The sequence below is a fragment of the Haemaphysalis longicornis genome, unplaced genomic scaffold (genome assembly GCF_048455015.1).
Source record: "Haemaphysalis longicornis isolate Haplotype H1 unplaced genomic scaffold, Haemaphysalis longicornis Haplotype H1 scaffold_52, whole genome shotgun sequence".
NCBI lineage: Eukaryota > Metazoa > Arthropoda > Arachnida > Ixodida > Ixodidae > Haemaphysalis > Haemaphysalis longicornis.
This window is the reverse complement of record NW_027526388.1, coordinates 1,551,993-1,696,171: the sequence shown is the minus strand read 5'-3', so window position 1 is coordinate 1,696,171 and position 144,179 is coordinate 1,551,993. Positions and strand designations below refer to the sequence as shown.

At 48.4% G+C, this 144,179-nt stretch overlaps 2 protein-coding genes across 5 annotated transcripts; both read right to left on the bottom strand.

Annotated features, from left to right (window-relative positions):
- Positions 1-47,610: 47,610 nt before the first annotated feature.
- Positions 47,611-102,132, bottom strand: LOC144140856 (juvenile hormone acid O-methyltransferase-like). Of its 4 annotated transcripts, XM_077672366.1 has the most exons (6): positions 62,750-62,944; positions 62,564-62,644; positions 60,952-61,256; positions 54,717-55,011; positions 51,341-51,509; positions 47,611-47,808 (listed from the first exon to the last, which is right to left on the bottom strand). In XM_077672366.1, the coding sequence occupies exons 3-6, from the start codon at positions 61,233-61,235 to the stop codon at positions 47,633-47,635; spliced, it is 924 nt and encodes a 307-aa protein (XP_077528492.1). In that variant the 5' UTR covers positions 61,236-61,256; positions 62,564-62,644; positions 62,750-62,944; the 3' UTR covers positions 47,611-47,632. The 4 variants fall into 4 exon arrangements, with proteins under 4 accessions (XP_077528492.1, XP_077528493.1, XP_077528494.1 ...); XM_077672367.1 differs by lacking the exons at positions 62,564-62,644; positions 62,750-62,944 and adding an exon at positions 102,016-102,132; XM_077672368.1 differs by lacking the exons at positions 62,564-62,644; positions 62,750-62,944 and adding an exon at positions 63,523-63,640.
- A 31,270-nt stretch (positions 102,133-133,402) lies between these two features.
- On the bottom strand, positions 133,403-133,912 carry LOC144140850 (uncharacterized). Its single transcript, XM_077672360.1, has one exon. It carries the CDS (start codon positions 133,910-133,912, stop codon positions 133,403-133,405), a length of 510 nt encoding a protein of 169 aa, XP_077528486.1.
- Between the last annotated feature and the right edge of the window lie 10,267 nt (positions 133,913-144,179).

Below are 144,179 nucleotides of genomic sequence, written 5' to 3'. Positions count from 1 at the left end.
AGGACGCTATGGGAAATTATAACCTCAGAATCAGAGAGGAATCTAGATATACTGAACAAAGGGGCATCACCGATCACACATACAATGGCACCCAAAACTAAGGAGTTCATTATGTGGCAGTGGATTGGTGCGAGCTTTAAGCAAAGAAGAGAGGTACTCAAGCAATACATACAAGCACAGAAGAAGAAACCACAGGTGATCCTCCTCCAGGAAACACTAGCCGAAAAATGCGATTACCCGGGGTATGGAACGGCCAGCAGACGTGAGCAAGATTATCGAGGAATAGCCACGCTTATCAACAAGCAATGTTCGTACGTTATACATCAGATCCAACTGAGAAGCAAAAAATTAGAAGCCCTATTAATTGAAAATCATCCCGAATCGTGAATGGATTGCAAGAATATACGTACTCAACATATAGGTGGTATTCGTTGAAAAGTTTAACGGTCAATTTCTTCGCTTGGCAACACTGGAAACGGCCACAAAAATGGCCGATGCGCCACGTACACGGCGCGGCTTGGGCCCCTGCGCCCGCACGTCAAAAAAACACCGGCGTGCGTCATCTGCTCCGTTCCAATTCGATGCTAAAGTGTGGCGTCAACAGAGGTGTTATTAATCGCACTCACATTGAACTCGAGGCAATACTTTGCGTTCGGTGAAATAGAGTTTCTAACGTGAAACACAGTCATGTGTTTCACAGTCGTGCTTAGCATGGACAAGTACCGCCATCCCGCGGAGCCGGACGTAACGAGTGACGGCACATCAAGGCCGGCTAGAGCGGTGGCGTGCGATGTGTTTATACGGCGTTCGCAGCGGCGGCGAGAACAATGCAGCCCAGTCTCGACATAAAGTTCCGCCGCCAACGCGCGCACGCCGCTGCTCTTGGCTGCTCTAGCCCGGCCGTGGGAGCACTCACACGGTTGCATGGAGGAGAAGAAGGGTGCCTGATCTGCGGGCCGTGCGCACAACGTCGCCAAGCAACAGACGCTTGGCCACAGATATGGCGGCGCACACTTGATTTTGGTTGCCTGCTTGCATTCCACTCCATTGAATACCGGCTATACAGCCCACAGATTGTGAGATGGAGAAGGGACTCCAGACCTGCACCACATGTGTCGGACTACCAGCAGAACCAGCAGACCTTCGCGGAGGTCCTACACAAGGCAGTGGCAGTTTCCAAAGACGCCCCGCTGATCGTCGCCGTCGACTTCAACACGAAGCACGAACACGAAGCTTGTGGCTAATTGAGACAGGCCAGCACAAAGAAGGGAACCGGACTACTACAGGCCACAATCAACCACTGACTAACTCTAATCACTGACCCAAACTTCGCCACTAGGCTAGGTAACTTTATAATTGAGTGCAACACGACCCCGGACTTGACATTTGTCCGGAACAGCCGGAATGCCACATAGGTTAACCTGCAGGACAACCTGATCCGTGACCACGCAATACTCCAAACAACGATAGAAGCAGAAACTGTCGACCCCGGTACCAGGAAACACAAAATCATAGACTGGGACGCCTTCAGAAAATGACGCCAAAATGACAAGCGGGAGGTCAATACCTTAACCGAACTCATAAGGATCATCAAAGACGACGTCCAAGCGGTCACTAAGAAATTGAAGCCCCGGCGGAGTACGAAGCTATGGACAATAAAGTAGCGCACTGCTAGAAGCCAAAAACGAACTCAGGAAGAGGTGGGGAACGCGCTCAATAGGAGACTTCAAAAGAAAATCGCGCCCCTAAACAAGCAAATAGAAAAGTATGCCAGGGAACTTAACAAGCAGAAGTCGAATGAATTATGCACACAATTGGACGGCCGTATGAGAGCGGGGTGGATGGAATCTCCTCAAACTTCTCATCGACGCGACGCAAACCAAAAACAATCAACAGATAACGATCGACAGGATCCTACATCAACAGCGCGAGAAAGGACTAACAGGCGACGACACCCTACAAGAACTAGCGAATAACTACCTCCCCCTTGGGACAAGAGGAGAAGAGGACTACCCGGAGTACAAGGGCGAAGCGAACACCGGAATGGACAAGCTGACCTCGGAACAAGAGGTCTGGGAAGCCCTGCAAAACCTAAATTGCAGATCGGCCCCGGACCGGATGGGATCACCAAAACGCTCCTCCACAACCTGGGTGCTACATCAGTAAGAACGCTGATGAATGCGGCCAACCAGGCCTGGGAAACCGGACATGTTCCTGATGAATGGAAAACGGCATCAATGATACTGATCCCCAAACCAAGCAAACCTCGGGGCCCCAGCAACTTGAGACCCTGATCGCTTGCGTCATGCATTGGAAAGGTACCCGAGCACGTCGTACCAAACAGTGTATTTGGACTACATAGAAAAACACGATATCTTCAAGCACAACATGGTGGGTTTCCGGCCGGGGTTATCGACCCAGGACGTGATGCTAATGCTAGGCCACCAGATACTGAACAACTACTCCAAAGACGTTAGAGGCGTCATACCACTCGACTTCAAAGGCATTCGACACTGTTAAGCACAAATTCATACTTGAAGTCATTTCCAAAGAGAGCCTGGGGGCGAAATTCCATTCGTACATTAAGTCGTTTCTCTGATACCGGAAAGCAACGATCAAGATCGGACTCCTCCAATCACAAGAATTCAAGCTGGGGCCGCAAGGAACACCGCAAGGAGCCATCGTGTCTCCCTTGCTATTTAACCTCACTATGGAATGACTGTCAGTCAGACTAAGTAAAATTAAAGGAATGAACGACGCCATCTATGCAGACGGCATCATGGTATGGAGTCTTCGAGGATTGGAAGCAGAAACCAAACACGCTCTGCAGATTGCACAGGAGACAACGGAGAGCTACATCCGTGACTCGGGACTCAAGCTGTAGCGGCGACATCGGAACTGCTCCTGTACTGATCTACCACGAAGGGCGGTAGAGGTCAACCACCCCCTAACCAAGCGAACATACGCATCGAAACACAATACTGGCAAACATAGGTCGGCAAACTCACTCATGAGTGCGCTCACAAACCCCCCACTCACCACTCACGAGTGAGTGGTGAGTGAGCCTCACCGTCGCTTTGGCCGGGTGAGTACGAGTGCGAGTGAGTTCGAGCGCCACTCACGGCGAGCCCCGCTCACCAATCCCGAGTGCGAGTTCCACTCGCGGCGAGCCCCGCTCAGCACTCGCGAGTGCGAAAGCCGGTGAACCCCACTCATCACTCGCAGGTGCGAGTTACACTCGCGGTGAGCCCCACTCACCACTCGCGAGTGCAAGTTGCACTCGCGGTAAGCCCCACTCGCCACTCGTGAGTGCGAGTACCACTCGCGGCGAGCCCCGCTCAGCAATCGCGAGTGCGAAAGACACTCGAGGTGAACCCCAATCACCACTCGCGAGTGCGAGTTCCACTCGCGGCGAGCCCCGCTCGCGGCGAGCCTCGCTCATTACTCATGAGTGGAGAGTGAACGCGCGCTTGTTGCGCCATGTGCGGGGCTTACCGCGCTGAACATAACTTGCTGTTGGCATTCGTCGCACGAGCCGCTCGCTGTGGCAGTTGCTGCTGGCGATATCCACTCGTACGCACAGCCACTAGTTAATGGAACGACTGCCTTTAGCTTCGGGAATATGTGGCTACTCCCCTTTATAATTAAGGCACCGTGGAATCAACTCTCCACTGACCTGTTGATTTAGGAATACGATTTGGATGGACGTCTCACGCCCTAATGCACTGATACTCTCACTGTCATGACTCATTGAGGGGCTGTTGCGCGCACTCTCGCCGAACGATGTTTCTGGCTCGCAGCGTTTTGTTTGGGAATTAGTGTCGGTAACGTCGTCGCAACAAAGCGATTGCACTTTACTACCTCTGAGCGCTGCGATGGAGGCATTAGGAAGCACCGTGGTCTAGTGCCGTAGCACTTGGTGTACATAATTGGCCGGCTTGCTGCAGCTGTCACTAGGCCGGCTGTTCTGAAGCGCAAATTGTGAGTGCCCGTATTTGTTTGAAAATATATCGCAGATTTTCACGGATTCGCGTATCAGGATGGCGAAACGGTTCGGATGGGCGAGTTGCGTGTCATGGAAGCAGTAGCTCATTTTCGAGGCCTTAGCGTATTAAACGTATCAGTGTTTGCCATTACTTGTTACGGCGGCGCTCTGTTATGATATTCGCTTACACGCGGACTTGGCGTCACACATCCTTCTACGGCAGTTGCGGTGCGTGCCTTGAGGCATGCGACTTGCTTGCGGTGTTTGACACAGTTGAAAACTTCACCGCTGCTGTTTTATTGCAAACTTCATTAAAATGTTTACGTTTCGTTAGGTTGCGTGAATGTTGCATTTACTCATATACGCCGATGTGCGTACCTTTCGCAAGCAAACGAAGTAAGCTCGCTTTGCATCACCTCACATAGTATTTGTCATGATGGCTCGCCGACTGCACCCCTTCGTTTAGTTCCCTGTCTCCATCTGAAATTTGTGTATCCGTTCGTGCAGATTTACAAGAATCGTACGTTATGTCTGACTCCTCATTCGCCTTACCGAATCACGGAGTTCGAATCGTTACTGTGCGCGCATTTTGTGAAATATATATTTCATATCTTCATATCGCGAAAGGTAAGATACTCGCTGTTCGCGCTGCTCTGTTGTCATCGACCGTCATTTACCATTACGCTTGTGAATTTCCCTGCCCAAGTTGAAATTGGGGCCATGGGCTCACGCATTTTGCTTTTTTCATTCTGTCCGTTGACGGTCGCCAACCAGCTAGTTATGAAGGCGAAATTGCTTTTGCTGCTTTATTTTCGTATTTAGCGTTGTGGTCAGCCCAAACACTGTAGTCCCTGTCATACTTGCTGCGCTGATTCGCTGAAAAGGGCTTTGCAGTCTTCATATTTTGTGCCCTGTATGTAGAATTGTCGTCCGCGTGCCGATGGTGTGCGGACTAGAGGAGGGATACTGTGACCCCTGGGGGGCGTGACGAATAGTACGTGTTCTCGGCAGTCGGATAGCGTAATTTGTGAGTGGGTGAGTGAGGGAATTCGTGCGTGCGTGCGTGCGCGCGTGCGTGCGAGTTCGTATGTGTGTGCGTTGGTGTGTGTGTGTGCGTTCATGTGCGATTGTGTGGGTGCGTGCGTGTATGTGTTTGTGTGTGTTGCGTGTGTGTTTGTGCTTGTGTGCGTGCGTGCGTGTGCGTAAGTGTGCGTGTGTGTGTCCAATGACTTATTCGCCCCGGTATTTCGTATAAACGTTCGACGTGAACTTGTTTCGGTGCCCGGTGCCGGCGCCTGACGGTGTAGTTTAGGATCAAGCTGCGGTTTTGACCCGTGGCAGGTTGGCGCCCTTTAGAAAGGGGGACTCGGAGGGAGGCGGGCGCCAGGCAACTCGTCTCCATGAGGACGCCTGCGCTAAAGTCAGGCGGCGCCGATTTGGCGCGACCACGTGGCACCGCCTGTCTCCCTCGCCTTGTCTCTGCCAAGAGCTCAAGGCCAAGAGCTCCAGTAGCCTTCCTCCACCTTGCTTGCCGTTTTCAATCTTTTCGTGGCGGGGTTTTGCTGGACACTCTCGCTCTGCGCCCCTTTCACCTGGGGTTACTCTTGAAATAAACAGTTCGGACGGTTGTCAAGAGCTTATTGACTGCGCAACTTTAGTGGCTCGGATAGCGCGCTTCGAGATAGGAATAGGTGCGCGCGCTAGCCAGTATTTTGACAGATGGCAACAGCTTTTCCAAGCTTTCCTTCCGAACTTGACTATTTTATATTTTCCACCACTTTCAAAATTTTCAGTGTTTCTTTTGTTTGGTAGAATCTGAGCGAAATAGCATAGACAATAAAAAGTTATGATGAATGGCTTCAGGCAAATTTGCAAGAATTTGTTCGTTTCGTAAAATAGTTCAGGGACGATTACCGCTTGGAAAGTGACATATCAAGACATGTGCTTATAATACCCGAATACATACTTAGGAAAAAGTGAGACCCCATTCCTGAGAAAGGTGAATTTTAGCTCAAATCAGTAAGTATTTCATGACCGAATATATTTGTATTGCCGACAGCGAAAAGGACGAATGCCGCTCATAACAAAATCGACGTATTAGTACTTGTAAAAATCAAAACCTACTTTAACGTCGACACAATCAAAGTACAGAAAAATAAAATCAGGGCCTATTGATGACCACGCGAGATAGGACGTGACAGATAGGACGTGACGCATCTTTTGTTGACCAAATGTCTACACAACCCATATGAGCTGCTAAATAGGCTAGATAAATAAAGGCTGTCTGACCCTCTTTGAATGCATTTAATATCTTTATTTCTGACGGCTACACAGTTTCATTGAACGGAGGGCATTTAAAAAAAAAAGAGGTAAAAACGTATACAAAACATGAGCGCACAGACATATAGATATACACATGAAAAGTAATCAGGAACGAAAGTAATTGCCCTCAAAACTCACCACATTTATTTACTCATTTATTTATTTACAGTGTCTCTAAATGCACTCGTGAAAGCATATTTTACATAATGGGGTCACATGAGACACAACGCTCAAGTTACGACAGCCTAATGCAGAATGATAACAAAAAAATTGGGACAGCTTCGCACTAGTGGCGTGAAGGCTGGGAAAAGAGCGAAGCTTGCGGCCCCATCTATAGCTTATTCTTGGTTCGGCTAAGTATATGCCTGGTTATCAAGACTCGGCCAAGTTTTTGCGTGGTTATGCTTCAGGATAAGGTCAAGAGCAATGAACCCTCGGTCATTAATGTACCTAAATGTACGTGAGCTCGTAACTCCGGATATTCTGCAACTCGCTGACGTTTCGCCGCCATTTCAACGGCGCGATATTCGGGATTGGACCAAATTATTCGCCCCCGTTTTCAAGTAGCGGCGCTAGCGGCTTTGGCACCGCGCTTCCTCTGTTTCGGAAATGACACTCCTTTTCTGTCGCCCCATCTCTCCCTTCGTTGGACACCAGGCTTTTTGCACCTCACACGGATTTTCGAACTTGCTGCTGAAAGTTCCCTATGTCTGGCACGCGCGGACAGAGTGTTCTCCAAGGTCGAGAGGTTGTTTTTCTGCGCACAGTCGCCGGCTCAACCGCCAGCCTAAACAGCATTCGCTGTTGAAAAATTACAAATTCTCATTCGTATAACCACAAAAACGGTTGGAACGCAAAGCTTTTGAGGCGTGGACGTGAGCGCGATAAGTGAGCGCAATCAGGCGTGAGCGCGGATGAGTGCGAGTGGTGACGATGAGTGGTGAACGTGAGCGCGAGTGTGAGTGATGGGGATGAGTGGTGAGCGCGGTGCATGAGGGAGTGCGAGTTGTGACGACGTGTGGTGAGCGTGAGCACGAGGGAGTGCGAGTGATGAGGAAGAGTTGCGAGCGTGAGCAGGAGTGAGTGTGAATGGTGACGACGAGTGGTGAGCGTGAACGGGAGTGAGTACGAGTAGTGAGGCCCGAGTGGCGAGCGTAAGTGCGAGTGGTGGGGACGAGTGAAGAGCGTGAGCGGGGGTGAGTGCGAGTGGTGAGGGTGAAGGGGTGAGCGTGAGCGCGAGTGAGCGCGAGTGGTGAGAGCGGAGTGGTGAGCGTGAACGTGAGTGAGTGCGAGTGGTGGGGACGACTGGCCAGCGTGAGCGCGAGTGAGTGCGCGTGGTGAGGGCGGAGTGGCGAGTGCGAGTGCGAGTGAGTGCGTTAGGATAAATATATTTTTTTTTGAGTTAGTGTGAGTGAGTGGCATCCAGTTTTGCCGAGCTATGTCCCTACCTGAACTGGACCGATGTGATAAAGGCGCGATCCGCGAGGTTGCGCGTGAGGTTCCCCAGAAGGAGGTGCGGAAGTCGTTTCCCACTGGACAACGAGCAGCGTCCATTTCAATTGCAGAGATGGTCCGAGAAGTGCGACGAGCACTCATTCTTCAAATCGCCTTCGTCCAGCTGCCGAGAATCCTGCCGTGATATACGCCATAGCCACCCGCCATCCGCCAGTCACTCGGGCTTATGCACGATGCACTCGGGCTTATGTACGACTAGCGGTAGTACATGGCGGTGCCCGGGTGGGCCATTATATTAAGGACAGCAATGTGTATTTGTTAGTCGCCATATTAGGCTACTCCATTGGGAAGTGGTACACACTCGGAAGCGCCTGCCCCCTGTCAGTACATGGGCTCTAACTGCAGGCTCGTCGTGGTAATGTTAAACGACTGGGACTCGTGTTTTACTCCAGCTCTCGCTAAACAAATTGCACCAAGATGGTGCGCTCGAGCGAGTGAGTCAGTGAGTGAAAAAAGTTTTATTGAGCCGGCGAAGTGGGAGTGGTTCCCATTTTCAGAAAGCCATGTGATGAGCGGGCAGCCATCGCTCTGGAGGAAGTATTGTCTGGACATCCAGATCGCTGTTAGTCACCAGGATCCTTTTAGCGGCGTCGCATGGCGAAATCCTTAAAAACTGTTCTGTGTATTTGTATGAGTAACATGTTATAGCAAAAATCAGTTGGGTAACTGAATCGGTGAAAGATTTATTTGAGAATCTTTAGGAACACCATTTGATTTCCGGAATGCGGAATCACCTCGCTGGTGTAGGTTAGGCCTAATTCCAAAAACTACTTTTTAGATATTTTTAAGGGCTACTTATATCAGCAAAAAGCGCTTCGATATGTGAATGGGTGACCGAGAAAATCACGAATTCGCGAAACCACAGTTTCGCCCTTTTCCTCGGTTAGGGGTGCAATTTCTGAAAAACCCGCCTTGGTGAGCACCTACTCAATGACGCAAATAAACTCGCGAAATTTCAAGTCTCTAGATCTAACAGTTTTGGCTGGGCGTTGATGAGTCAGTCAGTCAGTCAGTCAGTCAGTCAGTCAGTCAGTCAGTCAGTCAGTCAGTCAGTCAGTCAGTCAGCTGCAGTCAGTCAGTCAGTCAGTCAGTCAGTCAGTCAGTCAGTCAGTCAGTCAGTCAGTCAGTCAGTCAGTCAGCTGCAGTCAGTCGGGCATTTCTTTTTATAGGTATAGATAATACGATGGCCCCTGGTGCATCGTATTATCCGCCACGCCGGCAGCAGCCATGCAGTACACGAAAAAAAAATTAGTAATGGCTTAGCTCGGATATGCCAGGATATACGCAGCGTGAGCTAAGGTTCAGCTGGTTATTCTTATCTTTCCTGGTTGTCTAGGATTAGCTTGATTTTCATGCTAACTTGTACTGCAATAATATACACACGGTAGACGCATCATGCGACGCACGTATATTTATCAAGCTGCTCCAGCTCATTGTCACCAATCGCCCTAGAGCTAAGCTGGTTCCACAGGCCCATGCCGGTGTTGCTGCGACGCACGAGCTATTGGTTTCACACCCGGCCACCCATCGCATGATCATCAACGGAGGTCGGCGAAGACGCTGCGCGCGTGGGGAGTGTGAGTCACGCCGGGCAGCCAGCAACGTTCTGTGCGCCGTGTGACGTCACTGCTCCCCGCGCATGCGCAGCACGGCTCTCCAGGTTTAGCCACGCGAAACTGCTCAACCTCGGCCAGTGTAGCTCACGCTACGAAACCGACGTCTGGAGGACGGCGGACAACCGCCCGCTGCGCTTCCACTGCGGCGTGGCTGACCACGTATATCGCCGCTGCCCCTATTGGGAACTCGGGCTTCGCGGGTCCCACCCGAATGCTCCATGTCCCCGGCGCGGTGACGAGCTGCGTGAAATCGAAGATTATACCTCCGACATCTGTCTCCTCCGCTACAGAGCTCAACTCGCGGTCTGCGCTCGCCATCACCTCATCACCCGACTTCGCCTCTCCGCCGCTGCCGCCGTAACAGCCTGCCGCCCCGGCCTCATCGGGAAAACTACACTCTAAGCTGGGTAACCCTTAATAGAGGTGCACATTTTCGAATTTTTGTAATCTATAATTTATAAGATACAAAGGTAACCTATATTTTGGTAACCTTTATATACGTATACACGTAAACGTTACTTAGTTATAGGTTACTTTGCAGCTTTCAGCATGTATACCTTTATATAGGCAACATCTACCACCGTTTAAGGACGCCTGGAAGTTGTCATGTTGCGTGCCACGCGCGCTGTCGCCGGTGCCACTGTGCCGAGCCCCCGATGGCGCCTTTCGGGCGCGGTAGACAAACAGTGGGTCAGTGGAAGATATGTGCTACCACGCTCTCCATTGCGTAATATGAACTCAGAAGGTCTCGGGTGTCTTTCTTCGGCCCCTGAATAAACTGTCGGCCACACAGCTGTGGCTAAAATTGAAGTATACTTTTATACATCCTAAAATGGCGGTGCAGAAAGCTTGAAAATGTTCTCTTAATATATATGCATTGCAGGACCTGTTCGATAATCCTTACCCATGTTGTAATTAAAAAATCTTCGCGAATATTGGCAACGCTTAAGCCTTATGGACAGGCATAACTAAATTTGATGTTTGCATCAGCTTGGATTTCCCCGCCTTGAAGAGCCATCTACAGAAATCTTCAGAAGAAGAAGAAAATCCAGTGCAACTACAAGCCCCTCACAACAAACCACAGGCATATGCAGTACAAAAAATATATTGCACGGAAATGAAGACGAAGATCAGAGAATGAAATAAAAGGCCACACCAGAGATAGAGTGATTTACGGCCTTTCAAATGATTTCACATCACTTCAGTAGCCGTTACACAGAGTAATTTGGCCGCATCGTTCAGAACAAGCGAAAACACTGTAGTCATACCAGCTAACCTTCCAGAGTTTTAATCCCGCCGTGTCCCAGTTTATCTCGCGCAATGTTTCTGCATGCTCACCCAGAACAGGAAAAAACTTTGGGCTACGAGATAAACTGGGGTGCCACACATACATTTGCAAAAAAGAAAACAAAAACATTTACGCTCATACATGTGGAATCAATAGCACACGCAACAGAGCGAACGTCGCACTAAACCGAGGAAACGTGCTTGCACGATGCTGACGGCGTTTGCGTCACAATTTTGGCTGTACTTAAACATCGCCCTCCCCCCCTTGTACTGGCAGTTTCATTTTGAACAAGGATTCCTCGTGGAAACCGAAAAGTTTTTCATTTCAGTAAAGTGTTCTGATCGGGGGTTTCTTCCTCGGCTATCAGTAAAAAGGAATCGCCAACTTAAATATTTTCTTCGTCCAGATGTGCTGTGGGAGTGGATCCATTTAGAACTTGCACCGATCTTCAAGTGGCATTTCCAGGAGGTCTGTACCTGTAATGACCCGAAGGGTTATTTGGGTTAAAACGCAATAGGCTTGACAGATGGGCGGTTGGTATACATTTATAATGAAAGAACACCACAAACTTGACAAGACGAAGAAACGAACACAACGAAAGCACTCACTAACAACTGCAGCTTTAATAAAGAGCGTATTTCGTTATATGAGCTCTTTTCGAAAAAGAGCTCTTTTTCTTGTTGGCTCTGCAAAACTACCCATCTTATAGGATAGCTAGAGTTGCTCAAAAACTACAAAGCTCCATGCTAAGGACATCGTTATGGAAAATAATAACCTACATGCAGTAACGAACTTATAGAAAGAGTCACTAAACATTAGACAAAATAAGATACGAAATATAACACCATAACACTTGAAGAACGAAGGCCTCACATTTTTACAAGTGAATCATACTTTTGTCTGTGCAGGCCTGGTTACCATCTTTACAAAGAATGAATGCGTTTTAGTTATTGCATTTTCATACCGGTGTTTCCACTGAAATCAGACTTCATTTTAACTGGTGTCATACCCAGGGGAGTCCTGGTTGTTAGCTCAAGGAACACTGCCTGCAAGAAAAACAGTAGTGCTGATAAGTCATTGCATCGGTAGCCAGATGCAACGACACTGTTCTAACAGCCAGGAACCGATGAGGGTGCAGCACCCATTTTTACACCTGCGCCTGTCTCTGTGTAACTTGGCCAGCCCATCCTGTAACCAAATTCGTCACAATTTCTGTATCAGCGAAAAAATAACAACAACCAAACAGCCTGCATGCTGGCTCATACATACCACCACTCTGTAAAGTCGCTTTACTGCATTACACTACGATACATTACTACGATGCATTACACTACGATACTGCATTACACTACGATTACACTACGATAAACACCGCACATAGGTCTCGACGTTGACTCGAAGCTTTCATCCCAGCAAAGGCGCAAGTTGTTTGATATTCTCACCGAGTTTTCGGACTATTTTGCAACGTCTTCTGGTGTTGGCCACACGAGCATCGCTACACACAGAATACAAACTGACGACGCTACACACCCAACCCGGCAGTCCCCATACCGAGTTTCGCCGAAAGAGCGGCAAGAGATAGAGGAACAGGTGGGAGATATGCTGAAAGACGACGTAATTCAGCCATCCAACAGTCCCTGAGCTGCGCCAGTGGTGCTCGTTAAAAAGAAAGATTGCGATTTTGCGTTTATTATCGGCGACTAAATAAAATAAAAAAAAGGATCTGTACCCACTACCCCGAATAGGCGACACCCTTGATCTCCTGCTAGTTCTCGTCGATAGACCTGAAGAACAAATATTGGCAAACAGAGGTGGATGAGCGCGACAGGGAAAAAAAATAACACCATCTTCCCACGTGGGAACCCTGAGGAGATGCAAAGCCTCTCGAGTTTGCATTTCCTCAGGGTTCCCACATGGGAAGATGGTGTAATTTTTTCGCTTTTCGCCTTCATCAGAAAAGCGACAGCCGCAGCAGGGAATCGAACCCGCGACTTCGGGCTCAGCAGCGCAACGCCTTAGCCACTGAGCCACCGCGGCGGGTCACTGCCAGAATCGTTGGCGTCCTTTGTCAGCTCATCGGACGGCGCAGACCGAAGCAGCAACTGAAGGGAGCAGCGGCGCGTACCTGGTTTATCTGAATTGGCGAGGAGGAGGGGAGAGGAGGAGCAGCGCGCACAGCGGCTGGGGAGATGAGAGAGGGACGTTATCACAGCTGGCGTAGAGAGGGGGAGAGGAGAAGCAGCGCACACAGGTGTTGTGGAGAGGAGGAGAGGTGCGGATGGACGCCGGATGGACAACGGACATAGCCCCGAGCAAGAGATGCTTTGCATCTAAAATTGGTCGCCCCCGCGCCCTGCGAAAGTGATGTCCAGCGAAGCTTTTGTAAACCACCACACATGCGGATATGGGAGGGCATGAAATGCTCCCCGTCATCTCGGCGGGATTAATTGTCACTTGCACTCGGCTTCTCTGGTGGCAGAGCCTGACGCATGCGCTCGTCCTCGAATGACGTCAACCCCCCCCCCCCCTTTCCCCGAGCAGCTGCAAACCTGCATTACCGAGAACACATATGTAGGGGGGTCGCATTGTTCCCAGGCGCCTTATCATCTATAGTGCGGTTTTGATGCTTGTTTGGTGTTTTTAACGAATACCCAACTCTATGCTGTATGCCTTATTGCTAAGAAAGATTACGCTGGGCTTCTCTGGCGGCAAATGCTGGGTCCTGCCTGGGTTCGTTTGTTTACGACACTAAATTTTCAGACCAACGAGTGGATAACAGCTCCGCTGTAAGACAGCTTTATCCCCGCAATCATACGAATTTAAGGTCGTGCCGTTTGGACACTGCACTGCGCCTGCAACAACATTTCAGCGGGTGATGGACACTGTTTTCACCGGCCTGAAATGGCAGACTTGTCTTGTGTATTTACACGATATCGTCCTCTTTTCTCAAACGTTTGAAGAACAGAACATTTAGGTCGCCTTAGAGTGGTCCTACAGCCTCGAAAAACCGTCGGTCACACTCTTAACCTAACGAAATGTCGTTTCGCCTATGATGAACCGAGGTCTCTTGGTCACATCGTGAGCCACAAATGTGTCAGCGCTGACCCCACTAAAATGACTGGCGTTCGTGCCTTCTATACCGGACTGGAGTGGCGAAGCATCCTTGAATGTTGATCTTGTTGCGTGGAAAATTCCGCAATGTCGCCGGTGTTGGGTCGAACGGTGGTGAACGCTTCAGTTTGGTGTACGTGTAGGCATCCATAACTGAAACTGAATACCCTGTGTCCACGAGAAAATTGACGGGCGTTCATTGAACCTCTACTTGTATGCGCACTCCGGTGCTGTGCTCACCGTTAAGTTGCAGTATCCTGAGGGCTTTTGGATCGCGGTACTCAACTTACCAGCGAGGGACTTCCTGCTAAGCTTGTCGCTGCGACAGACGCACTCGAAGTGGCCTACCTTGGTACAATAGTAAAAGTCTTCTTCCTAGCTTTGTAAATACTAGAATTGGTTAAGTGTTTCGCAGAGCCGCAGCTAAAACAAGTGGTTTTTGGCCAGACGAGGCGCGCTCGTCTGACCCTGGCGCCAGGCGCTTATCCCCTTTTCGCGCGTACCCTGTAACAATTGCGTGGCTGCTTCGATACTTCTCCCCTTTCAACGCCAGCGAAGAGCCGTCCAAGTGTAGCCGCTGTCGAAGTGCGGTTCTGCTCGTCCTTGCCACGAGTTGGTCGCGTAAGAAGGCGTCTTCCCTGTCATTGACGGCGCACGTAAGCGAAAGTTCTCGTAGTGCAGAAACGGACACATCCGCGGTCTCGCCCGGCAACTGAACGCTCTGACCTAAGCGCTGGCATTTGATGACGACGTTTGTACTTGCTAGATAGTAGGCCTCGAGCGTCTATTGGCGGTGAACGCGAACACAGGCGGCTCTGCGAAGCGCGCCTCCGTGACGTCAGCTTAGGGATTCTCGCATTTGTCGTCTGCTTCACTCAGGATCGCTCTCCCTGCTGTTTATTTGCGCTCGATCAACGTCTGATACTTGTCCGCACCAGAATTGGCGTGTGGGTAACTTTTTATCATAATAATAGGCTTAAAATCGCATACACTAGCTCATGGTGTCAATTAAAGTACAGTTTTGGATACCGCTACGGGAGAAATATTGCCGGCGCCACCCCATTCCTTGCGAAGCCGGTCCTGTGCGGAGCGCGAAGAGTCGGAGCTGGGCGTCAGCTTCTCATGTAAGCATTCGAACAAAAGGAACAGTCAGCTGCTAATAACCGACAACAGCGAAAATGGAAGACCAAAACAAATTAGGCCTTCAGGGCTGTCGGCTTTGGCAGAAGGCATCACGATTACCGGTAATCATATGTAAGGTAAAACAGTTTTTGCAACCTTGCCGAACGCTCGAACGTGTTTTGTCCCATCACTTTACGTTGTCAAGGCATGAAAGTTTGCCGACATGCACTATAGACTGCAAAAACTGTAGGTTGAGTTCCAAATAACCCAGTGTGTATATACGCGCGTGCTGATTCTATACCAGGCATCTATCCAGTATGGAGGTTTATTGAGCAAAACGAGTCACGTCTTCGTTAAATTTATAGTAACACATATATGTTTGTTAAGACCTGGAGGGACATTTCGGAACATTTTGCACAGCCATATCTTCCCGATATTCGGATATGCGTTATAGGAAAACTGCACTCAAGAGGAGGAGGAGGAGGAGTAAGGAGAGGAGGGGAAAACTTTGTTTAACAATTAAATCGATCTGGTTAGTGGGACGGGTCCTCAGTCCAGGACAAGAGAGTAAAAGTAATTTTCTTCAAATCATAGAACGCCATCCCGAGTAGAATAGGATTTTTTCTTCGCGCCTGGAAGGGTTGAAAAGCAATAAAGAGCTACTTGGAATTCTTCTTCGGTTTCGAGTCTTGTAATATATGCAGGTATACTATTTATTACGTTAGTTAGCGAGTATATCATGCCTTCAACACCGTAATCATGTCATCATTGTTCGAGTTGAGAGTCAGTTCGTTATGATAACGATATAATTACGAATGAAATTCGGAGCACAAAAGCCGCCTTCGAGTACTGCGGACCACGTTGTTTAGGGCGCGATCGCGGTGACGTAGCACAAACCTTCGCATTGTATTTGCATGTGAATAAACAAAGCACGCTTCGGATATCCACCTTCTTGCACGCAGCCGTAATGAAAGCTAATTTGTGAAGAAGGGTATGTATGCCATACAAAAAGAAGGAAATATCCACACGACCTTTCTGAGGCTCCCAAACATCCCGAAACCTTATAATAAGAAGTTGGTGACGGCGCAGAAAAATTAATGCGTTGGGCAAGGAAAAAAAAGCAAGAAACATTAATCCGATACAAGACAACAACGAAATAAACAGAAGAAAGCCGCTTTATTTCCTGCTGTGCGATGAACGTGTAGAGGCCGCTGCTTGGTACGTAGTATTAGACTGTTGAGTCTTCATAGGAGCATCTCAAATATACTGCAGGGACGCCTACGCATTTTGAATACTTATCGAGAAGCTCTGACCACTGATCTTCGCGAATAAGCAAGAAATGACGAGTTACACACGATCTTCTGACCGATACCCTGAAGAAAGTTGTTCTCTATCTCTTCGTGTGTTGCAAACTTGTGGGGGATACAGCTTCAAATTATTCAGATGCGTGAGAAGCTGGCAAAATTACTGAGTCGCTAGAAATACGCTTTTTAACGCACTACAGCAACGAAGCGGGCGATTTCTAGCCCAGGCACTGTTGCCCCTCACAAGCGGAGTGTAGCAGACGACAGCGGCGCGAATCCCTAAGCCGACGTCAGAGCCAGGGGGCGCCACTCAAAGATCTCACCGCCAATTGGCGGTGAGCGCGAACACAGGCGGCGCTGCGAGGCCCGCCTCCGTGACGTCAGCTTAGGGATTCTCGCATTTGTCGTCTGCTTCACTCAGGCTCGCTCTCCCTGCTGTTTCTTCGCGCTCGGTCAACGTCTGATGCTTGTCCGCACCAGAATTGGCGTGTGGGTAACTTTTTATCATAATAATAGGCTTCAAATCGCATACACTAACTCATGGTGTCAATTAAAGTATAGTTTTCGATACCGCTACGGGAGAATTACATTGCCGGCGCCACCCCATTCCTTAAAGGAGCCATGAAGAGAAAATACAACTTCGTTTAATTTGAAAGAACTTGGATTCAGTATCTCACTCATCTCCATTACAGCCACAAAATATGTTTTTTTAACGAAAAAAAATCAAGAAGTATTTAAAACTTTCAAATTTTGCGCCACAGTGACGTGTTATGAGCCAGAATGACGTCATACGGGCCAATAATTAAACATAATTTTCAGTGCGTTAACTGCACGTTAGCATTCAAGTGATGCGGTCAAATGGAGCTAGAGGCCCCATTACAGACGTCCAGTCATGTGTCGTCGCAACAGGTCAGTTAGGCGGCCGCCAATCGCACAAACAAGGTTCCGTGACGTCATAGAAAAGTTGCGGGAAATTGGCTAGGGGGTCGCGACTGCTTCACACGTTTTCTTTAATATCTCCGTTATTTGTTCAAAGATTGCGATGATATTGGTATCATTGTTATCGGGACTAAGCAGTCTTTCTAATAAACCCAACTTGTATTTTGTCTTCATGGCTCCTTTAAGAAGCCGGTCCTGAGCGGAGCGCGAAGAGTCGGAGCTAGGCGTCCGCTTCTCAAGTAAGCATTCGAACAAAAGGAACAGTCAGCTGCTAATAACCGACAACAGCGAAAATGGAAGACCAAAACAAATTCTAGGCCTTCAGGGCTGCTGGCTTTGGCAGAAGGCATTACGATTCCCGGTAATCATATGTAAGGTAAAACAGTTTTTGCAACCTTGCCGAACGCTCGAACGTGTTTTGACAGATCACTTTACGTTGTCAAGGCATGAAAATTTGCCGTCATGCACTATAGACTGCAAAAACTGTAGGTTGAGTTCCAAATTACCCAGTGTGTATATACGCGCGTGCTAATTCTATACCAGGCATCTAACCAGTATGGAGGTTTATTGAACAAAACGAGTCACGTCTTCGTTAAATTTATAGTAACACATATATGTTTGTTAGGACCTGAAGGGATATTTCGGAACATTTTGCACAGCCATATCTTCCCGATATTCGGATATGCGTTATAGGAAAACTGCACTCAAGACGAGGAGGAGGAGGAGTAAGGAGAGGAGGGGAAAACTTTGTTTAACAATTAAATCGATATGGTTAGTGGGACGGGTCCTCAGTCCAGGACAAGAGAGTAAAAGTAATTTTCTTCAAATCATAGAACGCCATCCCGAGTAGAATAGGGTTTGTTCTTCGCGCCTGGAAGGGTCGAAAAACAATAAAGAGCTACTTAGAATTCTTCTTCAGTTTCGATTCTTGTAATATATGCAGGTATACTATTTATTACGTTAGTTAGGGAGTATATCATGCCTTCAACACTGTAATCATGTCATCATTGTTCGAGTTGAGAGTCAGTTCGTTATGATAACGATATAATTACGATAGAAATTCGGAGCCCAAAAGCCGCCTTCGAGTACTGTGGACCACGTCGTTTAGGGCGCGATCGCAGGGGCGTAGCACAAACCTTCTCATTGTACTTGCATGTGAATAAACAAAGCACGTAGCGGATATGAACCTTTTGCACGCAGCCGTAATGAAAGCCAATTTGTGAAGAAGGGAATGTATGACATACAACATGAAGGAAGTATCCACACGACCTTTGTGAGCCTCCCAAACATCCCGAAACCTCCTAATAAGAAGTTGGTGACGGCGCAGAAAAATTAATGCGTTGGACAGAAAAATAAAGCAAGAAACAGTAATCCGATACAAGACAACAACGAAAGAAACAGAACAAAGCCGTTTTATTTCCTGCTGTGCGATGAGCGTGTAGAGGCCGCTGCTTGGTACGTAGTATTAGACTGTTGAGTCTTCATAGGAGCATCTCAAAAATACTGCAGGGAAGCCTACGCATTTTGAATACTTATCGAGAAGCTCTGATCGCTGATCCTCGCGAATAAGCAAGAAAGGACGAGTTACACACGATCTTCTGACCGATACTCTGAAGAAAGTTGTTCTCTATATCTTCGTGTGTTGCGAACTTGTGGGGGATACAGCTTCAAATTATTCAGATGCGTCAGAAGCTGGCAAAATAACTGAGTCGCTAGAAATACGCTTTTTAACGCACTACAGCAACGAAGCGGGCGATTTCTAGCCCAGGCACTGTTGCCCCTCACAAGCGGAGTAGAGCAGACGACAGCGGCGCGAATCCCTAAGCCGACGTCATAGCCAGGGGGCGCCACTCAAACATCTCACCGCCAATAGAACAGTCTTGAATTCGTCGTCCACCTCTGTAGGTTGCCTCTTGGCTGGTGTGTAGTATTTTAGATGCGAAGGGATCTCATTCACCCACCTTGTCCCTGCATCCGGCGTCGGCGTCGTCGTCGTTGGTCGGCGTCCACCCCTCCCCCATTCTCCTCGCCGCGTCAGCTTCGCTCTCCGCCGTTCACCCCCTCTCCTCTTCGATAGCGAACACTCTCTCGCGAGGGGCATTGGATTGGCTTGGCTTGGCGTGGCTTGGATTGGATTTGGATTGGATTGGATTAAAGTGGATTGTGTTGGATTGTGTTGCGTCATAGCCGCGGCAGACGCACTGGCGCCGGCGCGTCCCCTCACCGTTATGCGCGCTATAAAACGCGGTGCCTGCGCCGCTCCGCTCCATCGTTCCAGCGCCGTTCCTCCGCTGTCCAACGCTGTAACGTGAACCCCCTATGCGTCGCATCTACCCAGGGGTTCCCGCGAGGGGAGGTGGGAGTTTTTTTATTGTCACTTGACCCCCAGGTAATGTAGAAGGAGCGCCTTCCGGCGTACTGGCCGGTACGCGTCGCTTGCCGACTCTACGACGCAGTTCTCGAACACGCGACGCAATTCCGTCCATGGTATGGCGGGCTTAACCGGCGTCAGTAGAAACGACAGCGGTGGTGTCAGTACCATCGAAAACGAGTGGAGTGTGCGCCTCTGAACTTGAGTGCTGTAGTCGCGTTCTACCCGCAGCCAAAAGTGTTACGCCGTCGCCGTATGCTGTATACGACGCACGCCGAGTCACCGACCTAAGAAAGGGACGCCGATGCTACCTCGAACCCACAGACAAAGACCTTTTGTTCTTTTTACAGTGTATATAACTATAGTGCCTATAATATAATATAACCAACCTGCAGTCAATAATGATGATGGTGGAACTTAGCCACCTTAACACTGTGCGCCAAGTGTGGTACGAACGTAAATTGAATTACACATATCCACGCTCCCACGGTTGCTTCACGGGCGCACGAATGCAGCGCCAAATTCCGTTCCCCGTTGCTAGCTCTGAAAAAGCTGTATGCACACGATTTGTTTTTGTTTCAACAACCCAGTGTCATCGCACAGACATTCTGCATTTTAAGGTTTTTTGGTGGTTTCCATGTCAGTTTTGTTTGGTTTAATGTTATTGTGCATTAGATCGACAAGGGTCACTCGCTTTGGTCAATACCACAGAGTGGGTACGTGCCACCATTTTCATAAAATTGACATCACCATTAGCCAACACCCTGCAGGCAGACTGAAGGGACCTGCTAGTAAAGGGACAGCTCCGGCGGGGAGAGCCGCTTCTGCGATAAACCTTGTCGACATTGGTATTCTCTGGCTGCGTCTTACACAGCTTCAAGCCGGCGGCGGGAATCCGACCTAGGGCAGCAGGAACACGCCGGGTGGAGTTTCCGGTGGTGCTAGCCGGAATCATGGATCTTCTCTTGACGGGACTGAGGCAGGGAAGGCACGTCTACACGACGTTTCCAAAGGAAGGCGCACCTGCCGAGCCATGGCGTAAGCCTCAATCCCTTCATGAACGCTGTCGTAGGGCCATCCTCGCCCGGGCTACGCTGCGGGTACTGAAAGGATCTGATATCCCCGAACTCTCATCGATCATGAGACGCCGCCTGACGACACTTGAGGCTAAAAACTGTGTCGAGGTTGACTGCGCACCTTTTGTGGACACGTGTGGCTATTTTATCTACCACAGGACCCTTGCCTACCGCGTCCGATGCTCTCTGGATGGCAGCGAGTACATGGCTACGTACGGGGGAACCTGCAGCTTGATGCAGCTTGCTCAAGACATCTGGAGATGGCAGTGGGTCTACGTGATGCACGAAAACATCATGTGCATCTACGCCCTAGTCTTGCAAAAGCGCACTTCCAACATTTTCGCTACCACGGACGTGCCCCAGATGACACAGGAAGGGCTAGAGATAGTCTTAGTTATGCGCGGACTATGCTTTCCTGAGCCCTTCCTATGCGAAGTCGCCCAGAAGATCACATCCGCCATCATGTACGTCGAGGAGCGGCTGTCGTTTGGGCGCTGTGAACGTAAGATTATTTACGTCAACCAAAAGAGGATCCTAATTGATAACAAACTAACCTGGAAGTCAAACGTAGACACATCGCCGCACCAGAACAGCGCACAATCTGTCATTCTGGGAGACAAGGTCAGCAACTTCAGGCGAACTCGCCATCGCATGTATCGGTAAATTGGCTGGTCATCGTGCTCTCGCGTCTCGCAGACAACGGCCTAGTCGACAAGACAATGCAGCTGCCGCCGCTACCCGTGGATCTGGCGACAACCGTTGGTCCGAGTACGGTACTGTACAAAATGCTCGACGACGTACTCCTCTTTGACTGATTCAAGCCCACGGCTGCCGAAGGCTCCTTCACGTACTCCAGAGACCTCTGGGACCTGCTCTCGTCGTTTCATGCTACCAAGCTTCCGCCTCTTGTTACTGTCCATGCTAAAGCCATGAACATGATGGTATCAATTGCGGCCCAAAGGCCCACTTAGCGGCGCAGTGAAGGCTAAAGTGGCAGTGACGTGTTTAGAAGGATTAGCATGTGTAATGTGCCATACTAGACCATCTTAGCTTGTAGGTGATTCCTTTTCGTAGCCTACCTACAAAGTAACGCTGCAGCGCGTTTATACTTGGCCTGTGTACAGGATCGCTCGTGAATTCCTTCCTTTCAGATTGAGTGTCTACAGCGAAGTAAAAAACGGTGTAGCCCATTGAACGCTGTGTCATCTATTAGTACGTGTGGCTTTACAGCCAGAAGTTACTGAAAATGCTTTAAACCTTGCAGTCTAAATGTTCTCTGCATTTGGTAGGTATACGTATACGCCTCACAGGCGTATACGTATACGTATACGCCTGTAGCGTCCCAGTTGTGGTTTTATTACGTGTAGTTTGTTGTCTGTTTGTTGACTCCAGCGTAATTGCCATGTGTTACGAAGCTGTCGTCTGATGTGTGTCTATAGGTCGGTGTAAGGTACTGTTGTTATGCCAACTGTGGTCATAAGAGCAGCAGCACCAGCCATTTGATCAGCAGTCTCATTGCCAGGGATCTCACAGTGACCTGGTACCCAGCATAAGGTTATTTGAAGATTTGAGGCATATGCAGCTATTAATACCTTGAAAAGAGCATTGATCACATAGTTTTTAGATGACTTTCCTGACGACAGTGCCTGTAAAACGCTTAGAGAATCTGTGTAGACGATGAACTTTGGAATTTTATGTTCGAGGATGTGGTTTGAAACGACTAAAATGCCATAGGCTTCTGCCATGTAAATACTGCCATGAAAATTTATTGTTTTAGTAACGGTAAAATTTGGTCCGTGCGCTGCACAAGATACAGTAAAACCAGTTTTCGACGCGTCGCTATAGAATTCTGCGCACCTGTACTTGTCCTGCAGGAACAGGAAGTGCTGCAGAATTGCACTCCTGGGTACCCTGTTTTTTTCTACTAATGTGAATGATAGGTCGCATGATATAGCATGTAGATGCCATGGTGGAATTAAATTATGGATAGGTGTCTTGTGCGTGTCTGAAAGAGGGACCGTGAGTGCAGAAGCCTCCTCCCTAACTCTGAGAGAGAAAGGTAAGGAAATAGTTGGCCTGTTTAAAAAGAGTTGCAAGTTTGATGTATTGTTCATGATGGGATTAAAATGATGGTTGGTAAGGGACACAATCTTAGATGCATATAGCAGGTCAACATACTCCCGCTGATGCCCTAGACACCACTTGTTGCACTCGACATAAAGGCTTTCGACAGGGCTAGTGCGGAAAGCGCCGCATGAGAGGCGAAGGCCAAGATGCAGCACTGGGTCGAGCCGCCGAATCATCAGCTGTTCGCGTAGCGTGTGTGTGTGATTGCTAAAACGTTCATGCCTTGATTTCTCTCCGCATTGGTACACAACGATAGTTAAGCGTCCCCCCCCCCTCCCCATGACTCGCGAAATAGCAGTGCCATTCGCACACCAGTAGGTCTCGTGAGTCCTACCCGGCTTAAGTTTAGACGAACGTCTTTAGCATTTCAAAAGCTGCACTGAGTTTTTTTTTAATTTCCGTACGAGCTATTCTGTTTCTCCCGGACTTGCAGACCATTTATTTTTCCGTGGTTTAATTACCTTTTCTTAGTTCTTACTATAAGGCATGCAAGAACCCATCTCTCACGACGCAGAGCCTTGGACTATACTTAACATTTACGCGTGGCCTATATTCTTATAAAAGGCACAATTTATTCTCATGTGTTGGGTAATCACATCCCCAAAATACATTTTTCTACGACGTATATATTCGTAACGAGGCCGCATTCGTTATCCGCGCTGCAAAACGAAACACAACTCTCACTGTGCCAGTATTAGGTCTAAGCGAGGCTACAATAAAATTCACTTGTGCCGCATGTATTCGGAGGTGACAGCGGTGGTATGCTGCGGCCGTCGCCGACGCCCGTAACAGCGGCCAAGAAGGGCGCAGAACCGCATTCCCGGTTGGCGTTTGAGCACCCAACCAAGACGCAGCGGCTTTTGAAATGCCCTAGACGTACTATTTACTCACAGACGTCACAATAACAAGTTTTTTAGGGCGCCGAAGGGCAAAAAGAAGCGAAAAAGAAAAGAAACAATGCATGAGCCCCTATCAGCCACGCAGCGCTAATCCCGTCAACGCCGCGGAGAAGCGGCGGCAGGCGGCGCAGCGATCGCAAAGCTCGAGGCGTATACACAAGAAGTTTGAACTGCAATGCCGCCGGCAACGTGAAAACGTGTGCTTGCGGCTGCTGAATGTTTGTAGCGTAAGCTACACTGGCCGAGGTTGAGCAGTTTCGCGTGGACCCCGAAGGGCCGTGCTAAGGTGACTAGCCGTGCTGCGCAAGCGCAAGTTGCAATGGATTGGATTGAATTGGCTTGGGTTGGATTGGTTTGGCCTGGATTAGATTGTATTTGGATTGGATTGGAATAAATTGGATTGCATTGGAAATTCAATCCAGTTGGAGTACGGTTGTAGAGAATTGCGTCTGCGTGTTCGCCGGTCTGCGCATTCCAGAGGAGTGATGTTGGGCAGTAGCCAAGTCTGACGCTGCGTTGGAGCCGCTTGAAAGCCGTTTCGCGTGGCGCCTGGAGAGTCGTGCTGCGGATGCGCGAAGAGCAGTGACTGGACTGGACCAGACTGGACTGGATTGGATTGGATTGCTGAACCTTAGCTCACGCTACGTATCCCCTGCATAGCCGAGCAAAGCCGCTGCTAATTTTTCTTCATTACAGTTGAATCTATCAGAAGTAAGAGGGTAAATAGCTTCGGAAAATTAGAGTAATCGAGCCTGGCAGAACTTGGCGTTTGCCTATAACGTGTCCGCAGCCACACTGAATGTGGCACATCCCTCTTGCGTGTAGCCGAGAAGTTCACGGGGAAGTTCAAGCAAAATCAAACTGTAGTATAATAACACTGTGTCTGCCTCCGTATCGCCAGTATGCACTGAAGCACCACTTCCAGTAATGAAGACAGAAGCACCGCCATTGTAGCCTAAAACTATGGCCCTATGGTCTCAGCGAGTTTGGGGGAGACCCAGCTGTGAAAAATTGTTCAGGACATGGCATTCAAAGAAGCTCGAGCATGCGTTAGAAATAAAGTCCAGGTAACTAATTTTACACACAACCAGTGAAGTGCTTTTCGCATCTATAACAAAATACTAAAACAGGTGCCTTCATATAATTTTCGAAAAGTTAGTGCTGATCAAAAGGAGAGAGGAAATGAGGCGTATGGGACACGGTGCATTGGGCGTGGTGCATGCCTGCAGCCCATCCGAATAATGACTACTTCGCTTCTGTGAATAAAAAAAAAGATGACATTAAATGCCGACTTCCTCTCCTTACGTATAGAGGAACTGTAGCAACATCCGCGATTGCACCAGCGTGATCGGTAGGCCGTTGTGGGGTCTGAGCAAGAAGAGAACGACGTTTGGTTCCAGCCTGGAACGTGACACCTTATTAATGATTTACCGAATGTACGTCCGACCAATCCTTGAATTTAGATGTGTGTTGTTCCCAGGAAGCGCACATTACAAACTGCGGCCGCTGGTAACGCTAGAATGGCAAGCTCTCAGACTATGTCTGGGTCTCCCATGATATGTGCCAATAAACGTTTTTACATGGAAGCTCTAATTCCCACACTAGTCTCCCGAATGCATGCCTTCACTGTTGATGCATTCCTAAGAGTTATGGCGTCGCCCATATCCAGACCGCAGACTGGCTTTGTAAAATGGTCATCGTTGTTTTTCAGCAGTCCATGGCCCCGGTTCAAACGCCCACAAGTGATATTGGCACAATCCTTACTAGACCCGTTACGTGTGGCCCTATTATTTGTTACCGTATCTAATCGTCATGTCTCGTGCTTAGATGTAGTTTTTGATAAAATTTTCCCCAGGAATGCTAAATTGCTCCCGTCGAATCTCTTATCCGGGCTTTTGGAGGATCACCTTACAGGTTTTTGCTTCTCATGTCAATATCGCCACTGATGCCTCCGTCCGTAATGAGAAGGCAGGCGTGGGTATTGTTTCTCCCGATTTAGATTGGGCCTTTTCCCTCCGACAACCTGACTTCACTAGTTCTTTTCATGCAGAATACTTGGCAATTATCCTAACCCTTCTAAAGTTAGATTCTTCTAAAAAAACATGCAATAGTGATTACTGTCTCTCTCTCAGTTTGCACTGCTCTTTCGTTCCCAAATAGATCTCCTCTACGTCGAGCCCTTAATTATTTATTGCCTTCATCATTACGAGAACTTCGTTTGGTGTGGGTGCCTGGACACGCTGGTATCTGGATTAACGAATCAGCAGATACGTTGGCGGGACTGGCATTGGATGGCCCAGTTGTGGAAATCCTGCCGCCCATGCATTTCCTCACCTCGGCGCGTTTTTGTAGATGAGGACTCCTACAAAGCATGGCTGAGACTGCGTGCGTAGGTTCAGAGCTTGAGCACATCCGGTTCTCATGGAAGTGCCGGATTAGTCAAACACGCGAATGCGAAGTTAGCCTAACTAACTTTCGCTGCCGGGTACCAAATTTAAATTGTTATTTGCACCGCTGTGATGTGGCCCTCTCGCCCCTTTGTACATTTTGTAATGAATTAGAGACAATAGAACATTTTTTCCCCTCCTCCCGATGGTTTACCTTCATACAAAAAAGATATCTGGAAAACACTTTTAATCAATTGGCCCACCCAATCTCTATTCCTCTAATATAATCATTCGGGGCGAAAGTCCTAGGTTTTCGCCGCGGGGATCTCTGCCGCGCTGTACATTCATTCATTTCTGAATCTCGCCGTCTACCGTGCTAGCCGCTAGATCAAGATGGTGGGCTGCTCTATAAAACATGTCTGCGCCTGCACCCACTGCCTTCCCGCTCACTGCCTCTCCTTCACTGCCGTATCTTCTTGCTTTATTTCTTTACGTACTTTTCATGGCTGTCTTTCTGCCTATCCTTTCCTTATTCATTAGTGTTGATTTTATAGTTGGTGTGTCTTGTTATTATCTTTTTTATTCCCGTTTATACACACCTTTTTACTAACCAAGTACTTCATGCATTCACTTTATTTCTTTTAATCCAACGTCCAGTTTTTATTTAGGCTGTGTAGAGTGCCGTCCGACGGTTTTATAAGCACTCCGCTATGCAGACGTCCACCAGCGTTTTATGACAAAATTGACGCGCCTGGCAGCACATCGCTCGAGATAACATAAAGCTAGGCAACGTAACCTAAACATAACATAAGCTTACCTAACGCACACAAAAAAATCATTTAAAACGTCAAATCTAACCTAAGGCACAAAAATTACAAATAAATAATGAAAAAAAAAACAACTGAGGCACCAGCCGGTGTCGAACCCCGTACTCGGGGATCAATAAGCTAAGACGTATCCTCTACACTACAGCGACAGGCTCTTTGGGCGGTGCTAGCTTAGTGTTAAATATTCGAATGTCGTCGGACGGCACTCTAGCCATCCCTGCAACGATCAGCTCGAGTGCCGTCGGACGGCACTCTAGACACTGCGTTTTATTTTTCTCTCTGTTAGCGCCCATTTCCTGGCCACTCCCCCTGAATGGGTACGAGCCATTCTTTTGGCACCAACCAACCATCCAACCGGCCAGCACTGCGTCTGGGTCTTCTTTCTCCGCGGCCCTTGCCCGTCGGCGACAGGCGCCTTGCAACATTTGCGGGAGCTGATGACGCGCCTCTTTACGCGACGGCCGGCCGTGCCTACAAAATTGGTAACCCGGAGACGCCGGACTCAACGCAACCGTCATGACTTCGCTGCCGGGGTATCATCAAGGTTTGTTCAGTGAGCCACCATATTCTGCATTCCCTCACATGCCACCTTTCAACATCAAGGACCCGGAGCTGTGGTTCGCGCTTATGAAGAGCCAGTTGTGCATCCGCGGCTTCTTCAGTCAAGCCACACGGTACAACATCACGTACCAGGCTCTTCCTAGCGAGATCATTACCAAGCTCCTCGTGGCACCTTGAGACCAAGTCCCTACAGCGACTTTAAAGATGCCGTGCTAGAATGCTTTCAGCATACCGGTGGTTCGTCTTCTACTAATCGCTACCCAACCGAGTGCACCCACTCCGAAGGTACAACTGCCACAACCTATGCCGAAACTCGAGCATCCTATTAATTTTCCCAACCTCAGTGACACCCGCGCGGCTACGGAGATGTCGCCGCCTGCTTCTTCGTCCTCTCAGTCGCTGCCAACCACCGTGACTTCTAAGTACCTCGAGACTCATTGTGTCAAGACCAAAATAGAGACGCCTACTCCACCGCAGGGGACTGACCCTCCTACGAGCCTATCTTTGGCATCACCCCGCATCATCAACAGCGCGCTCATACGTCTTTAGCGGCACGCGCCGGCCCCTACAGCTGTACAGTCTCTGTCCGCTCAAGATTCACGCTCTACAGTGCATCCTATATTTCCTGGAATCCGCAACCCACCGAATGAAGCAACAACGTCGTCCTACCCCGATCGCACTCCCTCAGCAGAGGCAGTTCCGTGGACATCAAAATATGCCAACCCCAATTTCTATGGAACTGGAAGAGCCCAGCGCAGTGCTCGCGGACTCGGACATCGCAAAGACAAACATGGCATCCAACGCTTGGCGCCCCGCGCGTAGTCTCTAGTGTGCAGTTCGCCTGAGTTACAGAGCGACGGGAATCAGGGCCCCTAGATTTGCCTTGGGAAAAGATGACATGACGTTCCAAGCGCCGTCCGTGGCGTCGACGTCGTGGGTCCTCCACCGCGCCGTCTGTCTACTTCCCCGTCCCGGTTTGTCTCTAAACTGCACCACGTTGTTATCTGGCACCACCCCAGGCCCAGGATTAAGCTTGGACTTCCGGACTCCAGGGCGTACACAACTCCTCATGCGCCTTCCCACTCATTCGAGAGTCGCGGTTGGCATCCTTTTGCACTGCAGCCACAGGAATTCGACTAGTAGCATCCACAGCCACGCTACCCGCCCTCGGCCACATTCCCAGCCCAGACCTCTGAACCAGCTCTGTGGCTGCCGGTGCTGCAAGGACATCATGAACATTGGATGTGCCGATCTCTGGCAAGGACATCGTTTGTACACATCTGTGCAGATTGCACACATCGTTTTACACATCGTTTTGCAGATTGTACACATTGCAGGCATCGTTTGTACACATCTGTGCCGATCTCTGGCAAGGAGATCGTTTGTACACATCTGCACACATCTGGGCTTTCTTCTCTCATGTCAAAACTTTTTATCGCTCACTTCAACTTGTTCGCTAAAGGGGACGCCATCTGTAGCAGCATCCGAAACTGCACCATCATCATCAGTAGGCTGTTGTGTGGTCTGAGGAAGAAGAGAACGATGTTGGTTTCCAGGCTGAAACGACAGCACTGCGTCCGCACACACAGCACCGAACCTTCAAGCATGCCTAAGCACCTGTGAGAGAAAACTTCCATAGAAACAATTGCAGTAGGTACAATGCTCATGTACAGGAATTGGAGTCATGGGTTGGAGAACAAACCGCCGGGGTCGCTGAGTGGCTAAGGCATTGGGCTGCTCAGCCCAAGGACGCGGGTTCGATCCAGGTTCCGGTAGCTGCTTTTCTGATGGAGGCGAAAGCGAAAACACCCGTGTGTGGAGATTTCGGCACGCGTTAGAGGTCCCCAGGTGGTTAAAAAACGGCTTCCTGGGTCTTTGTATAAATTAGAGTAGGAGATAAGAGTTCTAATTAATGAAAAGAAGTGGACTTCGGCTAGCCGTGTTGTGCGAAGTGACAACCAGTAGACCATGACGGTAACGGAATGGATGCCGAGAGACGGGACTGGAAGGGGCGAAATAAGAAAATTTGGAGGCAGAGAATGGACCACGAAGGGGTCAACAGCGCACAAAGGCGACGACACGTGCACACAAGGAAGAGAAGTCAGGATCAGCGCTTGTCCTGTCTGCTCTTCCTTGTGTGTCGCCGTCTGTGTGCGCTGTTAACCCCTTCGCGATGCCCCACCAACTAGCCCACCGAGCCATCCAGAAAATGGACTCAAGCAGTGTAGACATGTCCGTTGCAGTAACATCGATTTCGCGTCAGTTTCAGTCGTGACGTGGTTGCTCTCTGACCAATGGATGTGCCGCGTCACATACAGTCTGCTTTCAGCCAACCAGGGTTCGCTCGAAACGGGCACTTTGAAACTGGAATAAAATGGACGGAACTTGGAATTCCGCCCCTGTAGAGCCTTAAAAATTGCAACGAGAATTCCCAGTGGCAACGTCCGTAATAACGAGGTTTTACTGTGCAATATTCCCGAGTTATCGGAAGCCGCATGCGCCTACTAAATAGGCATTGTTTATTAGCACTACTTGCGCAAAAGACTCTAGTTCGTGACACTGGACGTCCGTCCCTCGCATCCGCCCTCATAGCCCATTGTTTCGTTTCGTGCTCTATAGATCTCGTCGTGGCATCTCAATTTACCGGTGTGCGTTGCGCTATGCGTATAAAAAAAATAAAATCCCATTTCTTACGAAAAATTTAAATCGCCGCCGTCCGAAACACCGGAAGGGTAAACGCAAAAAAGACATCCCCCTCGCGAGGGGCACGATCAAATGCACAGCATTTCCGAGGGGGTGCGCCGGCAAGTCGTATCTCTTGATCGCGGGACCCGTGTCGCCATCTTTTGGAAGCGCGGGACAACTTGTGGCGCTTTCGAAACAAACGAGAAATGAGTGAAGGATATAAGGCGCGTTCGGTGCATTGAAATCTGTGTCGGTTTCGTGGCTCGGTCGGTTGTGCGCCGGGCACCTTGCGTTCCGCCCGCGGCGTCATGGGTTCGAAACCGGGCGCCGGAAACTGTTATTTCTTCCTGGCTGCGGACTACGACAGGGCGCGCATGCGGACTACGACAAGGCGCGCATGCGGACTACGACAGCGCACGCCAACGCCGCGTGACATTGTGAGTTACTAAAATGCTATGCATTTAAAAAATCTGGAACCTTCACTACTGCTCGCACCGTAGCCCAAGAGCGTCTTCGGCGCGTGAAACCCCCATAATCTAATCGAATTGAAGAACACTTCTCGTGAAATACAGCTCAGCTCCATTAATTAAGCGTCACTTGTGGTCGCGTAACGGACTCTATCGCACAAAATCAATGGTATCTCGTACTATTTTTTGGACCAGGAGCTTCCACCATTGTCGATTAAAGCTCACCAGCGTGAAGCCAGTGGAGGAAGAAATATGGCCGCTGCTCCTGTGGCCTATCTGTTCCCTCCGATACAGAGATGAGTGAGTGATAATAGTGACTTCATTAAGCAAATCTGTTGGGCAAGTTGGTGCATTATGATTCGAAAAAATAGAGCGCGACTTGGACAACGACGCTGAAGAAGGACGAGGGACAAGCGCTCCTTCTTTACTGTCGTTGTCCAAGTCGCGCTCTATTTTTTTGAAGGATAATAATGACGTGTGGCTGTGCGTGTGAGCACGCGTGCGTGTGCGTGTGTTATTTCCCTGCTATTAGTTGGCCTTCGTCTTCTATTCCAGCTTAGTAAAAAGTCCAGCCGTACAATATTCTAATAGTGAACTTTAGTGTAATCCGCTTGTTTATGAGCCCTTATATTTTATTCCTACTGTCAATTTGTGGATCGATGTTACCTATCTAATGTACTGTTGTAGTACATTCATGGTTACTTTGGCCCGTTTCCGCGTGTGAAATCAACCGTCGCAGCGGGCAAATCTCAAGGTGTGCTGGACTAAGCGCCCACCCCTCTGTTGATTACAATAGACGCTTTCCGTCCGTCCGTCCGTCCATCCATCCATCCATCCATCCATCCATCCATCCATCCATCCATTCATCCATCCATCCATCCATTCATCCATCGCTGCAACTCTCTCTGTCTCTGTCGAAGCTTAAGGGGTTGCAGTACTCCCATGGAAAGGTAAAGCTGTTGATTCCTTGGCGCGGCGACTGGTTTTCTTGTAGAAGCGGTCGAGAAAAACGGCTTTGTACAGATATAATATGCAAGAAGTACACATAAGTCCTCCCCTACGGCATGCACCATTCTCAACCTGCAACTTCTGCGCGGCAAATCAGAATTTGAACTTTTACTTTCAGTTTAGCATTTGGAATGTTCCTTCGCTTCCTCAGCGATTAAGTGATCAATTTCTGCTGGATATTCGCTATATCTATATTGATGCTTTAGAACTACTCATTTTGATATGACCCAGCGCTTGGTGCCCGGCTATTAGTTTGAACACTTTTTTGTAAACTGTTTGTTACGTCAAGAAACAAAAATGAGAGATGGTTTTTATTATTTTCTCTTCATTGTGTTCTGACCCTTTCATAGGGGCGGGCGATTGATCGATTAACTTTCCGATGAATAGATTTTTAGTTGCAAATAATTCTTTCAACTGGTTGACTGAGCAACATGATCCAAAGCGTCATGATAAATCCTGTTCGAGAATGTCGAGGCTCATAATCGTGTTCAAATAACACGCCTCACGTGACAGCCGAAACGATGCCAGTTTGTGAAAACCGCAAGATGATAGCCACGACAGAGTGGATCATGTTTATTGCAAATGCACCCGCAGCGGTGGCTTAGTGGCTAAGGCGTTGTGCTGCTCAGCTCAAGGACGCGGATTCGACTGCCGGCAGCGGCCGGCTTTCTGGCGGAGGCGAAAGGAGAAAACGCTCTCGTTTTCAAGATTTCGGCTGCCGTTAAAAATCCCCAGGTGGTCAAAGTAAACCTGCAGCACTCCACTACGGCGTGCCTCAACGCCTGCGTTGCGTCGGCGCGTTGAACCTCATAATCAATCTTTATTGAAAATAAGAGTGTCCACGATACAAAAAAAAAAAAAACTATGAGTGGCACTCACACCGCATTAACGTTGCACAGAGTGCCTCTGGCGTCATTAAACCGCTATTAACCGGCAGCCCCTGCGATTACGGCGAATGCCGATGTTCCCGATTCAATAAAAAGTGCGAATAACGAACGTGGGGATAAGCCTACCGCCCACATCAGCGCCAGAACGATGATCAGCCTGTGAACAAGCCTGGAGCCTAGAAGCATAGTGATATTACTTCATTCTTACGTCCTTATCAATTTATTTAAAATGACTTTTTTCATTTTCCACCACAAACCATTGATTGATTGATTGACTGATTGATTGATTTTAGGGTTTAACGCGCCGACGCAATGCAAGCGATGAGGGGCGCTGTAGTGCAGTGCTCCGGATTAATTTTGACCACCTGGGGATCTTTAACGTGCGCCGAAACCTGGAACGTACACACGGGCAGTTTTGCTTTTCGCCTCCATCAGAAAAGCGGCCGCCGGGGCCGCGGGAATCGAACACGCGACCTCGTGCTCAGCTGCGCAACGCCTTAGCCACTGAGCCACCGCGGCGGGTCCCTCCACAAACATACGCAACCAATTAGTCGATCATTTTACCAATTAAGACCTGCCCGTTATGGGAATAAAATTTTAAATCGATACCCATTGTTAGTTTCGGGTGATTTTATTTTTACCAGTGCGTGCCACAGGCATGGTTACCAGCCTAATGATCGGCGATAGCGCTGATGTAGCGCACTCGTTTCGCGAGGGGCAGAACCGATATTAAATATAACATTCGTACCGGGTTTTTATTTGATGCGGAGGTGACCACCATGAACCAAATCCGCAGGACGGTGTCCCGTTGTGCCCTGTTAATACTTGGGCTCTGCGTGAACACATACACGCACAACGCATTGGATCCGTAACCGGGCCAACGTGCTAATAACCAACAGAACGGCTGGCGACGCAGCATGATGCGAAGACGCCGGTGCTATACTTGATTGCATACTTACAATATGAGAGGACACGTAATGTCCGTACGCTACATGCCAAGCTTTGCACTCTAGCCACTTCTGCTCCTCTCTTTCTCGAGATTGACTACTTCTTCGCTTGCGGGTCAGAAATATGTCCTGAATGGGTGTGGTAGCGCTGCCAACGAATGTATGTTTTCGTAACATATGACCCATAAGCGGGCTGATAAGTGCTACGCCAATTTTTGATATTTCAGACAGCCAGGGGTGAATTTGAGGAAGGGGGTGGTGTGGGCGCTCTTTTTCGCTCACAGAAATGCGAAAACGCACTTCCGTTTTCCGGGCCACATAAATACCACAAAATAACACCTTAGGCAACTGCGCGGAAAACTTGGAGAAAGAGAAGGCAAACAGACACAGGCGCTGTTTTCTCTCTCTTCGTCCAAGTTTTGCGCGCGGTTGACTAAGCTTGACTAACTAAGGCTTGACTAAGGCCAAGCTTTATTGCAGAGAAGAACAAGATTTCCGCAGTACGAACTATGTAAAAGTCGCAGATTTATCCTTTGGGAATGCACGGATGCATAGAAAGGCCGCTGGATCGAAACGTCACCAGCTAGGCATCATGGCACTCTACTCTTTTTGTACTTTCCTGGACTTCACCACGAAGCACAGATACAAAGTACAAAACATCTAAGATTAAACTAAGCTCTGGGGCCACCGCTCCAAATGAATTGACATGCTCATTTTTAATGCTCTAAGTTGAATTAGCGGTTACTTTCTGGGTAGTCACTCGCACACACTCCTTACACTTTTAGTGACGTCAACAAAGGAAGAGATCATCTCTTTGAAGTACTGCCGTCCCAACCTCGCATCAACATTGTTGTAAACTCTGGCTGTGCGGCTGAGTCATATACTTTGGAGTCCAATAAATATGAGTAAGTAAAAGGGTACACAGCCCTGATTACGTATTGCGATAAAACGGATTTTATGGGTGTATAGGGAGAATTCCTTACGATCTAATGGGATGAACAAGGCTTCCGTGCTGGAAGTCGAAACGTCAGTACGTTATTATTTGGATTGGTCGGCACCTCTTCTTGTTCCGAATGTACCCTCCCGGCCAGACGGAATTCCGTCATGCCTCGACTTTATGATGTTGAAGACCTCTGTAATCCTAGGAATGCCGTGGATTCGGGAGGCGGCATAGTCAGTGCTTCAGTGCTTGGTAAGCAAGCAAACAGCGTAACTGTCAACGCCTGGCTTGCTTCATTGTTTGAAAATTACTTAGATTTCTTTTTTACGTCGAAGAGAGTCGTAGTAAGTAAAGTTCTTACCCAGATACCTTGTATTCTCACTGTACCTGTTTTCTTAAATGAGCATTTTTATGTTGTGTTGTTATTCACTTGTTCAGAACCATTTCTGTATGTATGCAATTGCTTTTCAATAAATTGCATATCGGCAGAAAACAAAGCTCTTGCGTTTTGCCATTGCAATGTTCAAAAAATCCTATAAATTATTCACAATACGGTGTAGAGGAGGGCTCTGTATAATTTAGACCACTAGTATTTATTTCATGTGCACTGGCATTACGCTGCACGCAGCACGTGCATTCCGCCTCTTCGGAATTCCGCCCACAGCTGCTGGGATTCGATCCCGCGACTTTGATCTCGATTTGTGTTGTCTTTTTTTCACATATATAAATGTCGTGCATCGCCGAGACAGTTCAAGCACCCGCCCTAGAAAGCGGGTCTCACGCAACCAGCACGGTCGTCCTACTATCCACCAGAGTACTGAAATGGCGTGCAACTCTAGTCTGCTGCATTACAATGCATATGTAATTCGTTGCACTGCCTACCTGGCTAGTTATTGGGAGACGGCGGCCCTACCCATTTGGTGCCATCTTCTCCGTATCCTTCTTTTGTTCGTTGGTCTCATGAGTTCGTTGGTCACATGATAGTCGCATCGAGCAATCTGCGAGCACCTTCGGGCCAGTCTGAGCTCAGGAACACTCCAATTAACAAAAGTAAGCCTGACGTCATATCTTGGCATATGGCCATCTGCTTTAGACAGTACACGCAGAGAATAATGCCTTGCTTCGCGACGCCGTTTACTTCCAGAATTCAGTCAAGTCCTAAAAATTACTCCCACCTCCCCTCGCGGGAACCCCTGTGTAGATGCGACGCATAGGGGTTCCGTTGTTGTTTCCGTTAGGTTGATTCTCCCATCGCGTGAAACGTGCCGTGAACCCCTGCCGCGGCTATGACCCAACGTGGCGCGGCTATGACGCAACACAATCCAACACAATCCGCTTTAATCCAATCCAATCCAATCCAATTCAAATCCAATCCAATCCAATCCAATCCAAATCTAATACAAGCCAAGCCAAGCCAAACCAATCCAATCGAATCCAATCCAATGTCCCTCGCGAGAGTGTTCGCTATCGGAGAGGAGAGGGGGTGAGCGGCGGAGAGCGCAGTTCGCGCGGCGAGGAGAATGGGGGAGGGGTGTGGACGGACAACGATAACGCCGTATGGAGGGACAAGGCGAGTTAATGAGATGCCGTCGCATCTAAAATGCCCCACCACGGTATCTCAGTGCTCAAGGTTCTTGGCTATACTGAGCCGAGAGACCCATGTTTGATCCCTGAAGCAGGTGACGTGTCACAATAGAGGTGAAATGCAAGATTGCGCGTTTGCTGCGAGATATCAGGGCCCGTTAAAGAGCCAGTACCAGTTCGGTTGTGTTTTAACAGGTATTACAAAAGACGAATGAAGCAACTGGTTCTTATAAATAGCGATTATAAAAGTTCCGTCAGCTTTCTCGCAATTCCCAAACTTACGAAACTATTTACCTTAAATCTGTATAATGGGAATCACTAAGCTCCCATGCCGGATGGTTTCGGTGTCTGTGATAGTGTCGCGCAGTGGTGTAGCCCCGAGCTAGCATATCAGGATGGCTAGAGTAAAGATGGTTTCCCCCGAAGTCCGGTGTCGATTAGGAACCCAATCGGCCGGGCTCCGGTTGATTTGGCAGGAGGCTGACTGTGACCCTTGACCTTGCTGTGACCCTGCAGGCAGCGAGCCCGCCTGTCACAGGGACGTCCCTGAAGTTCTTGAAGATGGCGGTCGAATCAACGAGCTCGAGGCGTTGAGGTTGATCAAGTGAAACGGAAGTTTATATACAGCTATTTACAGTAGGAAAACTGGGTACATGAGTAATGAAAAGAAAAAAAACTTTAAACTTCGGCTAGACGCTAGCTCCGAGTGCGCACAAATCAATCAAGCTCCTCAACTTTGTCTAACTCTCCTATTCTCGGAGCGTACACAAACCGCTCGAGAGACCACGGCCGAGACTCTCTCTCGCCGCAAGATCCGTCTAGTTGCCCGGTGCGGCGCTGCACCCTATACCTCCGACTCGATCTTAACCTCGACTAGGGGGCTCCCAAATCCCAACCTAGTTTAACGGTCGAGACTCCTTGTCCCGCCGGGAACTGCCAGCTCAGCGCTCAGACAAGAACGATTTCAAACGGCCAAGTTCGGCCTTATAAAACCTCGAGATCACCCTCTCTCGGGAACGCCCCTGTAGCGTTCGTACACGCGCAAGGGAGTGCCTAAATTCACGTAGACAGCTGTCACTCAGAACGCCACGGAATATTCAATGAGGCGCCGACATCTTCGGGTCAACGGCACGCTCGCAAACGAGCAAGTTCCGGCAACCCCGCGGGGTGAAAGCGAAAGACGGCGACAGTGCGTCATGCTGACCAGGGCGCGACAACAATGGAGAGACTCGTGCGGCACTCGTCCTGACGCCGGTAATCCCTCCACCTCCGCACGTCGAGCAGACGTTCCTGGAATCCGGTGGCGCTGTTTGCTTTCTCAATGGGGGATTAACCTTGAGGTATGCGGTGTGCCAGACGATCCGTCTCCCGTGCGCGCCGTGCCGACTTGGCGTCGACTGCTCTGTAGTGTTGGCAGTGCTACGTCGTCAGACAGGGCGGCGGGTTCCCACGCACAGCCCGGGCGCCTGGCCGCTAATCTCATAAGTGAACCTTACAGCTAGGATCCTCTGTCTCACCCTTCACAGGACGCTCCTCTCCGTTTTCTTTTTTCTGACGCACGGCTGGGCTACAGTGGCGGCGTCCGCCGCTCAAACCCGGGCGTGGCCGACGCGGCGGCGTTCGGAACGGCAGCCCCTCGAACACCAGGTAACGGCTGGCAGGATTTGTGGTTTTACTCTTCCTAAAGTCACATGTGTGAATTAAAGTGACGTCGCATGTGGAATTGTTGTGGGGATCGTTCACAGCTTTGATTTTCAACCACCTTCACAGCGTGGATCGGAGCCATTTTTTCTCTGGAAGTATTATGGCATAAAAATCTGTGCTTCATTGTTGTTTCTGAAAGTGAGGTGTTCGTCCGTTAATAAATCAGCAACATTCATCAACTGCGTTACAAGTTTCGGTTGCACTTTATATTTGGTGGTTTCTGGCTGCGTCGTAGACAATTTTTTCAGAATATTTTTGGGCCTGGTTCTCATTAAGCTAGTAGTTTGGAAATTCTTGAATGGCGGCTGAAGGCCAAGGAAGAGAAACCCGCGGCGGGGTCCAGCAGTTTATCGAACGTCACTTTAACGAACGCCGTTTGATATAGCGGGGTGTTTTGCCGACGCTCGTTTTACGGAAGCCGTTTTATCCAACCAGAATCTCACAGGCTTTTTCGCCAACAACATTTTGCGTATTTCCTTGAGGAGTCCCTTCTTGCTTTTACGTCTGTGTACTTAACGAAGTTTTATTTCATGGCATATGTATTTATTTACAAAAATTTTAGCTTTTTATTTTATATTATCTTTTTACGTTTAACTGATGACTAAAGGTGGTCTCCGCCAAATTCTATTGCGCCGGTGGAGCTGTTATCAGATATATACTTTTCGTCCTCATTCCCCCTGTGAACCGGAGCGTTTCACAGCATTCCATGCTATAGGCTTGTAGGCCGTTGTTTCATTACTGTTTGTGTTAGCTTTTTAGCATGCCTGGTGAAGCGGCCTACGGTTGGGGCAATGTATCCCGAAGAACAGGTTGCTATTTTCTTCTCAGGTATCGTGTTTTTTTCCGCTTCACTCTGTCAAAATAACTTTAACATTTCTTTCTGTGAATGGTAGACAAAAAACAGGCTAACTGCGAATATTGTTTTTATAGTCCGAGCATCCTGCTGAGCCCTATAGGCCTTATGCAAAAGTGCTGCCCTCTGTCGCAGCCGAATCGAACCCTCGCTTCGACGCCATGTTTAAGGATAGCGCCGGTCGGGAATACGTGTGCTACAAGGTGCTGCGCGTGCGTGTTATCGCTTCTTGGTGACTCGCTGCACGTCTCGTGCTGTGTTGTCGCACGTAATGACTGATGAATGGTGTGTGGACTTGTCTGCGTTGCCCCGGTTCCCGTCCGGGTTCGCGGAGACATATTACGCGTCTAAAACGCAATCGCAACGGCACCAGGAGCGCAGTTACAAGTTCGCCACCGAATCGTACGTTTGCCTGCCGACGATGAAGACGAAACGGTGCGCCGGGTAAGTAGTCTTGGTTTGTTGTTATTTGCATGTGCTTTTGAGTTTGCGCAGAAGTTCTTTGATGGTGCCTACAATGAATTACATTCTAAAGCTTATCGAGCCACCAATGGTGCCGCACGCAAATCGAAGTTTTGAAAAATCAGTCGCTCGGGCAGCCGCAACACGCGTGTTCCGTTTCACTTCTTGTGCGTTTCTTATGTTATGGAATAAATATTTGGCTCACGGCTTTTGTTTGTTCAAGTAGCGCTGGGGTATCGTGTTTTGCAACAAACAGTGGGGTAAATCGTCCTTATGAAAGCGAAAAAACATTGACGAATGCTCGCTCTTCCGCGATTCAACTTTGCGCTTGTTTTTGTAACAGCAATCCTGGGTCGCTCGCAAAAAAAAAATCCCGTTTTTAAAGGGACACTGAAGTGAATTTGCCAAGCTCCCGTTTTTGCTTGCACTGCGTAGACTGGCTCAAATTAGCACACTTTTCATCGTTTTTATGATTGACAAATCGGTAATTATTTTACAAAGCGCGAAAGAAGAAAAACTACCATGCGCGGTTTGCGGCGGCCGCACCAACTAAAGCTGTGACGTTAGGAGGAGCGGGCACCGTCATTGGACGATGCCCAAGGTGAGCAACCAAACAAGTTTCGGTTTCGGTTTCGGTTCTGTAAAACACAACCGTTGGCGTTGTTGGATGGGCATTCTCAATAACTCAGTAATCATCGTACCGCGCTTCTGCCATGTTGTCAGCTGTAAAAATGCATAAAGATAAGACTCCTAGGACGGCTTGGAATCGTAGCATTCACTAGCCGAAACCTACGCAGTGCATGAACGCCCTCCGCGTACCCGCAGACGCCCAAATGTCATGCGCCTTTCCCCCATATTTGGAGCTTGCCTCCCTCATGCCTGTATCGTAAAAAGCGTGTTCGCACCAGGCCAAGGGTCTGTTCATTCTGGCCTGTGCCCACTGCCTGCAAGCAGTCGGTGCATATGGCAACAGCACGCCAACGAGAACTCGCTAGCGCGCCAGTGCCAGCCTGCGCGCGTTTTGTGAACTAGTTCGTGGAGCCATGAACGTTGCGGCCCAAAAAAAGGTGAAATCAATATAGAAAACAACGGCGGAAAACGAAAAAGTTAACTTACAGAAAAAAAATTCACAGCATATCCACGGGGTGAATGATGATGAGTGGGCGAAGCTCCTGAGGGGAAATCATCGGTAAAACCATGACTCTTCAGTGAAAGTTCGCCCACTACATCTGTGTCCGAACGTAACGTCTAGAAAGTCTCGCTTAAACCGCGCGTCGGCACCTTGGGGCTGAGCTCGCCTGATGCGTTTTGCAGACGCCTCACGAGCTCTCACTGCATCGGGGTCTGCCTGCCGATACGCACGCTTTCTCGCCGCTTCCCGTTATCTGACGTTTTGGAGATCCTCTTCGCGCCGCAGCCGTGCCGCTTCGCGTACGGCAGGGTCCTCGCGCCGTTGCCGTGACGCTTGGGCCTCTCGTTCTCGAACGCTGGGATCTTGGTGGCGTCGTCGCGCAGCCAGACGACACGCTTCGGCCTCCCGCTCTCGTACGGCAGGATCTTGGCGGCGGCGTCGCTCAGCTTCACGGAGCGCTTCTGCCTCGCGGGCTCGCACATCTGCAGCCTTATCCATCGGGCGACTCCGAGCGCGCGCCAACAGCGAACGGATTTTATTACAACGCTCCCCGCCATCTAGTAAACAATCCAAGAACTAAACTAGAGGTAGCCACGCCATCTAGTAAACAATCCAAGAACTAAACTAGAGGTGGCTACATACATACGTCGAGGATGGACAGACCCATGCCCTAAGGAGCTTCGCCCCTAAAAAAAAGCACGTACCCGCGGGGATTCGAACTCCTGACTCGCAAAATACTTGCGGTGGCGCATCTAGCGTCCCAAACCACTCGGCAATGGAGAGAGAGAGAGAACAACTTTATTTAGCCACACAAAATTGCGGCGAATACGTGCCGGATGGGGTGGTTCCCACTTCACGGGACCCATATGCTACCGCGGCTGCCTGGCCCCTGGAGATCAGGACGAGCTGGTCTTCCAAGGCGGGGCTGGTTAGCAAGGTCTCCCATCGCTCGTTAAAGGGTGTGGGAAGGGTGATTGAGGGTTGGGTAAGGGGTGGAGGGATTATCTGTCAAAACGGCGTTCCCGGAAGAAGCGGAAGAGGCGGCAATAGCCTTGGCGCTCACGTTGCCTAACGCGAGCAAAATAATCACAGACTCGCAAAAAGCGTATGCCAGCTATAGAAAAGGGCAGGTGTCTCTGACGGCACTCAGAATACTAGAGGGAGGAATACGCCGCATACCGGAGTAGAGAGTCGAACTTATATGGACACCGGCTCACTCAGGGCTGGAGGGCAACGAAGTCGCCCACCAGCTTGCCCGAGAACTTGAACACCGGGCAGACGAGCACGAGCCGCAGGCCATAACGACCTACAAGGAGATCACCAGCCACTACAGGGAAGGCAGACGGCGGTACCCTGACCCGCACAAGTCGCTCAGCAGAACACAGCAAACGATCTATCGCCAAATACAAGCAGGATCCTTCCCGCACCCCTATCTCCAAAGCAGAATGTACCCCGAGATATACGAGAAAGAGTGTAGATTCTGCGGGCAATTGGGCACGCTCCGGCACTTCATCGGCAATGGAGCGGGCTCCGCTGGCCTTGGTAATATAGGGTATATATTGTACAACCAGTTTACACTTTTATTTAGTTTTGGCATTTCAAGCAGCTTAGGTGACTATTTGTTGTACTGCGATCGTGCAGTAAGCGTCGCCCGAGTTTCCACAGTAGCTCACGTCTAGCAATTGCATTTCGTAGACGGAAAAGCGTTCGCAGATGCGTAGTCGTGCTGCTGACCGCTGTGCTTGTTCGCCCAGCGCAAAAACGTGCTTCCCGCACCCTAGTTTTACGTTGTACGGTAAAAATATCAGTTGATTTTATTTCCTTAGTACCTATATTGACTTCGCTGACTCTTATCCCGCCTTCAAGAGGCCTTATATTTTCCTATGGCGTACCAGTCAGCGAAGCGTCGCATGTGCGCTTGTGCAGCGCTTGTGTGAAGCGACCTTGACTTGGAGCTAGATACAGTGCACAAACTAACCAAGTAAAGAAAGGCAGATTATACCATTCACAAACGTGTCCTGGCTTCGTTGCAACTGAGCGAACGAATTGCGACGACCCGTCGGCGGCCGGCGGACGAAACGCTGGGCCGACTGACTGTCTGAAGGCAGGGGAGCCGTGCAGTAGCGCAGCCAATTGCGAGCTCGGCTCCTCTCGACGTCCCACGAAAACGCCGCAGAAAATGGGCGAGCGTAAAGAGAGGAGGACAGCATTTTCGAATTAATTTTTCTACTAAATGAAATCGCGTAAACGCGCCCAGGGTGGTCGAAACATGGTCTGGGGACTCCGGACTACAATTTGCGCAAGTAATCCCGCAACGTTTACATATCACTTCAGTGTCCCTTTAAAGGGACACTCAAGTGAATTTGTCAAGCTCCCGTTTTTGCTTGCACTGCGTAGACTGGCTCAAATTAGTACACTTTTCATCGTTTATCCGGTTGACAAATCGGTAATTATTTTACAAAGCGCGAAAGAAGAAAAACTACCATGCGCGGTTTGCGGCGGCCGCACCAACTAAAGCTGTGACGTTAGGAGGAGCCGAACCGTGATTGGACGATGCCCAAGGTGAGCAACCAAACAAGTTTCGGTTTCGGTTTCGGTTCTGTAAAACACAACCGGTGGCGTTGTTGGATGGGCATTCTCAATAACTCAATGGACGCCCTCCGCGTACCCGCAGACGCCCAAATGTCATGCGCTTTTCCCCCATATTTGGAGCTTGCCTCACTCATGCCTGTATTGTAAAAAGCGTGTTCGCACCAGGCCAAGGGTCTGTTCATTCTGGCCTGTGCCCACTGCCCGCAAGCAGTCGGTGCTTATGGCAACAGCACGCCAACGAGAACTCGCTAGCGCGCCACGGCCAGCCTGCGCGCGTTCTGTGAACTAGTTCGTGGAGCCATGAACGTTGTGGCCCAAAAAAAGGTGAACTCAATGTAGAAAACATCGGCAGAAAACGAAAAAGTTAACTTACAAAAAAAAAAAAAAGCACGTACCCGCGGGGACTCGAACTCGTGACTTGCAAAACACTTGCGGCAACATACCTAGCGCCTCAGAGCACTCAGCCACGGAACGGGCTCTTCTGACCTTGGTAATATAAGGTACATATTGTGCAACAAGTTTACACTTTTATTTAGTTTTGGCATTTCAAGAAGCTTAGGTGAGTATTTGTTGAATTGCGCTCGTGCAGTAAGCGTCCCCCGAGTTTCCACAATAGCTCAGGTCTAGCAATTGCATTTCGTAGACGGAAAAGCGTTCGCAGATGCGTAGTCGTGCTGCTGACCGCTGTGCTTGTTCGCCCAGCGCAAAAAAGTGCTTCCCGCACCCTATTTTTACGCTGTACGGTAAAAATATCAGTTGATTTTATTTCCTTGGTACCTATATTGACTTCGCTGACTCTTCTCCCGCCTTCAAGAGGCGTTATATTTTCCTACTGGCGTACCAGTCAGCGAAGCGTCGCATGTGCGCTTGTGCAGCGCTTGTGTGAAGCGACCTTGACTTGGAGCTAGATACAGTGTACAAACTAACCAAGTAAAGAAAGGCCCATTCTTCCATTCACAAACGTGTCCTGGCTTCGTTTCAACTGAGCGAACGAATTGCGACGACCCGTCGGCGGCCGGCGGACGAAACGCTGGGCCGACTGACTCTGCCCGAAGGCCGGGGAGCCGTGCAGTAGCGCAACCAATTGCGAGCTCGGCTCCTCTCGACGTCACACGAAAACGCCGCAGAAAATGGGCGAGCGTAAAGAGAGGAGGACAGCATTTTCGAATTAATTTTTCTACTAAATAAAATCGCGTAAACGCGCACAGAGTGGTCGTAACATGGCCTGGGGACTCCGGACTACAATTTGCGCAAGTAATCCCGCAATGTTTACATATCACTTCAGTGTCCCTTTAAGAAATCAAATAGCACTGCAATGCTGCAGCCCGGTGCAGAGTAAATTTTCGATTGATGGAAGCGTTTTGAATGAAAAATAAATACTAAGGAATTCTTGCCACGATAATGAATGTGCAGATTATAAACGATCGAACACAGTTGGTGATTAATTTTTATAGGACTAACGCTTGGACTGCGGGTTGCGCTTTCTGTCGCGTGAAAGCACACCTGAACGCATCATGCGCAAGCACATTGTTTGTGCGAGGGTCATTAAAAAGGCTGTCATATTTTCGTCACCTTTGCTTGTGGCGCTCGTTTCATTTATTTTGTCTGTGTGAAGACTGTGTTAATTTAATTTACCCACGCTTGTTAACGTGTATACTACTTATGGTGTGTTTAAGGACTCTCTTGTTATGCAGAGCAGGTACTGTAGTCTCTAACGTGGTCAAAGACCATGGTGCTGTAGTTACACACTACGTAAATCATCTTGGATTATTTTTATAATCGTCATAAATGCTTCAACTACCAGCCGTCCTGTTTATTCCCAAGGGTCTGCATTAAAGGCCACGTCACACCGTATTCAAATTTCGGTCTAAATGACGGCTTTCTCCCCTTCTCTTATTTGTAAGCACTAGTCTAGTTCTTGAACAGGTAATGTTTCTGTGCCTGTATTGAATTTCACGGGTCTGTTGTTTGGTTTCAGTGTCGCTGGTCCTGCTGTTGCTGTGCATTGTGCCTGCTACCGGAGCCTACGAAACAGCTACCTACGAAATGTCTACGGAGCCTACGAAATGTCTACGAAACAGCTACCCCCTCCTCCCCTTCGTTCTACCTCCTGAATTATGCACTGAAAATGGTCAATAATCATTTATTGCGCTAATTGCAGAACTAAGGCATACAATAAATGTACCTAAACTGCGTCTTTTTCCATGTATCTTTTTTCGTTAGAAGGGCATCTTTTTTTGCGCAGCGTTTTTTTTTTGCGTGTGCTTTTGGCCAGATAATCGTCATTCATGGCAAGAAAAATCGTGGATCAAGCGATGGTTCGTGTTCGGCACGGAGTTCGTTCACGCGACCACTCGAACTCATTTTGCCCTGCATTTGGTGTGAACGCAGAATGCTTACATCGCGTGCAAACTTCTCTTCGTTGTGAGAATGTAAAAAACGGAATCTTTCAAACAGTACATAAAGTACGTCCGGACATGAACTGTAGCAGCGACGTTCGCCTTGAACTCGCAAAGCATGTAAACACATCGGTTGCACCCTCTATGTTCAAGCCAATTGACACTCCTGCCTTCCGAGGGATCAAATAATTTCAAACACCGGACCAGCAAGCACGAACGCTAATTTATCAGTATTACACGCACGAGCGCTGGCCGTTCCATTCAGAATTCGCTGTAATTCTTTTTAAAGCTTCGATCGCGTTCGCGCCCTTCACCGAAGTAGTATAGTCCGAAATCGCCGCTGCGTTAGCGCGAGGTAATTCTGGCATATTGAGACAAGCAGGCAGTTCTTTGGTAACCCCTTTCTTATCACACGGACATAATTTGTTGTTGTCATTGTTACATGAACGAATTTTACACGGATACGATTCGCTGCGCGCGCGACACGCACGCGCGGAAGGCACACACGCGCGCGCGACACGCAATAAACATTAATACTTTGACTTCTAGCATTCTTACCTTTGCCCCTTGAGCATCCTTGTTCCCACTTTGTGTGCAACATGGCACACAACAGTATGTAGGCATCCTGGACGACAGGAAACGATAGATCGCCGGGAACTCGCTGCAGTTCTATGCTCCGCTTTCCAGATGAGCCCTTGAACATGGCGGTCGCGCTCGCGGTGGCCGCGAGAGGGCAGCAGATTTTGCATAAGGCCTATACTTGTATTGACGCAGTTTTGTAGCACAGGGTACTAAAATGTTTGCGTTTATCACTCAAAAGAATGCGAGAAATAAACAATGGGCTCACGGTGCTATTACAGTACAGTTTCTCTTTAATACATGAAGCTGGTGTCGTCATATGTTGCTTGAATGTTCCGACAAATTGAAACTGTTGATTGGTTACCACAAAATGAAAGCACTGTAGAAAAAATGGACGCCGTCCCGCCCTACGAAAGTGTATGTCGCGCGCAGCTGTTGTCAACCGCTACACATGGTGATGGGTTATGAAATGTTTTTCGTTGCTTCGGCGGGGTTGTCGCTTCCACTCGGCTTCTCTGACGGCAAATGTTTTATCCTGACGGGTGAGCTCGGTGTTTTGGGCGAGTACTGCTGGTTACTGCCTTGCCTGACTCATGCTCTAGCCCTTGAACGACGTCAACTCCCATACTCTTTCTACAGAAGCTGCACACGCAATCTTTACAACCACACGGGGGTTCCCATTGTTCAGAGGTGCTTTATCACCGATCATGCTGTTTCCTTGGTCGGTTGGTGGTTTTTGTTTACACGAATACTGAGCTCTATGCGGCATGCCTGATTATCCTGACGCATGAGCTCGGCGTCGTGGACAAGAACTGCTGGCTCCTGCCTGGGTTTTATGTTTACGACACGAAATATTCCTTCCAAGGAGAGGCTAACAGCTTCGATGTAAAATGGACGCCATCCCGCCCTTCCAAAGTGGATGTGCAGCGCAGATGTTGTAAACCACTACACTTGCTGTTGGGGGAGCGTATGAAATGTTCCTCGTTGTCTGGTTGGGCGCATCGCTTGCACTCGGTTTTTTTGGCTGCCTTTCCTGACGCATGCGCTAGCCGTCGAATGATACCAGCCCGCTCCCCTTTCAAGAGCAGCTGCAAACTTAATCGTTCCCAGTAGGGGGTGGTTCCCATATTCACCGGCGCCTCATCATTCATCACGTGGTTTCGATGCTTGCTTTGGGTTTTTTTGTAACACGAATGCTGAGCTCCATGCTGCACGCCTGATTAGCCTAAAGCATGGGCTCGGCGTGTAGCGTGAAGACTGCTTCTCCTTCCTGGGTTTTTTGTTTACGACAATTTTTTTTCCTATTTATGAGGGGCTAATAGCTTCTCTGTAAAATGTGACAACCAATGAAGTTGCCATTGGGGTTATTCGTAAGATACCAGCCATTTCGTGGGGGAGTGCTTGCGTGGGATGGGGTTGTTTCTTTCTGATATATGTTTGTGCTGCATTAAATGCCTTGCAGGAGCCGCAGGAACTGCAAGGTCCATAATATACATTTAGTAAACAAGTGGATGAAGTACGTCTTTGGATTCTAGCTCTATTCCATGTTTTTTTATCGCAATGACTTAAGTGGTATGCCCAAACAGCGTCACCTTTTTTTACCAAGTAGCCCGTGTAATGCGGTCGCATTCCTGTTCAGATGACTTGGTTACAGCCCCGCTTCACTGTGCTTGTTTTTTAGTTGCAGCATAAATATCGCCACTCCCTTCCATGTAGGTAGCAGCTTGGATGTGGGGTGGTGACTGCCCCTCATTTTCACTTCTCTCGTGCAGATAATGCGGAGATGATAAACGGGATGATGACGCTCATACACAGCAACAGGAGTGAAGGTATCTCATGAACGATGTGACGAGAACTACACCTGAAATGACTAGTGGCCTCATCATTTCCAAAACACCGGGAAGGATGACTGAGCAGATGCTGCAGGCAAATTTCTCAGGCTTTTAATTGGCGCCAGGCTTTTGTGCATGCACAATGTCCAAAGTGTAGGTAATTTCAATCTGCCCTCCGGTTGATGTCCGTGTTCTTTGCAGCATGAGTTCAATCCAGAGGTCCCTGAAGGCCGTGCGATCTTCGTGCGGAACACCATCGTAGGCGTTGAACGACTCCATAAAATTGTCTGCGAAATACACAAGCAGGGAGCACAATAATTTATTAGAACGAGGATCCTGTTTTTAAGAATTAAGTTTGCGAGAGAGAGTTGTCACTTCTTTAGTAGCAGATAATCAGTAAATAAGGGTATGCTCAATCCGTTCCTTAACCCGCATCAACAAAAAGAAGATCCCTTTTCGGTTCATTTTCGGTTTGTGAATGTTGAGGCATTTTATTCACGTAAAAATTGACCGAAGACAGTGTCATAGTGGAAATGTGTATTTGAGCGTTTACTTGTTATCATCAAATGGACATAATGAAGTCGTTGCTGACCAAATAGCGTGTATCGTTAGCAATATTTCAAGGTCGCGCTTTTTCGTTTTGACCAGAAGCTAATTTTTTATTGTTAGTTTGGTACCTACTGGCACTGTAAAAATTTATTACTTCCTGGGGACGCACAACCGCGACTGATATCACCAAACTACACCAATTACAAAGACCATCTTTTGTGACAATACTAGCTTATAATATGCCACCCATGCTCTACCCACTTTTAGGAAACTTGATGTCCGTGAAATTTCGTCTTTTTAAAACTACACGTAGCTTACGTGCCACCACGCAGTAGAAAAATTTAAGGGGCCAACCATTCATTAGTTGGCTGATTACCCTGTCAAGGTGCTTCGAATTCATTGGCTGACAATAATTCTGAAAACAAAAAGTCCAATGACATCTCAGCCCTTCTAGTGTTCATTTAGGCATCCCGCCTCACGTTGTCAAAAGGCTGTTTTGTAATCTTCCCAGTTCCGACGCCTTGTTTTGCTATTTGCTTTAACTCTTTGGAATGGCTTCGATCTGCCTCAGACGGGTTGCGCTGCTGCTCCCTCTGGCCACCACGTATAGGACAGTTGATGACGTTGGCGACTTCTGTACTTTTGCTTTTGCTCTGCCTACATTTTTTCGCTTCCGTCATCGAAGGTGTACTGGTGTGGCCGGCCACCTTTTTATTGCTAGTGCAATGAAACGCCTTGTGGTATAGAACCCATAGTACAACAAAACCTTCTCTCCACGCCCTCTCTTCCTAAAACGAATGCGGGTCATGCATTTCGGGGTGGAGTGAACCAGGTTCTCGGTAAAAACAGCAACGCAAATTTATGTACATACTCTTTATCTTCAAAATAAACTGTTATACCCATAACCCACGCTGCACTGAACATGGTCTCTTCCTTAGGTTCGTACCAGCTATGAGCGTGAGTTTTTTAAGCGGTACCGTCATTTCTTAAGTTATCTCAGTACAGCTTCGTGTCGTATTAGTACTGCTGTGCGGAATAGAAGAAACTAAGCCTATATGACTACGTTACACATTTCTTCGTGGCATGTATAAGCTTATAATTTTCTTTAACGCCCATGGTCATACTTCATTTATTCAAATATCGGGCATAAATGACAGCCTCACCATTTTCTGTACCCTGCACTACCCCTGCTGCAACAACCATTGAACAACGAACCTGTTAATTTACTCTGGAAATGCGTTAATTTGATCGGTGGTGGCGCCCAACTCTCAACAGATGGCTCCCCAGCCGCAGCCGAACGGGACCACTAGCAGTGAGGGAGAACAGATTCTTCACTTCTTGAACAGTTCGTCGAATGCGCCTTAGCGAATGCTTTATACAAGCTGTTTGATCGGTTTGAGCCGACTTCCCTCATGACTGCTACCCTAAAAACCCACGTGCACCTCTCAGTAAATTCTGACTACCAGATAGGTGCTCTACAAAAAGCCAATGGAACATGTGAACCTGCAGTTGATGAGTGACTTTCATTGTGGCCAATGGCCTTTAAGGAGCATCGGGAAGTTTTGAAGTGCCTTTATTTTCCAAATCCCTCTGCTTGCTCTCCAGGACCTACAAAGCTCATTTTTAATAATAAAAGTTTACTAGTACTGTTCGCTATTCTTACAGGTGGGAAATGTCGGATCCTAATCTGTTAAAATCACTCTGCTTACGCGGTATAATTATCCCGCAATTGTTTCAGCTAGAATTCATAAGCTAATTATGAAAGTGCCATCTGTATCTATGTCATTGATGCTTGGACGTTTCGCATATTCATCGGCAATATTCTTCCATGGGCTACGTCAATGCAAAAAATTTAATTTGTTTCCTGCGTGTCAATTGATTCTTACACTTCGCGAAATTTGATAGAATCCTTGAACAATACTTACATGCAAAACTTCCCAAACGACTAAAGCTTGAGACACGCTTGATATATATTCAACTTATGAGGCAAGAAGGAAATATTAGGCTTATTTAGAGCAGAAAATTACTGAATAGCTCACAGTTTTTTAATTTAGAAATTGACGTGGGCTTGGTAAAAAACGTGGGAAATGGCGCTGAAGTCAAGCGACATAAACCAAAATTACAAATTGACTAGCTCAAGTTCGTGCATCAGGGTTCCAAGCCCAAGAGTCACCAAAGGTCTCAATAGTTGTAGGGAAGCAGCGGCAACTCATGAACACTAATCTTTCGACGCAATTTGCCGCGAGTGAAGTGGATATGCGACCATTTTTAAATGTATAGATATCTGTATGGAGGGGCCAGCCAAATCGCAGAGGGGCAAGCCTAATTAGCTTGCAACCCGGCAAGCCTAACCTTGGTAAACCTAGGGATGTCCCCGTCATTCATAACACCGTTCCAGAAAAAAAATAATGTTTGGTTTAATATTTACAGCGAATCGCGTCCACTGGCCACCAGAGGGCTCATTAACAGTCTGTTTAGCCGACCACTATTACATTGTATTAAGGGCCCTTTTCCCGTTCCCGGGCGGTGGTCGCTGATCTATCTTCTCTTCTCCATTACCCCTTCCTTTTCCTGCCCCAACCACCTTTGTAGCACTACCTCAACCCATTCTTCTACCCCCTCCCGTTCCCTTTCTCTCCCTGCGATACGTATGTGGTGCAGGCTGGGAACCTCTTTCTCTCTCACAGTCACCTCACCTCACCTCACCTCACCCTACAAACAAAGAAAACAGTGCCACATTGCACATCATGTAGGACTTGAGTTTTGGTTTCGCTATCGATTTCCCACCACTCGTCGGCGAACTGGTCAACCAACGGATCTGGTCGGAGGTTCAGCAAGGCCAAGATGAACCAAGCTGAGGCGAAGCTGAGCAGGGCACGCTAAAAAGAAGTCGCTTGACTTCTGAAAAGCTCTCCTATCATAAGAACCTTGACAGGAAATCAAGAAACCCCAAAAATGAGCCTCAATGCACCTAGAGCGGGGGAAAAATGAGGCCTACAGACGTTAGACACGAGTATTCTGAAGAATCAATCCCGGAATATTAACCAGCAGCTTCAAGGTTCCTTGAATTAGGTCCTTTCCGAGTTTTTCAGTATAGGCGTACTATGCCCATATTGAATTGGGGGCGAAAACTTGATGAATCGATTTACAGTGTCGCGTAGCCAGTATTTGAAACCTATCGTTCGGCAGCCTGAAAATGTATTTGAGTTAGACACACGTATATATCCATTAAAATAATCGATATTTTCACTAGATAGGGTTTATGCTCACCCAGGAAGTCCTCGATCCGATTGAACTTCCACCGAGTCTCGTATTGTCTGTATGCCACGCAGCGAAGTCCAGCTGCAGCAACGCTACTCCTGGTCTCAGCATCCCTCTGCGCTGAATACCCGGATTTGCCACCGCAGCGATACATCCCCGGGAAAAGGTTTCTGGGGTTCTGAAAGCAAGTGCGGGAAAATTGCATCTGCGCCGATTTTTCAAGAGCTCTAAGACAGAGAACGTACTGGTGAAGTGGTATTTGTATCATAATAATGCTAGGGAAAGTGGAAATTCGGCCGAGGTGGGGATGGATGTTCACCTAAAGTGCAATGACTCGAGATAACACTGAAGGAAAAAAAAATCACGCATTTCCACGAAGTGAATCATGACGAGTGGGCGAAGCACTGGGGATCGTTATTACCGTAAATCACCTCTGACATTGCGCACTCACGCATGTAAGTGAGTGACAACGCGTTTGTACAGTATGTACTGCGTGGTAGCTTGTTGTCGGCGTTACCGTTGAGCCGCTGATTCCTGAGCGCTCAACTCCCGGTCCCCTTGGCGTTTTTGCAAATTTCCCGCTTCCCGAGCTCTCGCCTCCGGGGGCAGAAAGAGAACATGTCTGGAACGCGCTTATATACGCATTGGCACCGCAGCGCTCTCTCTCACTCTCTAACCTATTGTGATCCTTCTATTTTGTTCTTGTTAACCTTTTGAACCTTTTGTTCACAGTTGTTTAGATTTACACAGTGCTGTGCGTCTCTCCCTCCCTCCCTCCCTCCCTCCCTCCCTCCCTCCCTCCCTCCCTCCCGTCCCTCCTCTCCCTCTATCTCTCTCTCTCTCTCTCTCTCACCTTTTGTGAACCTTTTATTTCGTTCTTGCTAACCTTTTGTGAACCTTTTGTTCACAGATGTTTCGATTTACAAGGTGCTGTGCCGTGAGCACGGACGCCGGACGGACGGACAAGCCTTGGCCTTAAGGTGCTTCACCCGTAAAACGAGCATCTTCGTCTATCTGTAAGTTGAGAATGTCTTGAGTGCACCCAAACCAAAAAACAAACACAAGGATGCGCACGACTACACACTCAGAGTTGCTAAATTGTGCGAGACTGAAGCTGTTTCGTATGCAAATCAAGGCACAGCAGGATCAGAAACGCACGCAGAGGTCGCTGGCAATGCTGCTAGCAGTCGTGTGTTTTCTTGGGCGGTGCTGGTGATTCTTTCACACTAGTGATGTCGCTTTCGCCGCTTCTGGATCTAGCATGCTGCCGTTCTTATGTGTTTAGTACCTGCATGCACTGTCTGCAATTATGGAGCCGCTGCTCTAACCCGCCACATGCGGGTATTCAGTTGGAGAAACAATTTGCTAGACTTCAGCCTTGAAGGTGTCTGCTAGAGCAGTTGATTGATTGTAGTGTTTAACGCGCCGACGCTAGACAGGCGATGAGGCGCGGCATAGTGGAGGGCTCCGGATACATTTTAACCAGGTGGGAATCTCTGAGGTGCACTGCAATCTCGAGCTCGCGGGAGTTTTTGCTTTTCGCCTCCATCAGAAAAGCGGGCACACCGGCCTGGAATCGAACCCGTGTCTTTGTGCTCAAAACCACAACGCCATAGCCACTGAGCCGGACGGGTTCTGTTAGAGCAGTAACTGAGAAGCAAAACGAGCCAGCCTTTCTAATTCACTACTACAGTAAGTTGGACGAATTAAATCGGCATCAAATCACCTTCTCTGGTGGATTTGACGGTTTAAACCTAGTTAGGTTTCTATCACACGAAGAAAGGAACACAGTGCTGCTGCTTATGATTGCTGGAATGTGTACTTAAACTGATACAGTCGAACACGGATATATCGAACTCCAAGGGGATCGTGAAAGAATTTGATATATCGATAATTCGATATATAAAATAAGCCTATCTGAAGATTATCTGACAACTCCGCACATCACTGAGAGTTTTCTGAAGTCGTGGTAAACGGTAATTTACCGCTTTGACCGTCAAAGCACGGAAAATTCGAACCGCAGCATGATGACCACCGCACTTTAATTATCATTGAAATGTCTTTGAGCTTCGCTTGTTTTTTCTTCTGCATCGTAGAGTTCGCCAAATTGTCTTCAAGAGTACAAACACACACAAATGAGAAAATCAACGCAACGCTGTACACTGTGCCACAACAGAGGCGAATAACGCTGACGTAACCTCGGCTGCAGTAGGCGGTTGGGAATGTTGTCAGGCACTGCATGCCGTTATCTTCACTATCCGAACCGAACACCTCCCCCTTCTGGAGGCGTGCAACGAAGTCGCTTTGCACCCGACACGCTCCGGAATAGCCGGGGCGGGTTGTGCTGCATTTGCCTTTACGTCAACGTTGATGGGTGCATCACCCTCAAAACTACTGCGAGGAATTCCGAACGCCTTTTCAACCAACATCTTTTCAGCAGCCTGCACCCGACGAATTCCCGCCTTCGTTGCTCCGAAATAAATGCCTTGTACAAAACAAACACACAACGCCGCATCGGTTCCCCTGCACGAGCCACGCCACCAAACAGCTCAGTCACAGAAAAAGAGTGCCTCCGGTCAATTTCTTTTGCTCCTTTATGTCCTTTCGCCCCAATCACTATCCGCGTTCTAGCTATCATGGAGCTGCCCCTCGTGCTAGCGTGAAAACAGCTGTTGAAGGCCATCGAAGCGACATAATGCCGCGGACGCCGCCTCTGTCTCACCAAGCCAGGCAGCGCCTGTGATGACTCAACATTATCATCAACTACACCCCATCAGAGGACGCAAACTTTCAGGGGAGCCTTCAGCGCGGAATTCGATATATCGAATTTGCCCGTGATCAGGAGTTCGATACACGCGCACAACAGCCCTATACTTTTGCATGGGATTTTCAAGGGGATGTTTGCACTGTTCGATATATACAATAATTCGATATATCCGTGTTCGATATGTCCGTGTTCAACTGTATTGCACAAGGTGTGAAACGTTTCACAGTGAAGTGGTTTCCTCAGAGTTTTTTAAAATATTTTTCACATTTTAAACAAATGTTTGGATACCCGATTGTTCAGGAATGTCATATGTGGTAATTTCTATACGACTTGAATGGACAGGGTTTCTTCGATAATGACCGGTTAGTTCATGGCAGCTGGCTTTGTAGCTTCGAAAGTTTCGCCTTCCGCACAGTCTTAACAAAGCTCAAAGCTCGAAATGCAAAAAAATGGCTCCATTGTTAAGCTTTGCGTAACAAAAAAAAAAGAGCTTTGAATAGAGCTTCGACTGGGCACTGTAAAGCGGTGCCCAATCGAAGCTCATTCAACTTTTGTCTGGGGCTTGCCACTTCTACATTTCGAAGTCACATGTATGCACGGGAAAGTTTCAGTACTCACGATCATTTGTCTCCACTCTGCCATCCTGTACACAGCATCCCAGACGTCGATGACGTCACCGCCGGTCAGAGCAGCGATAGCGCAGTCCCCTTCCGGCTTCAACAGCCCAGCTACGTTGCGGTACGCCTTTTCTACGTCAGCGATGTAGTGAAAAGTATAAAAAGAGTATATGCGGTCCGAAGGGCCGTAGCGTTGCAGAATGGGTGTGAAGTCGTCGTACTCCACGTCAAACACGTCATATGCTATGCGGCTGTGAGAGAAGTTGGCTTTGGCGTAGTCCACTGCATGACGACTTCTGTATAAAAAAAAAAAAAACAAGAAAGGGACAAAGGAAGCCTAAATTTCAGTGTTTGGTTTTTGTGACACGTCAATATGTCTTTGTTTGTGATAGCCCCACGGATATTCCAGAAAGAAACACATGCTTCGTGTGTACTTGTGTCGCGCCTACGCACGTGCTCTCAACTGCCGCTACCGAGAATCAGGGACTGCGGCATAATGACCTCAACCCATATCGTTCCGCATTTGCGTGTGAGCCATGGGTTTTTAACAACTAGGTCACTCTTTTGCGGTCTGAAATGCTCGTCAGGGCAGACTGCAAACTCATGCAGAAGAACAACTTGTTGGGTAGGCATTTGGGAAGGAGGGTATGAAAATGATTGTTTGATTATAAAAACAGGCAGCTGCGGCCGCTGGACCGCCCAAACGTGGCTGGGCAGACCTTTTGTCATGCACAGCAACGCGTCAGGATGTTATGGGGCGTGACTGATTTGGACACGCAGCATGCGCGCGAACAACTTTCACCGCTTGTACCTTGATGAAGCTCGAGAACAAATAATTCGGAACAATAACAATGGCTGTGCTTCGTTTCGTCAGCATGCAGAAAGCTGAAGCATGGTTCATTTTTCAAGCTGATTTCCAGATCGATCCACATACGTACACCAAAATATGCAAAATCTGCAACCTCCCTAGAGGACGAATACCTGTGGAAATAGTTTTATGTGATCTAAGCTTTCCAAAACAGTAGTTAAAACTTGGGGTAGCTGTACGAATTTTCACATTGCAAAATGTTATTTGTAAAAAAACATGTCTTCAACTTAACACACTGAACAGCATTAGTGGCTTTGGTTTACCTGTCGAATTTGGTACTAATGTACACTAGTGATCATTATCAATGGTGTCTACTAGAGCCTCTGAATGGGTGCTTCAACCGTTGATGTCCGTATATGAAGTGGAATTGGCAACATGGCCTAACATAACGTTCTTTTACTTGAAGCTTTCTGGGAAGAAAAAGAATATAATTTGTGTTAATTCCGTGCGAATTATCTTCCCCTTGAATTAACAGTCTCTTCCATATCAGTTTTTGTGAAGGGTTAACTTATGCGTTGCAAATAGACGGTGCTGGTATGAGCTGTTTACACTGCTGATTTGGGAGAGCTATCCGATTGGAAGGGGAGAGGCTCTTGGGCCTTTAAATACTGGCCAGTTGCACTAAAAGTATTTGCTGCAGTAATAATCGGAAACTTTATATGAAACACATCACACCACACAGCATGTTATTAATTATGGTGATGCTTGATGGCAAGTATTCCCATAGTAGCCTAACTCCTGTCACCATAAACCTGTTTGGTGGACGTGCGTGCCACAGTCGCGAAGTGTATGTAGAATAACAGCGAATCGTTTTTTGTGGTTCTCTAGAAAACTATCCGGTCATGTCGAATCCTTGCTTCACTTTGATAAAGTTATTCCACTTTTTAAGCTTGATGTATATGTACAAATCTTTGAGGAAAAATATGGTGCAAGGTCTACTAGTTGTTGGTTCTCAGTACAAATACTAAACTGATATGAATCATAATAATAACACCCTAAATTCGATAAATGTATAGGTTTAAGGTACCAGTGGAAGATAAATAATGCTTGCCACACTGAAGAACATGAATGGTATCTATAAGTAAAGGCCACTGCAGCCCTGATGATCGCTAATTACCACCTGGTTGTAGGGGTTGTACACTGATGATTATGCTTTCAGATGTATCGAGATACCCGTTTAAACTTGAGGACTAACTTAATGTGTTACAAACGTTAGCCGATTGCTGACCACGGGAGCATATAAAGGAACAGCGTAGGTGCACATACATTCAGAATATACAGTCGAACACGGATATATCGAACTCCAAGGGGATCGCGAAAGAATTCTGTATATCGATAATTGGATATATAAAATACGCCTATCTGAATAATTTCTGACAACTCCGCACATCACTGAGAGTTTTCTAAAGTTGTGGAAAACGGTACTTTACCATTTTGACCCTCAGAGCACGGAAATTGCAAACCGCAGCATGATGACCACCGCACTCTATTTATCATTGAACTGTCTTTGAGATTCGCTTGTTTTTTCTTCTGCCTCGTAAAGTTCGCCAAATTGTCTTCAAGATTACAAACACGCACAACTGAGAAAATCAACGCTGTACACAGTGCTACAACAGAGGCGAATAACGCTGACGTAACCTCGGCTGCGATAGGCGGTTGGGAACGTTGTCAGGCACTGAGTGCCGTTATCTTCTCTATCCGAACTGAACACCTCCCCCATCTGGAGGCGTGCAACGAAGTCGCTTTGCACCCGACACGCTCTGGAATAGCCAAGGCGGGTTGTACTGCATTCGCCTTTACGTCAACGTTGATGCGTACATCGCCCTCAAAGCTACTGCCAGGAATTCCGATGGCCTTTTCAACCAACATCTTTTCAGCAGCCTGCACCCGATGAATCCCCACGTTCGTTGCTTCGAAATGAATGTCTTGGGCAAAACAAACATACAACGCCGCATCGGTCCCCCTGCACGAGCCACCAAACAGCTCAATCACAGAAAAAGAGTGCCTCCGGTCAATTTCTTTTCCTCCTTTATGTCCTTGCGCCCCAACCACTATCCGCGTTCTGGCTATCATGGAGCTGCCCCTCGTGCTCACGTGAAAACAGTTGTTGAAGGCCATAGAAGCGACATAATGCCGCGGACGCCGCCTCTGTCTCACCAGGCAAGGCAGCTCCTATGATGAGTTAACATTATCATCAACTCCACCCCATCAGAGGAAGCAAACTTTTAGGGGTACCTTCGACGCGGAATTCGATATATCGAGTTTGCCCGTGATTAGGAGTTCGATACACGCGCACAACAGCCCTATACTTTTGAACGGGATTTTCAAGGGGATGTTTGCACTGTTCGATATAGACAATATTTCGATATATCCGTGTTCGATATATCCGTGTTCAACTGTATGTAAAAAAACTGCTGATCTGTCTAAAATTTGCCAAAAATGTGCGCATAATGCTTCCTTGGTAGCAGTGGTGGAACTAAACTGAGGCACTGCGCGAACTCATGAGCCATAATACTGGGTAATTAACCTACTCAAAACAATAGATAAGGCTGCAACTGTAACCAAAACTTTCCCAATAATGCCGTCACAGTCGTTATCACCTTACCACCGTTATTACACACTAGCGCCATTCACGAAGGAGCAGGGAGAAAAACCTTGACCGAAGCATCCTCTCCAATGCCTCCTGTGTGACTTATCTCGGAAATCCGGTTTGGTAGGCAGCGCCATGTACCCGCTTGCGTAGCGGCTCTATTTCTGGAGTCGTCGGTGCAGTGAAACCTTTACAGTTGCCTTTACTACTAAATGACGTGTGCGTTCCCTTTCCCGATGACGTTGGCGGGGTCCTCTGCTCGAGTACAAAGAAAACGCTAGAGATTCCCTAGCTTAAAATTGAACTCGGGTTCTCTTCGCAACGAGGCAGGATTCTAACCGATTGCAACACACTGCTACTAGTTAGTTCACCTGTATCCGCCCTGCGGCTTGCGATTGCGTGAAACGCGCTCACAACGCGTAGGATATAAGTACGTTGTGCTGTCGGTGCAGGTATTTATTGGAGGTACGGCAGTCATAGCAGATCACGTTTCTAGGGTGGAACTGTATATGACTGCAATGGCAAGATATTTCTTGCTCGCGAACAAAACCAAGTAGCGGGCACACGCACGTTTCTATAAGAAAAGACTGGGCGGAGATTCCCCTAGATTTATTGAAGGCTCAGCACACCATGGTAAGGCTGATGTTCTTATCTAGTATTATCACCGAGAGTGACGTGCACGAGACATACCATCTGAATCCCAGACGCCACCTTAGGTCCACGGATAGTTAAGACTCGCGTAGTGCTTTGTCACAATGAAGATAAAAAAGAGAACCGAGAAGGCAATGTGATCGACGTGATACTGAGTGGCAGGAGGCCAGTGACTCCATGAGCAGGTTATAAAGTTGTCTTCGTGAATATTTGGAGGCCTTCGTGTGCCTCTGTAACAGAGGCGGCTGCCGCTCGTCTTCGCCGTCTCCCTGTCCTTCCATTAAACCATGGCTTTATTCAAAGATGTGAATTACCGTAAAAACCCGCGTATAATACGAACCCGCGTATAATACGAGGTGTAATTCGGGGACAGCAAAATCAGAAAAAAGTTTGCATCCGCATATAATGCGAGGTAAAGAGCACAGGAAACATTTATTTGCACTGTAGTTACCGTTCAGTTATTGTCAGTTTTCGCTGGCACTGTCTCCCGACTTCCGTTTAGTCATCGTCAGGTTCGCTGCCGCTGTCTCCTGAAGTCGCCTTGTGGGAAATGTCTTCCCAGAGAAAGTGGTCCTCAGTGAGATCAAGGGCGTTTGAAATGCCGCATTTCTTAAAAGTGCGACTGACGAGCTCCTCTGGGATGCTGGCCCACGCATCCGCGATCCAGCCATAAAGCACCGCTGGAGAAACCCGCGTCAGCCATTCGGTAGCGGTCACTTACGGGTCTCTTGACCTCATCCACTCTTGGTAGCAGGACCTGATGCAGTGATTGAAAAACTTGTTGATGGAAGCGTCTAGCGGTTGCAGCTGGGATGTCATTCCTCCTGGCATGACAATAAGTTCGGTGCGGGGTTCGCGCAACAACTTCTACACGGAATCGGCCAGGCGGCAGCGAAATGCGTCCAACACGAGCACTGACGGGAATTCCCAACAGTGCTCCAGGCCGCCGACACCACACAGACTTTATCCTGTCAAGCACCAGTTGCTTTCTCCACCCACAAATGCTGCCTTCGGTGCTGCCGAACTGCCGCCCTGCGTCGCAATTCCTGATGGTCTCGGCACATAAAATAACTTTTCTTTTAATTGCAGCCGAATACTGTTTTCGTGCACCCGACATCGTGATAGACTTGCGGTGAACGTGCCGAGATCTTTCGCGTGGTCAAAACAATCAAAATGGCGCCGGCTGAGCGAAGCAGCAGCCAGCTTACGCCACCGCAAGGTGGCGCACCCTCCGCTGAAACCGAAAGTGCAAATTTTCTGCTGAAAACTTTGGGATCCATATATAATACGAGGCACAAATTTCACATAGTAAAATTAAAAAAAAAAAAACCTCGTATTATACGCGGGTTTTTACGGTACTCTTTCTTGTTACTTAGCAAAGGCTGCTTTTTAAAGGCGAAAACCTTGATTAGGCTTAATAAACGCGAAAGTTAGTCTGCTTTACCTTTGCCACCCGAATCAGCCGGCAAAGTCTCTAAACAGGAAGTCCTAAATGCGTTACCAAAAGCGCAAAGACCCCATTATCCTAGTGCAGCTACTGAATGGTACCGAAGAGCCCGCCGCTATGACCGAAAAGAAACAAAGAAAACACATTTGTGATTGTGGAGAATATGAAGCCGGGTCCCAAAGCCGCAGCCTATCTTGTTAACCACTGCTCTATCTTGACACTCTGCCAGAATGGAAGTAGAATCAACGTTATGCTTGCCCATTTTTTGTTAGCAGTTTACATTAGAGAGGTGAGGCTTAAAATGTGTGCTCATTGCGCTCACACGCTTTCTCCTCAGGCATGGCAAACAGTTAAGCTACATTTCGAGCGTCGGATTCGTGAACTGAGTGCGAGTACATAAGGCATGAAATGTCATGCGTACAGAATGACTACTTGCTAATTGGATTGCTTATAATTACTCACAGCGACTAAGGTACCTATGATATACCTCATATTTACAGGGCTTGCCAGATACACGGGACATTCGATTTGGAGATGAATGAGGAGGATTCGGTGCTTGAATATGCAGAGGAACCAAAATTTTGCGGGATGACCCTTTAACGGGAATAGAAAAAGCAGTAATAGCCCAACGTATTCAAATGCAATATAAACAATGTATAAAAGTACCCCATGAATGTTACCTGTCCAGGGCCACGATGCGAGAGGAATCGGGATGTGAGATGGACAGCAGCTTCTCTTTGGTGAAGTTTCCCGGACCGCAGCCTATGTCAACGTACTGATGCCGGCACATGTTGTTACAGAGCGCCGTGCATATCGGTTCGCGAAGTTGAATACTTCTGAGCGCGCTTAGGTTTTCCTTGTAGATGTATGACTTGAGCCCTTCGTAGGCGTCTTCGTCCATGTGCCAGCTGTCCTTGAGGGTCAATAGACTGTTGTCAAGTTGGATCAAATGCGGTGTGCACATATTGGTTGTCGCAACGGGTGGCTGCCAAAAGATTAGATAAAGGAAAGAAAAGAAAAAAAGAAAAAGAAAGTTAGAAAGCTGTAAAAAGTTGTTGTTTGTGTTCTATAAAACACGAAAACATATGTTGTAGTGCCCACGCGTAAGACAAAAGTTTTATATGTCCAGTTAAGATTGTTTCACTTTTTTTGGCACTGGCGCACACAGACGCAAAGGAGGTGGGCTCGGGTGCCGTCCTCGTCCTAAACCCCAACGACTGCAAAAATGTAACCGCTTATGCTAGCCATGGTCTGGCATCACCAGACACTACAGAACGTCTGAAAAATATTGCCGTGACATGACAGGCGCAATTTTTAAATTTCTCCCGCTCGTATAAGGCAGGAGAATACAGGTGGTTGCAGACCATTATGCGCTTTGCTGACTCAACAATTAGGGATCACCTTTGCCATGTAGCGCGATGTAGCTTGCGCTCGGAGGAATTGAATGTCACAATTACAATGGAACCCCGCTAATACGTCCCCCAGACATACGACAACCCGATTCTTACGACGGATCACCACGGTCCCGGCAAACTTCCCATAGAAACAATGCATTAAAAACCCCGATGATGTGACGCTCGGGAGCACGCGGTCCGCTTCACACGAAGGACCCTGGCGCGGATAAACCGGCGTTTTCCCCATATTTCACACCGCTTCGCCGCTCGTTCCGACCTTCTTTATCATGAACCAACGTTTGGCGCTGCTTGATGTGCAAAGGTCAGCAGGCGGGCCAGACCCCTTGCTGAACAGACGCAAGCAAGCAGGCGGGTACTCGTGAGCGGGAGTTAACCCGCGACGGCCCCACGCGGTAACAATACGCCAAGGCGCCAACCGCGAGAAGTCTAAGTACACGTGGCTGGAGGACCATGAATTTGAAGCTTCCGTCGAGCCGCCGACGAACGCGAAAACACATACGACGCAACCACACGGCGATGAACGAACAGCCGCTTTCCAAGTTTCTTCGTTTCACAACGCTCTCTGTCTCAAATCACGCTCGTCCACTGCAAGGGTGGAGGCACGTACGAGTTGGCACCGCCATTGTGGGTCACTCGCTGGCCGCCACGGCAAGTCACTGTACCAACTGCAGTAAGACCTTGCTATAATCTTTGCCGCTACACGGTTTATTCGCGAAGTTTGAATCATCCTATCTATTTCGCGTGGCTGGGTTTTGTGGGAAAAGAAAACAGCTATGTATTGTGCACTTTGACCCAATAGCGACGAATGTCGTTTTTTTTTTCATCGCCGCCTTGCACTATTATTCGTTTCGCATGTCCTTGGCAGTTTCACACTCGCCTTTTCTCCTCTCTATATGCTTGACCACGACCACGTCGGCCTTATCTTGCGCGCGCGCAAGGCGCGGGACTGGTGGGCTAGCTGGACGCCATGGCGAGGAGGGAGGCAGATCATGTTTTTTTTTTAAACTTGGGATTTCAGTTAGATGTTCGGCTCGGCAACACGTCAAGGATGGCGGACGCTTACCTGCGACGCCTGTTTTTCGTGCAGATGATCGCCTGGGTGTGTTTCGCACCAGCCTCCTGCACGGAGCCTCACGGTACCGACGGAGGCCTGGTCCGGCTGCACCCACGGCCACTACGCCAAACGGACTTGCCGCTACCGCCCTTCACGGATATTCACTCGGATGATGCGCAATGCACCGCCAAACCGCCACCTGATCTGCCCCTCTTCGCCCCCTTCCGGATGTCACGTGCCAACCACGTCACCGATTCAACGCCGACACCTCACCGCCCAGATAAAAGCACGAACATCACTCATGGTCACACCAGTGGGCTCGGCAACAAGGATGGCGGACGCTTACCCGCGACGCCTGTTTTTCGTGCAGGTAACTAACCGTTACTCCATATTCGCCTAACCAACACGGTACTATGCATTGATAGTGTGGCCGAGCCCACGGTATTTGCCTTGTGTCAATACAGCCACTGTTTTCTAAATTTGCTGCTTCTTTCCGGCGATACAGAAGAAAATCCAGGTCCTACTACACGTTCCGCTTCCAATGAAACTCCTGGTGATATCTTGGCCGCTCTCGATGAAATTAGATTAAATCAAGACTCGCTTATGAAAGAAATGAAAGGCATCCAAACTACACTGTCCCAGAATGTTAAAACGTTTGACGATATTAACCAACGGCTTGCTAAAATAGAAAAAGAATGTGCCGCCGTAGGCACACTTCAGGCAGACGTCGAGGTCATTCGTTCAGTTGCTGTCAAAACTTCCGAACAAATATCGGAACTAACCTGCAGTCTTGACGATTCAAACGATCGCGCCCGGCGAAACAACCTTATATTCTATGGACACACTGATTCGGAACGCGAAAACTGGGCCCAGTCCGAGGAACTAATCATAAATCACTGCAAAGATACGCTCAAAGTAACGCTCAACCCACGTGACATTGACCGCGCACATCGACTAGGATCTTTCCAGCCTAACAAAAATAGGCCGATCATTGTGAAGTTCACGCATTTCAAAGATAAAGACTGTATTCTTTCTAACGCAAATAAGCTGAAAAATACTACGTACAGCATTTCGCAAGATTACTCGCCTAGCACCCGCTTGATACACAAGCAGCTGATTGCTTTTGGCAAAGCCCAGTCCCGACCCTATAAACTTGGATACCGAGAATTAACCATCGATAAGGTCACTTATATTCTTGATCCGACTACGCAAACGGTAGTCCCACATGCCCCGTAGCTATCTACTAAATTCCGTGTTGAGTCTAATGTAAACTATATTTCGCTCATTTATACCAACATTAGGAGCTTACTGCCCAAACGCGATGCCTTGCACCGCCTAATTCAAGCAAGCGACTGTAACTTGGTTCTGCTAACCGAAACATGGCTTAATGCATCTATGTTGGACTCTGAATTGCTTCCTCTGTTCAACGACTTCGATATTTTCCGTTGCGATCGCAAAAACAAGCGGGGCGGTGGAGTGTTAACCGCCGCTCACCACAGTTTACAATGCTGCGCTGTCGACATTCCTTCGAGTCTTGAAGTGGTCTTTATTCACTGCAAAGCTGTCGTTCCACCCGTTGTCATTGGCGTCTGCTACCGCCCCCCTGATTCCGATCCTTCTTTCGTTGGCGAGCTTCATGATGCTCTACAACTATTCACATCAGCCTCGGATAACGCCCCTATCCTCCTCTTTGGTGATTTTAACTTCCCCGCGATAACTTGGTCTGACCTAGCATTAGCGATGTCAAAACAGAACACTGAAAGTGACTTCATAGACACTTGCCTTACTTTCAACTTATCTCAAATGATTAGCTTTCCTGCACGAACGACCTTTAATTCATCAAGCTTATTAGATTGATTTATAACGACCCAACCAGATAAAGTTTCTTCCGTTTCTAGTCCGAGCACCCTGAGTGATCATGCCGTCAATAATGCCACTTTTCAATGCAACTTGCCCAATCCAAAAAAAGTAAAAAAGACGATAACCCTATACGACAAAGTAGATTATCAAGGTATGAATGATGAACTAGCTTCCTTTTACGATTGGTTCCTCGTGGATTTTTCCAAACGTTCTGTTGACGAAAACTGGGAGCTCTTCAAAAACAAAATGCAGCAATTAGTAAACATGTACATCCCCACAATTACCATCACAGAACGGCATACTTCGCCATGGTACAATAATACTTTAAAAGGGCTTAGCAACAAAAAGAAAAGACAATTCCGGTCAGCCAAAAAATCAAAGTCCAATCACGCTTGGGAAAAATATTGTGAGACTGAAAAACTTTACGCATCCATGATCTCGGACGCTAAGCGGACGTTCTTCTAGTCAACCCTACCAGACATGCTACGCACAAACCCCAAAAAGTTTTGGAACACTATAAACCCAACTCATGCTAAACCCATTTCCTTATTGGATCAAGAAAACATTCCAATCCCAGAGTTCAAGGTCGCCGAAACACTAAACTCTACGTTTTGCTCAGTGTTTACCGATGAACCTGACGATGTATTTCCATGTGTGCCCGATGTATTTCCAAGTGTACCGTCCCATGATTACCCTGCTATGCCCAGTGTCATTTTCGAACCAAATGGCATCACACAAGTCATTGATTCCTTAAAAGTGACGTCATCAGCTGGTATTGACTGTATAAATTCCAAAGTTTCAAAAAATACCAAACATCTCTCTGCTGTCATATTGTCGCACATCTTCCAGCAATCACTGTCATCTGGAGTGGTGCCACGGGACTGGAAGGTTGACAAGGTCATCCCGATACTCAAGAAAGGTCCGTCATCCTCACCTTCAAACTACCGCCCCATATCACTAACATGCGTGTGCTGTAAAATAATGGAACACATAATTTATTCTCAAACAGTCAAATTCCTCATCTCTGTAAACGTTTTCCATCCCAGTCAGCACGGATTTCAGAAAGGCCTCTCCTGTGACACACAACTAGCGCTCTTTATTAACGACATCAGCTCAAGTATCGATCACAATATTCCTGTAGATGCCCTTTTCCTAGATTTCGAAAGGGCTTTCGATAAAGTACCCCATAAACGCCTTTTTTTAAAACTTTCTCGTTTAAGCATCGACCCAGAAGTTCTAGAATGGATACGAATTTTTTTTGTCAAACCGGGAACAGTTCGTTTACTCCAACCAGGTATCATCTACCATGCGTCCCGTCCTTTCAGGTGTACCTCAGGGTACGGTGCTCGGTCCCCTTCTATTTTTAATTTATGTTAACGACCTACCTAGCAATATATCTTCCCAAATCCGTCTATTCGCTGACGATTGCGTGATCTATCGCCCTATTAACTGCCCTAGTGACTCTCAGATCCTTCAAAATGGTCTAATAACTATTGAAACGTGCTGCAAAAATTGGCTCATGATTCTGAACATTAGGAAAACATCCGTCATTTCTTTTCATCAAAGGAAATCCCACTCGGCTCCTTCATACATTTTTCTGGTTGCGAAATATCCCCCGTGAATTCCTACAAATATTTAGGTGTAAACATTACTCCAGATCTTACTTGGTCCTCCCACATAATAAACATTTCTAACGAAGCAAATAAAGTCCCTGGATACCTAAGAAGAAAATTACGACTTGCTCCCCCTTCTGTTAAACTTTTCGCATATCAAACACTAGTCCGTCCGAAACTTGAATACGCTTGCGCCGTCTGGGATCCCCACCAATCTAATCTATCGAAAACATTAGAATCTGTCCAAAATAGAGCATCTAGGTTTATATATTCAGATTACTCGCGCCACTCAAGCGTTACTAACTTAAAGATCAAAGCCCATCTTCCCAACCTTGAACTTCGACGCAAAGCCGCTAGATTAGCTCTTTTTCATAAATTTTTTCACTCACTGTCCGACGCATCTGTTATCATGCCCGCGCATCGCATATCTTGCCGCACGAACCACAACAACCCAGTTTCAGACAGCGAAGGATTGGAATGACCTTCCGCCCCACGTCGTGCGCCACTCCAGCCCCATACTTTTCAAAACGCACATCGAAGAAACCCTGTATGAAATGCCCACCCCTCATGTAACACCCCGCCCTGGGGTTTTTGAGGTATAATAAATAAATAAATAAATAAATCACGCGCGAACGCGTTAGATGTAGTAGCTTAAATAAGTTCTTGACCTACCTGTCGCGTGAGGCCGTCTATCACGCCGGAATTTACCCACACCGTGGTTGTACGACATCCCGGTCATACGACGCTTTCTCACGGTCCCTTGAAAGTAGTATTATCGGGGTTCCATTGTATCTACAAGTCGGGCCTAAGCCTTTCAGATGCCGAATGCCCATAACGCGTGCAAGAAGACTACCGCCACAGGATCCCGAGGAACACAACGCGTTTTTCAGCATCGTGACATAGAGCCCTAGCCACCATGCAGTGTACCGAACCAGACCAGCGCGACACGATTGATTACCTCGATGGGCGCAACGTCACCATTATGAGGGCCTTCAAACGCACCGCCCCTGCATCTCTCTCAAAAATAAGGTGCTAGTCAAGGTAAATGTCGACCCTAAATCGAGAACAAACTACCTTCTCGTCATCCCTCATAGTCTCCGTGATTAAATCTTCGTACAGGCCACTACGACTCATAAATAGGGTTCCTCGGCACAGCATGCACGTTGCAGGAGATCTAGACGACATCCAAGGGACCGCCTACTCACATCCGGCGTCGCCCAGTACGTGCGTACCGGCGGTTACTGGCAGCGAAGGAAAACACCGGTGACTAGACCCATTGGACTCCTGCTGCCCTTTGCCGTACCATCTAGAACCTTCCACCAGATTGGAATGAACCTCCTATGCACATTCCCTACATCACGAGCCACGTGCTAAGGATTGTCGTAGCCGCAGACTACCCGACGCGCTCTGCAGTTGCCGCCGCTCTTCCCAACATGCTTTCTTAAATGTCTTTAAATTCTCCATCAACCAGGTTAGGCTGCGTCATGGAGCCCCTGGAGCCCTAACACAAACTACGGAACAGCCTTTACTGCAGAACTACTAATGCGGATACTTTTGTGGCACAACACAGATCACCGAACAACCGCGGCGATGCACACTTCAAACAAATAAACGAACCGAGCACCTGAACCTCACTATCGCGTATATGCTGTCTGTGTGTGTCTACGTTACACACAAAATGGGGGACGAAATCCTCTTTATGTGTGATTTGCGTACCACCATGACGAACAGAGTAGAACAGTGGGCCTGAAAATTAATATGCAGAAAACTAAAGTAATGACCAACAACCTCGGTACAGCACAGAAGTTTGAGATAGGGGGCGAGGTAGTAGAAGTGGTAAAAGAATATATCTACTTAAGCCAAGTTGTGAGCCCGGATCCCGACCATGAGGCAGAGATAATTCGAAGGATCAGAATGGGGTGGAGTGCATCTGGCAGACATTCTCAGATAATGAATAGCAGCCTACCATTGTCCCTGAAGAAGAAAGTGTATAACAGCTGCGTCTTACCGGTGCTCACCTACGGGGCAGAAACCTGGAGGCTCACTAAGAGGGTTCAACCTAAATTGAGAACGACTCAGAGGGCAATGGAGCGGAAAATGATAGGTGTAACATTAAAGGACAAGAAGAGAGCGGAGTGGGTCAGGGAACAACCGCGTGTTAAGGACTAGAAGAAATGGACGTGGGCAGGGTGTGTAATGCGTAGGCAAGATAACCGTTCGTCATTAAGGGTAACAGAGTGGATCCCTAGAGAAGGCAAGCGTAGCAGGGGGTGGCAGAAAGTTAGATGGGCAGATGAGATCAAGACGTTTGCAGGGAAAAATTGGTCACAGTTGGCACAGGACCGGGGTAATTGGAGAATAATGGGAGAGTCCTTTGCCCTGCAGTGGGCGTAGATAGGCTGGTGATGATGATCTTTTAGGAAACTTTGAGATGACTGCTTTCGAGCTTGTCTACGGAAGACTGCCGGTAGCGGTGCTTGAGGTCATGGTGCCAGGCGTTGAATGCGACAACATAAACGCAGATGTCCAAGGATACCGTCAGAGTGCGGAGGATATTTGTCAGCTTGCTCACATGCGCTCAAAACGGCATTTTAAACCGTACCATGTTCAACGACGTGTTTAGCAGATCGTCTAAGAGGTTGTTCTTAACGGCGACAAATGGACAGCAGGACGACCGACGCAGGATGATCAGTACTCCTTTATATTGGGCCCAGATTGGATGTTATGATGCCAACGTAGGCATTAAAAATGCCACTTTTTCTGCTGTATTCTTTTTTTTATTGTACTAGTCTGTCAAAAAATCGCTTCTCTTTTATACAAAACACACCATAATTTATACAAATTTGAGGGAAGTCGCTACCACTATAATACGTCGTGGAGAGCCGGGCAGATAGGGCTCCTTTGTCGAGCTCGAAGCTCCCCAGGAACACAGTTATGCAGCATGTTTTTGATGATTGTGCAAATAAATGTACAGGCCTACGTCTAGGAATGGTTCCAAAAATATAGAAGGTGAGCTTTTTTCATATTAGCTCCTAAAAGTTATGTTTTTCTTTTTTTTTCTTCAAACCTGCGTGCCCATGAAATCGTTACTGTACTGTATAGAATTGCAATATTCCGTGTGTTTACTTAGAACTGTAAGGTACACACGTGAGTAAAATATTAAGTTCCAAGTTGAGCACTTTTTGTAATATTCAGCCTCGAAGTTTGAAGAAAATTGCACTGTACAGACAAATTTGAATTTCTATTCCGATAAATGTATACATTTGAAAAAGTAAAATATTAAAGTTGCAATTTGAGTACTTTTTGGGATATTCACCCTAAAAGTTTGAATAAAATTGCACTGTGAGCCGAATTTGACTTTTTATTACAAAAATGTATACGTTTGACGGCACCGAAACATTTTATATAAATGTACACCAAGCGGAGATTACGCATACCATTTACGAATTGCTCCTCATAAAAGGTTCCGTAGCTAGAGTTGCTAAATTGGCCGAGGTGCATCAATATGTAGGGGTCCACGTTGTCGCGTTCCAAATTTTTTAAAAGTGACATCAAATTTTCCCCAGAGAAAATATTGCTGAATCTTGACAATGGAGTAATCACAAAACGATATAAAACTTTTTCAAGCAAATTGAAGAGGTCGACCAGCCACACTTCGTTCGATGTTATCTGAACTAACCCAACTTGGATTTTCTCAGGTCTGCCGCTTTCTTAAGAGAAAGATGGTTAAAAAGCGAAGGTTCCTCCATTCAAAATCAACCAAATCAAACTCCCCAGTCAACCGACCAAAACACCAAAGTCTAAGCTGCAAAAATCCCAGGCTAATGTGCGATTAAGCTCGGCCAAGGTCCAAAGCCAGTGCCCACGCTACGAACCCATACAAAATGCTGCGCGCCTGGAATGCGTTGATAGGTCATTCGGATAGCCGCCCGTTTCAAAATGTGGAGGATTCAAGTTCGAATCCCACTACGGGAAGCGTTTTTTGATTCTAATTGGCTGCACATGTTACAGTTCCCCGCTGCAGCTAACCCCGCAACCGTCGGGCGTTTTGGTCGGCTCTGGGGTTAGGTTTCCGGTTTCACGGCATAAAGGTCCCGGGTTCGATTTGAGGAACTCCCAAACCACAAGTTCTCCTGAGACAAAAAAACTCCCAATGCCTGCTCGTCGAATGCTTGCCTCTTTGCCACTTTCCCTCACTTCGTGGACTAGCATTTTGCCCCTGTCTACTTCGCTGATGATGGCGGTTATTTGTTAACGATGAGCACGGACATAACGTAAGCTGAAACAGCTTCTGTAATAAATGTGCACACAAAATAACCGTAACGGTGCCTCCCGCTTACGCCAGTATTGGTGCAGCGGGCTTAGCATGAAAAGTAAATCTATGTCGCTCAATGGACAGCTGCCAAAAATGCCCGTGTAGTGAGTGGTGAGGGCAAATAGGGTACGTTAGCACTGATCACATTCGTTATCAATTGGAAAATAGCGCAAAGTAGATAAAACAGCACGCATCGTATATCGCAACGTTATGGTCCCACAAAGGGTTATAACCAGCTAAAAGCGCGATTTAAAGTCTACTTGTAAGCTTCCCAATAGGGTACGTTCAAACTTATGAGGTAAAGGGACTGTTCAAAAAAAGGAAATCTGTATAAATGAAACGTTGCACGTACTCTACAGGGACATAAGTTTCATTGGAAATAGACACTAGGAGGTACTATGTGACCTTTCAATTATTAATTTGGGAGTTTCATTCACCACACCTACAGTAGGGTATGAACTAGCCGCGAGGGCGCGTTGTCTAAGGCAGTGGTTCTCGAATGGGGATCAGCGGACCTCAGGGGGTCGGTGACAGCATTTCAGAGGCCCGCGAAGCCTCCCTCAAAAATTGCCCCACCCCATTCTTTTCTCGAATTTGCCATAACTTGCTTGCAATGCAAAAAGGCGGCGTCGACCCCTTACATGTAAGTTTAGTTGCTTCACGTAGCACTTATTTTGGCATCTCCTTTTTGCAAAAGATGCCACCTTCGAGAAGAAAAAAAAAACACACCGAAAAGGCAGCATATGGGTGCTTAGAAGACTTCGATTCAAGAGATAAAGTCTGTAGCATCATGGCGTGCATTATTATTAAGGTAAAAAAGGTGGTCATAGGATAAGTGTGCGGGCGACGTAAGCTGCAAGTGCAAATTGCTTGAAATTATAACACCGAGCAACATAGGCTCCATTGTGGGGTCCCCCATCACTCTTGCAAGCCCGCAAGGGTTCCACGAGTCATGGCTGAGAACCACTGGTCTAAGGCGTTCGTAGCTGAGCGGAAATGCGGGTTTTTGATCCCGGAAGAGGTGGCTGCTTTTCTGATGGAGGTAAAAAGCGAAAACGCCCTTGTGTCGAGATTTCGGCGCACGTAATTATCACTCAAGAGCCCTCTCATAACCCACGTGTAGCTGCGGCGCGTTAACCCCCATAAACTGACTGTTGGGATATGAGATGCGACGCAGTTGAGGAGTACAGAATAATTTATACCAACTGAGTATCTTTAAAGGTTAGTGAAAACTCGACAGGAAGAAGTCAGTAGGTGTTCGCCTAAATCTAAAAAAAGACTGTGGGCGATATCAGAGCATACCAAAGGCTTACGAACCATGTTATCTGGCTGTGTTCAGAACTCGAGGCATTGACTTTCACAATCCAACATACCTTGGCGAACTGTAAATACTTGGTAAAAATGCGCAAATTTGATCAATTAACACGCCCTTAAAAGGTAAGTCCCTGTCGTGGCGTCATGAGCAAACGTTAGCACTGGAAAGAGGAAATGCTGCTTGTTTACCTTACCGTGATGCCAGTCAGTGACTCCAAAAAAAAGTGACCCGAGCGAAAATGAAGTGTTCATTTTATAGTACCTCCGAACTCTAAACTTTTCCATCTGCGTGCAATTTCATATCCTTTCTGACGCGTCGCACTGTTTTTTAGCTGGTTGACATAAAAGTTATATTTTATTCTTCCCGCAGTGCGCACGCAAACGGGTTGAGAGAGTTATATTTTATTTGCTCGGTGTTTACTTGAAATCGCGCAGCTGACGGCCGTGCTTAGGCCATCCACGTGGCAAACGGATTTCGCGTTCGCTTCCAGTGGGTCCCTTCCCACGTAGGTCATCCACGTGGCAAACGGATTTCGCGTTCGCTTCCAGTCGGTCCCTTCCCACGTAGGTCATCCACGTGGCAAACGGATTTCGCGTTCGCTTCCAGTGGGTCCCTTCCCACGTAGGTCATCCACGTGGCAAACGGATTTCGCGTTCGCTTCCAGTGGGTCCCTTCCCACGTAGGTCATCCACGTGGCAAACGGATTTCGCGTTCGCTTCCAGTGGGTCCCTTCCCACGTAGGTCATCCACGTGGCAAACGGATTTCGCGTTCGCTTCCAGTGGGTCCCTTCCCACGTAGGTCATCCACGTGGCAAACGGATTTCGCGTTCGCTTCCAGTGGGTCCCTTCCCACGTAGGTCATCCACGTGGCAAACGGATTTCGCGTTCGCTTCCAGTGGGTCCCTTCCCACGTAGGTCATCCACGTGGCAAACGGATTTCGCGTTCGCTTCCAGTGGGTCCCTTCCCACGTAGGTCATCCACGTGGCAAATGGATTTCGCGTTCGCTTCCAGTGGGTCCCTTCCCACGTAGGTCATCCACGTGGCAAACGGATTTCGCGTTCGCTTCCAGTGGGTCCCTTCCCACGTAGGTCATCCACGTGGCAAACGGATTTCGCGTTCGCTTCCAGTGGGTCCCTTCCCACGTAGGTCATCCACGTGGCAAACGGATTTCGCGTTCGCTTCCAGTGGGTCCCTTCCCACGTAGGCCATCCACGTGGCAAACGGATTTCGCGTTCGCTTCCAGTGGGTCCCTTCCCACGTAGGTCATCCACGTGGCAAACGGATTTCGCGTTCGCTTCCAGTGGGTCCCTTCCCACGTAGGTCATCCACGTGGCAAACGGATTTCGCGTTCGCTTCCAGTGGGTCCCTTCCCACGTAGGTCATCCACGTGGCAAACGGATTTCGCGTTCGCTTCCAGTGGGTCCCTTCCCACGTAGGTCATCCACGTGGCAAATGGATTTCGCGTTCGCTTCCAGTGGGTCCCTTCCCACGTAGGTCATCCACGTGGCAAACGGATTTCGCGTTCGCTTCCAGTGGGTCCCTTCCCACGTAGGTCATCCACGTGGCAAACGGATTTCGCGTTCGCTTCCAGTGGGTCCCTTCCCACGTAGGTCATCCACGTGGCAAACGGATTTCGCGTTCGCTTCCAGTGGGTCCCTTCCCACGTAGGCCATCCACGTGGCAAACGGATTTCGCGTTCGCTTCCAGTGGGTCCCTTCCCACGTAGGTCATCCACGTGGCAAACGGATTTCGCGTTCGCTTCCAGTGGGTCCCTTCCCACGTAGGTCATCCACGTGGCAAACGGATTTCGCGTTCGCTTCCAGTGGGTCCCTTCCCACGTAGGTCATCCACGTGGCAAATGGATTTCGCGTTCGCTTCCAGTGGGTCCCTTCCCACGTAGGTCATCCACGTGGCAAACGGATTTCGCGTTCGCTTCCAGTGGGTCCCTTCCCACGTAGGTCATCCACGTGGCAAACGGATTTCGCGTTCGCTTCCAGTGGGTCCCTTCCCACGTAGGTCATCCACGTGGCAAACGGATTTCGCGTTCGCTTCCAGTGGGTCCCTTCCCACGTAGGTCATCCACGTGGCAAACGGATTTCGCGTTCGCTTCCAGTGGGTCCCTTCCCACGTAGGTCATCCACGTGGCAAACGGATTTCGCGTTCGCTTCCAGTGGGTCCCTTCCCACGTAGGCCATCCACGTGGCAAACGGATTTCGCGTTCGCTTCCAGTGGGTCCCTTCCCACGTAGGTCATCCACGTGGCAAACGGATTTCGCGTTCGCTTCCAGTGGGTCCCTTCCCACGTAGGTCATCCACGTGGCAAACGGATTTCGCGTTCGCTTCCAGTGGGTCCCTTCCCACGTAGGTCATCCACGTGGCAAACGGATTTCGCGTTCGCTTCCAGTGGGTCCCTTCCCACGTAGGTCATCCACGTGGCAAATGGATTTCGCGTTCGCTTCCAGTGGGTCCCTTCCCACGTAGGTCATCCACGTGGCAAACGGATTTCGCGTTCGCTTCCAGTGGGTCCCTTCCCACGTAGGTCATCCACGTGGCAAACGGATTTCGCGTTCGCTTCCAGTGGGTCCCTTCCCACGTAGGTCATCCACGTGGCAAACGGATTTCGCGTTCGCTTCCAGTGGGTCCCTTCCCACGTAGGCCATCCACGTGGCAAACGGATTTCGCGTTCGCTTCCAGTGGGTCCCTTCCCACGTAGGTCATCCACGTGGCAAACGGATTTCGCGTTCGCTTCCAGTGGGTCCCTTCCCACGTAGGTCATCCACGTGGCAAACGGATTTCGCGTTCGCTTCCAGTGGGTCCCTTCCCACGTAGGTCATCCACGTGGCAAATGGATTTCGCGTTCGCTTCCAGTGGGTCCCTTCCCACGTAGGTCATCCACGTGGCAAACGGATTTCGCGTTCGCTTCCAGTGGGTCCCTTCCCACGTAGGTCATCCACGTGGCAAACGGATTTCGCGTTCGCTTCCAGTGGGTCCCTTCCCACGTAGGTCATCCACGTGGCAAACGGATTTCGCGTTCGCTTCCAGTGGGTCCCTTCCCACGTAGGCCATCCACGTGGCAAACGGATTTCGCGTTCGCTTCCAGTGGGTCCCTTCCCACGTAGGTCATCCACGTGGCAAACGGATTTCGCGTTCGCTTCCAGTGGGTCCCTTCCCACGTAGGTCATCCACGTGGCAAATGGATTTCGCGTTCGCTTCCAGTGGGTCCCTTCCCACGTAGGTCATCCACGTGGCAAACGGATTTCGCGTTCGCTTCCAGTGGGTCCCTTCCCACGTAGGTCATCCACGTGGCAAACGGATTTCGCGTTCGCTTCCAGTGGGTCCCTTCCCACGTAGGTCATCCACGTGGCAAACGGATTTCGCGTTCGCTTCCAGTGGGTCCCTTCCCACGTAGGTCATCCACGTGGCAAACGGATTTCGCGTTCGCTTCCAGTGGGTCCCTTCCCACGTAGGCCATCCACGTGGCAAACGGATTTCGCGTTCGCTTCCAGTGGGTCCCTTCCCACGTAGGTCATCCACGTGGCAAACGGATTTCGCGTTCGCTTCCAGTGGGTCCCTTCCCACGTAGGTCATCCACGTGGCAAACGGATTTCGCGTTCGCTTCCAGTGGGTCCCTTCCCACGTAGGTCATCCACGTGGCAAATGGATTTCGCGTTCGCTTCCAGTGGGTCCCTTCCCACGTAGGTCATCCACGTGGCAAACGGATTTCGCGTTCGCTTCCAGTGGGTCCCTTCCCACGTAGGTCATCCACGTGGCAAATGGATTTCGCGTTCGCTTCCAGTGGGTCCCTTCCCACGTAGGTCATCCACGTGGCAAACGGATTTCGCGTTCGCTTCCAGTGGGTCCCTTCCCACGTAGGTCATCCACGTGGCAAACGGATTTCGCGTTCGCTTCCAGTGGGTCCCTTCCCACGTAGGTCATCCACGTGGCAAACGGATTTCGCGTTCGCTTCCAGTGGGTCCCTTCCCACGTAGGCCATCCACGTGGCAAACGGATTTCGCGTTCGCTTCCAGTGGGTCCCTTCCCACGTAGGTCATCCACGTGGCAAACGGATTTCGCGTTCGCTTCCAGTCGGTCCCTTCCCACGTAGGTCATCCACGTGGCAAACGGATTTCGCGTTCGCTTCCAGTGGGTCCCTTCCCACGTAGGTCATCCACGTGGCAAACGGATTTCGCGTTCGCTTCCAGTGGGTCCCTTCCCACGTAGGTCATCCACGTGGCAAACGGATTTCGCGTTCGCTTCCAGTGGGTCCCTTCCCACGTAGGTCATCCACGTGGCAAACGGATTTCGCGTTCGCTTCCAGTGGGTCCCTTCCCACGTAGGTCATCCACGTGGCAAACGGATTTCGCGTTCGCTTCCAGTGGGTCCCTTCCCACGTAGGTCATCCACGTGGCAAACGGATTTCGCGTTCGCTTCCAGTGGGTCCCTTCCCACGTAGGTCATCCACGTGGCAAATGGATTTCGCGTTCGCTTCCAGTGGGTCCCTTCCCACGTAGGTCATCCACGTGGCAAACGGATTTCACGTTCGCTTCCAGTGGGTCCCTTCCCACGTAGGTCATCCACGTAGCAAACGGATTTCGCGTTCGCTTCCAGTGGGTCCCTTCCCACGTAGGGGTGCTTGGAAACGAGGCTGCGGACCAGTTGGCTCGGGAAGCGACATCGTGCACTCGTCTTCTGAAGGTGGCTCCAGATGAACAGCGCATTTTAAAAACAATCATACATGATCATTTCCGCTCGCTTCGGCGACCACAACATCGAGTTTGTGTCACAAAAGGAATGAAGAGGACAGAGGCAACCTTACTGTTCCGCATCCGGACCAACTCAGCGCGGACACCGGCGTGGCTCCATAAGCTGAACATTATCGCTTCACCTCCGTGTGGAACGTGTGGGGCTACAGGCGACATCGGTCATTTTATTATGGACTGCCGAGAGCATGCGGGGGAGCGGTTAGCTTTGTTTAAAGAACTGCGAAGGATGGCTGCTCCGCATGCCTCTTTGAACGATTTAATTTTCCCGGAAGGCCATTGGATCACGAAGAGGGACATCTTTCGTTTGATCCTGCAATTTTTACGTGTCACAAGCCCCAGCGAGGCATGGTGAATTCCCGCGCATAGCGGTAAAAAGGTGCTCATCGGGTGAGCAATTGCCGGCATACCACGCAAGGCTAGGTCCACCCGTCAGTAAACATCACCACCACCACCACCATTCATTTATCGCTCGGGTCGCACCCACTACGAGGCTGCGTCATGCGTACTGAGTGCCCAGTTTCACGACGCCATCGCAGACTTTATTAGGGGGAAGTTGTATTCTCCACAATGGCGTTTTCGGCACAAGCGTTTACGTTTGATGGCCCTTGCGTTTTGGCACAGGCGTTCATGTTTGATGTCAAGTAAGATTTGGGACCGTAATTGCATACTTTTCTATATGCAGTTATGAAAAACCGGCGGCTCCCTACGTCAGAATATTTAGCCTTATATTCTCAGGACTCTGTGTGCTGACTTTCCCCTGCCAGCCGCAATATTTCCAGAAATGTTGCTTCAATGGTGTTACAGCACCGGCGTATTTCGGAATTATTTTTATTTGCATGGAGAAAAAACGGCCGCCATGCTTAGTTTCATCAGCCTATATGGTCGACTGCGGGATGAAGGCTTCCTGTCCTGCGCCACAGCAGTCCATTCCTCCCACCCGATCTCCCTTATTTTGTCCCTCCATTGAGTTAATGGCCTTTTGCTTTACGAAGATTCGCTTTCGCGGGTCCAGAAAAAGAGTGCCCCGTAAAAGGTGATATTAGCTAATTCGAGCGTCGACAGTGAAGTATTTGCTCATTCACCCTTGTGGTTCACCGGATGTCACTTCTCCGATTGTCTGAGACGGGACAGATTCATCATCATCATCATCATCATCATTCTATCTACGCCCACTGCAAGGCAAACGTCTATCCCAAGGATCTCCAATTCTCCCGGTCCTGTGCTAACTGCGACCAGTTTATCCCAGCAAACGTTTCTATCTCATCTGCCCATCTAACTTTCTGTCCCTCCTGCCCCACTTGCCTTTTCTGGGGATCCGCTCTGTCACCGTTAATGGCCAACGGGTCGTTATCTTGCCGTGGCATTGCATGCCCGGACCACGCCCATTTATGTTCCTGAATTTCTGCTCATGTGTCCTTAACACGCGTTTGTTTCCTGACCCACTCCACTCTTTTTTCGTCCCTTAATTGATGGAATTGCAAAATGAGGCCAATGGTGCTGCCTAATATCGGGCACCATTGCCGGTAACGCCCTCCCTCACCAGAGCAGGGTTACCACCTTAGCGTAGCGCAACGGCCACAACATCCCATGAATACGTCAATTAACCCTCGACGTGACAGATTGTTGCAGTCTGAATGATATTTCCTGTGGGTGATGTTAACACATAAATCAATCCGTGAAGATTCCGGAGGATAACCGTATGTTCCTGCACGTTGGCATGAGAATGCACTTCGAATGGGCGTGGGTGTCGAGCTGTGGTCGGTTGCGGCCGTACTGTGAAGGAGTCACGAAGGGCGAACACTTCCATGCATGCGGCTTTTGTTCATATCAGTGGAACTTGATATCATTGAGATGGTAGTAACACCCCAAATAGTGACACCACAGCGAGCATAAGGGCATGATAAAGTGTGCTATAAATCGTCTACGCAAACTGCGCCAAAGCACTATTCTCCAACACAAATATTCGTCAGCACGGAACTGCTGACGCCAAACAGTGAGTCAAGTGAACAGAGTTTTTGTTCACGTCTTGCGTATGGCAAAGTAGACAACGAATTTGCTGTAGTGGAAATGCGCGCTTGCCTATTACAGCCACAAGGAACTGTTGTAAAGATGGCCAATATAACGGGTGAGTACAAACGAGCAAACCGCTCTGTACGGCTGCTGTTCGTTTAGGGCCGCTCGCTTGCCGACCTCAGTAGGCAAGGGCTCAATCTCAGAGTCGACATCGTCAAGCTCCGTTCGCATGCATAACCAGGGGAAATATAGCCCTCTGTGTTTGCTCGGTGCAAGGCACACCCTCATGCCTTTTTCCAATGAGGGATGAGGCCTGGGCAGTGGGAGTCATTGATACAGTGCAAAGGAAAATTTATTGAATATATATTTCAGAAACATATGAGGCATTTTTTTTAAATGGGCCAGATGCACCTAACGCGAATTGGAGAAACAAGCGAAGTATTTTACCGGAACTAAATGCAACGCCGTGAAAGCTATTATTTGGCATATTTTACATGTCATCTAGGGGAAGGTTATGGCCACAAGTAATTAAAAATTATTCCGTCAATTTGAGCAATACCAGGATGATAAGTTTTAATTTGTTTCCTGTTGAATTGAAACACTTAAGTTGATGCGGCATTCATATGAAAACTTTATGTTAATTGACTAACATGCATGGAGCCATTGCGGTTTGGTGGAAAAGGCACTAGAATATGCAACAGGGCTTCAAGAACCCTAGAGCTAAATAAGGAGAGCAGGTGATTCCTCTTGGCAGCATTAGCAGCTCTTTTCGAAGTTTACCCTAGGAGAATTTTTTGGGGCATGCCATGAGGCACTCATGAATTAGGCAAGCTCTTCATTGCTTTGCCATGAATTCCCAAAACGCTTCACAAGAAGCCTGCTCATGTCCTCTTCTTCACCTTAATGAAGTGCTTCCTACTGTCAGAAGGAAGGGGGGGGGTAGTTTCCAGTGCTTGTAAGCTGCGGCTTTCAGTTAAGTACCAAAATAGTAAATATGGATGAAAAAATAAATATAACTCGTCGTATTTCGTAGGGACTAGTGAGACTAAGTGAACTCATTGTTTGATATCTCTGTTTTATTTCGTTCACTTTTTCTTCCATTCACTTCCCCTTTGACATCTTGGGTCAGAAATTTCGCCGATCTCCTAATGGCCGTCTGAATTCATAATAGGCCAGCTCCGAAAAGATAAAGAAAAACTTTCGGAAACACCCACGAAACAGACTAAGCAGTAAAGCCAAAAGCAAACTCCCATTCGGCAAATGAATCTGGCTAATTTTGATCCGTGAAACCGGAGGATCTGCTTATTTTTGATACGAACTAGAATTTCCGTACACGTTTTCAGCACATCTTCTCAACTATTTTCTGGCTACGCGTTTTTTTTTTAAGGGAAAGTTGTCGAGTTGTTCTTGTCAATTTTATCCGACTCAGTTTCGGTTTCTGGATCTGGCTCATTTCGAAAAAAGAAACACCTCATTTGTCCTGCAGTGGGGACAGATTGGAGGAAGAAAATTGGAATAGTATATGGTTTTTACTGCGTAGATAGGCTGGTGATGATGATGGCGATAATGATTACTTCGTGAGCTGTAGATGACGCATGTCCTGCGAAGACAAAATGCAACAGCGCGCGCCCAGAAGGCTGACTTATGGTAAGCTGCGTTTGAAGGTCCTAGGTACGGCGACGTTGCAACCCTCGAGGTAGTCGGTTATGACGCGTAAGTCGGGGTCGGCACGCTGCTGGGCGGCTAGGTTGCTCTCGGTCACGTTACCGAAGGACGCGCTGTCGTCATCGGAGTCTTGTGCTGGTGGGTCGACGGGGGCGCGGGACAGGCAGTCGGCGTCGGAGCGTTTCCTGCCGGATTTATAGACGACTGTAACGTCAAACTCCTGCAGGCGCAAGCTCCACCGCCCAAGACGGCCACAGGGGTCCTTCAAATTGGCGAGCCAACACAGCACGTGGTGGTCTGTCACAACCTTGAATGGTCTTCCACCCGCCGCGGTGGCTCAGTGGCTAAGGCGTTGCGCTGCTGAGCACGAAGTCGCGGGTTCGATTCCCGGTGGTGGCGGCCGCTTTTCTGATGGAGGCGAAAAGCAAGAACGCCCGTGTGTACGAGATTTCGGCGCAGGTTAAAGATCCCCAGGTGGTCGAAATTAATCCGGAGCCCTCCACTACGGCGCGCCTCATCGCCTGCGTTGCGTCGGCGCGTTAAACCCTACAATCAATCAATAAATGGTCTTCCATACACGTATGGGAGAAATTTTGAAATTGCCCATATAATGGCCAGGCACTCTTTCTCAGAGGCACAGTAGTTTTTCTCCTCCTTCGACAGACCACGGCTGGCATAGGCGATTACCTTTTTGCACCCGCTTTGTTTTTGGGCGAGGATGGCACCCGAACCTATATCACTGGCGTCCGTGTGTATTTCCGTTTCGGCGTTTTCGTCGAAATGAGCGAGCACGGGCGGGCTTTGCAGGTGTTTTTGCAACTCGCAGAATGCTTTTTCTTGGTCGTTTTCCCAGCTGAAATGGGTGCTATCTTTCTTCAAGTGCGTGAACGGTTCTGCAATGCGTGCGAAGTTTGCGACGAAGCGCCGGTAGTATGCGCACAATCCGAGAAATCTTCTCACGCCCTTGTCTTTCGGCCTTGGGAAGTTCGCAACGGCTGAAGTTTTTGCTGGGCCATGTAGGACTCCCGCGGCGTTGACGGCGTGGCCCAAGAACTTGAGTTCCTCGTACGCGAAACGGCACTTTTCAGGCTTCAGCGTTAACCCCGACCTACGAATGGCCTCAAGTACAGACTCCAAGCTTGCGAGGTGTTCGTCGAAAGTCCGGGCGAATACGACAAAGTCGTCGACGTATTCGAGGCAAGTGTGCCACTTCAGGCCAGCTAGCACAGTGTCCATGACTCTTTGAAACGTTTCTGGCGCCGTGCACGGACCGAAAGGCATCACCTTGAACACGTATAGGCCATCCGGGGTTATAAATGCAGTCTTCTCTCGGTCTCTCTCGTCCACTTCAATTTTTCAGTAGCCGGTCTTCAGATCCATCGATGAGAAGTACTTCGCATTGCAGAGGTGGTCGAGGGCGAAGTCGATTCGGGGCAGGGGTACACGTCCTTTTTGGTGATTTGGTTCAATATCCCGTAGTCAATACAGAACCTTAATGTTCCGTCTTTTTTCTTCACGAGTACGACCGGCCCAGCCCATGGACCTTTCGATGGCTGTATTATGTCGTCACGGAGCATGTCGTCGACTTGAGTCCGGATGGCTTCCCGCTCTGGCTCCATCTTCGGTTATTATCCGGTGTTTCGCTAGCGGTGTATGACGTTTTTTGAGTTTGCCGAAAAACACTCGCTGTAGCGACGGAGCAAATCCAGTAATCTGTCCCGATTTTCTTGCTGCAGCGCCGGGTTCACGTCGAAAGGTTGCGGCGGTTTGGAAGCATCTGCGCGTGCGCATTCAAAGTTAGCGACCGCGATCACTTGACTTGCTTCTTGGGTTGCTTCGAGGAACGCAATTGCAGCGCCCTTGTTTAGATGCTGGTACTCCTCGGTGAAATTGGTGACCAAAACCTGGGATTTGCATTGCTTAAAGCGCGCGATGCCTCTGGCGGCGGAGACACCGTGGTGGAGAAGCAACCTTTGGTCACCCTCTACGATAGCGTCGATGTCAGGAGCAGCATTCTCAATTAGACGGCGATCATCAAGCATGCGCGGGGTGGCAGGGTGACGTGATCGTCGGCGATCCTTAGAACAGCATGGTGATCGGGGTTCAGTGGCGGTGTCGTGGAGTGATCAGAGGAAAAAAAGTTATGGACTTGGTCTGCAGATCAATTATTGCGCCGTTGTCCGTCAAAAAGTCCATTCCAAGTATTACGTCGCGGAAGCAGTTAGGTAAAATTACGAACGCAGCAGGGTACGTGATGCCGTCTATGGTGACGCGGGATGTGCACGTTCCACTTGGCGTTACGAGATGGGGTCCTGCTGTGGGTATATGCGGACCGTCCCATCTTGTAACTTTCTTCCGCTTAGACGCGAATGATTCCCTCATCACCGAGTAGTCGGCTCCCGTGTCGATGAGGGCGACTACCTCAAAGCCGTCGATGGACAACTGGACGTCGGACGCTGCCTTCCTCGAGTTCCGGGTGCGTCGGGGCGTCGCATCTCGGCTTGTGCGTTTTGAAGGTCAGGTACTGTGCGTCGTCGTTGTCGTCGTCTCAGCGGCAGGTTCGGTCATGTCATGTACGCGCCGCGCCGCGTGCTTGTCGTCGTGTTCAGGAGTCACGTCAGGGTTAGGTCGGGTCGTCGGGATGAGGGCATGTCGTAAGTCACAGTCGTCGGCGAATCGTTGCGTCGTTGGAGGGTTTTCGTTTTTCCGCCGTTGTGCAACTTCACGTCGAGATGTTGCCGCCTTTAGTTTCCCCCGCGTGTGCTGGGGGACCTTCCACGTGCGAAGTCAGCAATGCTACGGCGGTCCGGAGACTGGTACGGGTAGGGCGACGGCGAACGGTTGAAACGGGCTGGTCCACGACTGGTGTTCGACAGGTATTCTTCAATCTCAGATGGGCGCTGGCCGGGTCGGGGGCGTGGTGCGTCAACGGAAAAACCACGAAGTCCGAGTATCTTGTATGGGCAGCAACGGTAGATGTGGTCGGCCTCTCCGCAGTGGTAGCACAGAGGAAGATTATCCGGGGTCCGCCGTACGTCAGTCTTCCTGGGTGTCTGGTTTCGTACTACAGGGGGTCGGGCGGGAGACAGTGGGCGGCAGTAGGGCGGGGCCTCTTGACGATGTGTTGGAGGAGGGCGGGTCGATGAACAGCCGCAGAGTACGTCATAGCTTGGGGCTCGCAGTGAACTTCGGATGGCACATATGTTCCCAAAGCGTTTTGAACTTCTTCCCGGATCACGTCAGTTAGGCAAGCGACTTGAGGTGTCGGCGTAGTCGGGAAAAGTTTGCGCAGCTCCTCTCTCACTACTGCGCGGATGGTCTCGCGTAGGCTATCAGCCGGAATCCGCATGTTGTCGACGTAGTTCGCACTGGCCGCGCCAACAAAGTTCCATTCATACTGCTTAGCACGCATTTCAAGAGCCTTCTCAATCGTGCTGGCTTCGGTCACGAATTCAGCGATTGTTTTGGGCGGGTTGCGGACAAGTCCAGCAAACAGCTCCTCCTTCACACCGCGCATTGTGAAGCATAACTTCTTTTCTTCCGTCATTTCGGGGTCTGCGCGGGAAAATAGTTGTTTCATCTCCTCAACGAAGATCACGACCCCTTCGTTGGGGTGTTGTGACAGTTGTGTGCGGGTTTCCAACAAAAGGGTGGCTCGCTCTTTCCGTATGGGTGTGGCGAATATTTTGAGGAACTCCCTCTTAAAGAGGTTTCAGTCGGTTAGTGAGCTTTCATGGTTTTCAAACCATGTTCGGGCCGTATCTTCTAAATAGAAGAAAACATGGCGGAAAGTCTCTTCGTCATCCCACCTGCTAAAGTTGCGGACGCGCTCCATTTTCTCCAACCAGTCGTCAGGGTCTTCTCCGGGGGATCCGCGGAACGATGGTGATTCCCGGAGCTGTTGAAGAACGAGGGCAGGATTGGTAGTGCTGGTCATGGTGCCTGCGTTGATCATACTGGTGGTGACGACGTCTTCTTTCTTCACTTTATCCGGAAGCAGTCCAAACTCCGGCTCAAGACCTTGCTGTCGGCGGCTGACACGAGTGAGACTTGCTTGTCGGCTTGACGAGGGCGTAGGGTGCATGTACCCCGCACCTCCACGAGATGTCACGTGGCCAAAGACGACGCGGCTGTCTTAGAGGAAAACACGTTTATCGGAGCGAACTTGTGCTCCCCTAACAACTCAAAGAATACAGAGGCGGCGAAGCAGCAGTCAACAAAGTGACGTACGCATGCGAACTACGGCGAGTCGAATACCCCGGCGTCTGCTCTGCAGGCTTTTTATCTTTCGGCGCGCGTGGTTCTCGAACCGTCGATTCGCATCGAGAACATTGTAGATCCAAGAAGATTATTCCGGGCTGTTTACGTTAGATCGCAATGCTCTCCCTATCAGAACAGATAACACATGCGGCACAGAAAGAAAGAATGAAAAACGCGCTTCCCTTGGCACTGAGATAACCGACCGGCGCAGCCGGGCGGTAAAAGCAAAACATAAATAAACAAACCCAATGAATGGTTCGCGGCAATATATACATGCAGGCCGATACTATGGTACATATGGGTACAAAAACAAAGGAACACACACTACAACTACAGGATTTCCCGCTCAATATAATCCAAACGCCAGTGAATATAATCCCAGCGCCAGTGAATATAATCCAGGTGCCAACCAATATAATTCAGGCGCCAACAATTATAATCCAGGACCCACGCAGTGGAGAAAACATGCCAGCGCTTTGTAATTTAGTTGGCAACCACTACAAATCCGGGCGCAGTGTATTTTCATCAAAGTTAGATAAACTAGGTTACATGGCCAGTTTAAGCAGATGACCTAAGAACTGCGCAATAAAACAGTCACGTGACTATCCAGCACTCTCGCCTAATTACTATATTGAATCTTAGGATGGTGTCATGGGTATGAATTACCGCATTTAAATTTCTCACTTACTCGAAATTTTTGGGAAAACTGTCTGAATGCCTAACTCTCGAAACCCAATACGGGCCCGAACGTGGGACAGACAGGTGGCGCTGCTGGCGCCGTTCAACAGCGCCACCCGCGGAAGAAAATCGCAAAAATGGTCGGGACATGTCGTGGCGTGTAGGTGTGGAGAACTCGTGTTTCCTTGTTGTTAAAGGGGCAACCTCTCGTTACTGTGATGATGTTAGTCATACGAAACTGACATTTTTTGTCAGACATTAGGTCGGGGCGACGCGCGTTCAGTTTGACAAATTACCTGATATAGGTACGTTATTCATTATTCATTAGTAATTGATTTAGTTTAAAGTCAAATTGATTTAACCAGGGCTTGTGAGGTACCAAATTAAAGGTCTCGATAAGGAAAATCACGTGGAAGAAATCAAAATTGCTTCCTGCTTATAGTCATGCTATAGTCACGTGAGTCATAGATGACGTTAAAAGTCAATGTGATTCCACTAGGGCTTGCGTGGTATCAAATTAAAGGTCTCGATAATTGGAATCATGCGGGACAAATAAAAAATTGCTTCCCGGTTGTAGTGATGAGATAGTAACGTGAGCCCTAGATTGGGTGAAAAGTCAAAGTGTTGGCACTAGGGCTTGTGAGGTGTCAAATTAAAGGTCTCCATGAGAGGAATCTCGTACAAAAAAAATAAAAATTGCTTCCTGGATATAGTCACGGAAGTAGTCACATAGAAGTAGTCACGGAAGTAGTCACAACACGAAAGTAGTCACGTGATTCACAAATAGGGTTAAAAGTCATGGAAGTAGTCACGGAAGTAGTCACAACACGAAAGTAGTCACGTGATTCACAAATAGGGTTAAAAGTCAATCTGAAGCCACTAGTGCTTATAAGGTATCAAGTTAAAGGTCTCTATAAGGGGAATCATGTGGGACAAATTAAAAATTGCTTGTTTGTTACAGTCATGAGTGGTCACGTGACTCACAAATTGGGTTAAAAGTAAATGTGACGCTAGTAGGGCTTGTGAGGCACCAAATTAAAGGTTTCGAATAGGAGAATCACGTGGGACTCATTAAATATTGCTTCCTGGTTATAGTCATGATAACAGTCACGTGACTCACAAATTGGGTAAAAAGTCAAAGTGACGCCACTAGGGCTTGTGAGGAATTAAACAACACGGAAACACGCGTTCTCCACACCTACACGCCAGGTCATGTCCCGAGCATTTTTGCGATTTTATTCTGGTGGTGGCGCTGTTGAACGGTGCCAGCAGCGCCACCTGTCCCACGTTCGGGCCCGTATTGGGTTTGGAGAGTTAGGCATTCTGGTAGTTTCCCCTAAAATTTCGAGCAAGTGAGCAATGTAAATGCGGTAATTCATGCCCATGACGCCATCCTCGGATTGAGTATACAGTCGAACACGGATATATCGAACACGGGTATATCGAATTATTGTCTATATCGAACTCATAAATTATCCCCTTGAAAATTTTGTGTAAAAGTATAGGAATTCGTACTTTTATATCGAACCGCATTTTTCTCTAGATTGGGTATATCGAACGCCGCGCGAGCTGGAAGGTGCTCTTCGGCGGTCGCTGCACCGCCGATTGAGGTTGAGGAGAATGTGGAGGAATGCGCGGGCATGGCGAAGACTGGTTCGCGGAACTAATCCCCCCTACCGGAACGAATTTGCGCTTGCCCAGTCTGGCCCCGCTACCGGCCGCCGTAGCGTTAGCGGACGGAGCCCGGTATGCTAAATCTCTCTAGGCACACAAGCCCGAACGCTCAGAAAATGTGACAGTGCGAGGTAGGGATGCCCCGACTGCGCACGTCCTTTTTTTTTTTCTCGGCCGCGTACGTTCCCGGCTTGCCGAAAAAGTTTTTTTTTTTCTCTCTCTCTGGGTCTGTCTTCCCCCCATGTCGTCTCGGGAAAGGGAAGAGGGCACGAAGGCGCTGGCGGCCTCCTCCTCCTTTTGCATTTTGCTGCTGTTGCTGCTGTTTGGCGAGTTGTCCCGCACCTTTCGGAGATCACTGTTTCTCTCGGAGATGACCATCGCGAGCGCTTTGTTGGAGTCCGTTCAGAGAGCCTTGGAATTGTTACCTTCAAAGTTCTTGTGGTACGTGCGCGCTGTTCTTCTTTTGCGTGCGTGTTGTGCATGGTATGCGAAGGCGCAGCGTACTGCTGGAATTTTCTAGTTGTGCAGCCTCGAGAAGATCGAGACCAGCGCCTTTAATTTCATTTCCAGGACGAAGAAGCAGGCCAAGATCAGCGATTTTTTTTTCATGGAAATAAAGCGTCCTGTTGCGTCGTGAGTGCGGAATTAGTTGTCATTCTTGAATGCGACGATCGGTAAGTGATCGTCCGCCATAGGTGAGGTCTCAGAGCCCATATTTTTATATCGAATTTTTTATATATCGAACTATTTCGCGATCCCCTTGGAGTTCGATATATCCGTGTTCGACTGTAGTAATCAGGCGATAGTGCTGGATAGTCACGTGACTGTTTTATTGCGCAGTTTTTAGGTCGTCTCGTTAACTGGTCACGTAACCTAGTTTATCCAACTTGGCAGAAAATACACTGCGCCCGGATTTGTAGTGGTTACCAACTAAATTACAAAGCGCTGGCATGTTTTCTCCACTGCGTCGGTCCTGGATTATATTGGTTGGCGCCTGGATTATATTGGTTGGCTCCTGGATTATATTAACTGGCGCTGGGATTATATTCACTGGCGCTTGGATTATATTGAGGGGGAAATCCTGTAGAAAGAAATTAGAGCAAGACAGCAGACAAAGGCTTGCTACAAAGTACGCTAAACTGCTACGAAAATTACATTATGTGCAAAAATGCCGAGGAGTCGGTTTCGCGGGTCTCGCCAATGTCCGGCAATTGGGAGCGCAAAAGGGTCTCGGTGAAAGGTGTGCTGTGACCCAGAATTCGAGATAATGGCTCAGGGTGCGGGAACAAACTCACCCCTATGTCGACGCAGCAGCGGACCCTTGCCGGCACAGGGGTAAGCAGGCTTGTGTAAACCCATGTCCCGACGGCAGGGCGACAGCGCCCACCTTCTCAGGCCAGTGACGACTTGTGACGAGGGGGTAGCGGCCAGCAGGGCACGTGGCCAACAGTACGCAGGCAGGTACGATGACCACAATGGCGCTTCTCAGGTGTGGGCCTCGCGGGGCACTCGATGGGTGCCCCGCCAAGGAGCGACCTGCGTGGTGGTCGCCGCTGCTCTGCGTGAGCGAGGCAGCAGCCGGACGACAGTTGTTGAGCCCTGGTGCCCATGAGGCATGGTGCGGTTCCGATGACACCGCCATATTGTCCGCATGTGGAGAGGGCACCTATGCCGCAACTCCCAACTGGCCGCCAGTCCCGCCCTCGTCAGTGCAGGGTAGCCCGGCCACGTTTGCCTGCTGAAGGCGATGCCCAGGGGGTACATGTTGACCCCCGAGTCAGCACAGCTGATTAGGGCCCGGTCAAGTTCAGGACGCGGGAACCCTTCCCCCATCCGTCGGTGTCTCTGCCCGCGGACTCTTAACCACACTGACGAGGCACAACGTGACGGCGGGCGCACCGGACGAAGCAGAATCCACTCGCGGAATGCACCGTTGGGTTCGCTGAAGCCGGCAGAAGCACACACCACACGCACTCACGAATACCAACACAACATGCGCGTCACAGTGTTCGTGCCACCGGGGACAAGTTCCTTCGCCACAACGCGTTGCGCCCTACTCGTAGCGTACGCCCCGCCCGCGTTTTCCAGGAAAACACCACCTCCCGTTGGCATTGAGTATATGGTTCCCCAACGTCTGGCCTGCTCTCCCAACTTCACACAGTTCACGTAACGGCCTCCAAAACATGCTGCTCGCCTGAACACCGGGGCCGTGGATGACCGAAGTACGAAACGTTCATAAACAAGCCCATTACTTTTCGAACCCCGCGCGCGAGGAGCAGGGGGATGTCCTCGAAGACCGACCGAGCTTCCACCTCCTCAATCTCGCTCTCCAGCCAACACCATACGCCTCGGAAAGAGCAAATAAAAAAAAAGCTAGCCCTTGTGGCTACTTGGAAGTAAATAAGACGAACCATAGAACATACCTTGTCCTACATGCAAGGAGTAAAGAGGGTTTCTGTACGAAACTAATAACCCAAAAACACAGACAAAAAAGACATTGCTTTACATCGTGGAACAAAAAAAATGTAACACTTAACTCCCTCAACAAGGCTAACACGCGAACCATACAGAACCTGTTACTAAGCAAATGCGAATACGTTCGCGCCCCGTATGGTCCAACAGGGTCGACACTACTTCAGCCTGTTCGTTAAAGCGAGCACGCAAAACAGTTGCACAGACGAATAGGTACATAATACATCATGCGCCCTCAGAAGGCGTAAATATGAACACGATAATACAAACAACGCCCCGTAACATGAACACTCTTACAAACCCAAGCAAAAAGAGAAAACCTTTGTTTACAACTTGCTGGAGGGTAGCGGAAACTGACCACACTCAATGGGCTGGGGCGTCCAGGGTGGTAGCGCTGACTGAGACTGAAAGAAGCGAAGTCAGCACGGGCGGGGAAAGTACCTGTCGCTTAGTGTGCTATGATTCCTGAGGGGTCCTCTTCGTGACGTTATATTGATGAGCCGGCCTAGATAAGCCTGGATCAGCGTGCGTGCCTTGTCATCGCCGCTCAAAGCCACGGTGCCCTAGCGCCAAAAAGTCAGCCCGTGACAGCATATAAGTATAGCTCAGCTTGCTTCGCGGCAAAGGTCCCTTCACGTCGCAAGCGACCACCTGCCAAGGACGCACACTGTCAATTATTTTCACAATTCCAGGCGGCTTCCCACTGTGCACCGTCACCGTTTGACAGACATGGCAGGATCGGCAACAGCGAAAATGTCTCGCTTCATGCCACGCCATGTCACGGAGCGACAAATGTTTGCAAAAAACCAGCCGCTTAAATTACCGGCCAATGTTTCGTCATGATCGTAGCACAGCAGTGCGCACCTCAGACTTTGGGGGTTACCATGCCAAATGAGCCAATTGCCTCATCATCACCGGCTACGTACTTCACACCGTCCAGTAGAAATGAGTCCCCCGGGGCGTCGGCGACACACGATGACTTCAGCCCTCCTCTCGCGCCTGCTACAAGACAAGTGGCATTTCGGCGCACGCCCGCAGCAGTACAAGTTACGTTTCGGCGTCAAAAAAAAATAAAAACACTGTTCCCAGAGGCCGTCGCAAATCCTGCGACAAAACGGGTCATACTGCTGGCCGGCTACTAGCTCTTTCCGGCTGAATACGACCGCCGTGCAACGGAGCATTCCCCTTTGTTTCACCTCCAAAACCCATCCTCTTTCTGGCGGCACAGAGTCAGCGAGAAGCGCCTGCCCCCTCTCTGCGGGGTGTCCGCACGGCTTTTCTCATCCCTGGGCTCTCTTTCTCACTCTACGGCTGTGCTAATTTCGCCTGCTTAGCGGGCCCTCGCTTTGGTGTCGCCGGCTAAAGTCACACTTCGACAATGAATCTCGGTGCACTACGAGGCATGAGATAGCGAGTCAGCTACCACGTTCGTTCTCAACCCACAGGGGCCGGCAACAAGCATAAATCTCGCATGCACTACTCCGAATGGCGGCTGTGGTCTTTCTCCCGGAATACGTATACCGCCGCTCCGGTGGAGCGCGGTCACACCGTCATACTTCCCGGTGGGGCTGCGTCAACGAGGGGTGCACGCACACTTGCTCACGGAAGGGCAGTCGCTCTGTCCCTGTGCAGCTACCACTAGCGGACGGTGGTCCCACGGCAAAGCGGTGAAAAGCATCAAACTGATTCCGATTGCGCACTCAGCTGAGCTAATTATTGGCCAAAGGCTAATGAGCCAATGGCCCTCTCGTTGGGAGCCAGTTTGTGGCCTCCCTACCTCACAATATGAATAACCCCAGCATTGCACAAGGCAGGCACTAATGCAAACTGCGAGGAACCACCGTAGGTTCGAGCTAACTGAGCACGCTCATGATACTGAAGCGCCGTCGCGCCAACTCAACACCGTCTCTATTAGGCAGTTGGAGTAGGGGCGACAAAGGAATATGCCCAGGGTACGGAGGGAAGACGTTTATTTTACACCAGTGTCCCAGTTACACGATTAACAACACAAATACGTACTTCCCTTGAGGTGAACCGGGCGATGGGGCACCACGCGTAAGTGTGCGTGCCGTCGGCGCAGAGCCAGTGGGCTCTTCGGTCAGGGCAAAATCCGGGGTGCTGCGAACGTTGTGCGCGCGCATCGCCGTGCTGGCCACATTGGCTCGCAGCAGCGAGGGAGACGGAGCCCATTCACTCACAGGCGCGTACCGCACGGCGTGATCGTCGAGTGGTAGGCATGGCTTTACTATGTGCCAGCGTAGGGACAACAGGAGCAGCCTAAGGCACGGGCCAGCGGCCGGAAGGGCTGGTGGGCTTTCGCCGGCACAACAGAGTTGCAGCCGGCTGGTAAAGAAAGCGTCACATACCTTCGGCCAACGCCTTCGGCGTCCTCGAAGCGTCTCCCCGAATGGACCCCCCGACAGGGGGCGCGTTCACGTCCCGGTGAGAGGGGGAGTTGGGTAATTGTTCAAACGGGCCAATGAGGTGAGGTTAGCTCCACTACCAGGGCGGAGCGCCTGCAGGCAGCTGAAGGCTGCTGCGACTGTTGCGGCGATGAAGCACTGTCGCGCAGCAGGTGCTCCGCCCTGGTAGTGGAGCTAACCCTAAGCAGGGAACCCTAAGCAAAAGTAAGACATGGCGTATCTTGAAATCCCTCATCGATCCAGAGGCCACCAAGACCATGACTAGGAACAAATTGCAAACGCTAATTGATGAGCATGAAAATCCGCAAGAAATTCTGAAAGACTTACCAAACCTGTATATCCCCTCCGCGACCCAAGCTGACTAATGAAACTACTCGGGAGCCAACAACGAAGACCTTGATAATGACTTCACCATGGACAAAGTTAAAATAGCAGTCAAGAAGTGCACAGGACAAAAAGCGTGAGGCCATGACCAGATAACTACAGGCCACCTAAGAAACCTGGCGGAAAGTGGTATGGAGTTCCTGCTTCCAGATATCTACCACATATGGAATCGAAGCCCAGTTTACACAAAATGGAAGTTGGGGCACATGATATTCACCCCCAAACCAAGCAAACCCCTCAAACTCAGCAACCTAAGACCAGTCACCCTGACGTCCAATGTGGGGAAGGTAATGGAAAGGAAGGCCCTAAAAAGACTCCAACAGTATCATGAAGATCAAGAGATGCTACCTCCTAACATGGTCGGCTTCAGGAGCAACCTCTCCACCCAAGATGCTTTACTTCGCATCTACGAAGATACACAAAGAACCGAGTCTAGGACAACTGAAAGCAATCCTACCCATTAACCTGAAGAAGGCGTTTGACCACATTGACCGTGATGCTATGCTCTAAGAACTGGGAAACACTAATTGTGGAAGCAGAATGTATAACTGTGCAAGAAACGTCCTACAAGACGGGCAAATCGCCATCGGCATTGGCACACCATCTCACTGCTCCCTTCTCTCACCCACAAAAAGGCATATCCCAAGGGTCTGCCCTTTTACCAACATTATTTATTCTTGCCCTGCTGAAGGTCTACAGAGAATTATGCAATATTCCGGACATAAAATTCTCCCTTTACGCAGATGATATCACACTTTGGATCAATAAGGGAAGTCCAGGTAACATCCAAGGTAACTAAAACAATTGGCCCTGAATGCAGTAGGAAGAGCAGCCCACGACATAGGACTAGAATGCTCCGCAGAGAAAACGGTACTCTTAGTAGTGCACAATCCTCGACGGAAGCACCCCACCATACACCTAAGCCACGAAAACCACGCCTCATACCCCAAGCCCTCCATAAAAAATCTAGGCCTCCACATACAAAGTGACGGCGGAGGACACAGAGCGGTGAGCCAAATCATACAGCAGTGTGAGCAGACCTTACACATGATGAGAAGAGTGTGAAACAGAAATAAAGGGCTCAAGGAAGGAGACTTAATCCGCCTCTGGGACGCCCTCATTCCCACCCGCATCAGATATCAAGCCCCTTACATAAACCTCACCAAAACATTAGAAAATCGGCTGGATACACTATAAAGGAAAGCAACAAAACTTGCCCTAGGAATTCCCTTCAGCGCCAACACAACGAAGCTTCTCAGCACAGGGACGCTCCATACCACCGAAGAAATTATAACCGCACAGCGTCACAACCAAGTAATACGGCTAAACAGCACTCACTCGGGACGAGCTATACTAACAGAACTCGGATACCAACCAAGCTCCACCCAGGTCGCTACAACCCCCATCAAGCAAGACATCCTCAAGCACATACAGGTGGCACCCATCCCACGGCACATGAAAAAATAAAGGAATCCATCTAGACGGCAAATTAGAGCGGCATTTTATTCAAAAAAGGTCAGAGATCCCCACCAAAACACATATTCACAGATGGAGCCAAGAAAGGACCTATATGTGCAATAGCTTTTACGAACCTCAAAGAAAACGAATGCTCGATACACACTAGCTGTACCACTCCGGAAGACGCTGAAATGCTAGCCATAGCACTCGCAATTGGCCGAACGACGACCCCCACCACGCTTACAAATATTTACATGTACTCCAAGAAGGCATGTCGCCTACTTGCAAGTGGAATCACCTTTCCATCTGCACTGCAACTTTTAGCCACAGGAAAAGGACAGGCCAGAATTCACTGGGTACCTGGGCACATGGGATTACCTGGCAACGAACGAGCCAATCAACTCGCCCGTGAAGCACCCATCCGGGCTCCCGCTGACCATGTATGTACCCTGAAATCTCACCCCCAACGTCGTATAAAAAGGAGACTACCTCCACGACAGGATGGAGTATCCACCCCCCATTCTTTGTTGGACAGAGAAGAACAAACACTACTCAGACAAGCACAAACAAACACACTACAAACTCCGGCATGGTTACACCGCCTAAGGCATGGCACCACCGCCCCCCCCCCCCCCCGCCCCTACCCCCCCCCAGTGCAGCCACTGCAACGCCACACTTAACCAAGAACATATATTGTGGGAATGCACTAACACCTCAGCACTCAGAACACATGACACTAAGGAGTGGCTGGCTACCGCCTGCAATCACCAAGATCAACGGGACCTGGTGGCCTTCAGCCGAAGTGCTACCAGCAGCTGCCTGGACGGAGGCGGCTGGCGGATGCCACCCCAAACACTGCGATAATAGAAAAAACAAGTTTCTCTCTCTCTCTCTCAGGCAGAAGTTTGAGAAGACGGCTCGGCTCTACACAGTGGCACCGAGACGAGCCCGCATTTCGAGGAGACTGGGGAAAGCGCCGCGAAACGGCACAAATCTAGCGATCGTGCAGTGGCTCGGGCGCCAGGATCCCCACAATATATATCCCTAAAAACTTCGCAACATTACGGTGAAGCCAAAGGGCATGAAAGTATGTCTTTTTTAATTCTACAAACATAATTCGGCACGGTGTTGCATATATCATCCACTTTCGCTATTACAACACCCATGGAAGGGATGTGGTCGGCCACAACCACGAAGCCTTATTGTTCTGCTTTTTAAAAACTAAATTTTATTGTCGCCTGGAAATGGATTCCCGGGCACATTGGAATAAGAGGAAATTCACGAGATGACCAACTAGCAGCAACCGCTTATTCAAATTCCACGTGTAGCGCCGTGCCTTTTACCAGAGGTGGTGTTAAAAATTATTTGAACAAACTAAGGACACACATATCTTTGGAAACCAGGTTTATCGATAATATCGTTCATCACTGTTATACCAAGCGGACCCGTACCTTGCATACCCGTGTGCGTCTCATCTCGGTCGTTCCGTCGGCACGTTATAACATCGCCTTCGTGTTGACGTGGCCTACACCAGGAAATTCCTTTACCGTATTCGATTTGCTGATGACACCTACAGTGCTTGTGGACACCAAACTGAAGATGTGCGTCATGTTCTACTTGAGTGCCCTCTATCGGAAAAAATTAAGTGACAAGCTTAGCCTGCTATCTCGGACACCCATATCATTGCCGAAACTGTTGGGTCCGTGGGACAATGTACGCAACCAAACGAAAGCCTTCCTTGCCTTAAGGAAGTTTTTTCAAGAGACGAAGATGTGCGAACACTATTAAATGCGTGTACATTCCTCTGAATGGGTGTGGAAACACACAAGGGTTTATGTATATTGGCGAAAGTATCTGTGTCGCATCGTGGATATTTTGTATTGTTTGTAAATAAATGTATATAGGTTTTTTGGGGGACTATATTCCGCTGCTGTAAGGAATCCTGTGTATATATATGTGTGTGCTTGTGTTCTATACAGAGCAAGTAGTTACTGAGTATGCATGCGATCTTACAGCCGCTGCTGTCCTAATGTATTTAATCTAACCTTGTGGTTCCTTAGGGAAAGTATTGTACCTTTTGTATACCCCAATGCCTGGAGTAGCCAGCTCCTGTTTGGGTTGGAGCCAAACTCTCCAATAAATAATTATTTCTCTATCTCTCTCATTCCTCAATGGTGACAACGACGTTCGTCGTGAACAGGAAGCAAAACGCTATTGATTTAATGGATTAAAATAATAAAGACGATAATCTTTCTTGGGTTACTTAAACCCAGAAATTTTGGTCTGTCTGTCTGTCTGTCTGTCTGTCTGTTTGTCCGTGACTCGATTCAGCTTCCCGGCCAAAGCAAAGTAGACATTGCGCAATAGTCTTATACACTCACAGCCAAAGGTAAACGTCTAAGCACGGTTTATATGTTCATACTTGTCAACGTTGTTGAACAAGAACAAGACATTACGCAAATATAAGACAGGAAATTAGTACACAAGTGATATTTGCAGTGTTTCTTTATTGAAAAATTCATGAATGCTTTTTAATTCCAGGAATGTCTACATACCTATTACTACTGGAAAATATCGGCGGCGTTGTTGGCACACTCAAATTCAGTGTGTGCGAAGCAGCGAAATACCTTGGAAGCTTTTTTGCCTACCAGATACTATACGGCCATATGTAATGAGAGACCAGGATACTATGAACGACGAAGAGTAGCACAATGAGGAACACGGGACGCTGGGAGAAGCCAGACCAGCATGAGCTCGGGGTTTCTCTAAGACTGCGCCCAGAAACAGCGAGGGCCCCACACATGATGAGCCTCCCGCGCTAGAGCGCTGGTGCACCTACAGGCTCTGCCGGCGCAGCGAGGGCCGCGCCATAGCACAGGCAACCCGTTCCTGCCCCATAATCACGTTCTTGAGCGTTGAATCGCGCTGCCTGGCCTCGTACCCTTCATTGGTGGGCCTTCACGTCGTGGGGCGTTCATCAATTGCTGTCATATTGTCAGGCACCCCAATTTTGCAAGGGGAGTCCGGAGCGATATACCAGATGCGCACAAAACACAAGTTAGCCTGAACGGGAGTTTTTTGGCTGAAATACGTCTTTTAAACTCCTTACGGCAGGCGTCCTGCTCCCACGTGTGGTAGTATGATGGTGGAAAAACTGCCAGTTTACACCGGGGGCCACAAGCCGTCGTAAATAGGCGCATTTACCACGATTGTACCTCTCCACAAAACGCAGTATCTAGCTGTAAATACTGCGTTTGTCCTAATGGGAATAATAAAAACTCTCACACCTCCTCCATCTCCTTCACCCCTTCCTCCTCTACGCCTCCTTACAAAATGGCTGCCAGTTGGTGTCGTGTGAGCCCCAGCGTCCCCGAAAATTTATTGTCGATGTGAACTTGCGGCCGCACGAACGGATGTGAAGTGCTTCCCGACAATCGAAGCTCGTTGCGAACATTGTGGAACCAGCCTGCACTGACGTGCGACACACTGCAACGTCGCCTCCATGTCACCGACCTTCGAGCCTTCGGAATACGCCAGCGAGCCGACGTAAGGCATAAATGCAGTGATCCCTGAGAGTGGCTCGTTAAAAACAGCGCGGTTGTGCCTCTGCGAGGTAGTTGAAGGTAAGATTTTCACGTTTTATATTGTACCCAACATTTTGGGAGACTTGTGCCCCTTCTAGCGTCAAATAAACTCAACGTGTTTCCCGCGTCACTGCACGGGCGATTCTCCGCCACGTGAGGTGAGCGTTGTGCGTGAAAGACGGCGCCATGCCCGGAACGTCATTGGGGAGGCCGAACGGGGTGAAAGCAATGCGTATTTGCGCGGGTCTCGAGCAGAACACTCACTCATTCATACTCGCGAGTAGAATGAACACTGTCCGAACTCTGAACGGCTGTTAAGTGTTTTTGTTGGGCTGTGTCTGTGGCTTACTGGCAGGCGAAGGTGAAGTTGGCCGGTAAAACGTTGCAGGGCGGCCGGTTTTTTTTAGAAGTACGTGTGGTGCCAGCCGCGCCTGCTACGAGGAGGGTGACTGCGGCGTGCCGCCGGCGATTAATTGCTTTCACTGGAAAGGGGGGGGGGGCTAGCTCTCCGTACGCTAGGGGGCCTAGCCTAGCTAGGCCCCCTAGCCCCTTAGCTTAGGCCCCCTAGCCCCCTCCGTAGGGGGCCTAGCCTAGCTCTCCGTACGCTAGGCGCGTGTAACTATAACCAGCAAACGCCGTTCAAGAGAGCATTCTGTAGAGTCGATGAACGACTGCTTTTTTTTGATGGGGGGCAGGCGTCACACCGACCGAAATTTTTCCTTAACTTTGGTTGAGGGGAGAGAGGGGCAATGCGGGGGGCAAAACCTGAAGCTCGCTCCCAGAACACTACATGCAAGGAAAAGAGGGAAAGGAAGCATTTTGGTCGCCACAAGGGTCGCGCTCCCTTTTGAACAGCAGAACACTTCGTTTTGACGAACTAGTGAGCGCAGGTGTCTCGGACGGAAGTGCAATTTTGAGTATATTTAAATAAACATCCAGACATTACGGAAAGTTGGACACGAGAGTGACAAGTTGAGCGACTTTCTTTACAATGCCGTTTCTTATTTTTCTCAGGTCAGATGCCCAATATGCTTCCGTATTTGTTGCCGAAGATTTAAAGCGTTTTGCTATCCCTCTAATGCATGTGCTGCTGTGGTTTCCTGGGGAACGTTCCAGGAGGTGCGGTAACGTCAGCGTTTGGGAGGCAGGTGCAAGCAAACAGCGCACCGACGACATGCTGGCCTCATGGTTTGCAAATGGCTTAGATTTTTTTTCGTTGAGGAGTGTTGTAGTAGGTAAAGTTCTTACCAAGGTACCTTGTCTTCTCGATGTAGGTGTTTTGTTGATTCAGTGTTTTTAATGTATTATTAAGGTGTTCACACGTATATCGTATTTATGTAATTTTTATGCAATAAATTGACTGTGCAGAAAACAAACTTTTCATGTTTCGCCATTCAACGTTTGAAGCGGAAAAAGACTAGAAATTACGTAATCCTAAACCAAAAACGACAATGCGGCCTGTGCGCTCATTTAGAAGTCCCAGATACAGTAATAAATTCCCCTGCAGCGCTTATATCAAGCGCACAAAAAACAACCCTCGAATGCAGGTCAACACTGCTTCCAACGTGCCCCCTGAAAATTCCCAGTTGGAGGAAACAATACACTCCCAATGGTACCCCCGGAAACTCCCATTGTAGTGGCAGTAAAATGAAACTCCCATATGCTACTGAAAAAAAAACTGCGCAAATAATGGGAGTAAGGCGAAACTCCCATTGGAAGGAGTTTTGAAAACTCTGAATTGGTACTGAGTTATGCAACAAGTCACTTACTCCCATTCCGGCTTATTTGTGTTCTGTGTGTGTTCGGGGGCCACCACTCTTTCCGGTGGACCACCCGCTGAGGCTACATCGCCTGGCATCTCTCCCGAATTGCCCCTGCGGTCAGTCGTAATACTGCACCGAGTAGTCAACCACTCCCGCTGATATGGTAATGCCCACCCGGGGTGCAGCTCTGCCGCTACCGGTCAATGACACCATCACCTTCGGTTCACTCCACCTCTATGAAGACGAGCGTTCTACGCGGGACACTAAATATCAGACAATTGATTTCGGCGCACGTTAAAGATCCCCAGGTGGTCAAAATTAATCCGGAGCCCTCCACTACTGCGTGCCTCATCACCTGCGTTGCGTCGCCGCGTTAAACCCTACAATAAATCAAATCAGCAAATATCAGACAATTTCTTTTTCCAGAACCGTCACATTTCTCTTCTCTGAGAACTGTTTTCTGCACAACGTCGTCAACATTCAGCTTTCCTGCTTTAGAGTTGTGTTGTGTGATTGGCTTCTTTATTTCCAGTCCTAATCGTACAAGTGCTTCACGTCGTATTTTAATTTTTAACGCATCGTGGTATCACATCGTTGTTCTGCATCGTAGCATCACATCATAACATCAGCTGAGCAGACAGTTTTACGTGCCTTTACCAGCATCCCTTTGCATTTCAGTTTGGTTTTGCTCACCTCCAACATGGCTCCTGAATTCCTCCCGTAGTAAGCACTATTGCTTTCTTAATAACTAGAAAAAAATTGTCCTAGATCTTGTGTCTTGAGTTTCCTGGACTTTTTTGTTCATTTTTGGGAGGATGCAGTAGCACCTTGTGTAAAAGCAACGTATTCATATTGAGTGGCCTCATTATTTTGTATATTTTCAAAGTCTTCAGGAAATGCGTTGGCACTAGCAGCTTTACAGAAGTTCGCATGAGCAGTCGGATTCTTTCATGATGTTCACCTGGTTCCAAAAACAAACAATCAGGCACAAGTATTCCTTACTGTATGAGCGTGCTGTGAAACGTTTGTAAAAGTGTTTCTATAACCAAATATTTCTGTCACCAGCTTCTTGCTATGGTAAGGATAGCATCGGAGAAAATTTCTTCCATCGTTTGTAATAAAGTTATACATTAATGTTAACAAATGTGGATTTGAAATTTCACGTAAGCAGTGAAATAGTTCAGATGTTAGTAATAGCGAAAAAATTCTATGCAATCTTGTTCGCTTCTGACGCAATCCGGGAACCGGTTTGAACCTACCCCCTCTGTAGAAGAGGTTGCAAAGAGAAGGGCGGATGAAGTTGGAAAAGGTCAACAAGTCTTGGAGAGGACGGAATAACAGCTGGTCTCTTGCGGTATTGTTGAGTCATTATTGTAAAACAGCTCGGTGAAGTTTTCTCATAAGGTTTATGCACTTCAAAAGTGCTCCTAGAGTAACAAATCACGAATGCAATTTTAATACACAAAGAAGGTTATATAAAAGCCCTATAACAAAGAAAAATTAAAGTCTCCCTCAACTCCGGTGCCGTGCACCATCAGGTATCATCAGCAAGGCCATGTATTTGGCCTCCCATCAGTATATCATCATCGGAAGTGTTTGGAAGAAGAAAATCATATCAAGCGGCTCCATGCTGAAGACTTCTTAAATCATCGCGCCCCATTGGGCTCAGTAATAAATCCCGTACAGCGCCTGTAATGTACAGGCCACCGCACGACCAAGGTGACGGCAGCCGTTATCGTCATCGTCCAACCTTTCGAGTGGGCGCGTCCTAGCCCGAAGACTAGGTACAATCCCAAGCACAGGAGACGCCTAGATCCTCGAGATACCCAAGTATATGAGAATATTTAGGTGCACCTTGACAGCCTTTTTTGCGTAGTTTAGTATATTTTATTTTCTAAAGGGCGGAGAGGAGGCGGTCAACAAATTAAATTAAATTTCGGCACTTTGTGGGAAGTACGTGGCGTCTACTGCATTGGAAACGCAATGTCGTCCTTGGCCAATCCACGAAGTTGGGTATGGGACCAGTCCGAAGACCATTCGGAGCTGTAGACTTGAATCCAGGAATCCGCTACATGTCTTTACGGAAACTGCATAACACAAACTTAAACTGCAGTAAGTATTGTCTACCGGGGGCACCACAATGCCTTCTCACTTCATTAAGCACGTATAAAACTCAGGGGCTCATTGCAATCCATCTTATCACCATGGGGCGATCCCCATGAGTAAAACCATCGGGGAGATCAATCGGAGGTGCGTACGAAAAAGGTCCTAATCATTCTCTGGTATCATTAAAAGCAGCATGGGCGCTCGCGATAGAGAAATGGAGTCCGCCCTGCTTTGGAATTTAAAGCACGTAAACGTATCTAAGTGCAACTCTAGAGGTGTCTTATCGTAAATGTCCAATCTCCTAAAAGGGGCAAAGAAACAGGTAAATTTACATTTGATGTTGTACATTTTGAATCGCACGTGTTTGGTTTTCGTGGGGGCAATTCTCGATGTTTGTACAATACCTGTTTCTGTTTATATTATCCAACCATTGTTACTACTTACATTTGGCTTAAGAATGCACCCGCAAAAAATCGATGACAGCTAAGCACAAAGGTGCAGCGGCGCGTATATAGGCAGGGCAAAAAGCTGTGCATCGAGGCCACTTTTTCAGAGAAATACGACTATACCCACAACATCGGTTAGTCCGCAGTCATTGGCTGTATGCACGATGACATATGTTCATGGGCATCAGTTACGAAGTTAATGTTCGCTGGAATTCATGGTGCCAAGGTAGAGCCCTCACTTGTCCGCAGTGGCTCTGAGTTGGAATCCTAGTACCTCCAGGCTGTTGATTTTATTGTTTCACTCGAAATCTATTTTGTGGATTTTTTTTTCACTCAGTCAATTTGTGATAATTTTCACACTCACTTTTCTTACCTGCAATGCAGTGGTGCGTTCGAGCCGGCTTTCGGAACAGGTTATTTGGAGCACTTCCCTGCACTCCGGAAATTTCTTTCACACGCAATCATTGAATTTAGTTCACTTACCTGCAGTATGTTCAGTGGCTGCTGTGGGGTGGTGCCGTTCAGATCTCTGTCCACACAACGCGCGTAAGAACGCCGTTTATACTTCGGAATATAACGGCGTCATACGTATATCCACCCACGTATTTTTGCGCTTTTATGAGAGAACAGTCCAACAGAAAGAGACGAGACTTATTCACTTCGCCAATTAGTAGCAACGGTGACATAGTCCAGTCAATCTTTTTCGCCCCTCGTAGAATTTGATTCGGTCATTCACGTGCCGTAACTTCTAGCTGTTTGCATGATATCATATCTTCTTTGCCATAAAAGCAAATCTAACATGGCGATTTCATGTCACACTAGTCAGCGAAAGGTCAGCCGTGTCTTCCATCAGTTCAATCGTGATTTGTAGAAAAAGGGCAAGCGCCTCTAGCACGTAGAATTAGATTCGGTCGTACGCGGCCGTAACTTGCAGCTGTTTACATGATATCATAGCTACTTTACCATAAAAGCAAGCCTAGCATGCCGATTTCACTTTACACTAGTCAGCGAAAGGTCAGCCGTGTCTTCCATCAGTTCAATCGTGATTTGTAGAAAAAGGGCAAGCGCCTCTAGCACGTAGAATTGGATTCGGTCATACGCGGCCGAACTTGCAGCTGTTTACATGATATCATAGCTTCTTTACCATAAAAGCAAGCCTAGCATGCCGATATCACTTTACACTAGTCAGCGAAAGGTCAGCCGTGTCTTCCATCAGTTGAACCGTGATTTGTAGAAAAAGGGCAAGCGCCTCTAGCACGTAGAATTAGATTAGGTCGTACGCGGCCGTAACGTGCAGCTGTTTACATGATATCATAGCTTCTTTACCATAAAAGCAAGCCTAGCATGCCGAAATCACTTTACACTAGTAAGCGAAAGGTCAACCGTGTCTTCTATCAGTTCAACCGTCATTTGTAGAACAAGGGTAAGCGCCTCTAGCTAATGAGTATTTGTAACAGCGGTCCCACATGCAGCTGCGCGATAAGCGGATTGGTTCACGATTCATTACTAAAACGTTACGAAACAAGGCTAAAACTATGCATATTGAGGATGTAGCGCGACCACTCTGCGTTCCCGTCACGTCAGTCTACGTCCTTTTTTGTCGTTGTTTGCTTAGGTTTCCATACACGAACATGCAGAAAAGCCTACAGCTGTGTCCGCTCAGAGTGGCTAGTCGGAAAATTCCTTCATCGAGCAGATCTGCGGTACTACACCCATGTTATAACAAGAGTTAATACAAAATATTACGATACTGTTGAATAGTAAGACTCCGGAGCCACTTGGAATACAAAAACGGAAAACCTCTTAGGTGCAGGTGGAATCGATCGCTAGTTCGAGTAATTTTGTAATACAAAAAACGAACATGGCTTGCTCTGCGCCGGAAGGCATGACAAAGCCACTGAGCCACTCTCCGCGACATTCCGTATAAGAACTATGACATATTCTCTTTGTGCTTCTTTAATACCAGTACAATTCTAAATTGCGTATGTTGCATTTTCTATTTCAACTATATTAGGTCCCCGATTACTGCGATGGTAATAGTGTGGTTAAACTATATATGGGTGTATAGTGAACAGCAGTTACGGTGTTTTTGTCTATGAACTCTCATCATATAAGTATGTTTTGTCGTGCATTGTCAGCGTGTATACCTAGGCGGATACTTCACGCTAAATTCTCGTTCGTCATCTTGAAACAGTCATTGGTCTTGAGAAACCGTCATTTACAATTCAATAAATAATATTTTAGAGCCTCTTGGGTTCTGTGCAGCTGATAACACATTTTCGTCGTTTCTAGGAAGGCGGAAATTTAGACTATTGGCAATGCCTCCAGGAATGTTTTTGCTTACCTTATCTGCTCGTTCAAACGAGATATTTACAGACACACAACGTAATGACTTTCACTTGAAACCCATTCTACGTTTGCTTCCTGGAGGCAGATATACCAAGACAACGCATTATTTAAACGAGATCGTGTTATTATTTTGTTTTTTGTGAAAGTTGGCTATTTAGGATAACACAAAGCTGTACGTACATATAGCCTCCGCAGTCCCAACGAATCATCAACAAGCGTGGTCGGATAAAGACCTAAAATTCCATTTATTGCCCATGTTGCTGTTACCCGCGTTGTTGTTTGTTGGATCTATTGCCCACCTGCCCGCAAAGAGCTATACGCATCTGCCCATTCAAATATAGTACGAAAGGGCCATAGCGTCACCGGTTCTCCAGGCTGCACTGAAGAAGTCGTGCCTTCATACAAGGTATGAAAGCTTTGACTGTCAGCTACAGAGAGTTTTGTCAGCCACCTACCCGACCTCTATTTTGGTTAGTGTTTCCGAGGCGTTGCTGAGAAAAGCCAAAGGCGAAGCCCGTCAAAAGCTGTCAAACAGCCTGAGGCGAAGCCAGTTGTCCTACCGTATGTGCATAGTGTTACCCACAACCACAAGAAGGTGGCAGAAAGTCACAAAGTGCCTGTGGTGTTCTCCGCTCCAGAAAAACTTGTTCGCCTGTGCGTGCAAATTTCTGGAAAACCAAATAAGAAAAAATTCGAAAAGAAGCACGATTTGTGCCCTGTGACGTAGGAGTGGTGTACGAGATACCACTTTCATGCGGGGAGGCCTATATCGGCCAGTCGGGCAGATGTGTCAATGATAGGGCACGCGAGCACAATTGGTTACTAGATAAAAATACGGGCGCGCATTTACCAGCGCATTGTGATCAGTGCAGGCCATTCAGTCCTTGGCAGTCCAAACGCAGACCTTTTTTTGAGAGGAGTAGTTATTTCGCCTTTTTTCACTTTCTTATGGTTGATAACTTTATCATACCAAGCTAGTGAAGCTTGAATGGAATGTGCTATCGAAATTTGAAGTTTTTAGGACCATTTTTTTTTATCTGGGCGTTGGTACCAGTCGCTGAGCCTTTTAGAAGTGTAACTTGAAACATTTCCCCCCCTTTATAGAGGTGTTTTAAGTAATTGATTGATTGATTGTGGGGTTTAACGCGCCGACGCAACGCAGGCGATGAGGCGCGCCGTAGTGGAGGGCTCCGGATTAATTTTGACCACCTGGGGATCTTTATCGTGCGCCGAAATCTCGTACACACGGGCGTTTTTGCTTTTCGCCTCCATCAGAAAAGCGGCCGCCGCGGCCGGGAATCGAACCCGCGACCTCGTGCTCAGCAGCGCAACGCCTTAGCCACTGAGCCACCGCAGCGGGTAGGTGTTTTAAGTAGAAAGCATCAATGTGTTTTGGTGGATTTCTATGGTAAAATTTGTCAACAACAAAGTGATTGATATATTGAAGACAAAAATGTATTGAGGAATTTGTACGAACACCTAATTTGCTCACAAATTCAGATTTTTCTTTTAAGTTTTGGTTACAACAAAATAAAAAAAAAACATATTTGGACATCTGTGCGGGTTACATGCACCACAAAAACAGCTTGATATCGCAACTGGCAAGCCAAATAATGAATAATGTGGGAAAACACAATTATTTTCTTTGTATTCTTCCAGGGCGCATTTCTCAAGAATCCTGCTTCCGTGAGCGTTTACGATATTCTACAAACGAAGCCCGGAAATTTGAATTTGAATTTGAAGCCCGGAAATTTGAACCAATTTCATCACACAGGCCCATTTCCCTAACCAGTACCATGTTCAAACAACTGACGGAGCATGTCATATACAGGCATGTCAAACTGTTTGGAAAAACATAGCATCTTTTCAAGTTGTCCGCACGGTTTTCGTACGGGTTATTCCTGCAACACCCAACTGGCCAGTTTCGTTCACGATCTTCACAAATTTATGCATGCCGTTTGGCAGGTCGATGGTGTTTTTCTTATTTCGATAAATCCTTTGACCGCGTTCCTCTCCACAGAATAGTACTAAAACTAGCATAACTTAATCTTTACCCGGTTGCCCTTAGATGGATAAAAGCTTTTCTTTCATCTGGTCTCAATTCACCTTTGCTATGAATGTTAATTCTTCCTCTGTACCAGTAACCTCTCGGGTCTCCCAAAGAAGCGTCCTTAGCCCTCTACTCTTCATCGTCTATGTTAATGATTTGGCCAACTCTCCATCTTCCAAACTTTGATTGTTTGCAGGTGACTGCGCAATATATAGCGCGATTTCCTCTGATTCCGACCGTTCAACCTTGCAATCTGATGTTGACAAAATTAATCTCTGGTGTTCAACGTGGCTCATGCCACTAAATGCAAACTGCCAAAACTACTTTTGTATTCTTTACTAACGCTATTAACCATATTGCGACTTCTTACTCCTTGAATAATGAGCCACTTGGTTGACGCCATCTTACAAGTGCCTTGGCCTAAACTTTCAACAGGATCTAACATGGCGGCTTCACATCAAACTTTCCCCAGCAAGCGCTGACCGGTCTCTTAGATGGCTAAAACGTAATTTAAAACAGGCTCGATCACATTTAAAAAAGATTGATTTCACCACTGTAATCTATAAAACACTATAATCTTTCAAAACGTTCTGCATCATCTCTCTCAGCTTATTTATTTCAGTCAATCTGTGCTTTACAGCACGGAGATCCGCTCGAATGTCCCGCCGGAGACATCAATAGCCTTCATAGTATCGTCCTTCGTCATGACTAGAGCGAACAATGATCAGTCAAGTACAGTAAAAAGCGAAGAACGACAAGGGGAACAAGTGCGTTCGGCAGCGGTGCAAACCACACATAGGAATATTGCAAAAGGGAATGCCTCACCTTTAAAAGCAGATGCAATTGAACCACGCAGTCGATGTGCACCGCTGCTGAAGTGCGGAGAGCTGGCGTGTTGCAGCTCCTTTTCAGTCAGCGTGAACGGCTTGCCGGCCTCTGGTGGGCCCTGATATAGACAGCCTCCTGATTGCAGACCGATTGCAGACAGCCTCCTGATTGCAGATCGCAGCCTCCTGATTGCAGACCGTTCCAGTCAGTGGAAGCTCTTCGTTTTGTGCGCCCGCATGTTCCGCTGTGACTGGTCTCCGAGATGAACTGCAAAAGCAGAGGCAATTGAAACACGCAGTCGATGTTCACCGCTGCCGAATTGCCGAACTTCCACAAACAAACTTTTAGAAGTCTCGCGTGCTACCTTCACAATTTATCTTATTGTCTAACGAATACCCAACGCTGTATGGTTTAGCTTGTATCTATGGTTTGTCTCTTTGTTGCTGCTAATTACTGGTTACATTGCGTGGTGTTGTATTTTGTCCGTATTTTTCTATTATGTCGACTTGCCCTCTGCCACCCCCCCCCCTTGTAATACCCTCGTCTAAAGGGCCTTTAGGGGCACTGTAAATAAATAAAAAATAGATTAATAAATTATTAAATAAATAAATATACAAATACATAAAAAACAAAATAATAAATAAATAAATAAATAAATAAATAAATAAATAAATAAATTGTAGTGCGAAAGAGGTACAAATACACCGAAGCCGCCAGTCCAGCCATGCGTCCATGGTTACGTTCGTGGTAACGGCAGCCAACAGTTCTTCGTTTACTATCTCCTACCCTTTCAAGAAGATTGGCCATCGTGCAATAACGACGAGGAAGATGAAAAACCAGTGAACCGGACAGCGATCATCATCAGCGTGGACCGTGAGAAGAGCGCGTGAGAGCCAGCCGTGTGCCCCGCTTACTTTGAACGGCCTTCGCTGAGCAGCCTGCTGCATTTCCTTCAGAAATAAAGCATCTCAATAAATAAATAAATAAATAAATAAATAAATAAATAGCAGAGCCGTAAATAAAAAAATTAAACGCCCAAAATATAAACCACCACATCAACAACCCCATACAGTCTAACACGAACCCGAAATATAAACAATGTAACCGAATTTGCTAATCATAGCCAAATGTGGCAATGCAGAAGTTAAAATTATGTGAAGTGAGGCAAGAAACCTTACTCGTTACTAGACATTATTTAGAATTTTTCGCAAAATCTCCCTCTTTTAAAATTTACACCATTTTCCCGCGAGGGGAACCATGGGGTATATGCGACGCATCGGGGGTTGCCGTTGCGTTCCTGTTATGTTAGCGTGTGGATTGCTGTGGTTGTGTGTCCTATTTACGCAGCATGTTCACCCACGATGCGTCGCATCTACCCCATGGTTCCCCTCGCGGGAAGATGGTTTAAATTGTATCGGGGTGGCCGGTGCTTGTTACGGTTTCGCCGACCATCGTGATATCAGGCCTGTTAGTCTCGAAAAAGGTCGACAAAAACGTCCTTTCGATCTTTAGGAAAAACGACATAAATAAAGATACAGCAGATTTATTGAATAGTCACTTTTATCATCACTACGATATTAATTGGACACCTGGCCACGCGGAGATGTTTGGCAACGTTCGGGCCGAAACACTCGCACGTGAATTAAGAACGCGTGCACCGAACGTCTCCCCGGAAAGGTCCGATTGTCGTGACACCACGAACAGTACACAAAGAGACCTTAAAGTGAACAGAAGGGAATTACATCCGCATCACCCTTACCTAAACTGGCAGCAAACCGTATTACTGAGACAAGCTCAGAATAACACTACATACACCCCAGCTAGACCGCATCTTTTCTCTAAATGAAGGGCAGGGGAACCACCAGCTTGCAAACACTGTACTTGATATCCCAATCAGAAACATGTCCTATGGGAAGGTCCGTAAAATCCACCAAGCATTCCTGACTTACGCACAGCGACGCAGCTGCCATATCTCATTGACCCGACCTTGCTGACTGTCGCCTCCACTTTTGAGGAACAGCTAGCTCGAGTGCGGTACATCAAAAACGCATTAGAACTGAGTTCAGCATTCACTGAAGACCTGTCGTCAGGTTTTCTGAACCGCCTTTGGTTCTAAAGAAAGCCCCTCTCTCTCTCTCTCTCTCTCTGCTGTCGGAGTGAAAGTGTACGATGCTCCAACGAAGTAGCATGGCTGTTGGATGATTCCGCTAAACAGTGCATGGGATGCCTAGCGACGGGAGGGTTTTTCTGCGAGATAAATGAGGAACCACGCACTTGGTGACAGCGAGGTGGGTGGTGGTGGTGATTTATTAACAAAGGAGGGAAGAGAAAAGGCCTGGGGATATTGTTGAACTCAACGGGGAGTTCACCCTCATACGACCCAGTCCAGGGAAGGGGATTGGGGCTTCAAAGGATAGGAAGAGAGAAGGGGAAAGAGAAGAGTGGTAGGAGAGTGGGAGATAGTCTATATCGCGTTCGTTTAGTCCATGACTCGATGGCTACAAACGCAGCGCTAGTCCTGTTGTAACCAGGAAGTTGACTAGGTGCTGGAAGACCTCCCGTCGGATGGCGTCCGGTCCCGTGGTGAACAGGAAGTCTTCTAGCTTGTGGCTTGGGGCACCGGGTCGCTGGAGTTCGGCCCGGAGTTGCGCCCTTGCGGTGTCGGGCTGCGGGCAAGAGCACAGCAAGTGCTCTAGCGTCTCGGGCTTTGGGCAGTCTAAGTAGGTGGGGATGCTGAGCGGCCTTGGTGGTGCAAGCGCGCTCCCACGTTGCAGCAATTGAGCCGCAGGCGAAGAAGGAGCGACCGGGCATCTCTGCTAATGCGTCCGGGCAAGACCCGTGGGGCCTGCCCACTGACTAATCGGGCATCTGGATGCATGGCCTCCACCACTCGTGCCAGGATAGTCCTTGCAGCGTCAAATGACACCACATCCCGGGAGGCTGGAACCCCTGCCTGGCGAGCAGCACCTTTGGCCAAGGCGTCTGCAACCTCGTTGCCCGTGATGTTCACGTGCGATGGCAGCCAGTGAAGTCGCAGTGGACACCCCTGCGCTTCCACCGCATGAAGCTTGGCCGCCAGCGACCGCTCAACGTAGCCGCTAGAGCTGGCTGGCTGGTCGGCGGCACACAGACGGAGGAGGGCAGACCATGAGTCAGTCAGGATGATGGCCCCCCGGGCCTGGGTGCCCTGCTTGAGAACAAGATCTGCAGCCAAGTGGAGTGCAGCCAGCTCTGCGCGGGTGGATGAGGCAGGGAAGGGCAGGCTGCACACCTGGCTGGTGCCGAGTTCTAGGGTCTTGCAGGCGGCTCCGGCTCGGCCCATCGACTGTTGTACAGATCTATCCGTGTACACTTGCAGATGTCTGGCAGCGTCGCCCTGCAGCAGGGCAGCCACCTCTTGGTGGACGGCCTGGGGTGGAGTCGACCTCTTACTACGGACCCCCGGGAATGTGGTGACAATGCGTAGAGCCTGCCCCGTGCCTGTGGGTGGTGGCTCCAGGCGTGGCCGCTGCGGCAACGCGATGTGGCTCTCGTAGGTACTGAGCAGCATGCCCATCCGAGAGTTGGGCCGGCTGCGGTAGCGCTCAAGGAGTACCACGCCGTCAGGTGTGCCCTACAGGCGGTGGATGTGGTGGAGACCCACCTGCAGGGCTCGCATCTGGATGGGCTAGAAGCCTGCGTCCGTGTATGGCGCCGCCACGGGAGATGTGCTCGGAAGGCCCAAGCAGAGGCGGATAGCCCGGCGCTGATCCACCTCCAGCTCCTTCCACCGGCGCGGCTTGAGTTGCACTAAAGGCAGAGCATAGAGGACGGCGGACGATGCCATCCCGTGGAACACCTTCAGGGCCACGGTGTGTGTGCAGCCCTGTCCATGCGCCAGCAACCTCCGCACGGCCTGGTGGACCCTCGTTGTGCGTTTCCGAAGCGCCTTCACCGCAGGTAGCCAGGACAACTGGCAGTCGACCAGGAGCCCCAGAAACTTGGCGCTAGTGCACCACGGAAGGGTCTGACCGTTCAGGGTGAGCGGCGGTGTCGTCTTGCGTGCTCTGTAGCCCCACGAGTGGAAGATCATGGCCTGCGTTTTCGTCTCGGACAGCTGCAGGCCACGGCTTGTCAGGAAGGCGGCGACTGCCCTCAGCACCCCCTGGAGACACGCCTTCACCTTGGAGAGTAGCCTCGTTGGTCCTTGCGCCCAGATGGTGATGTCGTCAGCATAGACTGCCATCCCCACTGGAAATGCAAGCCCAGCTGGGATGCAGTCCGGGAGTGGAGCCAGGATGAGGTTGAAAAGAAATGGGCTGAGCACACTCCCCTGGGGAACCCCCGAGCTGACATCTCTTGGGCTGCTCGTTGCTCGGCCCACCCTGACTCGTAGGGTCCGGTTAGTCAGGAACGCCCTCACGTATCTTCGGAGGTGCCCCGAAACGCCCATGCTGTCCAGGGTGTCCAGGATGGCTGTGTGAGGGACGGAGTCGAAGGCCGACTTCATGTCCAGCAGGAGCAAGAAGGCCACCTCCTTGTCGTGGCGGGCCTGCTCCAGCATAGACACCACATCTCCCAGGGAGTCAGCCGTGCAGCGGTGGCGCCTGAAGCCGCTTTGCTGATCCTTGAAGACGCCCCGACGATCAGCAATCCACTGGAGGGGGGCCAGGATCGTGTTCTCCAACAGCTTTCCCGCCGCGGACGTCAGGGAGACCGGCCGGTACGATGCAGGCTCGGTGGGCGGCCTACCGACCTTCAGCATCGGCCTGACTAGGGCCACCCGCCAAGAAGGTGGAAGGCTGCCCTCCCTCCACACCTGGTTGAAGAGCTGTAGCAGCGGCTGCAGCTTGGTGATGTCCAGGTTCCGGAGCATTTGGTATGTCACCCCGTCAATACCAGGGGCGCTTCGCCGCTTGGGGCATCGATACAGGGCGGCCCGCAGCTCCCACAGTGTGATGTCACCACTGCAAATGGCCACCACTTGCGGGTCCTGGGGAGCCACCGGAAACACGTGCACCTGGACTTCAGCGGCAGGTAGAGCCGGGGTGAACTGGTCGGCTAGCCGCTCTGCCAAGGCCTCCTCAGTGATGTGCAAGGAAATGGCGGAGGCCAGCAGGGGGTGCCGGTTGGTTACGGAAGGCTGGAGAAGGGCCCGGAAGACTCTCCAAGCTTTGGCCGGATCTCAACGTGACTCCATGGAGGAGCAAAGCGACTCCCAGCTCTGCCTCCACCGCTGCTTGGCTCTCCTCCTGCACTGTGCATCCACCCGTCCGTACGCCGTCCAGTCTTCCGGACGCCTGCTCCGGATGGCCCGCCGTTGCAGCTGGTTGCGCCTGGCCCGGAGTCTCAGGAGCTCCGGGTCCGGTAGTGCCGTGTAGAGGGGTACCTCCCCCCGCAATGTCGCCTTGTTGGCGCTCTGCACGACAGCTGCCAGGAAATCGGGCTCTGGGTCCTCCAGACGCTCTGCCATCTCCTTGCGGTAGGTGGTCCAGTTGGTAACGGCGTAGATCCTGGTGTCTACCCGCCTGCGATCGCCCCTGGGGGTGACCAGGATGGGGTAATGGTCAGATTCCCAGGTTCTGGTGACGGTTTCCCAGGTGTAGGCACACCGCTGGGACACCAGTGTGACGTCAATGTGAGACAGCTCGACCGTGCCCAAGGGACCAGGGTGGGTGAAGGTGGGGCTGCCTGTGTGTGCCACGAGCAGTCCGCAGGCTGTGGTAGCATCGAGTAACTCTCGTCCCCTGCGGGTGGTGCTGGGGCTGCCCCAGGCTGAGTTGTGCGCGTTAAAATCTCCGCACACGACAACGTCCGGGCCCAGGTGGGCCCGCAGCCGTCCCACTGCTGTGGCATCCCAGGGCCGCGTTGGACGGACGTAGACGCTGGCCACAGTGGTGTCCGTGGACCCCATGCGTGGTAGCAGCACAAATCGGTCCCCACAGTAATGGTTGCCATAGCCCTGCCGGACCTTCGGTGGTTGCGGCATGGGTATTCTCAAAGGAATCTTGCAAGGCGCGCTGATGTCCCATAGGCTCTTGATGCAACATCCACATTCTGGGTAGGCTTGCCCGTGGCTCCAACTAATAAAATCATGTCCTGCTTCTTTGATGGTCATCCCTACCATCGTGGCGATGTCTTGCTGAGGAAACACGTCCAGGCTAGCAAGAGCAGCTACGTTGAAAACACGGCCGAAGTTCGGGGTAACCCCACGCATGTTTCGGCCCTTAAAGCCACGGCAGTGTGGCAGTACATCAGCTGCTTAAACCAGGTTCTTGATCTGATTTCGATCAAAAATTCACACCTCCAACCCTCTCCTGTCCCCATCCCAAACACTTGCATTTAGAAGACAACACAGTCTCAGAACGTCTGCAACGTTAATCATACGTTTCTCAGGGCAACTGGGCTCGCGGGCCAAGGATCTGCTCGCATTTCTTTGTGGAATCTGTTTCGCCAAAATAACTGTTTAATTGCTCCGCACAGCTGTACTGGGGTAAAAGCGCGTCCTTCAAGCAAGATCCCCGCTGTACGGCAAGGATAAAAACATAGGTCAGCTTGTAATGTCTGCTCCGGTCGGTTTTTCTGGAAGACCATTTGGTAGTGTTTAAGCTAGTCCTCCTGATCTTCGCGATACTTTCCGTAGGAATTGCGAGGTTCTTTTTGGGGAGACCAAACAAGAACCTGTCAGGATGAGACGGCACGTGTATCCCCTTTGTTGCCTCTCCTCTAATCACGCTCTTGCCTGGCCGTGTTTGTATATCCTGAAGCAGCCTAGAGCTGCGCCTGCTTTCTCAGAGATCACGTGCTTAGAGGGCGACGTTATCTGGCAAACTGCACGAGTGTTGTGGTCGAAAGCAATAAGATGAATTCATTTACGGTGACTGACGCTGGTCGAATGGGTTGTCGAGCGAAAGGAAGACGGCTGGTCGCCACAGCCTCGTCGTCTTCGCTCATTCACTGCCACTTGTCCAACTAGACAGCACATTTATTTCTGTCTTCGGAAGTATCCGCATGTTTCTCCTAACGGTGGATGGTGGCGACGCGTTATTCGAATTCCTCAATGCATTTTAGCAGCGTCAAAATACGTTGTAAAGTTCTTTCATAATTTTACGGAAGAATGAAAATCTCTTGCGGAGACACTACGGTTATGTCATCCAAACCAAAACGGATACACACAATGGGCACAAACAAGAAACCAGCAGCTAAGTGGCTAAGCATCGTCGAAAATGTTAAGGAGTTCCAATCAGGAAAATAAAAAAAACCTGAGACGGTTATGGCGCTACCTAATGTGAAACTTGAGATGTGCGCGAAGGGCAGTCTTCGCAGCGACAATGCATAGCTGCTGCTTCGGCACCGCGGACATCTGGATTCTTTCGTCTGTGGCGCTGATCTTCTGTCCCGGCCCCACATCCTTCATCTCTGTACTGCGTCATCAGCGAACGCACTACTGCGCGCGCTACTCTGGCGTTATATCCTAGCGTGTCGCCGCCATGGAGCACGTCTCCCGCAGCCTATACATACCCCCCTCCCCCTCACACTTTTGCCATTCTGTTCTGCTCCGATTTTCTGCTCGCTTTATCTTCGGTTCCCTCTTCGTTATCTCGGTTTCAGTGAGGCCGACCGTAACGAACGAGGCGAAACCCTAGAAGTGGCCGCTTAAGAATGGCGCTCTACAACACAACGTGTGTTTGGCACTTGCAAGGTTCCAGCGCACCGCCAGAACTGGGAGCACAGCGATGGCGTTGCGGCGTCTTACACCCATGTCCCATCTCTTGACTCCCGGTGGTGCGGCACCGCTCCTAGCTCCCTCTCTCGTTTTAAACGCAGTTCACTTGGAGGCGGGGATGATATATTTGGCAAACTCCATGAGCTGACTGGTTTTCAGAGGGAGTCCCTAGGCTAGTGGTTGTCACAACCACTGAGACGTGGCACGTGCCCGGGCGCCTCACCTCTGGCTCATTCACCCCGTGATCGCCTTCCCCGCCGGGCCGCTATCGCTTGCGACTGGACGTCATCCTGCGGGGATGGCGTTCTCGCATCGAGCGGTTGGCGCAGGACATGGCGTCAATGACCCTGCTATTCATCTCCCTTGCGTAACCTTTTTGTGCATGCCTTCTCCATGTGTTGGGAATTTCATGTTCTTCCCTTGTCTTCGCATGACAATGTCACTTTTAAAGCGGGTGCATCCTACAAATGTCAATTATTCCTCGCTTCTGTTTAGTTTTTGGAGCCTCAGAACATTGACGCATCTATATAGGGTCATTTCCCAGTCCAGTATCGCTCTCACTACATGAATGTGACCATGAACGCTTTTCCAGCACTTTGCCCTTTTGCACTCGCCGTCTCCGGAGCGCTAATGATTGGTCAGCTTGTAGCTCACTCTAATTGCGTGAAGCCACTGCGAATGCGTAAAAAACTTTTGTGATTGTTTCTACGTGTTTTCAACAATTTAGTCGCCGCATTTCTGGGTTTGTGCGTGAGCGCGAGCGCATGCGCGGGTGTGTGTTTGTAGTTGTGTGTGTTAGTGGGCGTGCGTGTCTGCATGCCCGAATGGTGTTGCAACAATCAGCGCGTGTAAAGAGACAGAAAAATATGTCTGGCTTGTTTGCGGTCAACCTTCACAGAAAAGGCGCACTTCGCAATCCTCTTTGTTTCGTGGAAAATCGGCCAATTATATTGCCCTGTTTTTGTTTGCGATATAACAAGAATTGTCTTTGCCTGAGCGCACAAAATAAACCTTTTATAAATATTTACAAGTGTGCACAAGTCACTGGAGGGCCATCGGCCGGGACATTGTTGTCGCCGTGGTATAGAACACATATGGTTGCACGGTACCCATTCACAACCTTCCCTTAAGCCATGAATCCTCGGCCTATATGCACCCACGGGTGCCCATTAATTCTTCCAGCATGGACAAGTCCCTAGGTCTCTCCTGGAACTGCATAGCTCAATTTCTCAAATAAATTCTCCATTTTGTAAAGTTTCGGCTGTGTGAAACGTCCACTTTCTCTTGCTCCCTCTTTCTCCCTCTCCTGGGGCACCCGTCCCGCTTTTCTACCTAAATGAGGAGGCCCGAACTTCTCCTCAGACAGCTGTCACTAATAGTCAACTGCTGATAAATCAGCCGGCACAGCGTACTGGCAAAATGTGTCTACCTTAGACACAGAAGCAAGCGTACGACAGCGAGAATACGCACCCAGCACCCACTCTGAGGGGACAGGAAATGTTTCCTGTATGCTATACCCCTCTGCGCAATGCTTGGTTGGTCACAGCTGTAATTGCAGCTGGAGTGACTCTAAATCGTGGTAGTTGCTCTTATTCGTCCACTGTAACCACTTTCTTCAGAATGTTGCGGTAACGGCTTGCGTCGCCCGAAGGGGCTCAGGCTCGTCCTGCTCGTCATCGCAAACACGTGGTTCCCAAGACATGCAAAAACCATTTCGGCTGCAACTGTGCATATTTTTGACACTTCGCAGAGAAAATGTGTCTTTTAACAACTCGCCATGTTTTCAACGTGACTACAGTTTTGACAGTGCTGTTGCGCCAGATATAACGTGGGGCTCTTCCTCCCACAAGGCTGGGGCGTCCATTCCCCGACCTCATTGGACAGCGTTAAATTTAAACAAGGAAGACCACAACCAGAGACCTTTACAAAACCTTTTGGTATCAAAGTGTCAACGCTTGTAAATAAAAGTAGTTTAAACTAGCGCTGCTGAGCCCGAAGACGCGGGTTCGATTCCCAGCCGCGGCGGCCGCATTTCTTATGGTGGCCAAACGCAAAAACGCTCGTGTGTATGAAATTTCGCCGCACGTTAAAGATTCACCGGTGGTCAAAATTAATCTGGGGCCCTCCACAACGGCGAGTGTCATCGCCTGCGTTGCGTGGGCGCGTTAAAACCCTACAATCAATCAATCAATCAATCAATCAATCAATCAATCAATCAATCAATCAATCAATCAATCAATCAATCAATCAATCAATCAATCAATCAATCAATCAATCAATAAAAAAGTTGAAACATAAAATCCAAACAGACAATTATTTCCACATCTTTTATAAGAGGATTCATACAAGAAGCTCAGAAGTTGGACAAAAGCAGACAAAATTATTAGATTTTTTTTTTGAAACAAACGTAGGCTGTGATACAAAATAGTCGAACACTGCTATACCCATAAAATTTGCGTCAGTGCTGTAGCTTCAGTTACTGATCACATTGATCGAGTTTCGAATATAGTGCAGGCGCGTTAAACATTAGAATTAATCAATCAATCAATCAAATTTAGTGAAATCATTTTACGATAATGCTTGTTTTGGTAATGCTTGTTTTGTTTTGCTTTGGTAATAGACTCTATGCAAAATGCGCCCCGCCATCTCACGTCGACTCCGGTAACTAGGTCCGCCATTTTGGTACGGTCGTTTGAAACCGAAACCAAGTAGCAAAACATAGAAGGCGGGCATTGACCGCTCTTGGTGATGGACTGCAATGCCGGAGCATTGCTGCGTGCCGCAGTGCACGCAACGAGGAAATACCGGTCCAGATGGAGAAAAGGCGCGTGAAGTTCCACGCTCTTGAACGAACTTTCTGACGAGAACTATGCCGGCGCGAGCAACCTTTGTGACACGCTGAGCGCGGTGCGCTGGGAGCGATATTTGTCATTGGTTCGCTAAGCCCGGGATTTCGTAGTCGCTGTCCGGATGAAAAATACAGCTGCGTTGGAGTTCCGTGGTTCAGCCTTTGTATTATAAATGAAGCCTGAGCGTGCGTCACCTATTTACGACTGACAGCGGCGCTCGAGCGGGGAAACAGTACCACACGTTGTCAAAATTAGGCTTTATTTCTTCACTCGTCCCTGTGGCTCTACGCCCGCTTCATTTCATTGTTAAATGGTACAGCTTAGCCCCTTCACGAGCCTTTATCTTACCTAGGGCTGTAAACTTTTCTTGCCGCACTACGCCGTCACGGCGCGGTTGAAAATTTCCTCTGTGGCCGGCGCGCACGGTATCGGAGTATGTTGTTAGTTTCTTTTCGGTGCATTTAGCCGCGTGTCATTGCGGAAGTGGCGTACACTGTTTTATGATGATCTGACGTTGGAAAATTCGAGTTTCTGCACTTGGTTCCCGATTTGCCGGGCTGACAGGTTTGTTTACGTCAAGTTAACTTGTTGCCCATTGTCATTTCAGCCGCGATGTATTTACTGTCGAATATTTTGCGTCTAAAATACACACTCACTCCTCCTCTAGTTTGTCGCATACTGCATGCATGCCTCCGACGTAATGATAGTGGCCATTGATGTAGGTAGCTGAGGCAATTTTCAAGTTCTCATCAAAAAAAAAAAAACCGGCCAGAGTTGCATCAGTCCGCCGCGCATCAACTTGAGGGCTTTTGCTTTTTTTGTATCCACAGTGGAAATCCAAGTAAATGAAAATACTTCGCTGATTTATAGCGCGTGCAGTATAGCAAACTGTGGATATAAATTGAACAAAGGGAAGCATTCGCGCACCCCTGCATGCAGCGGTCTAGTAAACACGACGTTGCCCAGCCTCTGCGTGCTCGCGAGATGACCACGGCGTGATGTGTCTTGAATGCTTGCTGGTAGCTCATAGCTGACCCTCCGGGGGCCATGCCAGTCCTTGTTTTTGTTACTGTGGGGGATGAGACCAGCACAACTGGGGCAAAAAACCCATAATCAAGGCTACCAAGTTTTCTCTCAAGCGCTTGCACGGCACTTTATTGCTGCTCGCATGGATCCTGCACTCGACTTGCGCCGAACAGACCCATTGGCAAGGGAAGGGAGGGGCCATTTTCTTGCGGGCTTCTCCAGTCAATGTCTTGGACACTCGCTGGCTTGATGCCCTGCTGTCTCAGACGTCCCCACTGTTGTGGCAGTTGTGCACGCAAGCTCCGGTGGCGCCTTTTTAAAACCTTGGACTTGCAAGAGGACGAGTAGGTGCAGAGCTGCCAGGATGTGACTGCATGCTCCACTGCAACCCGCCGGGCCCTCGCACGCTGCCTCCACAATCTCCCCACTGTCCGTCTCAGAGGTGAGGCACACAACCTAGGGCCGGCCAATTTTTCTCTGGGAGCGAAAGCAGCTGCTGACCACATGGATGAGGCCCAACCTGCAAGAACAGAGAGAGCAACCGTAAATAGCACTCAGGGAAGAACAGGACTAGTCCGCTACAGTTTATGCTAAAGGGACAGAGCAGAAAGCAGTGGCCGCAAGGAACAGACTCAAAATGACCAGATTTTGTGTCTTGCTTAACACTGTTGCAAGGGCAATAATCTACACCTCAAACAGCAATGATGTCAAAATTGTTTCTCAAGTTCGAGCGTGCAAGTATCGCTGCATGCTTTGTTAATGTACTTTCAAGAGAACCTCACCGTGGGTAATGATACCAGTACCCGCATATTCGTGTTCGTCATAACTTAAGCAAGCAATATTATGATTATCTGGAACTCACTTCCAAAACCTTTCGAGATAAACAGGTAAACTTTCTGGCTATACCGATGACCCATCGAATTAAAAAAAAAATTAGTTCAGTGAGTTCGAGCTAACGAGGTTTTACGGTATTATCTGTTCGGGCACACTCAAAACATGCGCTTTAGAAACTACCACAACCACCCCACTGCCAAAAAAGGACAAGCCAGACGCACAAACCGATTTTTGCGGCAGGACATGCGCAATAAATAATGAAAACACACACAAAAAAGAAAATTCAAGGCGCATGTGCACTTTTGTAGTTGACTTCGCCGCAAAGCACAAATGCTTTGCGGCAAACGCGTGGGCGGACGACCATCACGGAAAACGGCCGCCAGTTTTCCGTAAACATCTTCGCCAAAAATCGTCCCGTAATTTCGATGTACAGCATTTGAAAAGAGCTAATCCACCCACTAGCGGTACGGTCTGGCGATTGTCGCTTTCCTCTTTCAGGGTTACTGCAACAGGGTCCCCGCTACGCATTTACATGGTAAACAACGGTGAACAAAGTGCTATACAAATGCTCATACCGGTTAACTCGCGTCAAGGAAAAAACAAAGATCTACTTACTGCGAGTCGCACGTGTTTGTCCGCACCGATGAAGGCGAGCAATGCGGCTCCGTGGCTAGGCGGCATGCCCTGCTGCTCTGGGCTCGGATGGGTCTTCGGCGCGGCACCACGAGTGGTGTGAGTCCTCAGACACAGTCGGCAGCGCAGACGAGTCCTTCGTCCACAATCCGTGGTCGGGACCCGGAAAACGCAGTCCAGTTTGAGCCATACCGCGTTACTGTCACCTACTCTTCCACAGTAAACAATACGAGACTTCGCGATCGTCGCCCGTACCAATATGGCGGACGGTCTTGTTTACATCAGTGTTGCTAAATCACCAAGCAATTTCGCATAGGGTCTATTGTTTTGGTAATGCTTGAAAATAATTTTTTAGATGCCTGTACGATGTGAAATGCTTACCTTGCCACTTCTCGCTTTGGTGAATTTCTCCTCTGCTTCAAAACACTATGACAAGCCCCCTCATTTCGTCTTCATTATTACCGACGATCTGTTGAGTCACCAAAAATCGCATCACATTGTCGCGTCCTCGCCAATCGCCCCAAAGCTAAGCTGGTTCCACAGGCGCACGCCGGTGTTGCCGCGACGCACGAACCATCGGTTCTACACCCGGCCACCTCTCGCATGATCACCAAGTGGACTGGGCCGCCACAAGCGTGACGGAGGTTGGCGAAGACGCTCGGCGCATCGGTTGGGTGTGAGACGCCGAGCAGCGAACAACGTTACTTTTAAAGACGATAGTCTTTCTTGGGCTACTTAAACTCAGAAATCTTGGTCTGTCTGTCTGTCTGTCTGTCTGTCTGTCTGTCTGTCTGTCTGTCTGTCTACCCGTGATACGTATGTGGTACGGGTTGGGCTTTTATTTTACTTTATAGCCCTTTAGTCTGTCTGTCTGTCTGTCTACCCGTGATACATATGTGGTACGGGTTGGGCTTTTATTTTACTTTATAGCCCTTTACTCTGTCTGTCTGTCTGTCTGTCTGTCTGTCTATAACTCGATTCAGCCACTGTCGTGAAGTGAAACCGAAGACGACGGCGACAAACCAGACACGCTCTAAGGGTCATCAGCGTCTTGCGGGGTAATTCACCCCACACCCCACACACACGATCCGGCCAATGGGCAGCGGCCAGCGACAGAGGCGGGCTGGAGTAGCGATCCCGAGAAGAACAGTGGAGTCGGAGTGTGGAGCGTGGCCGGGATGCACGGCGGTCGGGCGACCGGACCCATGCCGTGTTCCAACGGGTCTTCCACAACCGCGGCCTCCAGAACTTCTCCTCCGCAAGAAAGTGGGGTGGGTTTGCAATGGTGAAAGACAGCGACGCCCCAAGACAGCTGCGTTCACCACGACTGTGCTACGGGAGCTGGGACCGCGCTCTATCACCGCGGCCTCGGCACGTCACCTGGATCTTTCAACGCCGAACACCACGACTGCGCCCCTGGGACGTGGAGTAGGACAACCGCGTTCCCGCACTGAACCATTACGGTGTCCCCGCCGTTCTTTCCCGGACTTTGACTGTTTCTGGTTTGTTTAACTTGTTAGCGTTTTCTATACCGCGTTATCGCAGGCCCCCTCTATTCTTCGGTTCCCCAGTGCTGTTTAGTTTCTCTGTCCATAGTGTGTGTACTTATTTGGGTTTTGGGTAGAACATAAACATAGCCTCGTTGCCAAAGTTTATTCTTCGAGTTACTATTGCCCCCCGAACCTTACAATAATGGGCGTCCGCGACAGGACAAGACTAGTTCGTTTTATATTACCCATAAAACCCACGATGGACACACGGGAGCTCATTGCTATGGGCGAACGCTTGGGATTGAGTGGCGAGGAATTGAGGCAGTGGGTCCAGGCAGAACAGAAACACTTGCGGGACGAAAGAGCGCTAGACCGCGAAGAGAAGGAACGCGATCAAAAAACTTTGAGCGAGAGGGCCGAGCACGAGCGGGTGAAATCCGAGAAATAGCGGGCGCGTGCGGAAGTCGAAGAATGCAGCCTACAGCTACGGGTTCGCTTGGCGGAACTCAATTCAACGCGTAAGAGGAAGACGGGTGTGGAATGCTGCACTGATAGCTGTCAGGGGTTCGGACCCGAGCACATAGCTTCAGTCATCGACGGGTGACGTCTGCACCTACCGCCAGCCGGTGAGCCACTCAAGCATCGGGAGGGGTCGACCGTGCGTCCACGAGGGCCGCGGTTGCTGCCACAGTGAGGGCCCGGAGGACGGCTCACCACAGGGAACCTCCATGCGTGATCTGGCCCCCAACAATGAAGCCATGCCGCGACTGGCCCGTACGGACACCGGCACGCCTTAACCGGACTGAATGAGCGACGGGACTACGGACTAGTGAAACTGTAAGACGTGCGCTGTACTCTTCCGAGTAGTTGAACTTTTGCTGTAGTCTTTACCGCATTGTTAAGCTGTCCTCTTTTTGGTTATACGTGTCTTTGTTCCGTGTGTCTGTCGTGGGTTGACAGGTATTTAAACTCAGTTATCTCGGGTGTTTTTGTTTCTCTATTCGCTTCGACCAAAAACCCGACAGCTGTGTAGCTTGATTACTTTGTTTATGGCGAGGTTTTTATCTCTTTCTATTGAAGATACTCTGGAAAAATAGGTTCAGTAAATGTGCGATTTCATTTCATAATCAACTGAGTTCGAGATGAAAACGCAATAAAAAGGTTCCAACTACTGCCGTAGGTTTTGCTTCTTAGTTACTCATCTGTTTTACTTAGGGCTCAATCTTGGTAAATAGGGTGTGCTCGAGAAAATGACTTATTTGGTAGACCTTCTGCAGTGATTCTAGCTGGCTATTAGAAGAAGAAATTCCTAAGCAATTTTCGATAACTGGCACAGTTCTAAAAAAAATTCGGGATACCTCCCTCGAATTCGCGACAGGATATAGCCATCGGCGAATAAATTATTTGCAAAATCTTTGAGTGCCCCATTGTGCCACAAACGTCCTTTTTGAAATGTAAACAATGGCCGCTGGTGTACCGAGTAAATAAAAACGTTTCTGTGAATAGATGGGGCTGAACTCGGGCGTTCGCAGTAGAAGCGGAATGGGCTCCCACTGCCCTATCTCAACACATATTCAGCGGGGGAACAAATTTAAAGCAGGGCGTGTCACGTGGCAATGAGCATTCTGACACGTGCGTAGAACAAGTACAATCAGTGGTGAAAAACTCCTCTTCTCTCGAAGCTGTGGCGTGTGCTTGAAGTTTGCCTGCTTAAGTAATTCGCGCCAGAAAACGCCGAAATTTAACCGTAAATGACGCACAAGTACGAGGTTTACGCAAAAGATTGGTCATAAGCATCGCCAGGCTTTCATCTTGAAAGCACGTAAGCAGACTAACCCCCGTATTCTGAATCCCTCCTCCACTCAAAGCGCTTCCTCCACTCGACAGAGTGAAGGATACGGCAACACCTCCACTCGAGGTGTCCACGCATTTCATAAACGTGGTGACGCCGACCCTCCGAAGAAATCGTTCGTTTGGAGAGACCCTCGAGATCGCACTTTCGGAGGAGCAGCGGAAGGCGTCTGGGGGCGAGGTTATTGCAAATTTCTAATGAAGAGATGAAATTACGCCTCAAAAATGTAGCGTTACAACGTTTTTATTTTCTTTTACAGAAATAAAGAGGCACGTCAAGCGATATTACTTTCTGTGATTGAGCGGAGCACAAGAATGACACAACTAGAGAACTGTTTCTGGTCTGGCCACACTGCACAACTCTGTTTCGTTTTCGTGTCGGCTGCTATAGTGCCTGGGCTGCTCCTCCGATTTCGTCGAGTGCCCCTGTCTCTAAATAAGATTATCATGAGTGATGCGAGCCACGATTTCGAAGGAAGCGATAGGGAAAATGCGGGTTACTTTGTCGATGTTAGTTGTCAAAAAAGGACGTTTTTGGCACAATGGTGGACTCAAAGATTTTGCAAATAATTTAGTCGCCGATGGCTATATCCTGTCGCGAATTCGTGGGAGGTATCCCGAAATTTTTTTTAGAACTGTACCAGTTATCGAAAATTGCTTAGGAATTGCTTCTTCTAATAGCCAGCTAGAATCACTGCAGAAGGTATACCAAATAAGTCATTTTCTTGAGCTAATTCACACCCTATGTACCAAGATTGAATCCTAAGTAAAACAGATGAGTAACTAAGAAGCAAAACGTACGGCAGTAGTTGGAACCTTTTTTTATTGCGTTTTCATGTCGAACTCAGTTGATTATGAAATGAAATCGCACCTTTACTGAACCTATTTTTTCAGAGTATCTTCAATAGAAAGAGATAAAAACCTCGCCATAAACAAAGTAATCAAGCTACACAGCTGTCAGGTTTTGGTCGAAGAGAATAGAAAAAAAACACCCGGGATAACTGCGTTTAAATACCGGTCAACCCACGACAGACACACGGAACAAAGACACGTATAACCAAAAAGAGGACAGCTTAACAATGCGGTAAAGACTACAGCAAAAGTTCAACTACTCGGAAGAGTACAGCGCACGTCTTACAGTTTCACTAGTCCGTAGTCCCGTCGCTCATTCAGTCCGGTTAAGGCGTGCCGGCGTCCGTACGGGCCAGTCGCGGCATGGTTTCATTGTTGGGGGCCAGATCACGCATGGAGGTTCCCTGTGGTGAGCCGTGCTCCGGGCCCTCACTGTGGCAGCAACCGCGGCCCTCGTGGACGCACGGTCGACCCCTCCCGATGCTTGAGTGGCTCACTGGCTGGCGGTAGGTGCGGATGTCACCCGTCGATGACTGAAGCTATGTGCTCGGGTCCGAACCCCTGACAGCTATCAGCGCAGCATTCCACACCCGTCTTCCTCTTCCGCGTTGAATTGAGTTCCGCCAAGCGAACCAGTAGCTGTAGGTTGCGTTCTTCGACTTCCGCACGCGCCCGCTTTTTCTCGGATTTCACCCGCTCGTGCTCGGCCCTCTCGCTCAAAGTTTTTTGATCGCGTTCCTTCTCTTCGCGGTCTAGCACTCTTTCGTCCCGCAAGTGTTTCTGCTCTGCATGGACCCACTGCCTCAATTCCTCGCCACTCAAGCCCAAGCGTTCGCCCATGGCAATGAGCTCCCGTGTGTCCATCGTGGGTTTTATGGGTAATATAGAACGAACTAGTCTTGTCCTGTCGCGGACGCCAATTATTGTAAGGTTCGGGGGGCAATAGTAACTTGAAGAATAAACTTTGGCAACGAGGCTATGTTTATGGTCTACCCAAAACCCAAATAAATACACACACTATGGACAGAGAAACTAAACAGCACTGGGGAACCGAAGAATAGAGGGGGCCTGCGATAACGCGGTATAGAAAACGCTAACAAGTTCAACAAACCAGAAACAGTCAAAGTCCGAGAAAGAACGGCGGGGACACCGTAAGGGTTCACTGCGGGAACGGGGTTGTCCTACTTCACATCCCAGGGGCGCAGTCGTGGTGGTTCGGCGATGAAAGATCCAGGTGACGTGCCGAGGCCGCGTGGATAGAGCGCAGTCCCAGCTCCCGTAGCACAGTCGTAGCGAACGCAGCTGTCTTGGGGCGTCGCTGTCTTTCACCATTGCAAACCCACCCCACTTTCTTGCGGAGGAGAAGTTCTGGAGGCTGCGGTTGTTGAAGACCTGTTGGGACACGGCACGGGTCCGGTCGCCCGACCGCCGTGCATCCCAGTCACGCTCCACACTCCGACTCCTTCGCTGTTCTTCTCGGGATCGCTACTCCAGCCCGCCTCTGTCGCTGGCCGCTTCCCATTGGCCGGCTCGTGGTGTGTGTGGGGTGTGGGGTGAATTACCCCACAAGATGCTGATGACCCTTAGAGCGTGTCTGGTTTGTCGCCGTCGTCTTCGGTTTCACTTCACGACAGTGGCTGAATCGAGTTATAGGCAGACAGACAGACAGACAGACAGACAGACAGACAGACAGACAGACAGACAGACAGACAGACAGACAGAGTAAAAAGCTATAAAGTAAACTAAAAGCCCAACCCGTACCACATATGTATCACGGGTAGACAGACAGACAGACTAAAGGGCTATGAAGTAAAATAAAAGCCGCCCAACCTGTACCACATACGTATCACGGGTAGACAGACAGACAGACAGACAGACAGACAGACAGACAGACAGACAGACAGACAGACAGATAGACCAACATTTCTGAGTTTAAGTAGCCCAAGAAAGACTATCGTCTTTAAAAGTAACGTTGCTCGCTGCTCGGCGTCTCACACCCAACCGATGCGCCGAGCGTCTTCGCCAACCTCCGTCACGCTTGTGGCAGCCCAGTCCATTTGGTGATCATGCGAGAGGTGGCCGGGTGTAGAACCGATGGTTCGTGTGTCGCGGCAACACCGGCGTGCCCCTGTGGAAGCAGCTTAGCTTTGGGGCGATTGGCGAGGACGCGACAATATGATGCGATTTTTGGTGACTCAACAGATCGTCGGTAATAATGAAGACGAAATGAGGGGGCTTGTCATAGTGTTTTGAAGGGGAGGAGAAATTCACCAAATGGAGAAGTGGCAAGATAAGCATTTGACATCGTACAGGCATCTGAAAAATTATTTTCAAGGGTTACCAAAACAATTACCAAAGCAAAACAATACATGCATTACCAAAACAAGCATTATCGTAAAATTATTGTACTAAATTTGATTGATTGATTGATTAATTCTGATGTTTAACGCACCTGCACTATATTCGAAACTCGTTCAATGTGATTAGTAACTGAAGATACAGCACTGACGCAAATTTTATTGGTATAGCAGTGTTCGACTATTTTGTATCACAGCCTACGTTTGTTTCAAACAAAAAAAATGTAATAATTTTGTCTTTGCTTTTGTCCAACTTCTGAACTTCTTGTATGCATCCTCATAAAAGATGTGGAAATAATTGGCTGTTTGTATTTTATGTTTCAACTCTTTCGATTGATCGATAGACTGATTGATTGATTGATTGTAGTGTTTTAACGCGCCCACGCAACGCAGGCGATGAGACTCGCCGTTGTGGAGGGCCCTAGATTAATTTTGACCACCGGTGAATCTTTAACGTGCGGCGAAATTTCGTACACACGAGCGTTTTTGCGTTTGGCCACCATAAGAAATGCGGCCGCCGCGGCTAGGAATCGAACCCGCGTCTTCGGGCTCAGCAGCGCTAGTTTAAACTACTTTTATTTACAAGCGTTGACACTTTGATACCAAAAGGTTTTTTAAAGGTCTCTGGTTGTGGTCTTCCTTGTTTAAATTTAGCGCTGTCCAATGAGGTCGGGGAATGGACGCCCCAGCCTTGTGGGAGGAAGAGCCCCACGTTATATCTGGCGCAACAGCACTGTCAAAACTGTAGTCACGTTGAAAACATGGCGAGTTGTTAAAAGACACATTTTCTCTGCGAAGTGTCAAAAATATGCACAGTTGCAGCCGAAATGGTTTTTGCATGTCTTGGGAACCACGTGTTTGCGATGACGAGCAGGACGAGCCTGAGCCCCTTCGGGCGACGCAAGCCGTTACCGCAACATTCTGAAGAAAGTGGTTACAGTGGACGAATAAGAGCAACTACCATGATTTAGAGTCACTCCAGCTGCAATTACAGCTGTGACCAACCAAGCATTGCGCAGAGGGGTATAGCATACAGGAAACATTTCCTGTCCCCTCAGAGTGGGTGCTGGGTGCGTATTCTCGCTGTCGTACGCTTGCTTCTGTGTCTAAGGTAGACACATTTTGCCAGTACGCTGTGCCGGCTGATTTATCAGCAGTTGACTATTAGTGACAGCTGTCTGAGGAGAAGTTCGGGCCTCCTCATTTAGGTAGAAAAGCGGGACGGGTGCCCCAGGAGAGGGCGAAAGAGCGAGCAAGAGAAAGTGGACGTTTCACACAGCCGAAACTTTACAAAATGGAGAATTGTTATTTCAGAAATTGAGCTATGCAGTTCCAGGAGAGACCTAGGGACTTGTCCATGCTGGAAGAATTAATGGGCACCCGTGGGTGCATATAGGCCGAGGGTTCACGGCTTAAGGGAAGGTTGTGAATGGGGACCGTGCAACCATATGTGTTCTATACCACGGCGACAACAATGTCCCGGCCGATGGCCCTCCAGTGACTTGTGCACACTTGTAAATATTTATAAAAGGTGTATTTTGCGCGCTCAGGCAAAGACAATTCTTGTTATATCGCAAACAAAAACAGGGCAATATAATTGGCCGATTTTCCACGAAACAAAGAGGATTGCGAAGTGCGCCTTTTTTGTGAAGGTTGACCGCAAACAAGCCAGACATATTTTAAGTGCAATGCACTTCTTAAGCGACCCTGAACATGCGTCCACCGGCGATGTCCGCGCACGTGGATCGTTGGAGCATCGTACTGAAAGCCCAGCATTCACTTCCGACAGCAGAAAGAGAGAGAGAGAACGAGAAAGAAGCTTTCTTTAAAACCAAAGGCGGTTCAGAAAACCTGACGACAGGTCTTCAGTGAATGCTGAACTCAGTTCTAATGCGTTTTTGATGTACCGCACTACAGCTAGCTGTTCCTCAAAACTGGAGGGGAGAGTCACCAAGGTTGGGTCAATGAGATATGGCAGCTGCGTCGCTGTGCGTAAGTCAAGAATGCTCGCTGGATTGTACGGACCCTCCAAAAGGCCATGTTTCTGATTGGGATATCAACCACAGTGTTTGCAAGCTGGCGGTTCTCCTGCCCTTCATTTAGAGAAAAGATGTCGTCTAGCTAGGGTGTATGTAGAGTTAGTCTGAGCTTGTCTCAGTAATACTGTTTGCTGCCAGTTTAGGTTAGGGTGATGCGGATGTAATTCTCTTGTGTTCAGTTTAAGGTCTCTTAGTGTATTGATCGTGATGTACGACAATCGGACCTTTCCAGGAAGACGTTCGGTGCTCAGATTCCTTATTCACGTGCAAGTGTTTCTGCCCGAACGTTGGCAAACATCTCCGCGTAGCCAGGTGTCCAAATAACATCGTAGTGATAATAAATGTGTATATTCAATAGATCTGCTGTATCTTTATTCATGTCGTTCAGTATAGTTTGCCTGCGTGCTTTTTGAGAGTGTGCAGAAATGGTCACCGGAAGTTCTGTACTATGGGCCTATGCGGTGTGAAGGTGTGGTGGCATCTAAGGGCTCTGACGAAGGCGTGGACCTCAATGCTTGCTGTGTTGATATTTGCGCTACTTTTATGAATGCTAGCTACTGGTGGATGAAGGTCTCTGTCCAGCAATGCGATGCTGAGCTTGCCACTGCTGGAACTAATACTACATAATATATTGTTTCGCTTGTTCGACATCTTTTCACAAGTTTCTGTAAAAAATTCTCTGCCGTCTTCTGTCCTCATTACTTTCGGGATCCATATTTCTGTGTAAAGGGGACATTTCAGCGGGTCTCGAGTTTGGCTCTTGAGAAATGGGCCCTTGATTTCCTGTGGCTTGTTTCGACGTGCGAGGTCGAAATTGGTGCTGGTGAGGATATTCTTGCCTTGCTCTGTTGACTGCGGACTTTGAACTTGGTTTACTAAATGAAGTGAAACGTTCTCACCAATAGTATTGTTAGTAGCTGTCCTGAATAGGTCCCCGTTGCTAGTCGAGATTGGTACTCCTAAAAAAACCTTGGTAGCTCTAGCTTAATTTTCTTTTGCTTGCGATGAGTTTAATTACGAAAGGTGATATCTAAACCTGGAAATTATCAAGGCATCCTTCAGCATGAGGGCTTCTTTCTCCTTCAATCTAGAAGTACGGTTGGTGATTCTTTTCATCATCAGAATGATGTTATTGGCTTGCTTCAAAATTTGCTGAATTGTTGTATAAGACTCGCCGTCGTTCTGGGAGCGAAGTCCCAAGACTTTTATTTCCGCTCTTTGTGGGATGTGAATTTCCCTTAAGATCACATTATTTTTCTTGGCAGTTTTGTTTGGTATGCTTAGTTACGAGAAGAACCTCCTATTTGGCAGGGGAGCAATGGAGGCCTGTTCTTTTAGCCTCCCATTCAATTGTATTTAGGGCTACTAGCAGCGTGCTTTCATTGTGCCCCCAGAACCATTAGTTATCCATACCGTAATGATACCTGTGTATAAGGTGTACTTTATGTCTGGCATTTTATCCAGTTTTCTGACGACTTCAACCTTCGCTGGCTTAAAAAGCATGGGTGACAGTACCGATCCCGGTGGGGTAACTCTGCTTGGGTGCTTTATTTTCCGATGTGTGCGATCCAAGGAAAATCCCTAGGGTGCAGTCTTTTAAACATTTCTCACGTAGTTACAGATACAGTCCTCGCAGTCAGTTTTTTCTAGCTCCTCAAGGATACCATCACGTATGACAGTGTCGAATACTCGGGTTAAATCGACTGCTGAGATGGCTTTATTTTGAGATGCGCTTGGATTATTGAGCCCGTATTCTTCAATGTAAAGCAGGGCGTCTTGGGTTGAAATGTATTATCTGAAGCCAATAATATGGAACCGGAACCACGTCTTCTCATGTAAATATCGTACTAACCGTTTTAAGATGATGCGTTCTGGTAACTTGCGTTGACATAATGTTGGAAAGATGTAAATATCGTACTAACCGTTTTAAGATGATGCGTTCTGGTAACTTGCTTTGACATAATGTTGGAAAGATGGGTATCAGATTTCCAATCTCTATCGGTTTTCCAGGTTTAGGAATGATGGTAACGTGAGTTTCCTCCCACTCCTGCGGCTATGTTCCACTTTCCCAAGTGTTATTCTTTACCTGCCGGAGATACTCACAATCTCATTAGTTTAGATTGCTAAAATTGCCGTCGCCAACTTGATCTGGCCCCGGAGCTGCGTGCCTGTTAGCTTCAGCTATGGCATCAGTAAGCTCTGCCCTGGTGATTGAGAGGTTACGGTAGCCCGGGTTGTTGGTCGTGCCTTTGCAGGCTTTGTAGGCCGGAGAGTCTCCTTTGGGAAGGTAGACATTTGCTAGTTCATCTAGCAGGTCCTCTACCTTGTTATAGTAAGCTGCCAAAATGTCTACACGCTTGTTGAGTTCTGTTTTGGACTTCCCCGGTTGTATCAAATACCGCATTAAAGGCGAGGCTTTTTTCATGTGAAGGTTGCCGTTTAGTTGGTTGCATATACTGTACCAATTGTTTCTTGTGAGTTGAGATGCGTATCTTTGGAGTTCTACACTTATGTTTGCTATTCGTTTTTCGAGCTCCCTGTTCAGTTTGCTTCTTTTCCAAGTCTTGGTTAATACTCGCCTGGCTTGCAATAGTTGCAAAAGATAGGAGTCTATGTCGGGGTAATTATCAGAAGCTTGTGCACTTTTGGAGCACGACAGTACATCTTGTAATATTCTTGCATTCTATTCTGCTAGGGTGGGGCTTTGTAATGTTATCGGTCTTTTACGAAAGTTATCCCAATTCGTGATGTAGACCTTTTTATTTCTATTAATAAATTTGGATATGGCAATTTCTGTGTGTTTAATCGTGTGACCGCTAGTGAGAGTTTCCGCTTTCGTATGCCTTGACTAGTATCAAGTCTGGGCTTGTGTCCTTCTGAGCAGAGTTTTAGAGATGCAAAGTTTACCCTGTGTATCAAAGATTCCAGCGCCTTACCTTTCAGATGACACTTCTCGTAACCCCAGGCTCTGTGTTTTGCGTTTAAATCCCCTGCCACCACGCACGTTGAGCGTCATGCTGGTCTTTGAGAAAATAGTTGCAAAATGCCATCCTTCCGCCTTCGGAAAGCTGTTTACGTTGGTGATGTATATTTTATGTTTATCCTGTGCCTTACTTCTAATTAAAGCCACTACTTACGTGGTCAAAGAATGCGTATCGGTGTCTGCGTTTGCAGCTATTAAACGTTTAGCTAGATCATGTCTGAATAAAGTGGCAATTTGTTTGCAGGGATGTTATGGGTCATAGGTTGTGTATCTAGGAATTGTCGGCATACGTCCTGTCTTTTGGAGTAGAACAATATCTCATTTGACGTGTTCCATCTGAATGTGTTGGGTAAGGGGACCTTTCTTTTTACAGAAACCTCTACAATTCCACTGCCAGGTATTGCGGCAGCCCGTGTATGTGTTCTTGTTTGCGCTATTCATCGTTGTTGACATAACCTGAGGTTGCAGGGTATGGTCTGGGGCGGCAGCTACCCGCTCTCTTTATAGATGATAGTTCTCCCTCTAGCTGGCTTATGCGTGTCACTAGAGACTCAACCTGTTTGGTTAGTCTCGAGACTGCATCAATGAGAGCAACTAGATCTTCTGTTACCGAAGATGAAGCGGGGCTAGAGGCAGGAGGCTTAGTTCGGTTCATGGTTTCAAAATCATGTGGAAAGGTTTTTCACTTTCATGCCTAATATTGACAAATTCTTCAGCTAGTGATAGAGCCATTTCTTTGGTGAGTTTCGACTTTTTAGGTAGGGATTCTCCTCTGCTGTTCTCCGTTCTTTTTATACTCCTATCGGCGTTTGCATCGGTTTGCGGTAGGGTTGGGAAGTGCTCCATATCCATGGTATTGTCTGTGCTTACCTCCTCAGACGTAACAGAGTACTCATTAGAGCTTTTTGATTTGTATGTAATTGTGAACTGCGGAATAGGTCTTCTCGAAAACTAAGTGAAACTCTGTGTTGCTGTTGTATATCCCATCAATCCAACCTGTTCTGACTCACCTGGGAATTTTTCTTGGATTCCGGGGTTCTGCTGTCAACGCGGGCCTTATTATTGGTCTTGCTTTCGCCGCGCCCATGGTAGAAATGACGGTAGCATTTCGGCTGGCGTACCCGCAAATTTTTCCGCCATTTTTTCGGAGGGCTACCATGGTTGCCAGACTAGGAATGCCTTCCCCGCTAAAAGAGCCGCGGTAGGTGTTCTCCAGTTTATGTGACACCTTTGCCTAGTGTAAAAAAGTTTTTTTTTCTCTTCGTTTTGTTTCCTCCTTTCACCCTCCTTTCTTTCTCTCGCCCCGTCGCTGCCGATTCCTCTCCGCCCGACTCGCCGCGCGGATTACGCGGCCGTTTGAGGCGAGCGTGCGCGCGGCATTCGCTGTGTGTATTGTTTTTTTGTTTGTTTCTTTCTTTCTTTATTTCTTTCTTCATCACTTTCGCGGGCAGGAAAGAGGCACGCGCGCCCGTTCCAGCAGCCGCTGGGTTGATTAGCTCGCGTCATACATTCGCGGGTACTACAAACATGATCTCTCAGTCCACTCTGGTTACAAACCCCTGCGCGCTCGCGCCGAAGCTCGCGCTCGGGCCCGGGTTCATTTTTTTTTCCACTTCGTCCCCAGGGGAGTTTTTCAACATCGGCGCCTATGCGAACACTATTTTGTCTCAAGTTTCGAGGGTGGTTTGAGATTGTAATTTAAGGTAAGGTTGCTATATATACGGTTCAGAACTGTTGATTAATTTGTTAACTATAACTAATCAGACCTCTATTAACTCTAGCAACTATTAGCTAAGTTTCTTTGACTGTAAGCATCCGGTATATTACAGTTAGAACTTCAATAGGCTGCTCGCAACAAAATGTAGTTGGCGGAGAGAATTTATACGGAGGGGAGAGTATTACGGGGGGCTTCGGGCAGAGCGAGCGCTACTTCGCAATGGAGCATTTTGGTAGCCCTAGAAAGGGCTCTTTTTGGGGGACGTCTCACGACTGCGGGAACTGCCGAGCGATGGCGTCGACAATCCTCAGGAAGGGGCCATGCAGCGGTAGCGGCCGTTCAGGGATTCCCAAGAAAACCACCGCAGCCACGAGCGGAGGGCGGAACTTCGGCAGCCGCCTTCGTGCACGAAACGCTTGTTCTGGCGCCACTGCTGCTCGATCATTTGAGTGTTGGCGCCGGTGACGGTATCCACGAAGTTTTGCTCATGGTTCACCGTTCGGTGGATCAGCCTCATAGGCCCGGCGCCGTCGCTCAGCAGTTGCACGCAGGGGTAGGCAGCCCACCGGTCCGTCCATACCGTGGTTCCTGGCAGCACGTTCCGTTGGATGAGCCGCCCCAGGGTCTGGCTGTCCCGCTTCTTTACCTTGAACAGGCGGCACTCCCCGGTACTCATCCAGACGATGCCGACCACCCACGGACCCCGGACTCCTCCCCGGTCGACGCGGTCGCCTGTCAGCTGGCGACCCTTGTTCACCCGCCTGCGCCCCCGGCACAGGGTCTCGTCCACCTGGACAACCTCACCGGGGCCACCCATCCGTGGTCGCAGCTTGAGTTCCTCGGCTGCCACCTCTCGAATGCGGCTTCGCCAATACACCATCGCCTCCGATCGGAGCTTGTAGTGCTTGTGCGCCAATCGTGCCGTCGCCGCGCCGGAAAAGCCTTGGTTCATGCAGTATCACCCAAAGAATTTCCGCACGCGACAACTTCACGTTTGGGTGGTCGCACTTGTCCCGGGAAGCGAAGAAGCTTGGCTTAACATTCGGGTTGCCAATCACAGCTGCTCCGTTTTCCTGGGACAGCTCCTTTCGGCAGGCGCCACATCGAAAGGTGGGCCGAGGACCTTTGGGCTGCTGCCGCATCCGGGTGACCACGCGGCTGGTGCACCCAGGCTTCACCGGGTAAAAGCCCAGGACACCGCAGATGCCCCACACGTGTGAGGAGACGTTGTGGCCGCCAGCGCAGACGTCCGGGGGGGAAGAGGTGCGGGCTCCGGCGGTAGCAGTCCATGGTCCCGGCAGAACTTGTCCCTGGGCTTATCGTCCTGGATCATCGAGCAGAACAACATGATGTCGGGGTCTTTCCTGGTTGCTCCTGTCGTCATGGCGTTCAGTCACACTGACGGTTCGGTGCAAGCAGCGAATCTTTTAAGTGTCAAGCCTCAGCCCTCCTTATCAGTCCCTCAACCCTACTCACCCACTCGTACACCACATTCCCTCTTTCCCCTGCGTACCACGCCCCACCGAAGTGGGCTTGGTACGCAGGGTGCAGTCCGACACTCCCAGTTGCGGCTATTGAACTTTTGGATTTTTTTCACCTTCCCAGCTAGCCGCCACGTGCTTTTTTTCCTTGAGTAAATATGTGCAGTGGTGTTTGCAGGAGTGAGGGGGGGGGGTAAGGGGTGGCCCCAAAAAATGTTTGGCTTTCGGGCAACCTGTTATCCTGGTCCTGCAGTCCATACCACTCCCACCCGTCCCTCTTGCCTTTCACATGAATGTCAGGGTAGCAGGCGCACGTTCGCGTGACTAATTTGCAGTGGCCCTAGCGCTCCTTTTTCTTCACTTTTTTTTTCATTTTCGTTGCTCCCTCACTGGTAGCCAAGTGCTCACAGCGTGGTCATTTTCGCCCCTTTCATTGGAAAGCCTTTTTTGTGCGCACATAAGCACTCACGCGAACTTTCCGAAAAGAGGATATAAAAACGTGCAGCGGATATCCGCTCCCCAAGCAGCTAGCTGAGGTGGCGCCCTTTTGTTTATTTTACCCGAGAGCTACTGCCACGAATGGCGGACCTGCGCCCCGCGCATGCGCTGATGGCTACTGGAGAAAGGCCCATTAAAGGCCTGTCTTCCAAGAACTCTTTTGGGCTACTTCCCTGTCTCACTTTTCTGTCTTGGGTTGTTGAACTCGTATCTATAATCTTGTCCGAACACGTCACCCTATTTGCCCACTCTGGCTTGCATTCTTTGTTGAGCTTTGCTAGATGTACGGCCCAAAGTACAAAAAAAACTAACTAAACTTGCGCCTCACTTCTCTCTTTCGAGTCGAAAAAAAACACGTGGAGATTAATTTTGTGCACCTCTGACAAACTTTCCTAAGGGGCAAACTGGGCTATGACGAATGATCCTATGTGACCAGACGGCCTATTACGAACCGGCCTATGACGAAACGCCATGTGACGAACGGGCCGTATCCCATATTTCTCATCTTATGCATAAACATTCTTACACTCCTCCAATTCAACACCCTTTCCTTTGTCGCCTTCGAGGAACGCGGCAGCCAGACAGCGTATCTTATTTTTGTTTCTTTGTGCAGCTAATTACGTGCGCCTTTTATATTAGATTTAATTTGCCCGTTCTGTTTTTTCTAATACATTTTTTTAAATTTTCGGTAATTAAGTGACGGCGCTCTATTGGGATTGCGATTTCGTTCTGTGTTTTCGCTTTTTAGTATTTTGATCTTTTGTTTTCATGCCTGCTGACAAACGATGATTGTCAAGCTGGGTAACTTTCCCTAGCAAAAATTACCAATAGACAAAACCAATAGCCTATTGAGTTATTGACACCAATAGCTATTGGTGTATCAGTCTATAGGTGTACGTATTGGTACCTATTGGTGTATTGGTCAGTCCTATAGGTGTATTGGTACCTATTGGTATATTGGTCTAGTCCTATAGGTGTATTGGTACTTATTGGTGTATTGGTATTATGGGCCCACTGGAGCATCAATTGAAATATGGCCAAATGCATGCCAAGGCCTCACTGCATTCATTTGGCCATGCTACACTTGCTTCAGCAAGTTTCTAAACATAATGTGGTCCCACTACCCTTCAAATACCACAAAGCCGTAAGTGCTGGTTGGCTGCAGTTTTATTGCACAACAGGCTGTTGAATTTCCGGTGCATATATTCCTCGAGTCAGAGCTGCAAGACCTGCAAAAACAGTATGGCAATAATTAGGAACTTCCGCAATAACTGCACAATTTTATAAGTGTGTCTATTATTTCGTCCAGGCGAAACATACCACTCTACGGCAGCATGCCGCTCGACCACGAACTACAGTGCGTGAGTACGCCGATGTGGTCGGAACGCTTCTGAAGCTAGACATTCCGTTTCGATTCCATCTGGATGAAACATTACTCGCGGCACTTCATTTCATCTGTACAAAACGCTATATGCACAGTCGTTAATCGGAACACAAAGTCCTACATGCATTTGTACTCAGTTCACACGTGGTTGCATCGATAGTGGCTTTTCCAAAAATAAAAGCGCCGTTTGTCGACCGGCTCTGCTATTTTTAATGAGAAATTTTATCAGGAAGTAAAAAGCTTCTACAGCTTTACGGTGAAAAGAAATGTATACATACCTTCCAATGCGAAAATCAGAGCTTCGTAATGCGTGCACGTTCGTCACCCCGCCGTGCGTGAAGACAATAATTCTTGAATACGAGCGACGCCGAAGGTGTCTTTACGTTCTAGTGGTCCACATATGATGTCCTCGTAACTTAATATCTAAAACTAACAAATACAATGTGTGGAACTAAAATTCACAAACACGGTGGCTGGCCGCTCAGATGAACGCCCGCGCCGCGGGATCGTGCCGAAGCGCCGGACATGGAAGAAGCCATTTTGCATTGTTTGGCATATGAAACCTCTGCCAGGTTCATATTGTCAGAGAAGCATTATTGAGCAGTTTTAATTAATGTATTTCACCATAAAATTATAATGCAATTTTATAATGCGGGCTTAATCATTTTGGTGTTAATTTTGATTTTGTAGGCTTTACTTTCTGCAAACATATATTTATATATATATATATATATATATATATATATATATATATATATATATATATATATATATATATATATATATATATATATATATATATATATATATATATATATATATATATATATATATATATATATATGTATATATATAATTATTTATTCCTGCAAAAAAAATGCAATCATACTTCATTCGGTCATTCGGCACTATAAACACTGGTAAAACGCCAAACAGCACTGGCAATAAGGACTGCAACTTTGATATGTGTCCTTACGGAATTCCTCGTCCCGTACGTCTCTGTTCTACAAAATGCATTACGAGGGTTCTGGCTGCAGCAGTCTGAAATGCCTTTGGATATCCCCGACTTCCGACCACGTCTTACGTGCGGCCGCTGGGAAAAGACGTTCTACGTCTTCCCGCGGGGGTCGAGGGGCGGCGCTAGTTGACCGGGCTCTGAGCAGTCGTAAATACAAAACCCCGTGGTATAGTCGAGAAGGGAGTCGCCGCGGAACTAGCTCAATGGTAGAGCACCGCACGCGTTATGCGGAGGTTGTGGGTTCGATTCCCGCTTCCGGAAAAAACGGCGCATTTTTCTCGACTTGAATTGTCAATTATTTATTCCTGCAAAGAAAAAATGCAATCATACTTCATTCGGCACTATAAACACTGGTAAAACGCCAAACAGCACTGGCAATAAGGACTGCAACTTTGATATGTGTCCTTACGGAATTCCTCGTCCCGTACGTCTCTGTTCTACAAAATGCATTACGAGGGTTCTGGCTGCAGCAGTCTGAAATGCCTTTGGATATCCCCGACTTCCGACCACGTCTTACGTGCGGCCGCTGGGAAAAGACGTTCTACGTCTTCCCGCGGGGGTCGAGGGGCGGCGCTAGTTGACCGGGCTCTGAGCAGTCGTAAATACAAAACCCCGTGGTATAGTCGAGAAGGGAGTCGCCGCGGAACTAGCTCAATGGTAGAGCACCGCACGCGTTATGCGGAGGTTGTGGGTTCGATTCCCGCTTCCGGAAAAAACGGCGCATTTTTCTCGACTTGAATTGTCAATTATTTATTCCTGCAAAGAAAAAATGCAATCATACTTCATTCGGCACTATAAACACTGTTAAAACGCCAAACAGCACTGGCAATAAGGACTGCAACTTTGATATGGGTCCTTACGGAATCCCTCGTCCCGTACGTCTCTGTTCTACAAAATACATTACGAGGGTTCTGGCTGCAGCAGTCTGAAATGCCTTTGGATATCCCCGACTTCCGACCACGTCTTACGTGCGGCCGCTGGGAAAAGACGTTCTACGTCTTCCCGCGGGGGTCGAGGGGCGGCGCTAGTTGACCGGGCTCTGAGCAGTCGTAAATACAAAACCCCGTGGTATAGTCGAGAAGGGAGTCGCCGCGGAACTAGCTCAATGGTAGAGCACCGCACGCGTTATGCGGAGGTTGTGGGTTCGGTTCCCGCTTCCGGAAAAAACGGCGCATTTTTTCTCGACTTGAATTGCCAATTATTTATTCCTGCAAAAAAAAAAATGCAATCATACTTCATTCGGCACTATAAACACTGTTAAAACGCCAAACAGCACTGGCAATAAGGACTGCAACTTTGATATATATATATATATATATATATATATATATATATATATATATATATATATATATCTATATATATATATATATATATATATATATATATATATATATATATATATATATATATATATATATATATATATATATATATATATATATATATATATATATATATATATATATATATATATATATATATATATATTACAGAGTACAGGGTACAGTACATTTGTCACACATGAAAAGGACAAGGTTCGCAAAAAGGCAGTTTAATGCCTGACGAAGTGCTGCAACCTGTCCCAGTCAATAAAGCACACAAGGAGGATGCTTGAGACGTAAAAAAAAAGAAGTTAAAATCATCTGGCTTCACTACTTACTAAAAGTGACACATCCGTACACGTCGATTTTTAAAGTCAACCAAAGTTAAATTCATCTGTCTTCACAACTTACTAAAAGGAACACATCCATACAGAATCCATCCATACAAAAGGGACACATCCATTTTAAAGTCAGCCTGAGGGATGCGAACTAAAATGAAATTGGCAAAACAAAGAAAAAAAAGAAAAAGAAAAACAAAAAAGAGAAACACAAGAAAAGAAAAACAAATTTACTTTTGAAGCTTTAGTAGATGTGTGCGTACTTTCTTTTTAAACGAAATTGCTGAGCGGCTTTCTTGCACCATGGTTGTAATGGCTGGATGAGCATTCAATAGTTCAGTGATCATAAACGTTAGCTTTTGTGTACCGTAGTTTGTCCGTATTCTCTCACAGCAATATTTTATGCGTCTAAAGCTGTATGTATGCTGCCTTTGACAATATGTATTGTGAAATGCGACCCCGTTAGATTTCAGTTTATCATATATGATCATGGTTTTTTTTTTCTTTAAGATATTCTCAAACGTTAATATGTTGTGCTTGTGAAAGAATGGAATAGAATGCGTTCTAGGTTGAACGCCTTCAATTATCTGCACTATTCTTTTCTGTAGTTTATAAATGCTTTCTTAGTTTGTTTTAGTGGTCGTTCCCCATATTAATAGACGGTAATGAATACGCGAGTATATTAAAGAGAAAGAGTAATACAGTTGTCTCCTTACCCAAACTGGCAAAAAACATCTAATTTTTCCAATTAGACCAATTGAGCGCGAAAGATCGGTGCGAACTTTGTTTATGTGGTATGTCCAGTCAAGTGTTTCATGAAAGGTAATACCAAGAAACGTTTGGCATGTGACGCGTTCAATCAAACCTCCTCGAAATTTTACTTGAATGTCATGGGGTATACTTGTATTTTTCGGCCGAAAAATAACATATTTTGTTTTTTTGGTGTTTAGTTCAAGCTTATTTGCCGTTAACCATATTGATAAGTGCTTAAGCCATGTGTTTGCTTGTTCTTCTAAGCTGTCCTTATCTTTTCCAGAGAAAAAAACGTTTGCATCATCGGCGTATAAAATCATGTCTGGTGTTTGTGGTATATCAACAATATCGTTTATATATAAGAGGAACAGGAGTGGGCCTAATATAGATCCCTGAGGGACACCGTACTTAATTTTATCCATTCTTGATATTGCATGCGGAGTGTCACAATATTGAAAACGATTTGTTAGGTAACTGCTTATTAACTTCAGGGAAACACCTCTTATACCGTATTGATTTAGTTTCATCAGGAGAATTTCATGTTTGATCGAATGGAACGCCTTTTTGAAATCAAGGAATATTCCAAGCGTGTAAGATCTCTGCTCAAAATTATCTATTATTTTTTCCTTGATAGATAGCAAAGCCTCCTCTGTACTTTTTTTCTTTTGAAAGCCATATTGCTGTTTTGTTATTATATTTTCTTGGCTACAGAAATGTGAGATTCGATGGTGTAGGACTCGTTCTATTATTTTTGAAAATATGGGCAAGACAGATACAGGTCTGTAATTATTCAAGTCATTTTCAATACCCCCTTTGTGAATCACTCAGACCCTTGCTATGTTTCGCTTATCAGGAAATATTCTGGTGCTTAAAATCAAATTACATATGTGTGTGAGCGGAGTTCTAATATACTGCGAAACTGATTTTAATGGCTCTGCTTTTATACCGTCAACACCTGCCGCAGATTTGTTAGGTAAATTCATAACGAAAGAATGTATTTCGGATTCATGAGCGGGAGTCAAAAAAATCGATTTAGTAATACTTTTGGTAATGTATGGTTCACAGCCTGTGTCGGTACTAGTGGAGATCTCGCAAGCACCGGACTTTAAAAAATGGTTGTTGAACATATCAGCGAGTAGTGTACCAGAGCAAGATTTACCCTCTATCATAAGCTCGGTGACGGTCTTTTTATTTGATGAAAGTAAAAGATCGTTTATGGTATTCCAAACTGCTTTCTGGTCATTCAGAATAGTTGCGAACTTATGTTCATAATATTGTGTGCGTGCCCGCTTAATATCAGAGCCTAATTTATTTCTAAACTGCTTAAACCACCGCAAGTAGTCGATTTGATTTGTTTTAATGAATGTGCTAAATAGGTTATCCCTTTCTCTCATTCGCTTTAGAAGTGACGCATCTATCCACGGCTTTCTAGCTTTTTTGTTCATTTTGAACAGTACAAGCGGAAAAGCCTGGTCATAGAGCTGTGTTATTGTCGACAAGAATGCTTCGTACGCATGTACAGGTTCTGGGATTTGTAGTATTTCACTCCAATCTGTCGCAGTAACTAATGCCTGAAAAGTTTGAATTTTTTTCAGCTGCAATCTTTCGGTAATAAGTGGGGTTGATTTTATTCCGTTCTGTTTTATGTGACTTTATGAATGCAAAAATTGGAAAATGGTCACTAACACCAGGTATAACAACTCCAGCACGTATTTCACTTTTACAGTTTGTGAAGCACAAGCCAAGAAGGGTTTCGGACAATTCTGTCACCCGAGTAGGCACATAAATTTCGTTCTCATAGCCAAAACTCAGCATTGTGTCAAGAAGGTTTTGTTTGTTAGTACAGGTAGACAACATGTCTATGTTGAAATCACCCGTTACGGTCACGCGTGCATTTTGCCGTTCACAAAATTCCAATAATTCCCGAACAAAGTGTAAGAAGGATGACACAGTTCCAGAAGGAGGCCTATAGATTATTACTAGAAACAAATTTGCCGACCTCACCATGACCGATTCAAAATCAGAAGTTACAACCGTATATTCTTTTATAACATCAAATTTCAGCCTGTCGTGGATATATATTGCCACGCCACCGCCTCGTTTATTTTCTCTACAGATTGTGACGCAATTGTAGGCTGTAAAAGGTACAGCGTCTTCACAGCTCGTGAACCACGTCTCGGTAAAAGCTAAGAAATCAAAATTGTGTTTTAAGGTGTCGAGGAATAAGTCAACCTCTTCTTTTTTATTTCGTAAGCTTTGCGAATTTAGATGAAGTAATGATAACTGTTTTTTGTCGTGGGAAAGATTTAGTCCCTGAAAGAAATCTACGACACTCAAAGTACGACACTCATCCTAAGAATCGGCCGTTGAATCGGCACCCAAAAGAAATATGGCCGCTCCGCGGCACAGCGAGATTGGAAAAATTAGAGACGATGGTTGTGAAGGCGACCGCTGACGCTCGCGAAAAGATCTATAACTACTGTAGGCACAGAATCACACGAGCGGTGTTTTTTGCTTGTTGTAAGCATTGCGGGCAACCACCATGCGCCGCCGGCTGCAACTCGTTGCTACCAGGACATTTTAAGCGCTACAGGGACATTATTTTTGAGGCGTGCTAAATGCAAAATGCTTGCAGCTAACGTGAATCGAATGTTTTCCGGCAAAAACACTGCTTGCAGGGCGGCAGAAGAATTTTGAGAAGCGGTGGTGTGTACCGAGCGCCGCAGCGAAAGATCGACACACGGGCGGTTTTACCTTTCGCCTCGGTCAGGAAAACAACCGCTGCGGCCGGGATCGCACCCCCGTCCTTGGGCGTAAGCCTTTATTTAGTGACGCTATGGGCTTAGCAGCACACCGCCTAAAAAAAGCTAACAGCTCTACTTATTATTAGTGCCTGTAAACCAATAACACCGGACAATGTATTTGACCAATAGATATCCCCTATTGGTCTATTAGGCTGATACAACCAATAGCTATTGGTTCCACAATTCCAATAGCTTTCGGTCCCAATAGCTATTGGTCCCATTGGGTCCCATAGAACCAATACGAATTGGTATATTGGACCAATACATGTCACTCTATCGGACCAATACATTTTGTATTTGTCCTATAGATACTCAAATAGAACCAATAGCCTGACCTATAGGACCAATACATTATTTCTATTGGACCAATACAAATTTCTATTGGAATTTTTGCTAGGGTTTCGTTTTGTTAGTCTTCATATCACCTATATATGGGAGCGAAAGTCAAGGGTGGACTTAAAAGTTGACCCCCCCCTCCACACACACACTCACACAAATTAGTGTGAAGAATATTTTTTAGAAGGAGACAAAAATCAAAAAAAGAAACCGGAAGTTGTGCTGAAACCGAAAAGCCAATTTCAACCACCACCTGCAAACAAACAAGAGGCCAACATTTTGCCCTTTTTATAGATATATACACAATCAGGCAAAAAGCTTCAAAAGATAACGCAAAAAGAAAAAAAAAAACAAAAGAAAGAAAAGAAAACGCAAAAGAAAGAAAAAGTCGACCCCCCCCTCCAGAGAAAAAGTGGCGAATGTTTTTTGGAAGGAGAAGAAAAAAATAAACCTGAAAAGAAAACCCTTACCCAGTAAAAAGCTGTGATTTTTTTTGGCAGCAAGAAGGGAAATAAGAAGCGGGCAGAGGAACATACTGCAGGGCAAAGGCCTCTCCCATAGATCTCCAATCATCCCGGTCCTGTGCTAACTGCGACCAATTTATCCCAGCAAACTTCTTTATCTAATCTGCCCATCTAACTTTCCGCCGCCCCCTGCCATGCTTGCCTTCTCTAGGGATCCACTTTGTTACCCTTAATGACCAACGGTTATCTTGACTTCGCACTACATGCTCTGCCCACCCCCATGTCTTCTTAATTTCTACTAATATGTCCTTAACACGTGTTTGTTCCCTGACCCACTCCACTCTCTTCTTATCCTATAGTGTTACATATATCATCTTCCGTTCCATTGCCCGCCGAGCCATCCTGAATCTAAGTTGAACCCTGTTAGTGAGCATCTCGTAGGTGAGTACCGGTAAGATACAGCTGTCATACACTTTCTTTCTCAGGGACTATTTAACTTCAGAGGACTATTTACCTGAAAAGTAGACAACTAGGTACTTAAAGTATTACGAGATGAGCCGATTACAATGTCATTAGAAACAGTTACATTCCATTACCACACATAAATTATACAATTTATTATGAGTCATTGTGGAGAGAGATAGAGAGAGAGAGAGAGAGAGAGAAAGAGAGAGAGAGAGAGC

Bases quoted from the DNA above. Each gene is read 5' to 3' on its own strand.
- LOC144140856 (XM_077672367.1), bottom strand. From the start codon at position 61,235: ATGTGCACACCGCATTTGATCCAACTTGACAACAGTCTATTGACCCTC. The intron at 55,012-60,951 runs GTAACATTCATG...TTTTTTATACAG, and splicing joins CGCATCGTGGCCCTGGACAG to AAGTCGTCATGCAGTGGACT. The intron at 47,809-51,340 runs GTGAGCATAAAC...TGTATTTCGCAG, and splicing joins TCGGATCGAGGACTTCCTGG to ACAATTTTATGGAGTCGTTC.
- LOC144140850 (XM_077672360.1), bottom strand. From the start codon at position 133,912: ATGGGTGGCCCCGGTGAGGTTGTCCAGGTGGACGAGACCCTGTGCCGG.